Source organism: Hylobates moloch, unplaced genomic scaffold (genome assembly GCF_009828535.3).
Source record: "Hylobates moloch isolate HMO894 unplaced genomic scaffold, HMol_V3 SCAFFOLD_2, whole genome shotgun sequence".
Classification (NCBI taxonomy): domain Eukaryota; kingdom Metazoa; phylum Chordata; class Mammalia; order Primates; family Hylobatidae; genus Hylobates; species Hylobates moloch.
In genome coordinates, this window is record NW_026652277.1 from 149,429,698 (window position 1) to 149,573,876 (window position 144,179).

General features: G+C 39.3%; 1 protein-coding gene and 3 pseudogenes across 1 annotated transcript; 1 reads left to right on the forward strand and 3 right to left on the reverse strand.

Moving 5' to 3' along the window:
* Positions 1–10,821: 10,821 nt before the first annotated feature.
* On the reverse strand, positions 10,822–13,702 carry LOC116476932 (large ribosomal subunit protein eL15-like; annotated as a pseudogene).
* Positions 13,703–36,711: 23,009 nt separating this feature from the next.
* ENPP1 (ectonucleotide pyrophosphatase/phosphodiesterase 1) lies at positions 36,712–118,090 on the forward strand. Its single transcript, XM_032159123.2, has 25 exons — positions 36,712–36,951; positions 76,072–76,144; positions 78,276–78,392; positions 79,423–79,548; positions 80,461–80,521; positions 83,215–83,312; positions 85,362–85,441; positions 87,110–87,229; positions 88,317–88,426; positions 91,250–91,315; positions 91,610–91,682; positions 94,765–94,873; positions 96,109–96,240; positions 98,811–98,842; positions 99,604–99,731; positions 100,963–101,032; positions 102,452–102,539; positions 103,657–103,826; positions 105,128–105,179; positions 106,458–106,612; positions 109,026–109,155; positions 110,359–110,439; positions 111,598–111,730; positions 113,772–113,934; positions 117,387–118,090. Exons 1-25 carry the CDS (start codon positions 36,712–36,714, stop codon positions 117,555–117,557), a joined length of 2,778 nt encoding a protein of 925 aa, XP_032015014.1. The 3' UTR covers positions 117,558–118,090.
* LOC116472350 (selenoprotein K-like) lies at positions 48,199–48,485 on the reverse strand (annotated as a pseudogene).
* On the reverse strand, positions 54,435–56,833 carry LOC116472339 (volume-regulated anion channel subunit LRRC8B-like; annotated as a pseudogene).
* Positions 118,091–144,179: the final 26,089 nt, after the last annotated feature.

Here is a 144,179-nt window from a genome sequence, read left to right on the forward strand (position 1 = left end):
AGGTATGAGCCACCCGGCCTCAATTCACTTCTCAAAAGCAATTAGAGGTGGCTTCAAGATGCAAGAGAAGTTTCCCTGGGTGTCCACCACTTTAATTTGTGGGACTCATGCAGTTCAGAGAAGCATCCCTTTCTCTCTACAGTCTCACACATCAAACGCTTCTCTATCCTCTCACCAATGTTTGTTCTGCCACTCTTCATCTGAAGTCCATTCTTCTTGAAAGAAAACTAAAAAGCGAAATGGAATGTTTTGCTGTTTTCACTCTGTCGTCTGCCAATATTATACTATTTGCCCCAAGAAATGGGCCTGTCTTTCTTATTCTTCTAATTTTGGCTACTATTAATGATACCATTTTGTTGTCCTTAGGTGTTCATGATGTAAGAGCCCCTGCTGTTAGAGAATTGTGTGTTTCGACTCTGGGTGCTTTCTATTCTAGTAACTAACTGAACTGCTGAAGTTCCTGCAGAAGAATCCAGAAGAACCGATTCTGTGAATGATCTTTAACATTTTGAGTAGTACCTGGGGTGGCGAAGTGAGCAATAATTTTTAAATATTAAAACTATATTTATGATTTCTGGAATATTGTTTGAATAATGTAGCATTTTTAAAACTATTTCACATAAAATATTGTGATACAGATAATAACTACACCTGTAGAGCCTGTGCCACACAAGGTGCTTCACGTGTAATTCTCAGAACACTACTGTTCACATTTTTACATTGGGGAAACTGAGGCTTCAGTGTATGCAGTAACTCACCTAAGTTCACTCAACTCGAGAGTACCAAGCAAGCACTCAAACTCAGGTTTGCCTACTCAAAGCCTGCACTCTCCACTCCACTACCCTGCCTGCCAACTTTCATTCATCTATTTGAAAAATATTTCTTGAGCACATGATATATGTCAAGAACTGTTCTAAGTGCCTAAGATGCGTCGGTGAATGAAGACAAAGTTTCCCACCCTTTTGAGGCTTAGATTCTAGTGGGAGAGAGAGAAAAATAAACAATATAGTTTTATATAAATTTACGTACATGATAACAGGTGCCAAGTGCCAGGGGAAAAAGGAAAAGGAGAGCAAATTAAGAGGAATCAGGAAACTGAGCAGTGAGGGTGGAAAGAGGTCATCCTATTAAATGTAGGGTGAACGTCATTGAAAAGGGGTCATTTAGGAGAGGAGGGAGCGAGCCAAGCATATCTCTGGCTCTGCCAGGCAAGTAGAACAGTGGGAGCAAAGGCTCTGAAGCAGGAATATACTTGGCAAGTCCCAGGACCAGCAAGGAGGCCAGGATGGTAGTGTAGAGGGAGTGAGAGACAGAGGAGCAGAAGGTAAAGTCAGAATGGAAATAAGGCCTTGTTTGGGACACGCAGGCCACTGTACTCTGAATTTAATAGGAGGCAGAAGGGAGGGAGGTGGGAACATCTTGAACAGAGGAGTGACACACTCTGACTTAGCTTTTAGCAGGCTCACTGCATCAGCTACATTGAGAATAGACTGTTAAGAGGGAAAATGTAGAAGAAAGCAAGCCATTTAGGAGGTTATTGCAAAAATCCAGGCAAGATGTAATACCATTTAATGTTCTGACAATCCACACCTCAGTGGTATCAGTGGTGGGAGTAAGAGGTGATCAGATTCTGCATGTATTTTGAAGACAGAGCCACAGATTTGCTGAAGGGTTGGATGTAAGGATTGAAGGAGGAGGAGAAGCGAAGATGATACTGAAGTTTGTCCTAATCAACCGAAAGGATAAAATTGACAACTAAAACAGAAAAGGACAGGACAAGGCCGGGTGTGGTGGCTTGCACCTGTAATCCTAACATTTTGGGAGGCCGAGGAGGGAAGATTTCTTGAGCCCAGGAGTTTGAGGTCAGCCTGGGCAACATAGAAAGACCCCATCTCTACAAAAAGCACAAAATTAGTTTGGCTGAGTAGCTGGGACTTGTGCCTATAGTCCCAGCTACTCAGGAGGCTGAGGTGGGAAGATTCCTTGAGCCCAGGAGTCTGAGGCTGCAGTGAGCTGTGATCATACCACTGCACTCTAGCCTGGGTGACAGAGTGAGACTCTGTCTCTAAAAAACTAAAGTAAAATTAAAAATAAAAAGGATAGGAGAAAAGGAGCTTGGCTTGACATACTGACTGAAGTTTAGATGCTGATTAGACATCTAAATGGAATTGCTGAATAACCAGTTGGACACTTACTATCAATTTATATGCATCCTAGTATAGTTTATTGATGCAAATTATTTACATTTAAATGGTTTGAATTATTGGTGAGCACTGGACATTTTTCGTAGTCTTTATTAGCCTATAATTGTATTTGTCAGCGTGGTTATTTGATTCTGATCTACCACATGACAGCATTCTTTAGACTCTAAACTCCATGAGGGCAGGGGTTGCCTTTGTTGTTGCTCATTTTGTCATTGTACTTCCATCACCTAGCATCCTGTCTGGCAGGCAGTAGGTGCCCAAGGCACATACCAACCACTCAATAAATATTTGTTAAATGAATAGATATTTGTTTCAAAAATGAATACTTTATTGTAAGAGGAATGCTGCTCTGAAAATACTTAGAAATAAAAAAATGTTTTTGAGGTCTTCAAATTTCATCACCACGTTGTTTCACTAGAGGTTTTCACTAACTTGAATTCAGTATTAAAAAATGATTTTGTCAGAAATTATATTCTTCATAAATATGAGATTTCAAAAAGATTGAAGCGTGTGAATTTTAAGATATCTTGTAAAGATAATAAATGTATATTACACATATCTACTTATACGAATGTATAAATTGGCCCCTTCACATGGCAGGCATTTTTGGAATAGCAATGTACACCAATGGAAGAGCATTTATTTGATTTATAAAAATCACAGTAACAGAGAACTTCCCTTGAATGCCACACACTTGTAAAGAGAGAGCCACTTTTTTGTAAATGCTATGGATTTAAGTAGACAGCAATGAAACAAGAGTGTATGGAAATGGTGGGGGGAAAGTAGGTGAAGGATCTTGTGACCAAAACCATAGGGAGTTTGGATTTTGAGATACTTGGCACCTGTGTGTGTATAACTGCTCAGTGGGTTCACCTTGCTTGCTGCCTAGACAAAGCCAATTTATCAAGACAGGGGAATTGCAATAGAGAAAGAGTAATTCACACGGAGCTGGCTCTGCAGGAGACTGGAGTTGTATTATTACTCAAGTCAACCTCCCCAAGCATTCGGGGATCAGAGTTGTTAAGGATAAGATAGTGGGTTGAGGGAAGCCAGTGAGCCAGGAGTGCTGGTTGGTTAGGTAGCAGATGAAATCATGGAAAGTTGAAGCTGTCCTCTTGGGCTAAGTCAGTTCTTGGTTGGTGCCATAAAATCAGTTAAGTGAGTTTGTCAACCTGTCGGTGCCAGCTGATCCATCAAGTGCAGGGTCTGCAAAATATCTCAAGCACTGATTTTAGGAGGAGTTTAGGGAGGTTCAGAATTTGGTAGGCTCCAGCTGCATGACTCCTAAACCATAATTTCTAATCTTGTAGACTGTCCTACAAAGGCAGTCTAGTCCCCAGGCAAGAAGGAGGTTTGTTTTGGGAAAGGGCTGTTATTGTCTTTGTTTTAAACTATAAACTAAGTTCCTCCCAAAGTCAGCTCAGTCTGTGCCCAGGAAGGAACAAAGACAGCTGAAAGGTTACAACCAGAATGGACTCAGTTAGGTTAGATCTCTTTCACTGTCTCAGTCACAATTTTACAAAGCAGGTTTCTCATACTCCTGAGTGACCAGAACACAAGGAAAGTAAACGATGTGCCTTTGGACTGATTAGTGTCCCCAGTGGGGAGCTTTTCTGGAGCCCTGGGGTCATTTCTGTTCTCTCTGCTATGGTTGAGGAAAGAAGTGACCAAGACCTTTAGTGTATATTCTACTTACTTTATTACTATGGAGATTTTTTTGCATATCTCTTTCTGAGATAAGGGAGAGAAAACAAAATCTCAGAGGAGCAGTGCTGCATAAATTCGAGTAGGACCAACAGTGCAAGCTGGGAGTATCACCGTTCATTTGGCTTATGTCCATGATGTTCTCCTAAGCACAAAAATTTGAACTGCTTGGTTGAAACTGGACTTGGATATGGAAAAAGTGAAATCATGTGTCTGTATCTATTTTTACAAGATTTTCAGGTCAATGGACAGGCCTGGAAAATCTGAACAAGCCAAGATTCCCTACAGCTTGCCTAACCTACATCTGGCTCTCTAAAGAGAGCACATCCCTCATTCATCAGAGAAATCCATCAGGGAATAAACCAGATTAAAAAGGACAGAAAGATCTAATGATATCCATCTGCTTATTGCTTCTTAAGATTTGAGTATATTTTGGTGGTGTTTTCCATGCCTCCCTCTGCAAAGTAGGTGACAGCGTGTGCCTTTGGTAGCTACACATAGCAACACAGGCAGTGCTTGGGAGCCCTGGGCAAATTTCTTAAACATTCTAAGCATCAATTTTTTTTATCTATAAAATGGTATAAAAATAGAATATTTTAGAAATTTTGTAATGGGTTAATACATGTGAAGAGTTAATACACACCTACTACAGTATCCAGCATAGAATAAGTGTTCCAAGTAGTAGCTTTTAATACAGAGAAATTGTATGAAACATCATTGTCATTATGAAAAGGGTAGAGTGGGCTTAGAATCATTGATTTTCAGTCTCTGCTGAATGTTTTCTGCTCTTGAATTCAATCTGTGTGATTTTGACCTATTCTTAAAAATCTTCTCTTCATTAAAATAGTACAATGACATTTGGATACTATGAAATATAAAATAGATTAAAATAGTTTGAAAGGTAGCAAGTCTTAACTATCTAAGTATAACTATTGCATCGAGAGGCACACATTTTTTCTGTATGGAGACAAATATAGCTGATCTAGTCACAGGGATGCCCTGTGACAGATGCAGGTGAATTGTATTCCCTTTGAATTCATAATCTCCTCTCTTATCTTCCACAGGTCATTATCTTATCTTGATATTCTTAGTGGTATATCTCTGATAGGCAAAAATGCCTATTGCCTAGCTCTCTCTCTCTTTTTTTTTTTTTTTTTTTTTTTTAGATGGAGTCTCACTCTGTCACCCAGGCTGGAGTGCAGTGGCATGATCTCAGCTCACTGCAACCTCTGCCTCCTGGGTTCAAGCAATTATCCTGCCTCAGCCTCCCAAGTAGCTGGGATTACAGGCATGCATCATCATGCCCGGCTAATTTTTGTATATTTCATAGAGACGGCGTTTCACCATGTTGGCCAGGCTGGTCTCGAACTCCTGACGTCAAGTGATCCGCCCGCCTTGGCCTCCCAAAAGGCTGGGATTACAGGTGTGAGTCACCACGCCCAGCCAAAAGTGCCTATATCTCTCATTGTAAATTTTTTCCATATACTTCCTCTGCTCTTGAATTAATTGGCTGAAAAGTCAAGAGCAAATGAAACCCTACAAACATATATCTCTGTAGCAGCTGAGAGCAAACCCAATTCCTGACACAAACATATGTAACTGCCATTTAGGGGATCAAGAAACATATAAGGATGATGCCTGAAACTGACAAAGGCTCCAAACAGGGTAGAACATCTAGGTGTCTATAGTAAATCCTTTGACTTCTTTCTGGAGGAAAGGATATATCGTCCTCCTGGCTCCCCACGGGAGCATCCTACGGTGGTGCTTCAGCATCTGTGGGTTTTGCAATAGTAGGGAGATGATGGTGAGAATTGTCGCCTATCTCACTCACAATGGCCTCTGTGGCCTAGCCACTTTACCTCTTCCACCTCATCTGCTCTCATCTCCTCCCCACTAACTGTGCTCCAACCATATTTACTTTCTGGGCATTTTTCAGACAGGCCAGGCATGTTCTGGCCTCAGCTATGCACTTGCTGGTACCTTTTCCTGTAACACTCTCCCCCAGATATCCTTCCTCACCTCCTTCAGGTCTTTACTGGAATGTCACCTTCTCCGTGAGACTTCCCCTAACCATCGTAATTAAAAATTGCAATCACCTCCCCCTAACATGTCTTCTACCCATCCCTGCTTAATGTTTCTCCATACAGCTTACTGCTTACTACGTTTTATTTATCTTACTTACTGCCTGTATCCCCCACTAAACTATAATACCATGAAGACAAGGGTTTGTGTTTTGTTTGGTCCCACCTACATTCCCAGGGCTGGCCATGTTGTAGGCTCCCAATTTCTATCTGTCCAGGTCATGGACGGACACCCATAAGAAATGGGCATAGGAGCCTTGATGGTGCTGGTAGACATGGGGTGGGAAGATTGAAGAACCGTGAGAATTTGAAGGACCTGGTGAGATTCAGCCTATTTCTGACCTATTAGTCCTGGTTAGGTCTTCTGGGTAACCCCCCTGCTGATACTAAGTAAGAGCACAGTTTCCTCAAAACAGTGCCCCAGGAGGATGGCCCAGGAACACAAGGGTCACTGGGACAGAGCACATTGTGTGGTGGAAGGGTGTGGACAAGACAGGCTTAGGAGGGTAGGGGCAGAGAGAATGCTGGGCTTAACACTTTAAAATGCAAATAATCTTAAGAGGGACAATAGAATGTATTTCATCTAGTATTTGTGTTTTAATGGAGAGAAGTTTATGACAACTCAGGAGCTAGTTCTGATAAGCACAAGGAGCGAGGATGAGGGCACTGAGCATCTAAAATGACTTGAATTCCTGGTCTCAAGTGATCCTCCCGTCTTGGCCTACCAATGTGTTGGGATTACAGGCATGAGCCACCACATCCTTCCTGTTGTGGGTTTTCTTTATCCTCTATTGGCCAAGCGATGTTCCAGCTTGTTCCACTTGCCTCATCACATGAGGAGTCTTGGTTTACCTTTTGTTTTGTTTTGTTTTACAAGTTTCTGTCTCTTTCTTTTATCCAGATAACTTATGCTATCCCAAGAGGAGAATGCTGTCAGGGCTAAAGTGCAATAAAGTAAGGCTGGGGAATAAATGAGCAAAATGATTCCATAGTCCCCTGGGCCCTCTGTGTGTGCCCCCTTTCGTCACAGTCATTTCAGATGCTCAGTGCCCTCATCCTCTATCCATGCACTTATCAGAACTGGCTCCTGAGTTGTCATAAACTTCTCTCCATTAAAATACAAATGCTAGATGAAATATATTCTATTATCCCTCTTAAGTATATTTGCATTTTATAGTAAAGTGTTAGGCCAAGCAAAGGCATTCCCAATATAGTAATTATGTAATTTCAGCATCTGCTGGTTAATAGTGGGATTGTGGAACCTAGTAACTTTGTTTCTGAAATCAGAGTCTAGGCTACTGTGTGCATAGATGAGATGAATGTGGCCTCAGCTAGGGAGACTTCTGCCCTCAAATCTGTACTTTCTCAAGCTGGGGATCCTCAGGGTCTTTGAAAGACAAGTCTACGTAGAGTAAGTGCTCCATTTTTGAGTAGAGAATGCAGAGACCATAAAATCTTTAGCCTTCACTTCTCAGAAATCACCACTGATTCCAATAATAACTTCAAATATTCAGTAAATCTCAGGTATAGAAACTGGCCAATTCTTTATCCTTTTTGTCAATTACCAAATGATTACTCTGATAAAGATGGTAAAGACTTCCATCTTTATTCCTCTGTATGGAATGACCAACATTACAACATGATGTACCCACAAATATTTAAAATAAAGAATTTTTGTCCAGGTGCAGTGGCTCACACCTGTAATCCCAGCACTTTGAAAGGCCAAGGCTGGTGGAACACCTGAGGTCAGGAATTCCAGACCAGCCTGGCCAACATGGCAAAACCCCATCTCTACTAAAAATAAAAAAACTAGCCGGGTGTGGTGGTGCATGCCTGTAGTCCCAGCTACTAGGGAAGCTGAAGTAGGATAATCGCTTGAACCCGGGAGCTGGAGGTTGTGGTGAGCCAAGATTGTGCCACTGCATTCCAGCCTGGGCAACAGAGCAAGACTCTGTCTCAAATAAATAAATAAATAATTTTTCAAAAACAATAAAAACCATTACAACACGTATGCATTAATATTTCCTGACACCACTAACATACGTACTTTTAACTTTCTTACGGGTTTTCTGAGAACTATTAGTGCATTCTGCAGAGCTGCCTTCCAGGATTTGGAGACTAAAAAGCAGTTAATCATGTAAAATACTTTCTGGATATAGTAATGAAGTCTGGTTTCACTGTATTTTTCTATGTTTACTTAGCAAAAGGCTTAAATAAGCCCACAGTGATAAATGTGGCCAAGTTTCCCTTCCCCTTCATCCCTCTCCTTCCTTCTTCTTTCTCAGGAAATTGGTGTGGAAAATCACTCTGTCCTGGGATGGCAACTCTCCTTGTATCCAAACTTATCCAGAGCTCCCTCTGCTCCTTCTAGGCACATGACTTGAGCTTCATGTGCCACCATGGGCATTGAGATTACGGTTTCCATAAACAGACAGACTGAGGACGAGAAGCCTGGAGGCAAATGCCATGAGCTTCTGTGCCTTGGGCCATGGATCCTATGGAGGCCGGGTTTCTCCCCCTTGCACGCTGTGAAGCTGGTAGCATACATGATTTTAACTTTCTGATGGGTTTTGACAGCGTCAATACAGACCTTAGCTCTGCCAGAACATCAGGCAAGTTCTCATAAGAAGCAGAAAGACAAAAAAGAATCTGGATAGCATTTCTCAATGTTTCAAAATCCATGCCCTCCTTGGGAAAAAATAAAATAAAATAAAATAAAAGATTTGAAATTTCAAAATAAGCACTTTTATTTGGCTTTCCAACTATACACTTTTATCACAATATTGAATATGTTTTGTTTCCAAAACACACATGCGGCCAGATGCAGTGGCTCACACCTGTAATCCCAGCAGTTTTGGAGGCCGAGGCGGGCAGATCCCCTGACGTTGGGAGTTCAAGACCAGCCTGGTCAATATGGTCAAACCCTGTCTCTACTAAAAATACAAAAAATAGTCAGGCATGGTGGCCGGTGCCTGTAATCCCAGCTACTTGGGAGACTGAAGTGGGAGAATCGCTTGAACCCAGGAGGTGGAGTTTGCAGTAAGCCGAGATTGAGCCATTGCACTCCAGCCTGGATCATAAGAGCGAAACTGTGTTTCAAAAAAGCAAGCAAACAAACAAACAAAAGGAAAACACATGCCTCTTTGAAAGTCTAACATCCCCCACAGAGGATCATAGGGCTGAAATGTGGGTGATCTCAGCAGGGTCCCTCTTCCCCCTGGGCTTAGGGGAACAATGGACTTGTCCAGTTCCCCGCTCTGTCTTGGTTTCACCTTTGTTTTATTATTATTATTATTATTATTATACTTTAGGTTTTAGGGTACATGTGCACAATGTGCAGGTTTGTTACATATGTATCCATGTGCCATGTTGTTTTGCTGCACCCATTAACTCATCATTTAGCATTAGGTATATCTCCTAATGCTGTCCCTCCCCACTTCCCCCACCCCACAACAGTCCCCGGAGTGTGATGTTCCCCTTCCTGTGTCCATGAGTTCTCATTGTTCAATTCCCACCTATGAGTGAGAACATGCGGTGTTTGGTTTTTTGTCATGCCTAGTGTTTTGGTTCTATTTGGTTCTATCAGGAGTGTGTGGCAGGCCGCCCAAGGGAATGGATTTGGCAGTTATGCCAGTGATTTGATTAAGAAGAACAACCAACTGGAATAATTTGATTTGATAAGCACATTTTCTTTTCTTTGGCAGGGCAGGTAGGATGCCAGGCAAGCCAAGGGATTATATTTTTATGAGCTTAATTGTTTTTCATTGCAAGCTTGTTATATATCCAAGAGAATCATTTCAATGTGCTGTTTCTTTAGGAGGATAATATCTTTCAAGGATTTCTTTCTACTATTAGTTAAAGAGTAATTTTAAATCGGCAAAATATTTAGTTATTCCTAATAATAATAACTGTATTATTGGGTCTAATTACCTTATGTATATTATATAATAATAATAATACATTTTTGGAAAGAAAGAAACAGATACAGAAGATATTGAAAGTGAGGAAAGGGAATCAATGAATATCCAGAATCTTCCTTAAGAAAGGATAGTTAAATATTGCTTATTACCTGAAAACTCTACATGTTGCCTGGGAGAAACAGACCCAAAGGAAGTGAGAATAGGCCGGGATGAGGCAGAAAGAAATAATGTTAAGCAAGAAAGAAACCTTATGTGATTTTTGGGGGAACGAAGATAATTATAGTGGGGAGAGGAGGAGAGAGGGCAGGCCTGTTTATCTCAGCACAGAACTTATTAAAAAACACTTTTATTTTTAAACTCAAATTTTACTTTAAAATAAAGTATCATTTTCTTGCATGGAGTTCTGTATATTTAGAAGTTTACTTTGAATCCTCAGATATGTCTACAAACTTATGCAGCTATCCCTCTGGGTAGAATGTGCTTAGGAGCATAGGAAAAACCAGTTTGCCTTCTCTGTGGTTATAACCTGTAGTTTTTTTTTTTTTGAGGATATAAAAACTTTTTTTCAATATTCATGGTATGAAACTAGAAATGATTATTAATTTAAAACATAAAATATTTCCAGGTTTCATTTGACAATATTTATTTACTTTGAAATATTACAAAATAAAATGCAAGAAATTTTATAGGAAGGAAACCATCACTTCAAGTGGCAAATTCACCCTTTAGGAATAGTTTGCCTTTAGTTTATAACTATTCAATGCTAATTGCAACAGGAAGATCATCACCAACCTAAACGGTCTCTTAAAATTTACAAAGTGTTTCGTGTCCAGAATCTTTTCTTTCCTGTCCTAAATTGTTTATTAGGTATGAATTGTACAAACTTTACTTGTATTCGCAGTAACAGTGGAGCTAGAGAGTAGCTGCCCAGTGAGAACCACCAATAGTGTAGTGGAGCTTATGGCCCTTCCGAGGCCCCAGCTCTTTCAGCCTGCAGATGTCAGCCCACGCATCTCCCTGTGCTTGTGGACCAGTTTTTGGTGATCCATCGGGTGTCAGGATTTCTTCTGAAAGCTTTATGGAATGGATCGATGAGGATAACCTCAAAAAATTTGTATGTGGAATCTTCACCAGCCCAGTAAGAATTGAGTATTCTTAGAGCCCCAAAGTGGCGGCCAGCTCGCTCCTCTACAAAGCACTGAAGGCTTCGGGCAAACTTTAGCTGGTTAACACCATGATGGACAGGCTTGCCGTAAGTTACACCCTTAGGAACTGGATGTCTTCAGCCACCACGGTGAACACGAATACTATAATCTTGCTTGTCCTTGTAGCCCAGTCGGTGTGCTTTATCAGGCCAGGTAGGGTGGGAAGCCCTGTGGAAAGCAGAGAGCTGGTGGTACTACCAGCAGCGGACCCTTAGAAGAAAGTGCATGACATCAGACTGCTTCTTTCTCCATAGCTCCTGGATGTACTTGTATGCACCCACCTTGGCTTACCTGATGGCTGCCACCAGAAGGAAAGGCATGTCCAGAATCTTAATTAATATTTCAAATAGCTCTTTTTGAAATTGGCAGGGCAGGTAGTATTATTATTCTCGTTTTTTCAAATGTGGAAACCACAACAGAAAGAAGTCAAATGACTTGACTACGGTCATCCCACTTTCCATAGAGAAACTAGGACTTCAATAAAGGCATTCTGATTCCAAATCCTTTTTCCATCATATTGTGCTACTTCCTTAACTACCTGTATTTACAAACAGCTGCAGAAGCCCCTGAAATAATTCATTTTGGATGCAGTCCATTTAGGATTCATGGATCCTGGGCACAACCTAACCATACTCTTTCCTTCTTTCCTGCTACCACTGCCCTTCTTTTCACCCACTCCTCAAACACAAATCTAATAAAATATCTGTAACCAAAGGAGGAACTTGTGTGAGTAAATATATTTAGGAAGCAGATTTCCAAACACGCTGGAGCCTAATAAACAAGTATTTTTAAATATGTCTTATGACTGCTCTGGGGTTCCACAGAAACAGATGGACACAGAAGTACTTAGGATATATTTGGCATGTGATAGGAAATGATATCATGAGAACAATGAAAGGGGATGTGAAACACTGAAAACGTAACATAATACAAGCAACAACTTTCCCTGCTGTTGCTTCAAAAGGTCAAAAATATAGCTTCACGCTCTTCCCAGAAATGACCAAAGAATTAAGGAATTACTTATCATATGAAGTATCACACAATGTCTTGTTCTGCCGTGGATCCAGGCCCCCTATCTCACACAAAGATATCTCAGCTTTTGAATACCCTTCAAAAACTACCTATTCTCTGCTAGAAAACAGGACTTCAAACCTGCAGAACTGGGCCCACTCTTCCTTTTTCAAGACTAGTAACCACCACCTTGAAGATGAGCTGAGACCTTAAAAAAAAAAAAAAAAAAAACAACACACGCCCACCTCTGGATGTAGCTACCCTGTCCCCTGTCAGCCAGACCAATAAGTAGGGTCAAGTGACAACACAGCTGAGTTGTGTGAGCATCGGGCCTGCAAGGGGAGAAAAGGACTTAGACCAAATGAGACACAGGATACAGTTCCCATATACCAGAGTCTCTGGGGAGAAATTACGGAACTGGATTCTGGGTGTGCTGAACTAAGGGGAATTGAATATCATAGACAATATTCAATACAATAGTTTATCAATATGGCAGCCCTCTTCCTTAACACAGGATTTAACAATGGCAGGATCCACTGAAGATGATGGTAATGCATTGCTAGGCTGGCTTTGAAAACTTTGGGAAAATGATGGCTCACACTCACTTTATTTGAAATTCTACAACTCCATGGTACAAAGTTGAGCAAGGGGGATCAAGAGGCTCACAGTAGCAGGCAGGCTGCAGTGGCAGGATATACAATGTAAGGCTAAAATGTTCACCAACTGGCTATATTTTGTGGGAATGCCAAGGAAGCAGTTTGCCAGACCCATAAGGAATATACTAGTGAGAGGATGCCAGCCAGAGTTGTTGTGGAGTTCAGTGATGTTCTTCTCTGGAGTTCAGGGCCGAGGATAGGAGAAGCTTTACAGAACTGGGCTCCCAGAAAGCCATGGTAATAATGGAAGCCAGGTGGTGGCACTGAAGCTTCAGAAGCCAGGTGGGTGCAATTATGATAATGAACAGCACTGTAGAAGTGGCAATCATAAGAGCCTGAGCCAGCAAGAGCTATGAACATGGTTAACAGTGCATGGTATTCCCAGGGCAAGATAAGTGGGCAGACAATAAGGGTATCATTCCATCTAAACTACAAAAGAAATCAAGAATGGATAATCAGGAGGTTGAATACAGAAATTAAAATGTCACAGTCTCTAGTTTAGATTCCAGACCTAAGCCAATTTTCAGACCCAAAATTCATTGACTAATGGAGTGGCTTGGTCCCCATAAGGATGAATCACTATAACACCACAGCAAGTGGATATATTAATGATTCTTCCTCATTCCTTCTCAAAGGCATCTACAGCCATTTACACAGGCAACTATATTCTGAAGAAATGGATATACCTTGACATTTTGAGAACTGTTGAACCTAAGGTCTACCTTGATATTGACAGCCAGAGACCTGAAGCCCCATCATGGCCACTCTAGCAGAGTAGGGGTATATGGGAGGCCAAGCAATGGTGGAATCCTGGCTCATGTCCAACTCACCTGGAGCCCATGGATTAACAAAGTGTTCAGTTCCCCAGTCTCTGAATGCAAGATTGTAGTGGACATACTTAGTAGTTGTCAGAATACTCATTTGGAGTTTTTGACCTGTGCAGTAAAAGCTATCATACAGTGGGAAGGCCAAGTGGAAATCTCTGAAACTGCCTCCACCAGCAATATAGTACACCTAAAACAATTTCACACACCAAGGGAATTGCAGAAGTTAGTGCCACCCTTAAAGATCCAAAGGGTGCCTGGGTGGTAGTCCCTTTTATGTTCTTTAATTTACTGGCAAATGAAATGCATGGCCCCTACATAAGCCAGACAGACCTTGGCAGACAGTAGCCCCAATTGCAGCAGGGATTTTTATGTGGGAGTGGATAGTAGTAGCTTCATGTGTGTATTAGCCCATTCTTGCACTGCCAATGAAGACATACTTGAGGCTGGGATAATTTATATAGGAAAGAGGTTTAATTGACTCAGAGTTCAGCATGGCTGGGGAGGCCTCAGGAAACTTACAATCATGGTGGAAGGGGAAGCAAACACGTCCTTCTTCACATGGCAGCAGGAAGGAGAAGTGCTGAGCAAAGGGGTAAAAGCCCCTTATAAAACCATCAGATCTTGTGAGAACTCACTATCATGACAGCAGCAGTATGGGAGTAACTGTCCCCGTGATTCAATCACCTCCCACTGGGTCCCTCCCACAACATATGGGGGTTATGGGAACTATACTTCAAGATGAGATTTGGGTGGGGACACAGCCAAACCATATCAATGTGCCTTGAAGGGAGTTGAGAAAGATCAGCACAGCTATAGTCAAAAAAGAGAAACGGAAGAGACCAGAAACATCTTCAAATACAGTTGAATGGTATTAAAGATCCAGCTAAGTTGAAGGCCATGGGATTCTGATGACATCCATTCTCGGAGTATGTGAGTTTTCATGATCAGAAGCCTAGATAGAGGGTCTGGGCTGCTATATTAGTTTTCTAGGGCTGTGATAGCAAAGTACCAAAAACTGGGTATCATAAAATGATAGATGTTTATTCTGTCACTGTTTTGGGTGCTAGAAGTTCAAAATGAAGCTGTCAGAAGGGCCATGCTCTCTCTGGAGGCTCTGCTAGTTCCTAGTTTCTGGTGGCTCCCAGCAATCCTTGGTGTGGCTTGGCTTGCAGCTGCATAGTCCCAACCTCCATCTGCACTTGGAGTTCTTCCTCTGTGTCTTCATATCATTTTCCCTCTGTGCATGTCCTACTTGTGACTGTGTCCAAATTTCCCTTCTTTTATAAGGACAGCAGTCACTGGATTAGAGCCCACCCTAACACAGCATGACTTCATTAACTTAACTAGTCCCATCTGTAAAGATTCAATTCCCAAATAAGGTCCTATTCAAATGTACTCGGGGTTAGGATTTCAACACATCTTTTTGGGGGACACAATTTAAACCATAACTACTGCATAGGTCATGAGGTTAAAACATGATGGAGCCAGGCATGGCAGTGAATGCCTGTCCCAGCTACATGGTAGGCTGAGGCAGGAGGATTAGTTGAGCCAGGAGTTTGAGGCCAGCCTGGGCAACATAGGGAGATCCTTGTCTCTTAAAAAAAAAAAGAGAGATATGATGGATGTTGGATGTGATAGACTGGGATAAAAGAAAATAGTTCAAGATCATGTTAAAGAACAGGAGTAGTGGAAATGCAGGTTGGCTGAAAGAATAAGTGGCTCTGGTCAGAAAGTAGAGTATTGAAGTTTATATTTTCTAGGCAGTTCCAGGTGGATATTAGATCCAGAGTGGAGCTGTGACCTGCTGAGAAGGGTGAGCAGAAAGATAATCAGATTTAGCAGGTAAAGGAACATCATGCCCATGAACATTAGCATTGCCCATGATCATGGTAGGAGTTAGAGTATGAAGAAATTCTGTGGGCAAGATATAAGTGATATCTGTGAATAATCAGTGGTGATCAGAAGAACATAAGAGAATAATCAGGAAAGAAGGAAAGGACGATATAACCCAAGGATTTCAGGAGTATGAAAAAGGAATAGTCAACAAAGCTCTTAACAGCTTGATCCACATCCATTTCAATGTCACACATCAGGCTTTCACCTAACGGTTTCAACAGTCACAGATGATCATTGCCCAGATCTGTTATTGCATTAGGGATTGTAAACAGATGGTATTCCAATTCCATCACTCTTTTGTTATTTATTAACTGAATTTTGATACAAAGAATAATAGTCTCTCATCAATAATTTGGTTATCCTGAGGTACTATTCAAATAGGAAGAATAAGATAAATGCTTTATTTATTCCATTTATGTATCAATTCTCAGAATAATGAGTTTGTTTCTTACCATATTCCAAAGGTGATAAATCAAAAAGATAAAATTTGTTTTGTTAATTTATGGATTTAAGGTGATCCAAATCAAAATACTAACATGATATTTTAATTACGTCAGTTTATTCCAAGTTTGTAAGGAAAAACAAAAAGGTAAAACTTGCTAGAAAAACTTCGGGAAAAGAATTATAATGAAGGAAGACTAGATGTAGCATACATTAAATATGTTACAAAGCTGTAATAATTAAACAATGTGGTTCAGTTATATAAACATGTCAGTAGAGAACCTCAAAATAGTCTTCGGTACAAATACAATTCAGTATATGATAAAAGAAATATATACTATTTTCCAAAGATGCTTGCAATTTTCTTCTTATGATCTGATTTTGACACTTCTCACTCCTACAAGTTAACTTCGTGTTTCCTTTTCTTGAGTTTGCATGGGCTTTGTGACCAATGTGGAGGTGACACTATGTGACTTTAGAGGCTAGGTCTAAATGTGGTACCTATCACTTGACTCTTGTGGGAAGTGAACCCAGCCACCATGTTTTGAGGAAGTCCAAGCAGACACATAGAGAGACCACAAATAAGCATTGTGGCTGATAGCCCCAGCTCAGGTCTTAGATAATAGCCTGTATCAACAAATGAGTGAGAAAGTCTTCAGATAATTCCATTCCCCATCACCCCAGCCCTCAAGTATTCCCAGTTGAGGACTCCAAATACCATGGAGTACAGACAGCCTTACCTGCTGTGACATTTCTAAATTCCTGACCCACAGAACTTGTGAGCATAATACAATCATGTGCTGTTTAATGATGGGGATATTCAGAGAAATGGGTCTTTAGGTGATTTCATTGTTGCGCGAACATCATAGAGTGTACTTACACAAATCTAGATGGTACAACCTACTACACACCTAGGCTACAAACCTGTACAGCATGTTAGTGTACAGAATACTGTAGGCAACTGTAACATAATGGCAAATATTTGAGTATCTAAACTTAGAAAATGTACAGTGAAAACAGGTCATTATAATCTTCTATGACAACTGTTGGATATGTGGCCCGTCATCCACCAAAACACCATTATGTGGCATGTGACTATCTAATGGTTTTTCAGTTATGCCACTAATTTTGGGGTGGTTTGTTATGCAGCTGTGATGACTGGAACGGGTAGGAAAAAGATATTCAATAGATGGTTTTAGAAAAAATATGTAGCTGTTTGTAAAATAAAACCCATATCTAGAATTAAAAATGACAAACAACTTAGAAGAAAGAATTTTAAGTATGACATAAAAACCTGAAACCATAAAAGATCAATAAATGTGACTACCTAAAAACAAAATATTGCATAGAAAAAAAAAACACTTAGGAGCAAAAGTCATAAGTAAAGTCAAAAGGTCTTGACTGTATGATGAGTCAATAAGTAAAAGCCCAGGAGCCTGGTAGAAAAATGAACAAACAAAAAGGAATGGCCAATTCCCAGGAGATGGCAAAGCAAATTATTACATAAAGAATGTCAATCTTATTATCTGAGAAATACAAATAGACCCCTCAATGAGGTACCCTCTTTTCATCCATCAGATTGCAAAAATAAAACATGAGCAGTATAACCATGGATTTAAAAGCACAAACCCTAAATTAAAAGCCTGCCTGTGTGACTAGTTGTGTCACCCTGGGCAAATGTGTTCATCTCTATTTGCCTCAGTTTCCTCATCTATAAAGTGGTAATGAAATAATAGTACTTATCTCTTAGAGTTCTGTGAGGATTAAATGACTTCATGTATATAAATCATTTAGAATAGTGCCTAGAATGTAGTAGATACCAACATGTGGCTGCTATTATTGTTATCATTATATATTGAGAAGTTGTGGGGGTGGGACAGGATCTGTCATGCATTGCTTGTGGGAGAGTAAATCCATTCACCCTACATAGAGGACTATTTGCAAGGATCTTTAGAGACTTAAAAAAGTGACCCAGCATTTTCACTTGTAAGTGTGAACCCTACAGATGTAGTCACACTGGGAAATACAGTATGTGCAAAGATATTCTTTGTAACATTCTTGGGAGTTACAAGATTGGAAACAACCTCATATCCAACTCTATACAGAGGGAATTGGTTTAAAATGTAGTTCATTGGTAAAATGGACTGTATCGAAAGGACTGGAAAACTTTTAGGTTTCTCATGAAAAGAGATGGTGATCCCTGCCTCAGGCAGAGGACTGATAGAGGCACAGCTCTCTAGGTGGTTCTGTTTTGTCAGCACAAGTGAAGTAGTCCCAAGTGGAGACAATCTGCAATCACATAGCTCAGCGCCTAGCATATTTTAAATGTCCAATAAGTGGCAGCTGGTATGATCTTATTATTTATCATTATTTGTTTTCTTGACATAGTAGAGTCGCATGGCAACAAGGCTCTCTATGAGGCGCCTATGATTGTTTCAATGCCCACTGGAATCATGGTTAGCTTGAAGCCCAAATTTGCTCCACAAAAGCAACTCCACCTCTCACAGTGGCTGCCAGACTGGGCTGTCATCAGCAGCTGTTTCCCAGCGGGCCGTAATCATGGCTTACTGCCGAAGAGCATACTCGAGTGAATCCTTAAAGTCCTTTTTGTCTCTGAGATTATTTCACTATGTTTATAATACAGCAACTGCTGGAGAGCTGAGCTGCCCATTCATCTCTTGTGGCAGCCTTAACTCTGAGCTGAGGAGCCTACTGCTTCCTTGTGGACAGACTGATAACGGCCTCACATTGTGACCTACAGAGTCTCCATCCCTGTTTTCAAAGATACATAATAATTTACTAAAATAAAAACTTGCTGCATTTTACAGTTTGTGATTCACAAGGTTCAAATGTCTCCATTCTGAAGAAAGTGTAAAAATAATCAAAATGCATCTTTATATTTCACTTTTTCCATTTGCACAGAACTTATTCCTATGAAATGCCTACACAAGTTCAACTTTTTATGTTTGAGGAGAAAAAACAAAAGACATTCATTTCCCTATTACAGCCCTCAATAGAATACTTGCTACTTACAGTGTCTCAGAACTTAAGTTAAATCAAAACAAAAAATATCTTTACTGACTTCCTTCCTCAAAATCATTCTGTGTCTTGCTTTCTTTTCCAATCTCCTTTCAAATGTATAACTTTTAAAATTTGCTGCAACTTCCACTGTTTTCAAAATATATATTTGAATCTATTTTCAAATGTATATGACTTAATTTACTGCTTCTCTCCCTAATTTTCAAATGCAAATATCCAAATCACTTTTCAAGTGTATATTTTCATTTATTAGCCCTTTGAAGTTGGTTTACTTATGAGTTCAAATGCCTTCTTCCTCTCTGATTTATAAAACTATATCTGGCAATGTTGAGGGACCTTGAATTATTCTCATCTATAAAAGGGAACCCATAAAATTGGTGGCTTAAGAACTGATGTATGAATAGTCTCTAGTTGGTGACTCATGGCCAATCTGTCTCATTTCTTCCTATATACACATTTTACACAACCAACAAAATTCATGTTTCAAAATCATCTAGGTCTGTGGTCTTATTTCCACTTCCTTTAGTTCTAAGCCCTACTTGTCACTCAAATCTTGGTTCAAGCATCACTTCCTCAGGGAAATCTTCTTTGACCACATCCTATTCCTGCTACAGATTGGTTCAGCTACATACATCCAGTTATATGTTCTTCTTCTTGCCCCTGGTCCTTTTTCACTGGAGTATTTATTACAATTTTTACATTTATAATTCTCTGCACTTCATTTGATTCATATCTATGTCTCTTCACTAGACTAAACTTGAGGAGCCTGATGTTCTCTTAGTCTTGGGTACTGCGCCTAGAATAATGCTGGCCTCATTGTAAGAACTCTGTAAGTATTTGGTGAATAAATGAATTTTCTTAAAAAATCAGTGAACGAAGAGGTGAAAAATAAATGAATGGCTAAAGTTCCCAGCACCATGATTAGCACATGGTGGCACTTAATAAAATGCTAGCTATCATTATTGTTAGTTCCCATTCCTGATCAGATCAATTTGCTGAGTGTTTCAGTTTGTGGAAGATGTGATTATGCTTTCAGAAACTGCAAGTTGGCCAGGCACAGTGGCTCATGCCTGTAATCCTGGCACTTTGGGAGGCCGAGGCAGGTGGATCACCTGAGGTCAGGAGTTCGAGACCAGCCTGGCCAACCTGGTGAAACCCTGTCTCTACTAAAAATACAAAAATTAGCTGAGCATGGTGGCACGTGCCTATAATCCCAGCTACTCAGAAGGCTGAGGCAGGAGAATTGCTTGAACCCAGGAGACAGAGGTTGCAGTGAGTGGAGATTACACCACTGCACTCCAGTACATATATACGTATATGTACACACATATATACACATATGTACACATATATGTATATGTACACATATATGTACATATATACACATATATGTACGTATATATGTACATACATGTGTACATATACGTATATATGTATAATGTATAAATACGTGTATATTTTTTTTGCCTTGATTTTCTAAATCATCTTACTAAAAGAGTTAATTTTTAATGTTCACTTTTTTCCTAGTCAGGAAATAAATTACCAATAGTAAACAAAGTTATTGAAACATTTTTCAATCTTCAAATTTCATTTTAATTTGAATATATTTTAATAAAATTATTGCAGTTTAAACACTTTCTTTTTTCTTTTCTTTTTTTTTTTTTTGAGACAGAGTCTTGCTCTATCACCCAGGCTGGAGTGCAGTGGCGCCATCTTGGCTCACTGCGAGCTCCGCCTCTCGGTTTCACACCATTCTCCTGCCTCAGCCTCCCCAGCAGTTGGGGCTACAGGCACCCGCCACCACACCCAGCTAATTTTTTTGTATTTTTAGTAGAGAGGCGGTTTCACCGTGTTAGCTAGGAAGGTCTCGATCTCCTGACCTCGTGATCCACCCGCCTCGGCCTCCCAAAGTGCTGGGATTACAGGTGTGAGCCACTGCGCCCGGCTGCAATTTAAACACTTTCTAAAGAAAAAGTATAATCCAAATAATAAGGGATATTTCTTTATATTTAATGTTTTTATGCTATAATAAAGTCAATCTTAATATTTGATCCTCAGTTTGTTGATAGCAAGTTCTCAGAATTACTTGATTTTAGATCTACATGGAAAATTTGCAACTTGTACATAATTACCATTCCATTCATCTTACATTAATTTCTTAAAATGATTTTACTTATAGTTCATAGACAATGAAGATATTTTTGGAAGCCGTTTTCTCCCATTGGAATAATTTTGTACATAGAATATTTACACATAGTATTATTCCTGTAAATCTTTCTCTTGGAACCAAGTATCACAACTCATCCTGTCTTTAATCGGCTTGCCAAACTTTCCAGTAATCTTATTTATCTTTTTCTGAGTTGTAGAAAAGAATTTTCCAAGATATGGATGGGCGAAGAGCTAACTTAATCACCTCATTCATTCAGTGCCTAGATGTCAGCTGCTCGTTTCTGGCCTCTCTCTGTCCAGCTGTGATGAGCTTCAGTGCATTCGAGTGCTTGCACTGCAGGTCTTGAAGAAGCAACACTGTCATGCCTATGAATCTGTGTACGTGGCTTCTTCATCCTGAAATATTATCTTCTCTCTTATTCTTTGCCTAAATCTTGCTGGTCCTTCAAGATTTGCTCAGGCATCACTTTCTTTAGGAAGTCTTCTATGACCCCAGTACTTTTTGTGTGTAATAAAAGAAACCGACTAAAATTAGATCATGACAAAAAGGAGGGACATTGTTTTAAGAATAAAGAAATACTTAAAACGCAAAGACAGTAGGTGAGGGAGAGTAGAGCCACGCAGGTCGGGGCTGGGGCCTGACGATCAGGTCACTTCATGTTCCCTCCTGTCTCCGTTTCTTTCCAAGAGCTCGCTCCGTGCTTGCCTTTCTGTGTATAGCAGATTCGTCTGCTGACTCACCATGCACAAGGCACGGCATGGTCTCCCTCAGCCCCTTTTTCTATTAGGTTGGCGCAAAAGTAATCGCGGTTTTTGTCATTACTTTAAATTGTAAAAACCACGGTTACTTTTGAACCAGCCTAATACATCATGATCTTCCAGCTATGTCTGCTGCAAAATTCTCAAGCAACAGAAAACCTCAAACCAAGTCAAGGAAACCTCAGTCCCAGCTGAGTCAATGGGTTGCTGGATTTCCGTGAGGCCTCCCTCACTGTTCAAATTAGTCATGGGGCAGTGCCATGTCCCAGGATCTGTAGGGCTGCCCCTTCTAGTGGCTGTCGGGAGAATAGGTTTTTCCAAAGTGGACTACAGGATAGGTGTAAACAATGATGGTCAAAAGGACTATGGCTCTCAATTTGGAATTGGTACCTTTCTGACGGGCTCCAATACATTGTACTTTTCTTTCATAGCTGTTAATACACCGAATTGCAATTAACTATTAATATATTTCTCTGTCTTCCCCACTGGGCTAGAAGTTTCTTGTAAGAATGGGCCATTCTTTTTTTCTTTTCTTTATCCCTATTGTTTCTAATACAGTCCTTGTTATACAGTGTGTTCAAAGGGCAGGTATAAACATTTGCAATCGATTTTCCATATTATTATGGTAATGATATGTTAATTAATTAAATATATTAATATGGTAATGTTTTGCTTCTCTGTTCTGGAATCGTAGAGTCCAAGGGCTCTGGTTTTATTTTCTTCATAGACTAGACCTCACCTCCAGTTTTCTCTTGATAAAAGGGAAGAGACAGTTACCAGCTGCATGGAGGCAGAAAAATAATCTGGCCTTCTAACAGCTTCTTAAACAGACTGTCAACCAACTCTCTTGTTTTCTAGTCCTACCTTCATCCTCTAACAGAACTACCTGGTGCGGCTCAACCTGGTTGCATCTCTTTTTTTTTTTTTTTTTTGAGATGGAGTCTCACTCTGTCACCCAGGCAGGAGGGCAGTGGCGCGATCTCGGCTCACTGCAACCTCTGCCCCCCAGGTTGAAGCAATTCCCCTGCCTCAGCCTCCCGAGTAGCTGGGATTACAGGCACCTGCCACTACACCCAGCTAATTTTTGTATTTTTAGTAGAGACAGGGTTTCACCATGTTGGCCAGGCTGGTCTCAAACTCCTGACCTTGTGATTTGCCTGCCTCAGCTTCCCAAAGTGCTGGGATTACAGGCGTGAGCCACCGGGCCTGGCCCCTGGTTGCATCTTGACTGTCTCCACTTCTGTTTTAAGGTTAAACTTTCCTGGGTCTCCTAAAGCAATTACCAAGTGTCCATTTGTTTGTCCATCTAATATTCTATTAATCACCCTCTTTGTCTTTATGGATTTATGTCTTTTAAAAAAAACCAAGTCTGGCATGGTGGCTCATACCTGTTATCCCAGCACATTGGGAGGCCAAGGCAGGAGGATTGCTTGAAGCTAGGGCAACAATGCAAAACCCTGTCTCTACCAAAAATTAAAAAATTAACCAGGTGCATTGGCTTCCACCTGTAGTTCCAACTACTTGGGAGGCTAGGGTGGGAGCATCACTTGAGCCCAGGATTTGAAGGCTGTAGTGAGGATATGATTGTACCACTGCACTCAAGAGTCTGGGTGACAAGAGAAAGATACTGTCTCTAAGAAAAAAAAAAAAAAAATCAAGAAAGTGAATATAAATGTGTATGGTAGATCCATCCTCTTTTCCCAGAAGTTCCTGTTTGTATTAATTCATTTTTTATTTTAAAAATTTTCCATTAGTGAGGTATATGTTATATACACCAAATGTTTTGATTTTAGGTGTACTATTCAACAGATATTGACCCATATATAGGCATTCAATATTCCAGTTTCTCACTAGAGCCGCTTATTCCTTCAACCACCCTCCTTTCTACTACTCTTGTTCTTTGACATTATCATGACCTCTTTTCTTTTCTCCCAGTTTATCACATCCATCATGTCTTAACCTCATTCAGTACTTGTGGTTTGAATTGTGTTTCCCAAAAAGTTATGTTGAAGTCCCAAATCTGTAGGATCTTTAGTGTTTGTGTCACCTGTTTCATTTACAACGTTGGGAATTTGTGACTTCTTTTTTTCCTGATAGGTATGATTAGAAGTTTATCAATTTTATTAAGCTTTTCAAAGAAACATGTTTTGCTGGGCATAGGGGCTCAGGCCTGTAATCCCACCACTTTAGAGGCCAAGGTGGGTGAATGACTTGAGCCCAGGAGTTTGTGATTAGCCTGGGCAACATAGTGGGACCCAATCTCTACAGATTTTTTTTTTTTTTTTTTTAATTAGCAGAGCATGGTGGTGAGCACCTTTGGTCCCAGCTACTTGGGAGGCTGAGGTGGGAGAATTGCTTGAGCCCAGGAAGTCAAGGCTGCAGCCATGATCTGTCCACTGCACTTCAGCCTGGGTGACAGAGTAAGATCCTATCTCAAACAAACACAAATCTTTTGATATTATTGATTTCTCTAGGTGTTTTTTGCTTTCGATTTCATTAATTTCTGCACTTTTCTTGTATAATTTTCTTCCCTTTGCTTATCTGAATTTAATTTGTTCATTTCTCTCTTTTTTTTTTTTTTGAGACAGAGTCTCGCTCTGTCACCCAGGCTTGAGTACAGTGGCACGATCTCTGCTCACTGCAACCTCCACCTCCTGGGCCCAAGTGATTCTTGTACCTCAGCCTCCCAAGTAGCTGGAACTACAGGCACGTGCCACCATGCCCAGCTAATTTTTTTGTATTTTTAGTAGAAACAGGGTTTCACCATGTTGCTCAGGCTGGTCTTCAACTCTGGGGCTCAAGCCATCCATCCGCCTCAGCCTCCCAAAGTGCTGGGATTACAAGCATGAGTCACCACACCTGGCTTAACTGGAGTAGTTCTAATTCCATTTCACCCTCTCATGCTGTGTGTCTTACTTCAGTGTATGTTACAAATCCCATGAAAAATTCCCATTAATTTGGCTCAATTGAATTATACTTTAAAGAGATAAAAATGAGAAAAATTATATTTATCCAAACATTTATAATTTCCTTACTCTTTATTCTTTTTTATAGATCTAAATTTCAGCCTGGTATCATTTTCCTTCTGCCTGAAGAATCTCCTTTAATATTTTTCCTAGTGCAATTTCGGGGATATATTCTCTGTTTTGTTGGTCTGAATATGTCTTTATTATATCTTTGTTTTTTAAAGACATTTTCACTGGGTGTGTAAGTCCATTCTCACACTGCTAAAAAGAACTACCTGAAACTAGGTAATTTATGAAGAAAGGAGGTTTAATTGACTCTCAGTTCCACAGGCTATACACGAAGCATAGCAGGCAGGCCTCAGGAAACTTACAATCATTGCTGAAGGGCAAAAGGGAAGCAAGCACCTTCTTCACATGCCGACAGGAGAGAGAGAGAGAAGGGGGAGGGGCCACACACTTTTAAGCCATCAGTTCTCACGAGAACTCACTCACTATCATGAGACCAGCAAGGGGGAAAATCTGTCCCCATGATTCAGTCACCTCTCACCAGGTCCCTTCCCCAACACTAGGAATTACAATTCAACATGAGATTTGGGTGGAGACACAGAGCCAAACTACATCACTAGGTAAAGAATTAGTTTGATAAATGTTTTCTCTCTCTCTGTACTTTAAAGCTGTCACTCCATTTTCTTCTGGCTCAAATGCATTCAGACAAGAAGCCTTCCATAATTCTTATCTTTTTACCCTTTGTATACAATGTATCTTTTTGTCTAGCTGCTTTTAAGATTTTTAAAAATACTCTTTTTCAGCAATTTGACTATGAGATGCTTTGGTGTGGTCTTTCGGTGTGTATTCTGCTTGGCATTTGTTAAAATTCTGGAATCTGTCGGTTCATAGTTTTCTTCAAAATGGAAAAGTGTTATTCTATTATTCTTTCAGATATTGTTTCTAGCCATCCTTTTTGTAGAATCCTAATACACATATGCTAATTAGATGTCCCTTAGGTACCTAATGCTCAGCTAATTTCTTTTTGGTCTTATTTTTCTCTGTGTGCTTATTTTGCAGTTTCTTTGTAGCAAATATTCTCCTAGGTAGGTGAACAGGACGGCCATGTTCTTGCCTCTGGCTTAGCTCTCTGCTTCCCATGATCATACATAACCAGCTTTGATGATTACATCAGTAGAAAAAAATTGACATCCCATATTAGTGAATTTTTTTTAATTGTCAAGATTTTTTATATATGCATGTTATGGTCGTATACTAGCAGGGGCATAAATGAGTAATAATTTTTGACAAGAATGATGAGAGTTTCTTTGGTTTTGTTTTCCTGTGTGTGTGATTTGATCTCTAATCAACCAGAATTATCCATTTGCCTCAGAGAATGGGGAGGGAGATAAGGTAGGGAGGCTTGGCTTCATTATGCCAATTATACAAAAAAAGAAACTATTATTGTTAGCTTTCTGCTGCAAAAATAGAACTTTTATTACCCAGCAAAGCAAGGTGCTGTTAAGAGAGAAAATGATTTCTAAACTTCTTCAACTCCCACAAGCATTATTAAGAGTATGGTCTGAAAGACTTGAATATTCAGTTTACTATAAACTCTGGTTACAAAAAGTCAGGAGATGATGTACAGGAAGTCTCTGCTACCCTGGAATGAGAGAAAGTTGACCCTTTTGACTCTGTGGAGTGTGGAAAAAGAGTGAAAAGAGTTAAGGGGAGCTCCCAATTACACACCTTTATGATGCCTTTACTTTATGGTAAGCTGAAATCCTAGATTTGGGGCTAAGTGTTAGGTAAGGTTGGTAGAAAGCCTGAAGTACAGATGTTTGTACCCTGCATTTTGATTGGACCTTATGGAGGAGGAGACTGTTGGACGAATGTTCCCCTCATCAATACGCAGGTGCTGCTTCCAGGAATAAACAGCTGCACAGTGTGTCTAAGCAGAATCCAAGGTACCACTTTGAAGCTTCACTGACTCTCCTGTAGGAAGAGAGCAATCCAGAAGCTACCCTATGACATTTGGGTCTATGTTAGGTACCTGAGTTGAGAGTCACTGGAGTAATACTGTGGACCTCACAGTTAAAGATAAAGTTATGCTAACCCAGAGAGCCAAAATTAAAGAGCGTAAACCATGGCTTTATGGAGAATGTGGCTGTATTCAGAGGTGTCTTCCACTGTGCCATGAACTGAGGTAGAGTTTAGCTATAACAAACTTCTGAGCTTTGATGAAGCTAAGAAAACAAGTCAGAAGTTTGCCAGCAGCATCTCAGAGGATACAAGTGGAAAGTTCCCAGGGACCATATCAGACCAGACACTGAGCACACAGATCAGCAATGACATAATGAAGAACTCAAAGAGAAGCAAGCCAATGCAAGGCCCATCTCACACTGTCACAACAACCCTGTCCAACTCCTGCCAATAAACATCTAGACACAATCCTGGGAAAGATTAAAGGCAAGAGAGAAAACAGGAATAATGAACACATCTATCTCCAAACACTGAGTTATCCCAAAGATACTGAAAAGTACTGCGATGATACAATCTCATTTCCCCTCTCCTACCCCTACCATCTCAATCCCTTCTTACCCAGTGGGATGAAGGCTTAGGAAGACACTAGACCATTGTATATATACACATCTGACTAGAAATGTGTAGATTTTTGTCTTTTCCATACATTTCCTAAAATTCAGATTAATATCCAAAGAACAGACACGATGCCCACAATAAGTAGAAGGAGTGGTCCTTTATAGCAGTTTGTCTCAGAGGAAACTGCCCATGGAGACTTCATAATTTTAGAGAATTTCAACAATAAATAGGAACCAGTGAAATTCTGATGAACATTTGTTATCTTTGCTATCCAGCACGAAACTCCCTTTCTTTTGGAACAACATATCAATTATACATTGAGGATCCAGCCCCTTCTTAACCATCTTAAACCTTAACTCAGCTCAACACATTTTGGCTCTTTCTATACTATGCCAATCACTGAGTTATCCTAAAGGATAGAAAGGGATTGAGATAATGTGATTTAGTATTTATAGAGTAGACATTGGCATAGATAGGGAATTCCTAGCCTACAGTTCAAATGAAGGCTGAGGAAAAATTTTAATCCTTTGCAGACATAACTGGTACACCTTTAGGACAGAGTTTGCAAATTAGAAGCCTAAGGATAAGTCAGTCTCACAGGTACATTTTTTTTTTTTTTGGCTTCCATGGTGTTTTTAAAAATACTGACTCATTTGCCAATATTTAAAAATTGAAAAAAATCTAATTTCCAGTACTTATTTAAAAATCCAGATATGAAAGTGAAAAGAGTGGCAAATTCATTCCACAAAATGCAAGTATTAAAATGAACAGTACTCTCAACAACACCCATTTCAGGGTTCTGTAAATTGATCATAGGCAGTCAAGCTGGGCCTTTTTTTACTCCTGAAAAACTGCTGGAGCTTTAGATAACAACAGTGGGAGTTTGTAGCTTTTAGCCACGGTAGGGATAGACTTAATTTGATAGAATCATAGTGCAGTGTGAAAACACTGCTTTGTAAAAGTGACAACACTGGTAAAAACAAACAAACAAAAAACAGAAAAATAATCAGAATTCAGAGTTGTTATACATTTAAAAGTCAAGTTTTCAACTAAAACTACAAGATCATGCAAAGAAGATATTATGACTCATACACAGGGAAAAAATTAGTGTGTGTATGCAGATATATATATATACACATATATGTGTGTATATATACATATATATACCTACGTGTGTATATATATACATATATATACCTACATGTGTGTACATATATACATATATATACCAACTCTTAATTTCTTTAAAAAGCGTAAGATTATTTAAAGCTATGATTGTAGCACTGCAACACTGACTTTACAAGACACATAGATTAACATATGACAGTAATAACAGAAAAGAGGGATGAATAAATGGATATGTATTACATGAAAATTGCTATATTTTACCAGAGAGAAGACAGAAATCTCCATCAAAACCAGAAACAATGGAAGGGGCATAAGTATATATATTATAGAAGTTAAAAATGTCATAAGAGAATATTATGAACAACTTTATGGACAAAATGATGGAATGGAAAAATTCCTAGAAATTACAAAAAAACTGACCTAGGAAAAAAATACTATATCAAGTAAAGCAATTAACTTTTTTTTTTTTTTTTTTTTTTTTGAGACAGGGTCTCCCTCTGTCACCCAGGCTGGAGTGCAGTGGTGTCATCTCAGCTCACTGTAGCCTTGACCACCTGGGCTCAGGCGATTTTTCCCACCTCAGCCTCCTGAATAGCTGGGACTACAGGCAGTACCAGCACACCCAGCTAATTATTTGATTTTACTGTAGAGATAGGGTTTCATCATGTTGCCCAGGCTAGTCTTGAACTCTGAGGCTAAAGCAATTCACTGGCCTTGGCCTCCCAAATTGCTGGGATTACAGGCATGAGCCATCATGCCTTGCCACAATTGGCTTTATAATTAAAAATCTTTCCACAAGGAAAGCCCAGGCCTGAATGGTTTCATCTCAATAATTCTAACAAACTCTTAAGGAAGACTGAATACCAGTCCTACCCAAACTCTTTTGGAAAGTAGACAAGGGAAAAGAAACACTTTCTGAGCTAACTTTATATGGTCAGTATTATAGCTGACACAAAAGGCAAATAAACATGATAATAAAAGGAAATTAAAGACCAAGGAAATATAGATTGGAAGAGAAAAAGTAAACCTGTCATTATTTGCAGATGACATGATCTTGCATTTGGAAAATTCTTAGGAATCTACCAAACCAAATCAAACCAAACTACTAGAACTAATAAGCAAGTTTAGCAAGGTCACAGGATACAAGATAAATATACAAAAAACTAATTGTATTACAGTATATTGATAATGAACAAATAATATGAAATTAAGAAAATTATTCCATTCATAATATCATCAAAAACATAAAATACTTAGGAGTAAATAAGACAAAAGAAACCAAGACCTGTATGGTGAGAATACACACTGCTGAAAAAATTAAAGGCAATCTAAATAAATAAAGTGATATCCCATATTCATAGATTATAAGAATAAATATTATTAAGATGGCAATTCTTCTCAGTTTGATTTATAGGTTAAACATAATCCTATGAAAAGATGTAGACTTTTTAAAAATAGAAATTGACAATGTAATTCTAACATTATATGGAAATGCAAGGGCCTATAATAGTTAAAATAATTTTGAAAAGAAAGTTGGAGGTATGCTAACTTATTTCAAAAATCACCATAAAGCCACAGCAATAAAAATGTGGTATTTGCATAAGCATATACACATAAATTAATGAAACACAACGGAGTTCAGAGATAATGTTAAGTGAAATAAGACAGGTCCTAAAGACAAATACCATATGATTTCACCTATATGTGGACAAATTTGAACTTACAGACGTAGAAAGTAGAATGGTGGTAACCAGGGGCTAGTGAAGGGTGTGGTGTGGTTGGGGAAATGCTCATCATAGGGCCAATCACCACAGGAATGAACTTCAACATTTACGGTAAATTAAATTTTGACATAGCTGCCATGGTAATTCAATGGAGAAATGACAGTCTTCAACAATTGGTGCTGGAACCATTGGGTATCCATGTGTACAACAATGAATTTAGACCCTTATCTCACACATTACACAAAAATTAACTCAGAATGGTCCTAGACCCAAATATAAGGGCTAAAATTACAACACTTTAGAAGAAAACATAGGAGAAACTTCTGTGGCTTTGGTTGAGTCAGAGATTTCTTATATATGATACCAAAATCAGGTTCCATAAGAGAAAATATATTGATAAATTGGAATTTATAAAAATAATTTTAAAAACTTGTTTTTTAAAAGACAACATTAAGAAAAAGAAATTGGATAAAATATTTGCAAATCATAAATACGATAAAAGACTTGTGTCCAGAATATATAAAGAACTTTATAACTTAATAATCAGATGAGAAACAAATCTGATAAAAATGGGCAAGAGATTTGAGTAGGCATTTCATCAAAGAAGACATATAGATGGCAGATAAGCACATGAAAAGGTGTTCAACATCATTCGTCATTAGGGAAATGCAAATAAAAGCCACTTTGAGGTACCACCAAACACCTATTCAAATGGCTATTATAAAAGACTGAGAATAGGAAGTATTGCAAAGTATGTGGACTCCTTACCCACTGATATACTGAGAATAGTAAGTGTAGGAGGGGCATATGGACTCCTTACATGTTGCTGGCAGGAATGTACAATGGTACAGCCACATTGGGAAACAGTTTCTCTGTTTCTCAAAAATTTAAATATATGCTTTGCATATGACTTAACAATTAAACTCCCAGTTATCTACCCAAGGGAAATGAAAATGCAGATTCACACAAAGACATGCACATGAATGTTCATAGAAGCATTATTTATAATAGCTCAAGCTGGAAATAATATGGACGTCCAGCAACTGGTGAAAAGATAAAATATGATATATCCAAACAATAAATTACTACTATGTATAAAAAGAGACTACTGATATTTGCATCAGCATGGATGAACTTCAAAACATTATGCTAAGTGAAAGAAGACAGACACAAAAGACAACTTAGTATAATACCATTTAAATGAATTTTCTAGAAAAGGCAAAGCTACAGACAGAAAGCAGAGAAGTCTTTGGTTGGGACTGGAGTGGGAGTTTTTGATTACGCATGTGCAGAAACAAACTTTTTGAAGTGATGAAATTGTTCCAAAACTGGATTGTATTAATAGTCACACAACTGCATAAATTATTAAAAATCACTGAACCCATATTTTGCATATAATGGGTAGATATGATAATAGGTAAATTGTACTTTAATCAAACTTAAAATTCAGGTTACCTGGCAACCCTACATTTTGTTTGAAATAGAGGTGTAAGAGATAATGAAGGAGTGGCAGATACTGTGGTCAACCAAAAAGTGAAGGACTAGACAGCAACTTCCTGTAGTAGGTAATCAGCGACAATCTGGGGCCAGTGGTGTGGGGGTAAAAAGAATTTATGAAGATACCTGTAGGTAAAGAAAGTCATATTTATTACAGCACATATGAAAATGTGTTGCAAGGAACAACGGGCAGGCCAGCAAGAGAGGAGCTGACTGCAAGGAGACGAAGGCTTGTTGGGGATGTTCTAGAATGGTGCTTGTGCTGTGTGCTGAAGAGGGCTTTGTGCAGTACTGGTAACACTGAGGTTGCAGTGAATTAGCTTGTATTTTTTTTTTAATCACCCAAGGGTCTGATGATTGCGGAGTGCAGGAAGATTGTGAGTTATTTGTGCAAGAGGGCTACATGTTCTGGACCACGAAGAAAGGCAGACTTACAGCTTATCTGCTTTATATTTTTGCTTTCCCTCGGTCCTGCCATCCTGACTCTTTTTCCCTAATTAGAACCCCACACTCTCTTTGGATGGTATATGCGTTTTCCATTTTCCCAGTTTCTATTACTCTCCTTTGGATCTTACACTTCTGAATTCTCTCTATTTATTTTGTTACCTAACTGATCCATGTAGGCATCTCTCCTTCATCCCAGAGCAGCAAGAATCCTTTCCTTACCCTCTTTGTAGACGCAGGCCCAATAACATGTCTCAAACCTTCCCAGAGATTATATATAAGCCATGCATAATATAGGAGAAAATTAAATCTTTTTATTCTCTCCCTTAGGGGTAGTGAGTGGTTGATTTACAAATGTAAAGGATAGATTTAAATGTTTGTGTAAAGTTGAAATGTCAAAGATTTTGTTGGCATTTAGAGATATTATCTGAAAGAGCATTTTACAAATAAGGAAACCAAGGCTCAGAGGCTTCTGATAATCTGCTCAAGGTCACATGGTTATCCAAGCTTCTTGCTCCAGGGGACATATTTTTGTGCTTTCAAAAAAAGAAAGAAAAATCAGGATGTCATACACATTCTTAAAAATAAATTAATGCCACAGAAAAATGTTTTCCCTAGGCCTCACAAAGATTAAAGAGGCTTGTGGGGTTTTTTTTCTGTTTAGATTTGGCTAGATGTCTTTCTTGTTTTACTGGTGAATTAGAAGAAAGCTGGAAAAGCTCTGGAACAGCTGCTAAAATAATTACCCTACAGCATATTTCATTTTTTAATCTCTAAGAAAAGTTGTTTCTCAACCTCAAAGTAATAATTAAACATTGATAAATTGTTTTCGTTTGGTGTTGTGACCTTATCTACAACCAAAGCTTCAAGCACCAAGACAGAAATGTTTAAATATTTATGTGTTACAATAAAACTTAATAGAAAACTTACACAAAATCTTAAATTATCATCTTTCCTGCTATTCCAGATTAGAGTATGTAATCACTAAAACGGAGTGATTTAGGATTAAGGATGAAAGATTCATTGTTCACCTTTGCATTAACCCAAAAAGTTGTGTTGTGGCTTTATGTCTCATGACCTTATTGTACTTTGGAATGTGATGGTGAAGCTGTCCCTCAGACCATTTAGAATAAAGAAGACTGAGGCAATATTTCACTATAGGCATTGCAATGTCTATAGCTAAACCTGAAAATGGCATATCTGACCCTTTTTTTTTGAGACAGAGTCTTGCTCTGTTGCCCATGCTGGAGTGCAGTGGCATGATCTTGGCTCACTGCAACCTCCGCCTCCCAGGTTCAAGCAATTCTCCTGCCTCAGCCTCCAGAGTAGCTGGGACTACAGGCATGTGCCACCATGCCCTGCTAATTTTTGTATTTTTAGTGGAGACGGGGTTTCATCATGTTGGCCAGATTGGTCTCAGACACTTGACCTCAAGTGAACCACCCGCGTCAGCCTCCCAAAATGCTGGGATTACAGGCGTGAGCCACCGTGCCTCGCCTTGGCTCATTTTTATTCCTCCGATTTTAGACTTCCAATTGGGTTTTTGTAATTACCCATATTAAGTCCCAGCTGGCACAGATGAGGCATGAGCATTAGGCAGAGGCCACATCCTGGTGACATGTGTGCCAGGTCTGTCCTGCAGATGTGCTACATTTTGTTTGGCTTTTAAGTGTGCTACATTTTGTTTGTTTGAAGAAACTGTTTCTCTGAATTTTGTAGACAACATTTTGCAACCGGAGAATTCACACAAACGTTTAAATTTCCTGCTTCTCTTGAAAAATCTGACCGTCTGTCCACACTGGGCACACAATCCTGTGGAATAGATGCTGCAACCTTTAACATGGCACATGGTTTGCCTTTTGCAGTGCGTATAGGGCTGCCTCAGTCAAATACGGTTCACGGCATATTGTGCTTTCAAAAAAAAAGAAAGAAAAACCAGGATGTCATACAAAATCTTAAAAATAAATTAATGCCACAGAAAAATGTTTTCCCTAGGCCTTAAGATGTTTGTGACCCTGGAGACTACACACTGTGTTTTCCAAATGCTAAGTCTTTAAAGTGGTTCGTTGCCTTGAGATGCAGACAATACACTTCTTTCATTTGTTTTGTCAGGTTCAAAGTCACTTTGGATAATGTCTCTGTTGAGTTGCTTTTAGAGGTTTTGACACTCATTTGACCAGTCTCAGTGGAGCAAATCTTTGTCCTTGAATCTGATTTTTGGAAAGAGTCAAAGGAAAATTTGGAGCCAAGTTTGGGGCAGAAAAATTTGTGTGATTATGAAATAGTGAAAACCTGTTTCTCTTGGGTGGTTTGTGAGCTGACTCAAAGGTAACTTTTTAAAAAAGTTCAATAATGCTTTGAGGGAAGGCTTTTACTTCTTCCAGATGTCAACTGCCCTTTCTACTAAGCTCTCATAATATTGAAGCAGCTTTGTTGTCTGTGGTGACATCCGGGGTTCTTGGTCTCACAGCCACAAAGATCAAATATGTGGACACACACAAAGGGTGAGGTTTAGAGCAGAATTTTTAGTAGGCAAAAGAAAGAGAATAGCTCTCTGCTACAGAGAGGGGTCCCGGAAAAATGGGTTGCAATACGTGGTGAAATGCAGGGGTTTTTATAGATGAACTAGTAGGGAGGCGGTGTCTGATCTACATAAGGAGCGAAAACCGGGTTTTGTGCATATGGCATGAAAAACCGGTTAGGACCAGGTATGTCATCGGCATAGGGGTTAAATCTTTGGCAGCCCCGGCCCCAATCTTCTACTATATAGACAGGTAGCTACTCCATGTTGCTTATTTCCTTCTTACTGTGCATGTGCTAAAAAAGAGGGGAGGTGGAACCTCCATGGTGGACATGCCTGGCCCCAGTAGCCCCTTCTGTCTGTGCCGCTGCCGGCATCTCCCGTGCAAGCTTCCAGTTTCCTTACCTATGTTTGCAGCCCAATCTTCCAGGCTGCTCTTTGTTAGAAAGGAAGTGATTTCTTGGGCTGCTTTTTGTTAGAAGGTAAGTTCTGCCGAGGACTCTTTTGCTCACTATCTGCCTAAATAATTTCTTTCTATCTCCTGTATCAATAGCCTATGTGTGACTCTATTGTGCATATATGACTTAGGTTTTAATTATTTTGTTTACAAGTTGGTCCTACCCCCCACCCCCGCTTCCACCACACTTGAGGAAAGATACATTTTAATTCATTTTTTATACGGTATGCATAGTTGGAGGCCAAAAGATGGAGCTGAAGGATTCATTACTTGATGAATGAATGGATGGGTGGATGGATGAGTCAGTATAAACGAAGAGCATCCCAAGTTGACTATTTTAAAGGGGATAACATGCATTTTATATTTGTTAAACATTCATTCTCATCTGTAAACATCTGTATATATTCATGTATTCAAAATGTATTGAAAATTAATTGTTTTCCTTGGTACCTGAAGTCAGTCCTGGGTATTGCAAAGTAGTTCAAAGTCATTGGTTTCCCTCTGTCTCACTTCACTACACACTGGTGATTTTGCTAACTGACGAGCCAGAAAATGTACAAGTTACCGAATCAAAGGTAAAACAAAACCCACCAAGAATCGGCTCACTGTTAGCGTCCTAGTTGAAAAATAAGGCTTATCAAAGTATTGCAGATTGCATTAACACTTTTGATATTGCTAGGTATCAGTGTCAACCTCAGGAGAGGGCAACACCAACTCCTGAAACCTTCAATACAGAAAGTCTAGAAAAATAAGCAAATATACATAAAAACAATAGCGAGGAAACTCCAGAAACCACATAAAACCGAGGGAAACGAAACATCCCTTACATGTGTGTTCAGTGTATGTAAACCCACGTATTTTAAGTGGACGATTTCTCTCTGAGTACCGTAGGTAGTGGGGGACAGGGCTTAGAGGGGGAGAAACAGAAAGTCGCCTTCCTCCATGGTTCATTTGCATTTCCATCCAGAAACTCACAGGTCGACCCCAAGACTCCACTCTCTTCCCGCCTTTGAGAAGCCGGACCGGCATCAGCGGCTGCATCCTTCTCCTCCTCCCCGCTCTATTTTGGGGCCTCATGATCTCATGCCCTCTGCAGACCACACGCTGCAATTCCAGTCCAGCCCGCGCCGCGAGGCCACGCAGGGCGATTCCTGCAAGTGTCAGGAGGGTGGCCGGGGCGCGGGGAGGGGACGGCTTGGGGGGAAGTTTAAGACACGCCCACGTAAGGGACCCAAAATAACCCACACACAGAGTGCCCGAAATCAGACAGGAAGCCAAATAATCCGGGGCGTTGAGTCGCTTTGCCCTGACTGAGAGAGCCGGGCGTAGGGCGGGGAGCCGAAGGTCTGACCGCGAGGGGCGGGCGCGGCGGGGAGGGGAGGGGCGGGCGCGGCGGGGAGGGGAGGGGCGGGGCGGGCGGCGCGGGGCCTATTAAAGGCGCGGCCGGGCGGCGGGGCCGGAGCGCCCGGGGCCACGATGGAGCGCGATGGCTGCGCGGGGGGCGGGAGCCGCGGCGGCGAGGGCGGGCGCGCTCCCCGGGAGGGCCCGGCGGGGAACGGCCGCGATAGGGGCAGCAGCCACGCTGCCGAGGCGCCCGGGGACCCGCAGGCGGCCGCGTCCTTGCTGGCCCCCATGGACGTGGGGGAGGAGCCGCTGGAGAAGGCGGCGCGCGCCCGCACCGCCAAGGACCCCAACACCTATAAAGTACTCTCGCTGGTAGGTCTGCGGCCAGGCCCCGGCGCCCGGGAGGGCTGGGAGGACTGAGAGGGCGGCGCCGAGCTCCTGCGCTCGCAGCGCGGTCAGCACCGGGCACCGGAGAGAGGCATGGTCCGGGAGTGCTTCTTCGCCCGCGCGCTCTCCTCCGCAGCCTTTCCAAGTGCCCTACACCGCCGCCCCTGCCAGGTACCTTGGCAGGGCAGGATGGTTCACTCTCACTTGAATTACGGATGCCTGTGAAAGCAGGCTGTTCAAAACGGTCATCCTTAGAAATACTCGACCCCGTGCCCCAGGAGATTACGGGTTTTTAGAGGAGAAAAATGTCAAACGCGAAAGTTGTTGGTCTTAAGAAGGTGCATCAATGTGTTGCTTCCTTTGGGGGGCTCTGGGCGCAGTATACATGACTTCACTTGGGTTAACTGATTGCAGTTGAAGAGTTAGCAGAGCTCTTTAAGTTTTATTAGGAACTCTAGGGAACACTTTTTCCCTTTCGCTCTGTTTTGGAATTTCCTTGCAGTTGCTCAGAAATTCCATGGATATTCAAATTATGTGACTGAAGAAACCTTTATGATTCTTTGCCCACTCTTCTAACCATAGGCTACACGGTTTGTGTTGCTAACAAAAGCTATCTATTACTCCTCTGCTATTTTGCTATGACAGCTGCAGGACCCACAGTCAACTTTATGAAATGTGGGGGTTGGTTTTTATTCTGAATTCATGGTGGGAAGTGCTGATTGAGAGAAGGCCTGGATTCCTGGCTGTTATTAATTGCTAAGGCCTTGCGTAACTGTCCCCAAACCTCAATTTCTAATGTGTGAAAATGGGACAACATCAACTCCCTTGTGCATTGCATGGGATTATTGTGAAAATCAAACTGAAGAATGTAGGGAAGTAAATTGAAAACAGCAAGGAAATAGAATCATTTTTATTGTATTATATGGAAATTACAGATTTCTATGTATAGTGTACCCTAAAATATATCCCCTTACATATGATTGAACAATGCTTTGTAGAAAAATTTCTAATTTTTGAAGTCTCCTTTCATTTTGTATGCATTTCCATTTTCACTGTATTTGGGATATCATGGAGATGCTATACTTTGAGGAATCAATCTTCCTAGACTTAAGAGATGGTGCCGTATACTTAGTACTTAAAAAGAAGCCTGAGGTTCAAAGAATAAGTACCCCAAGCCACATGTTGTTTGCATCTCAAGATAAAATTTTGCATCTTGTAACACTGTTTGAGTCTATAATAACAAAATATTGATGAGAACTTAGTCTCTTGAGTCACCTTTTAAAAATTTTGTTAATGGAAGACCTTAGCTTTTACAACCTGATCACTTAAATTGTTTAGTATTAATACCTTGAGGTGTTTCACACACGATGAGGTAGTCGATAATTGTACATGGAATCTGTGTAACTCTAGTGTAAAACCATTTCTACATGCCTATAAATCTTTACAGGTTTTCCAATTGCAAAATTCAATTTTTAAATTTTTCTTGCTCGTTTACTTATACATCCACAACAGATATCAGTAAAGGTCTACTTTTGGAACAAGCTGTCCAGTCTTTGAGAGCTGCGGTCAACTGGTCAAACAGCATTCTGTGTGATGATGCTACTCTGGGCATTTGACATGGAAGGGTCCTAGGACTTACTTCCACAAGTAGGACTATTATGGACCTTTTTAATTCATTAATTGGGGTCTTTTGCATCTGTTGAATTGAAAAAAATTCTTACTTCATATCTTTTGATGGAACACTGTGAGACATTAACATACAAATGTTACCAAACAGACCTGGTGCGGTGACTCAGACCTATTATCCCAGCACTTTGGGAAGCTGAGGCGGTTCCATTGCTTGAGCCCAGGAGTTTGAGACCAGCCTGGGCAACATGATGAAACCCCATCTCTACAAAAGATACAAAAATTAGCTGGGTATGGTAGCATGCGTCTATGTCCCAGCTACTTGGGAGGCTGACATGGGAGGTTCAGCTGAGCCAGGGAAAGTTAAGGCTGCAGTGAACTGTGATTGTGCCACTGCACTTCAGCTTCGGTGACACAGTGAGACCCTTTATTGTTGAAATTGCTATTTAGCTACTGAACTGAAAGTGCAAACTCGTATTCTTTCCCTTCCCTACTTCAATACCTTTTCCCCCCAACCCCCTCTCCCCCGAGAACTTCCCCAAATAATGGGCTTCCAAAGGGAAAAGGCCCCAAAAGCAACCTGACAATTGTCATCAAAGAGCTCTGGGATATGTCTTCTAGAGAGGAGCTGCAATTATAGAATTCCTTTTTTTTTAAGATTAAACCTCAGCACACTTTTCATAAAGTTGCAGAAACAGATTGAACTAATTGCACCCTGGGGTTGGGATTAGGAGAGGCCCACCACTGTGATCCTCAGCTACACTGTTTTAATTTAGCAGGATAAATAGAAGAGTTGCCTTGCCTTGCAGAGGCAGTCATGTTGCAGTGGCAATATAATTTTTACATTATTCTGCAGTTTTCTCAGATAAACTAAAATGATGTAGATGTGTGAGAATGGATGAAGAAGTGAGGATTCTGTCCTACCCTGGCTTCTCCCCATTGTGGTGTTTGATCTTAGGAGAGGGCCACCAAGCTGTGCTTTAGAGGCTTTTGGCCCTGGGCCCTGGAATGCTTGTGCCTAGGTACTGAGCCAAACTGAGGAAAACAGTAAGAGGGAAAAACAAGTATTATTCTCTACATGCGTCAGTAGGTATGTTAAATATTAGATGCCTTTCCTTGGTTGTAAATGAAGTTTTGAACTGAAGTGTAGACTTCCACCTAGATGTATTGACTTGGAGATGTATTTAAATATCCCTCTTGTTTCTTGGTGTGATTTTACAGTCATGTAATTCTCAACTGCATTGCAATACATTTCTCCAGTTAGCTCCTCAAAAGCATTTTTTTCTTCTGCTATACTTATGGATACATGTATCTGTGTATCTGGGTGTGTGTAAAGGGCTTGTGTATGGGTGGTGGTCACTGAAGACTACTTTCATGTTTCAGTGAAAGAGTTCTTTTAAAAAAAAAAAAAAAGTTGCCCTGAGTATATGCTATTAGCAGCAGTTACAAATGGGTTTTTAAAGGAAAAAGGAAGAGGCAGTTCCTAAGCTGTTTATCAAGCATTTATGTTACAATAACAAGCTATTGGTTGGCTATACATTGTTCTTTGTATCACACATTCCAGGAACATGAAGATAGTGGGTGAGGCAGCTGTCAGGAACAAAATGCTTTTAAAGAATTGCCCCTGGGAATGGGTGCAGTGATGTGACTGAAGTCCCATTCTCATGTCACTCTGGGCCTGATAAATTTTGCATAGTTTGTATATCTCAGACTGCTCTGAGCAATTTTTCTTTCTCATTTCCTCCTTTTAATAAAAATCTTTCTCTTCTTAAAATACTGAAGATCAACATTTGGATGTAAGTTTGTCCCACATTGCCGGGAAGGCTCATTTCCGGGTAATCTTGTCCCATGTCAGAGGGAATGAGACGGGCAGAAGTACCATAACTTAAGAACTTAGTGAGGTTCCAAGGCTGAATTGGTAGGCAACAATTCAGGGATTGGGTTGAAAAATAAGGGGACAGAGCAGCGGGATCCCAGGTCATTCATTTATACTGGAGTTGAGGTGTGTTGGGTTATTTCTAAGCATCTAGTTATTACGATGAGTTTTTTGTTATAAAATTTTGTGGTAGACTTTAGACATCTAGAAATACAAAGCATAATCAATTTAAGAATCAAAAAGATGACACAAATAAGGACAATTATCAACAAAACAACTTGAAATACAAATATGAAGATTGTTCCTATTCCTGAAGGTAACCAAATGAATATTTTAATCCACTTCTTGACCTGGTCTAAAGAACAAAGTGTTGAAGATCTCCACTGAGGAAGGTGTCCACTCAGGCAGGGCAGCCTGATATTGGCCCTTCTAACGTAGGAGTCCTTTATTTGATGGTATTTTCTATTAAACAAAATCTTCCAGGTTGGAGACCATGATCTTTGATGTTTTTGTCTCCTAAGAGCTTGCTGTTAAAAGAATCCTTAATTAATTTAGAATTTTCAGTGAGAAACTTATAAGGCCTTGACAATAATGAAGAGTATCACCTTGTTAATGGAAAAACCAAACTCTGTAAAATATTTTAAAGAGCTTTATCCTGAGCCAAGATGAGTGACTGTGGCTCAGGGAAACACTTTCTCAAGGAGTCCTGAGAACATACACCTGAGGCAGTTGGATTACTGTTTGTTTTTATATATTTCAGGGAGGCAGGAGTTACTGGCAAAGACATAAATCAGTACATGAAAGGTATACATTGATTCCATATGAAAAATTGGGATATCTTAAAGCAAGGGCTTACAGGTTATTTATTCAGCATATTCAGAGATTTTTTTTTTTTTTTTTGAGACAGTCTTGCTCTGTCGCCCAGACTAGAGTGCAGTAGTGCGATCTCGGCCCACTGCAACCTCCCGCTCCCTGGTTCAAGCGATTCTCCTGTCTCAGCCTCCCAAGTAGCTGGGATTACAGGTGCACGCCGCCACTCCTGGCTAATTTTTTTGTATTGTAGTAGAGACGGGGTTTCACTTTGTTGCCCAGGCTGGTCTTGCACTCCTGAGCTCAGGAGTTCCACCCACCTCAGCCTCCCAAAGTGCTGTGATTACAGGCGTGAGCCACCTTGCCTAGTGAGGCAGAGATTCTTTAATTTGCAATTGATTAAAGGAGTAAGGCTCTGTCTAATACTGGAATCAACAGGAAGGGAATGTTGTGGCCGTGTGTGGTGGATCACACCTGTAATCCCAGCATTTTGGGAGGCTGAGGCAGGCGGGATCATTTGAGGTCAGGAGTTCAAGACCAGAATGACCAACATGGTGAAACCTGTTCTCTACTAAAAATACAAAAAAAATTAGTAGGGCATGGTAGTATGTGCCTGCAGTCTGAACCACTTGGGAGGCTGAGGCAGGAGAATCGCTTGAACCAGGGAGGCAGAGGTTGCAGTGAGCCGAGATTGCACCACTGCACTCCAGCCCAGGTGACAGTGCAAGACTCTGTCTCAAAAAAAAAAAAAAAAAAAAAAAGAGAGAGATGTTGTAAGTTAAGCATGCTATGTAGCAAGATTGATGGTTTGCACACATGACTTAACCCTCTCCTTGCATACCCTTAAGGTCTTGTTTATAACTAGATGTCTTATTGCCACAGAGACTGTTTTTGCGGTCTTATTTCTATTGTAACATTAATGCTGGTCAATTGTTACGCCTGAACTCCAAAAGGGAGGGAGTATAATGAGGTGCGTTTGACCTCTCTTCCTATTTTGACTGAGAACTCAGTTTTTTGAGGTTTCTCTGGGGTCTCCTTGGCCGAGAGTGGGTCCACTCAGTTGGTCGAGGGCTTTGGATTTTATTTTTAGTTTACAACTTTTCAGGAGAGCTCGTTCATAGGCTCCTTCATCCAGGTGCATGGATCTTTCCATTCTTATTTCAAAAGGAGAAAGCTGATGTTTTCCAAGCAGGGTAGAATGTAAGTTAAGCAAATGGAAGAGCCTTAGGCCAGGGAAGGTTAAAGCTTTCTGTAAGCTTTGCCAATTAACTTTTCATGATTCCATTTATTTATTCTTCCACTCTGGAAGACTGAGTGTGGTTTGCACAATGGAAATGCCGATCCATCCAATCTCAATCAGCTTCAACCACACAAGATAAGATATCTGGCGGAGCATAGAGGCTAATGCCTGAAATCCCAGAACTTTGGGAGGCTGATGTGGGAAGATTGCTTGAGCTCAAGAGTTCACGACCTACCTGGGCAACATAGTGAGACCTCATCTCCACGGCATGTGGTAGGACTTCCAAAAATGGAGAATGCAATGAGTTCATGCTGGTACCAAGCACTGATTTTAGAGAAAAACACCAGGTGGTGGTGGGAAGTCACTGTGAATCCTGCTGACCTAAAGAAAAAAAAAAAAACAAGGCAAAATTAATATAATTATAGAGCTGTATTTGGGCCAAGTTTGAAGAATGCAACCCAGGAGCATAGATTCAAGTTGCCCTGAGTATATGCTGTGAAACAGTTCTTTATAAGAGGCAGAAGCTGGCAGTATTTGAGATTTGGGTGTAAAAATTATAATTCAATTAGCTTCCTTTTCCTTCCGTTATAATCGATTATCTTAACTGTAGAATATGGAAGGAAGAATGCTCAAGCTAAGTCTCTGCTCTTAATCAGACTTGGAGTTGACATTGCTCTTTTGGTTTATAAAATTTGTTGTCTGTCCAGCCATAGTTGAACATTTTAATTCATAATAACCAGAGCATCTTAAGAGGCCAGAGAAGTGTTCTCTGTGTCCCTTATGGTATTTGTTTCACATGTTCTAATAAAATACATAAAGGATTCCTAGGAACCCAAGACTGTTGTGTTTACTATTAGGCAGAGGATAGTACCTGACACTCAGTGTCAGCTTTTAATTGCTTGAATGAATGTACTGCATTTTTAGTTAGACTGAGCCACACTTTGATTTGGAAAAGGGGAAGATGGGAAGACTGAATACACAAGCAGGGACCCATTAGGGTCTGTGATGGTCAGGAATCCACATAGAGATGACACTTGGGTATAAATTCAGGGGTAAGATTAAAACTGGGATATAATTTTATTTGGGTATAGGGAGATGGAGGAGGTGGTGAAGGAACAGAAGTACCCAACTAAGGTGAGGGTGCCTAAGAAGAAGGCAGACGGGGCCTCTGTGATAACTTGGATTCAGAATCAGAAATCTAGTCAGTGAACATTCTCTCAGGTACAAACACTCCAAGTGTGGCAGTTGGCATGTATGAAGGAGAGCCTCCTTCACTTACACCAAGGCCTCTTTGGTTTTGGTAAATTTGCTACCACACCCTGAATTCAGTGTTTGTGATTCTTCGCTCTTCAGCATTGCTTTCTGTCTCTTCTTTTCTTCTGCCTTGAATCTTGTTCTGGTATTTCTTTCTCACCATTTATAGCTCAGCTGTTTCCACTCCATGTTGTCTCTTTCTCAGGGATATGCAGCTACTGTTTCAAAAACACTTTGATAATTTCTATTTCACTTGTTTAGTTAACTTTGGACACTCAGTTTTGTCATCTCCTGCCCCCATCATATCCTAATCATGACTCTGAAGAAAATCCCTGGTGGTCACATTGAGAGACCTTATGTGTTCTGTATAATAAAGAACTGGGGGCCATTAACCTTTCTAGAGCATTTACAGAAATTTTTATCTATCAGCCTTTTTTTCTTTGAGACGGAGTTTTACTTTGTCACGCAGGCTGAAGTGCAGTGGAATGAACTTGGCTCACTGCAACCTCTGTCCGCCTCCCAGGTTCAAGTGATTATCCTGCCTCAGCCTCCTGAGTAGCTGGGATTACAGGCACGCACCACCACACCTGGCTAATTTTTTTTTTTTTTTTGTACTTTTAGTAGAGACAGGGTTTCGCCATTTTGGCCAGGCTGGTCTCGAACTCCTGACCTCAAGTGATCTGCCCGCCTCGGCCTCCCAAAGTGCTGGGATTACAGGCGTGAGCCACCACACTACTTAAGATAAAAAGACTCTTTTTATCTTAAGTAGTAATATTAAAGGTAAATGAAAATAGTTTCATATTCAATTTTGCTCTCAAGTTTGATGAATACCATTGTAAAATATTTGTGTGACATTTAAGATACAGCAAATGTATTTCATCTATATTGTGGCCTTTTTGTACAAGCCAGAGAACTTTATCGTGATTTATAACTTCTTTTTTTTTCTTGCTATGGGGAGAGGCATTTAAGTTCCAGACAACTTAGGAACAAATAAGCATTTGGAATACAACTTGTAATTAGAGATCTGCTTTTGGTTAAAATAAGCATGCCTCCATCAACCATAAAATATCCCCCAAACAAGAAAAAAATAAACAAGAAACCTTTTAGCAAATGAGCTCAGGGCCGAACATAGATTACTCTTCGAAGCATAAATCTTGTGCAACAAAACCTGATACTCAGAATTCTGACCCAACTCGAAAATCCCTTGTCATCAGATAAAAACTAAGTTATGCATTTACCAAGGAAAGACAATGTGGTAACACATTTAAGGTTTTTCAAAAGAGTGACCAGAATGTTCAGTTAAATATTAATGAGAATATTTCTGAGTATTCTAGTTATCTGAGATTTAGTTACAATTAAGATAATATCTGTAGTGTCTTTGAAAAATTATTTTTACCTTTTATTATTTTTAGTTTTTAGAAGAAGAGTTGGTAGAAACGTAGGTGGTAGAAGTTTAGATGGTTGCAATCATTTTTGTAGCACTTGGTAGTTTTTTTTGAGGATCAATATTGATCCTCAAATATTGATTTGGAGGCTCAGGGATTCAGTCAGGTTTCCATGCAGACATTATTGTGCGTAAAAACCACCTGGGAAGTGTTAAAGACAGATTCCTAGCTCCAATCTCAGCGATTATGATTTATTAGATTTGGAATGGACCCAAAGAATCCACAATTTTTAACAAGCACCTCAAGTTATTCAGATGTAGGTGGTTCATTTACTCGACTTCTAGCAACAATGGGCTAAATTTATAGGCAAAAGCCACACCGTCAGTAAGTAATAGACTATGATGGTAACTGGAAGGACTTTTATCTACAGATTTTTATCATGGACTAACAGCTAATGCCATCCCATTCATTTGCTAAACGTTGTATCCTATTCATTAAGCTTGGCCTGCCGTTGGGTTTCCAACTCTCCTTTGCCCGCTTCAGTATAACAATATGTAATTAGAACCTAAGAAATTTCTGGTGTGGTGATGCTAAAGATTGCCTCTATATTGAGATATATATGTGTCTTTGGTAGTTCAATGACTAGATTTTCCTGGGTGGAAGTCAAAATTAGTGCACTTGATCAGTGTGAAGTCAACAATCAACTGTTTCTGGGAGCTTCCAAAGTAGGTATACTTTTGGGAAATTGTGCTTTTCTTCTTAGTTTGAGTTTCCTTCTTGGCTTATTTTTAAATGTAGTAGAATAGAAAAATAGAGAGTTTTGATAGAAAGTGATTTTGGGCTGTGTGAGGTGGCTCATGCCTCTAAAGGAGGCCAAGGCAGGAGAATCACTTGAGGCCATAATTTAAGATCAGCCTGGGCAATATAATTAAACCCCATCTCTCTCTCTCTCTCTCTCTCGCTCTCTCAATCTCTGTCTCTCTTTCTTTCTCTCTCCATATACACACACACACACACACACACACACACACACGTGTGTATGTACATATCTCCATATTTTATATATATATGTATAATATGCATAAGAAAATCGTTTTGGAGGAAGTAAATTGTCACAGCGAATTGTCACAAGTGTTTCTCATTTATGGATTGACCATTTTCTCACTGTATTTCAGGACTTTGCACAGACTTAGCTGGCAAACATCCTATAACAGGTCTGATTTGAGAGTCTTAAAAAAAATCACTATCTTGGTTTTCAGGTGAATATTTTTGAGAAACTAGCTTGTTCCTAAAGGTGTGTTTCCCGATCCCCTTCCCGCTTAGAAAGCTTTTTGTGACATTAGCAAGCATCTGGGGGGTCTTGATGATCTCTTATGGTTAGAGAGAGAGAATTGAAAAGAAACTCAGTAGATTAAGACATTATTTGCCCTTTCACTGTGTTGACTTTTACACCGTGGTATTAAAGGAGGGATGGCACCTTAGCAGAAGTCATTGCAATGACACCAATTGTACAAGTAGTCATGCACTTGCAATAAAAAAAAAAGCCATTTCGCTAAAAAGAACACCTTAGATGAAGCAATAAAAACGTCCTTGATAAGGCTGGGCGCGGTGGCTCACGCCTGTAATCCTTGCACTTTGGGAGGCCGAGGGGGGTGGATCACGAGGTTAGGAGATCGAGACAATCCTGGCTAACATGGTGAAACGCCATTTCTACTAAAAATACAAAAAAAATTAGCCGGGCATGGTGGTGGGCGCCTGTAGTCCCAGCTACTTGGGAGGCTGAGGCAGGAGAATGGCATGCATGCAGGAGGCGGAGGTTGCAGTGAGCCGAGATCGTGCCACTGCACTCCAGCCTGGGTGACAGAGTGAGACTCTGTCTCAAAAAAAATAAAAAAGTCCTTGATGAAGCAGATTTAATAATCTGAAACCTAGATTACCTGTCTTTTTGATATTCTATGTGACACAATTGGAAGTATGCATGTAGCATATCTGCTGCGTACTGAAGTACTGTTTTCTAGAGGAAAAGCAGCTGTGCAGTTGTTTAAGTTGCAAGCTGGACTAATTTTTTTCAAAGAACACCATTTTTATTTGAAAGAACTGACAAGCTTTTTATTTAGACTTATTTATTTGACATATTTTCTCAAAAATGAGTGATGTTAGCTTGTCCCTTCAAGGAAAACCTATGAAGCTATCAGCTGTCTATGATAAAATCTGAGCTTCCAAGCAAAAATTGGAATTTTGAAAAACTTGTGTTTGCCATTTGAGTGTAACAGCTTCCTGATCCTTACACAAAATTGATGAAGATAGCGAGGAATGTGGTTTTTTTTTTAATGTTGTTTAATGACGTGTTAACATTTGGAAGAATGATAGAACTTAGTGAACCAATATTTTCCAAAGGACAAGTGGATGATGTTACAAAATTATGCATTGGTATAATTTCCATTCAAAGTGCAAGATAGACTAATGGATTTTAGTGTAACAGTATGAAAAGTTCAGTAATATCTTTTCCATTTTTATGCCATAATTTACTTTTTTCAAAAGACAAATATATTATAAGATAAAAATTAATTCAAGAGCACAGATATATGCATACTATCGAAATGAATACAATGTGATTTATAAATGAGAACAAATTACCAATGAACAGTATTTCAGAAGTTGAAAAGGTGACACTAAATGTTAAATACACAGCCTTTTATTTATATTCTTCAGATTCAGTTTTTTTGTGAATTTAATATAAAGATGAGGGGTTCATTTTGCAACCTAAAAATACTTACTTATTGAAACTATATTAATACTTTAATAAACTATACAAAAAAGATAATGAGACAAATGTGCATTTGTGGAACTGCATGTCAGTCAGCCAGTTCCCTGCGAGGGAATTCCCAGCATTACCTCATGCATCTGTGAGGACACAGAGCAGTCCCTATTTAGACACACACATTTGTCTACTGCTCCAGCATGGCCAGCCCCCTACTTCTTGATGGTTTCTTTCTGCTGTGAATATGCATGTCCAGTTGTCTGCTTCGTAGAGCAGACATTTACCTTCCTCATCCACCAGCCATTGGAGGAGGACTGGGGCCATGCAAATGATTGATTCGACCCATTCTTTGGGGAGAGTTTCCCAGCGACCCTCTTCCATCATCATATCTGGAATCAGATGAGTATCCATAGCTTCTTTTTTTTTTTTCACATCTTGCTGAAGCAGAGTTTTGAAAAGCAAAACCACAAACTCAGCTATTCCCTAGAAGAAATCTGTTATCAAAGATAATCTCCATGGAGACTGACTCCAGCTGTCTAACCCTTGTCCATTCCAGATGTAAACCATTTTGCCCCCCTTCCCTGGTTTGGAGTGACTGGCCATAGTTTAAGAAATTACTACTTTTAGAATTTTGGTGTGGTTTTAAAGAAGAATGCCCGTAATCATCTGAAAAGGCATCTTAGGGTTGTTAGTAACTTTTAGAAGTATAATGGGATCCTGATAAGAAAAATTTTGTGAATATATTTACAAATATTTAGAAAATAGGTGTACATTCAGTAATATTTTCAGTAATATTTTTCAGTAATATTTTTAAGAACTAGGGGATGTGAGGGCGATCTGGCTGCGACATCTATCACCCCATTGATCACCAGGGCTGATTTGGCTGTCTGGCTGGCTAGGCGGGTGTCCCCTTCCTCCCTCACTACTCCACGTGTGTCCCTCCCGAAGATGTGTGCTCGGTTGAAGAAGATGACCATTTCCCATAGACGAGAACCAGTCGTTGGTCAAGGGTCTATGAGTAGGTCCACTCCCCTGCTAGAACCTCCAAACAAACTCTCAAGAACTAGGGAGAGGAGAGTGAAAATTAACCTAGTTACAATGATTGTATCCTTACATTCTTTTATAAATTTCAAAATACTTCTACATCTCCTACCTCCTTAGTCCAAACCACAGCTCTGCTGTTATCCGTCCCCATGTTAGAGATGAAAAAATCATGGCTCAGAGAAAGTTTGGAGACTTTCCAAGATCACAAAATTAATAATTCTGTTAATCTCATCTCTGTAGTTTATTGGTGAATAGTTTTGGAGTCAGACAAAATCAGGTTTAAATCCTGGTACTATTACTAGCTGTTTGAATATAGACAAAAAAGTTTCCTAAATAGTACCACAACTGTAGCATAGAGACAAAATCATATTAGAGTGTGTTAGGAGAAGTAAATTACATAATGTGTACAAAATGGTGCATAATATGCCCTGAGTAAGTGGTTTTTTCTTGTTATTGTTGATAAGCTTCAATGTGACTGAGAATTTTTTATTTTTCCTTACTCAGAAGGCACTTTACATCCTTACTACCCAAAGTGTGGTCTGCAGACTGACATATCAGCATTATCATCTTAGAATTTGTAAGAAATGCAGAATCTTGGGCCCCACCCCAGACCTACCAAACCAAGATCTGCATTTTCATAGATCCTCAGAGGTTTGTCTGAACAATGAAGTTTGAGTATCAGCACTCCATAAGGCTATGAGACAGCACAGAAGGCACCACATCTGGAATTTCCGTAGCTGGGAATTCTAATTAACCCTCGCTCTGCCACTGACTTCATACATGATGTTGTGATTAGAAGCCTAAAACAAAATGAAAAAACTCAGTGGGCCTCCATGACCTCAACTGTGGTTGCATTAGGTTGAATTGGTGCTACTGCTGGTTGCATTTGGCCCCTTTCCTTCCATGAACCTCAGCGGCACATGGATACAAGTAGCCCCATTGCTCTTGCACATATAGAACACGGCATAGTCTCCTCCCTTTGCATATGCCGTATCTGTCTTTCAGGAACCTGCCTGTGCTCTCGTGTGTTGCTTATAATTTAATTGCCTTCTTTTACTCTGCACTGGCTTGTCCTTTAATTACTCTTTATTGCCCTTAGCTTTGCCAATCTTCTGTCTTTGCTGTTACCTGATAACATTCAGATGTCTTTCCAATTCAGCCATCCATCTATCAAAATATCATGTAGATGGTGCTTTCCATCGCACGATCAATGGAACTCTCCAATTCCAAGTTTCCACTGCAGTCCCCTCTCAACAATCAACAGTATACTTGACACAAAACCAAAACAAAGGAATCTTATACCAACGCTTTTTCAGGTGATGTAAAATCAGGTTAAATGTCCTTGGCCCAGAGTTTATTCCATAATACTTCATCATCCAAACACACTAGCTTCCTATAAACTGCCACCCAGCACCATTTCGATTAGAATCTCTGGGATAGTAGGAAACAGGTGAATGAAATATTCATGTGGGAACAGTGTGGTTTAGGAGCGTTATGAATAGACTCTGTTGGTCTTATCTACTTTTGGATTAGTCGGGGAAATAAGCAGGAAACAACTCTGCTTGGACACGATTTATTTGAATACCTTACTAATCAGCACAAAGGAGGTAAATGTGAAGAATATTGACACATATAAGTATTTATACATTTGTTATCTCTTAGAAACTTTCAAAGAAAAGAATATTGAGTATTATGGAATGATTCAAGCAAAGATCTTCAGAGAGAAGGATCATGTAAAGGGTCTAAACTTGAATCACAAGAATCATTTGCTATGTGACCTTTGAACAATTACTTTTTTTCTTTGACTTTTGGTTTCCTTAACCGTAATATGAGGAGTTGGATTAGAAGGGTTCCTTCTAGTTCCAAAATATTTGTTTTGAGAGCTTATAATATTTTCCCCCTTGTTATAAAGATACTTTCTATTGCAAAAAATTCAGAAAATATAAAAAAGTATAAAGAAGAAAATGAAAATTGCTTTTGGGTTTTTTACCCTCCAGGACTTTTCTATGTGTACATATCACTTTTTTAAACAAAACAAAGATGAGATCACTTTGTGCATATTATTCTGTTGCCTTTTTTCATTTATATTCCATTATGAAAGTTTACCATTAATAGACAGCTTTCTAATGTACTTTTCATAAGTAGGATTTTGAGAGTTTTATTTTAGTATCCTCAATTCAATAGGTAATCTTTGAAACTATTTCTATGCATACTTTAGACATTCTCAGTCCCCAAGAATTTCCAGCTTTTTGGTACGTGTTTGTTTTCTGTTTTATTCATTCCTCAGCTCCATCTCTATTGCATATGTCTCTTTCTCATGGTTAAATTACTAGTTTTTCTAAAATAATAACTTCTCTGTATTATGTTTCTGCTCAGAATTTTTCTGGGACTGCCACAGCACACAATGAGAAAATACATACTCCTAAGCCGAGACTAGTTTTTATTTCCCACACTGGGGGTAACAGGAGACGTTAATCACTGTAGGGCTCACCATGAATAGTTTCATCCATTCGTAGCAGTGCTGAAAGTCTGTGACATATGTGTTCAGTCATTTATGAGTTAATATTTGTCAACCACTTAGAGTAGACCCTTGCTGGTAGTAAGTGCTATGTGTGTTTGTTAAATACATGCATACCTATTTGTGTTTACTATTTGTCCGGCCCTATGCTGAAGACTTATCTCCTTTAATGGGTACAGTTCTTTGAGGTAGGAGGGAGCAAATCTATTGGCTTGGGAGTGTCTGGCCTAGCTCCCATACCTCAGTGGGACTCAGTATCCTATATGTTGTATAGTACATGCAATATTATGTGCATACTTTGTATTTAGGAGTTTGTAGGGCTCAGATATGTTTCAGTCAACTGCTGTTGTGATGGCACTTTGCCCATTTAGAGAGTCAAAAAAGACTGAAGATGCATATCTCTCTTCAGCATTCCACACCTCTGAAGCACGCTTTCTGTGACATTCAGCTCAGCCTTGTACTGTTCTCCAAATACACTTTGTACAGATTATATCAGTTTTCTACCCCATAGTGATTTTTTTAACCTCTCCTTTTCTCACCCAACATCAGGCACCCACCAAGAGCCAACTCAATGTGTCCTCTCAAATGAAACATTCTTTAGATGCTCTTTGGCCCCATCTCCCTGTCCCAGAACCACTCAATTGCTACTGAATCCTGTTGAGGCCATAGAGCTTAATGAGTAAGGGCCAGACCCTGGAGCCAGATTGCTGGAGTGTAAATCGCATCTCTGCCAATAATTGCTTTGGGTGTTTGGGCAGGTCCCTTCTCTGTGTCGTAGCTTCCTTGCCTATTAAATGGGGATAATAATAGTACCTCATAGGTTTGTTTTGAGGGTTAGATGGATTCATATTTATAAACTAATGAGAAGAGTGCCTGATAGTAGATGCTCAATCAGGGTTCAATATTGTTATTGCTATGGTTTGTAACTATTTAACAAATATGTAGAGTTTCTACTGTGTGGGCAGTCTGGTGCAAGAGGCTGGGGGCTAAATGGTCAAAGGGAAAGTTTACTTACTGTCTGTTTTTTGGGTTTTATCTGAGGGGACCAGATATTTATCAAAGTATTACACAAGAATATCTCAAGTTGGAGCTGAAATAAGTGCAGCCCAGAAGCTGTGTACGGGTTAGAGAGGGAATAGTGAGGGGGAATTAGCCTTCTCCAGGATGTCTGAGAAGGCATTTCTTAGGAAGTGACAGGCAAGCAGAAGAGGATTATGAGAAAAGGCAGCAGCGAAAAGGCCCTGGGAGTGGAGATGACATGGCACATCCCAGAGCTTGGAGGAGGCCAGGATGGCTGGTGTGCAGCACCGAGTGGAGTGTAATGGGGATGAGGTGGGAAATGTTTCCAGAGCCATCTCCAGGCAGGATTTTTGTTGTTGTTTTTGTTATTGTTGGTTTTTTTTTTTTTTTTTTTTTGAGACGGAGTCTGGCTCTGTCACCTAGGCTGTAGTGCAGTGGCGCCATCTTGGCTCACTGCAACCTCTGCCTCCCAGGTTCAAGTGATTCTCCTGCCTCAGCCTCCCGAGTAGCTGGGATTACAGGCACCCGCCACCACGCCCAGCTAATTTTTTGTAGTTTTAGTAGAGACGGGGTTTCACTGTGTTGGCCAGGCTGGTCTCGAACTCCTGACTTCATGATTCACCCACCTCGGCCTCCCAGAGTGCTGGGATTACAAGTGTGAGCCACCGCGCCCAGCCGGTTTGTGTTTTAAGAGCAATTGGAGGCCAGGCGCAGTGGCTCACGCCTGTAATCCCAGCACTTTGGGAGGCTGAGGCGGGCAGATTACTTGAGCCAAGAGTTCAAGACCAGCCTGGGCAACATGGTGAAACCCCATGTCTACCAAAAATACAAAAATTAGCCTGTTGTGGTGGCACACACACAATCCCAGCTACTCGGGAGGCTGAGGCACCAGAATTGCTTGAACCCGGGAGGTGGAGGTTGCAGTGAGCCGAGATGGCGCCACTGCACTCCAGCCTGGGTGACAGAGCAAGACTGTGTCTCAAAAAAAAAAAAAAAAAAAAAAAAGCAATTGAAGGCAATTGTAAATCACTGAAATATTTTTCTGTTTGGTTTCTTTGTTATTTTTGTTCTTAATGACAAGGTCTGATTTACTTTTGGAAAAGTCATTTTATAATAGCTTTAGTGGCACAAACAAATCAATGGGAGCCTGAAAACTATAATAGCTTTAGTGGCACTAACAAATCAAAGGGAGCCTGAAAAAAAAAGAGCACACTGTCTTTTTTTTGTTTTGTTTTCTTAATTGACCACTTCGTAAATTTTTTTTTTCCTGCTAGATTTTGAGTTCGTAGATGTGTTCACTCCAAGATGATAACCACTAGCTACATGTGGCTATTTAAATTAAAATTTCATTTAATTAAACTTTAATGAAGCAAAAAGTTTATTTCCTCAATCACACTTGCCACATCCGTAGTGCTGTGCAATGACACATGGCTAGTCACTTTCATATTGACAATACAGATCTGTGGAACATTTTTAGCATCTTAAAAACTTCTCGCGGATAGCATGTAAAAATTGTGATATTATAGTTTTTAAAAAATACCTTGATAGTTCTCCAATTAACAATGATGAAAATGTACATAGTACTTGTTCAAGAAACATTTACTAGAAGACAAATTAGAAGGGTTAAGATATCAATGTTCTTATAAATATTATTTTAAGATTCCTTATCCAAATCATTATTGAATATGATTAAGTTGATTTCAGCCTAAATATATACATGAAGAGGTGACACATTTCTAAAATTGTGTTCCCTTTCTAATTATAAGCTCATATATTAATTACTAATTTTTTTCATAATAGTCATCCATTTTTCATCTTTATTAACTTAGAAAATTTTACTTCTTATTTAAAGCCCTGGAGCATACTTTTAAAAATGATTTTGAAGCATGGGTCTCTTCATTAGGTCAACATTTGTCTAAGTACATCTATAAATATTATGTTACAGGAAGAGGAAGGGTATTGAGCAAATTCTCTTCAACAATCAGACAGCTCTGTTTTAGGGACTGATATCCTTCCAGTTCAGGAGGAAGTGTTTCCAGCTAATTTCCAATGAGCTCCAGATGAGTAAGCTTTGACAGTTCACCCACATGAGGGGACAAATTCATCAAGCTACTTTTCCCCAGAGGTAAACATTGCAGCTTTTTGCACTGAAACAGCCCATCTGGTAGCATCTCACTATTGTTGTTGGTCACAGCACAGTACTGCAAATTACTCAGATACTGGATTTCTTCTGGAATGAAGGTCAAGTGGTTATAGCTTAGATTCAAATAATGTAGTTTGCTGCATAGGAAAAGCTGCAAGGGCAGATTCTCAATATTAATAAGTCCCCAAAAGAGCTGCTCTAGGTTAGATAATGACCCAGTTTATCCAGGAATATAAGTAATGTTATTGTGCCATAACTTCAAGCAGGAAAGATTCTGAAGATGCTGACAGCTAATGATCTCTTTCACAGTTTTAAGGTTATTTTCTTTTAGGTCTAACTCATGCAAATTATTCAGGCTGAAAATGGAGTATGGAATGCATTCCAGGTCACAGCTAATCAGTTCTAGGCTTTTCTTATTGACCATCGTTTTCAAGTTGTTCAGCACAGCCAGTTTGCTTCCCTCATTATCAAGGGACAATTCTGCAGTGAAGGCAAGAGGTCTGCAATGACTTGTGGGATCTGGGAGAGAGTGCTCTTCAAGTAGAGGGTCCTTGGATTTTTTAAGTCCTGAAAGCCTTCTAACTGCACAGTACTGAACTGTTCAGGGAGAACACAGCCTCCCTGTGTGGGACAGAAAAGGTTCCCACACAGGGGAAAGATAAGGTTCCTTCAGATTCTTCAGGTGAAATACCCAGCATGGGATTTTTCCCATTTCAGGATGCTTCAGGCAGAGGATTTTAAAATTCTGCTCCAAAAGGCCAGTGCAGGATGGTCTACTACCAGAGATGAATGGTCCACATGAAGATCCTTGAGGTTGACCAGCTGTGAGACGGCAGAGGACAGCTTCACCTCTGGGATCTGCTCCAGGCTTAGGAACTCCATTTCAGTGAACTCAAAAGACATTTGTCTGGAAGACCGTTGAGCATAAAAAGATGCAGTTCTATCTTGTCTTGGACATTTTCCACAAGCTAACGTTTCAGTTTCTCAACTGTCCATTTGTTACTGAGGTTGATCTGTTTCAGTTTGTTCTCACTGACCTCTGATAGGAATATGGAGAAACGTCTGGAATAAAAAGGATCATACTGATTAGCCAGATGAAGGATGAAGGCAAAGTCGTTCTTGACATCAGGGATGTCACTATAGTTGCTTTTTTCTCTTAACACTTCAAAGGAATATTGCTTCAGGGATCTCCTCAGCATCTACCACAGCCTGTAGGAGGAGGTCAGACTGTAGAGTATATCCAAAATGGCATAAAATGAAGCCAGAAGCTTCAAGATTTCTGCGAAGGAATAGACACACTGGTAGGCTTATATCCTGTAAAAGCCTACATGTCAACTGAACAGTCAATTTAAAGAGTGATGCAAGTTAAAAAATATGGAACATAAGTTATGATGAGCACAAAATGACTTTGACTATTATCTGCTTCAGATACACACTATAAATGATGCCCTTCTGCTCCACGTGCATGCGGAATCTTCTCACTTTTTCAAACATGGCTGTGGCCTGTTGCCCCTCCTTCTTGTCCAGGCCACTGGAAGTTGGGCTTTCTATACCAGCTGACTCCAAACCGGGCTGCAGGTGGGGCAGTGACTGCTTTCTGGAATCTATGTCAGTTGAACACCCTGAGGACGAAAGCAAAATCTTGGACTCGGAGAGTTTCAGAGGCCTCACTGACTGCTCGGCCACTGTTTCTGACAGGGTGCAGGTGGTCCATGGAGAATCGAAGCACTTACAAAGGATGGCCACAAAATGCTCAAGCTTGGAGCTGGTACCTGGGGTAGTGAAGCCATAAGTTGCTGCAGGCTGCAAAGAAGAGTGTGTGCAAGAGCACCAGGTAGGGGAAGAACTTTGCAAACCAATGGAGCTGTTTCTCGTAACAGACAGCATTGATGTAGGAGTACTGCTGTCAGTGGAGGTCGTTCTGGATTCCGAGTGGGAGCGGAAAATGGTGTCCTGGGATTAGAGGATGTTTTTATGCTGGCTTTCAGATGTTCCAAGGCATGGTGCAGTGATTGTCAAATTCCACTTTGTATGAAGACAGCACAGAACCCTGCTCTGTGTCAGCTGGAGAGCTCCAGCCAGCATGTCCACATGATCAGCATGATGTAATACCAGAAGACATCCTACCATGATTTTAAGATGTGATAAGGTGTCTGCTAGTAAACATTTTAGCTCGGTTAGTGTAATCATGACTTTCCCTTGTAGGAGGACAGAAATATAATGAAAAAATATTAAATAAATCAGAAATGCTTCAATTAGGTGATCTATACCTTTTGAAGTCTCTTAGACATACCATCTCTGTGTTTGTCTTCATTCCTATGAATGCTGGCCAACTGGAACCCTGCAATTAGTCTCAAATTGAAAAATTTCCTGTCTTTGGCCACAGGGTCAATGGTGGATGAGGCTAATGAGTGTGATATTGAAAACACGGCGTTTTCAGTACCTGTGGGCCATCCAGGTAGTGAGGTACAGTAGGCAGCTGGAAAAGAAGCCAGAGCCCTGTGTGACTCCAGCCCCGGGCCCCAGGCCCGCACATTCCCCTCCATTACCAATTTTAAATAAGTTGTCACTGTAATTGTGATTGAATAAATACTAGGCCTTTACAGAAATTAAGTGGTGGTTTATATCTCCCGTTTCCCGTCTGCAGGAAGAATTACTAGAAATCCTCTGTTTAGTTGTCTTTTTGTTTGTTTCTACTGAGCCCATCTTTCAAGGATAAACACAAGGTGCCCGAATGAGTATGTTTCAAAAATTATTTCAGAAAAAAACAGCAAATAAATTACAGAAACTTAACTGCACATTATGTCCTTTCCACCCTTTGTTTTTCGTCTCTGACCCACTATCTGCGTAGGCAAGATACTTACCTAGGCAGGAAAAGCTATGTTTTTTGGATAAGATTCATGAGGCTTTTCCTTGCAGTCCATCTGTTGGGTCCTCTGCCTGAGGGCAGAAAGAGCTGTTCTGCACCATTAATAAAACTGCTTTCCTCCCTTTCCTATCTTATGAGCTGAACTAAACTTTACAATTCTTTCCTAAAGTAATTTAATACTACTTTTATTTAACGACATGTCTTTCTCGATAGTTGCTGCAAAAGAGACCAACTATTTTCAGGATTGGGGGACAATTTTTCTTTTTTTTAAACCAACTGAAAAAAGATCTAATTAAAATATGTTTTTGCATCAAAGAGATTTGAAAATTAGAAAACAAGATAACCCTCAAAATGGGGAGTTCTTTGCCTATATTAAATTTAGTTTAGATTGTGCCTTGGGATGTCTGTCTATCTATCCATCCATCCATGTATTTATCTATCTTGGTCTGATTATTTACTTTTAGAGTCCAATTAGAAAAACAGAGCTCATACTCAGTAACTTAATCAAAAGAATTTAATATAGGAAACAAATACCAAAAGTGTTAGAAGAGCTAACGGTCAAACAGGGAGTGGTAGGACCCTTAGGCAACCCTGAGAAGAGTAACAGAAGGAAGCCGCTACCACCTGGAGAGCAGGAAGGGCAAAAGAAAAAGGTGATGAAACCAGAGCTTGGGAGCTAGGGCTTCGCTGTAGCAGCTGGGACCCTGGGCAGATGCAGCCACTGCAGGGGTCCCACCCGGAGCAGGGAGGACAAGGTAGATACATTCCGATTTCTCCTTTCCTCCCACCCTCCAGTGTTCTCTTTCCTGTTGGCCTCTCTTGATCTGATGCTTGGAGTCTGGGAGCCTGGGAAATGTAGTAGTCAAAGTTATTTCTCTGAGTTGGCAGATCAAAAGAAAAGGCAGTAACACAACTTGGGTTTCTTGGGAAACAGACAGTTAGATGGAAATGAGCATGCCTGGGATTTCATTAGAGTATGTTCTTGAGATCAGCACCTGTGGAAGGCAAGACAAGGAATTCGGGTCGTACAGAGGATTAATGTGAGCTGCAGTGCTCATTGGGTGTGATGCTCATTGGAGGCTGTGCACCTGTGGAAGGCAAGACAAGAAAGTAGGGCTGTGCAGAGGGTGAAGGTGAGCTGCAATGCTCGGTGGATGTGATGCTCATTGGAGGCTATGCCCACTCTACGGACCTTCTTAAACTAGTGTGAGACCCTCTGGAGTGGTCCAGGAGGGAGCAACCTGCCCCAGGAAGGAGGAGAGACTTTGGGCAAAGTGGCTATCTTTAGCTGAGACACTCCCTATAGGTGACCACTCCCAGCAGCTGGAAGAGTAGTGGTGCCTTTATCTCTGAAGGGGAGTCCAGGCACCTGACCACAGTGTCCATCACAGGCAGGGAAAGGATGTGAAAGCACTGTCTGCACATTGTTGATTTAAAAAAATAATACATTGATGAAATGTAAAAAGTGAAAGTTCAGTTTGCCTTTTTAACTTAATTCTGTTTATGATTTACATATTTCCATGTCCCAGGCTGTAGATCTACCTAAATTAAAATATGTATATTTTAAAAGATTTATTGATAAGAAAATGTTTACAAAATAGTATTACATGCAAAAAGATGAAACAAAAATTGTATATCGAATCATTTGTCAGTTATATACGTATATGGGTTTGAGTGTGTAAATGCATTTAAAACAATAATAAAAAAAAATAGGGCCAGGCTGGGTGGCTCACGCCTGTAATCCCAGCATGCTGGAAGGCCAAGGTGGGTGGATTGCTTGAGCTCAGGAGTTCAAGACCAGCCTTGGCAACATGATGAAACCACTGTCTCTACCAAAAATACAGAAAATTAGCTGGGCATGGTGGCATGTACCTGTAGTCCCAGCTACTCGAGAGGCTGAGATGGGAGGATCACTTGAGCCTGGGAGGTGGAGGTTGCAGTGAGCCAAGATCACGCCACTGCACTCCGGCCTGGGCAACAGTGTGACAGCCCATCTCTCAAAAAAAAAAAAAAAAAAAAAAAGAAAAAAAAAGTAAAGAAAATAGATCAAAAATTTTAAAAAATGAAATGGAATTTTTTTTGGTAGAATAATATGGATTCATGCCTGTTTCTCTTTTCTCTTTTTTCTTTTTCCTTTCAATAAACATACTGTTTGAGAATAGTTTTAGATTTATAGAAAAGCTGTGAAGCTTGTGCAGAGTTCCATATACTCCATGCCCAATTCCTCTGTCATTAACATCTTACATTAGTAAGGTCCATTTGTTACAGCTCATGAATCAACAGTGATACATGATTATTAACTGAAGTCCATACTTTATTCAGAATTACTTGTTTTTTCCCTAATGTCTTTTTTTGTTTTTTTGTTCCAGTACCCCATCCAGGAATACCACATTACACTGAGTTGTCAGGCCTCCTTAGGCTTTTCTTGGCGAAGCGTCTCAGACTTTCCTTGTTTTTGATGACCTTGACAGTTTTAAAGAGTATGAGTCATGTATTTTGTGGAATGTCCTTCAACTGGGATATGTCTGATGTTTTTCTCATGATTATACTTGACTGACGTATTTTTGGGAAGCACATGACAGATGGTAAAGTGCCATTCTTAACACATCATTTCAAGAGTTCCTGCTATTAATGCTATTAATAGGTCTTGTCATTGATGATGTTAACCTTGACTACCTGGCTGAAGTAGTCTCTTTCAGGTTTCTTTGCCATAAAGATACTCTTTTTTTGTCCCTTTCCATACTGTACCTTTGGTAGAGAGTTACATTCCACCTCCCTGATGGTGGAGTATCTGCATAAATTATTTGGAATTCTTCTGAATTGGAAATTTGTTCTCCCCCTTATATTTATTTATTCAGTCTTTTTCAGTATGGAGTCATTAATGTCTATTTTATACTTTGAATTATAACCCAGTACTCTGTTTTTCATGTTTTGCTTAACTTGTTCCAGCCATGGCCACTTGGCAGTTAATTTCTGTGACCCTTTGACGTGTGTATGTTTGTAAATGTTTAGCACTTCCTTACTTTCTGGCCCTACAGGATGTTCCAGGCTTTTAGGTTCTCTTGACTTGTTTTTTTTTTTTTCCTTACAGATTTCTTGATATTATATAATGTAAAACTAGTGTGTATAATCAAAAGTCAGTTTCTCCACCCTGCAAATTAGGAGTGGGCTTACATAAACCTTTGTGCCTGAACTCTGCATTTCCCAAAGGTGGGCATCACACCACCCATGCCTCCATTGCTCTATATGTGTGGATTAGTTTTCAGACATCTCCCTTTCTCCAATGAAGTGATGAATAACCAGGTTATTACCTCAGAATGAAGCTGGCCAGATGTGCACTTTACCTTGGGAATGATTTAGGCATAAGATCTGGGAGAAGGAGAAAGGCAAGCATGCTCCCTCATGTGGGCAGGGAGCCATCTTGGTTTGTGTGATCAACCTGATAAATTCATCTCTGTTCAGCACCTGGTCATCAGCTCTGTAAACTCAAAAATCTCTCATAGTTTTTGGTGTGTCAGGAGTCCACGAAAGGCTTTACTGGACCTTTGTGAATCAGGGTCTGTCATGCAGCTGCAGTTAGATGGTGACTTACAGTTGGAACAGCAAGGGCTGGGGCATTTAGGGGCTGGCCAGGCATCTTTCTCTCTCTTCATTCAGTCTTAGGGCCTCCCCAGGTGGCACGGAATGGTTGGGATTCCTCGCAGCATGGTGACCTCTGTGTAAGGGTAACTGCTTACATGGAGGCTGAAGGCTTTAAGAGCAAGTATTCCAGTGATGGATCTACATAAGTTTAAAATAATTGGATAGGATTTTATGTTGTTTGGATTTACCAAATTTTATTATATTTGCTCCATTATTTATAAACAGAAATTTAGGTTATTTGCAAGTTTTTGCAATTCCAAACACTGCTACAATAAATATCTCTGTGTGCATATCTTTGTATGCTTTTGTGAATATTTCTAGCAGATAATAGGAATGGAATTGCAAGAGTGGTAAATATGTACACTTTGAATTTAGGTAGATTCATCGAAATGACCTTTTAGAAAGGAACTTAACACTTTGTGAAGACAGTGTCAAAAGAGTATTTCTCCTCAGGTGCTTGTCAGTGCTTGTGATTATCAATCTTTTTAATGTTTGTTCATTTTGTTGGGTAGAAAAGGGACTCATTGATTTGTAGTTCTTTGATTTTTTTAATGAAAGTGAATGTTTTATATTTTTATTAGCTATTTTCTTTAAATAGTTGGTTTATTACTTTTGGTATTTTTAAAAATTGGGTTTTTTTTTCTACTTGATTTTTATACCCTATTATCTATTGTCATATATCAAAAATGTCTTATCCTAGTTCCCCATCCCAATGTGGTGGATTTTTTTTTTTTTTTTGGCTTTACAGGAATTTTCAATTTTTATAAACTCAAATGTATCAACTTTTCCATTATAATTTTTGGATTTTGTGTCATACTTGTAAAGCAAAATTGTAAAAATATTTGCTCATCTTTTCTTCTGGTGATTTTATTTTATACCTTTAAACATTTGCTCCATTTGCCATTTTATTTTGTTGTCAAGCAAGAGATAGAAAGTTTATTTACTAAGCACTTTCCTCAAGATCTTTTTTCTCAATAGATTGCCTTTCTTAAGATGCTGAAGTAAGTCAGTAAAATAGATAAAGAAAGGCCACAAAAACAGCATTTTGCTACAGTGATAGTCCTACTGAAGACAGGAGACAGTTAAAACCATCAGACCAAGAACAGAGGAGTGGATGTTTAATAATTCTGTGATTACTTTTGGGGGTTAACTATTTGCGGATCTAAATAGAAGTTCCAGTGGCTGGAGTCTGCATCTGAGGAGGGACTCTTTAGCCTTTTAAAGAGTGATTCTGCTGTGCAGTTGGGGTGTTTTCTGTCACTGTCTTTATTGATGAAATGCTTGTGTCTCAAGATTCAATGACGGTCTACAAGTCATAGAGTGAAGATGAACATCAAAGCTCAACGAAACCATTACTTTATACTATGAGATGGATGTTTTATTCTTTGACCTTTAACTTCAGAGAGAAATGACCTGTGAAAGCACCTGGTGAGATCTTAGTAAAGAAGTGATTTGCCCACTGAGGCAGAAGTTATAGGTGCTGGTTATCTTTTTCTTCGAAAATGTTTGATACTTATTGAAACAAAAATGAAAGAGCATAATAGGAGAGGAGAATAATTGCCCTAGAAATATCAGCTGTCTGGAGGGCTTGCAGAAACCCAGGAAAGGTTTCAAATATAAAGGGCCTGCTGCAGGTGAGTTTCTGACCCCTTTTCTGCTTTGCCTGGGGAAGTGAGGCTCCTGGGCTGGTGTTTCAGGAGCTTCTGAAGACAAGCTTCTCATTCTAATAGCCTGTGTTCAACCAAGAATCTTATGCATGTACATATTTGAGGTAATAGTCGTTTTGTTTTTTTTTTCTGAGATGGAGTCTCGCTCTATCGCCCACGCTGGAGTGCAGTGGCGTGATCTCAGCCCACTGCAACCTCCGCCTCCTGGGTTCAAACAGTTCTCCTGCCGTAGGCCCCTGAGTTGCTAGGATTACAGGCGTGTGCCACTACGCCCAGCTAATTTTTTTTTTGTATTTTTAGTAGAGACGGGGTTTCATCATATTGGCCAGGCTGGTCTCGAACTCCTGACTTCGTGATCTGCCTGCCTTGGCCTCCCAAAGAGCTGGGATTACAGGCGTGAGCCACCGCGCCCAGCCGAGGTAATAGTCTTTAAGAGAAGAGGGTACAGGATATAGGGTCAGTGGTTATTCAGATAAAGGTATGATTCGTTTCCAGAGAGAAGTAAATTTGTAGACATTTTACATTTATTAGGTACTATAGAAAATATTTAGTCCAACTCTTTATTTTTATTGATAAAGGGACATAAATAATGTAACTTTCTCAAGATCACAAAGCTCCAAAAGTAATACATGTCTTAATTCAGATATGAAACCATTGAGAGTTACTGGTCTCTTTGTGATTATGGTCACAATTTCACCAAACTTATATTTTTAATTGAATATGGCTGGAATTTTAATGTGTAATTTACTTACAGTTTAACTGGTAAAATATGAATCATTCCTGCTTTCTTAAGCCAGTCTTTTAATTTGATACTTCATTTTAACCTTTCCTTCTAAAAAAATTATTTTGTCAATTGTCATTACCAGCTCCCATGAGTTACTGATAGAAGTTTTCTTTGAGTCTGTTTTTCAAATGCTTATTTATCAGGATAATTAATTAAAAAGAGAAATGATGTAATGATTATTTGCTTAAATATCAGAGGTACTAAAATACCTTTTTCTGGATTACTACTTTTAGTTTAGAGAAGAATCTGATAGTTTTATTTGCCCAAGATACTAGTGCAACCAAGTCTATACTATGTTTATCTAAAATAATTGTTTATTTTTATTTTTATTATTTTTTTCTTCAACTTCTATTTTAAATTCAGGGGTACATGTGCAGAATGCGCAGGTTTGTTTCATAGGTGAACATGTGCCATAGTGGTTTGCCGTACAGATCATCCCATCACCCAGGTATTAAGCCCAGCATCCATTAGCTGTTCTTCCTGATGCTTACCCTACCTGCACCCCTGACAGGCCCAGTGTATGTTGTTCCCCCCTCATGTGTCCATGTGTTCTCATCATTTAAAATAATTGTTTTGAGCTGCATTTTCTATTACCAGTGACTGCTAACATTATGTTAGATTTAGGGGATGTGTTCTCTTTCATGTACATCATATCATACTTGAAAGTTAAAAAATATACTTGTGATTATCTTAATTTTTCATTTAAAGAAAGGTTAAAGGCCCAGATCCCCTAAGTGACATATGGGGACCACTTAAGGATTTCCATTTCGTGTCGTAATTGTAAAACTTCTCAAACTTCTCTGACTTTATTTCTCTTGTCTTCTGTTTTTTTAAAAGAAAGATGTGACAGAAAGCACAAAAGATCCCCAAAAAGAGTGTGTGGTTTTTTTTTTTTTTTTTTTTGAGATGGAGTTTTGTTCTTGCTGCCCAGGCTGGAGTGCAATGGCGTGATCTCAGCTTACTGCAACCTCCGCCTCCTGGGTTCAAGCGATTCTCCTGCCTCAGCCTCCCTAGTAGCTGGGATTACAGGCACCTGCCGCCATACCTGGCTAATTTTTTGTATTTTTAGTAGAGACAGGGTTTCACCATGTTGGTCAGGCTGGTCTTGAACTCCTGACCTCAGGTGATCTGCCCGCCTCAGCCTCCCAAAATGCTGGGATTACAGGTGTGAGCCACCACGCCGAGCCGTGTGTGTGTGTGTGTGTGTGGTGTGTGTGTGTGTGTTTTAATGAATACTGTTCTCTTTATTCACAATTAGCATCCACTTAGACAAAATCTTATTGTTCTCTTTATTCACAATTAGAATCCACTTAGATAAAATCTATTAAACTCAGCCTGCTACTGATTTCCCCCACTTACCAAATAATAAAAGAAGTTGGTGTTTTTTTAAATGCATGAGATTCATGACGCTGACACAAATTAGAAGCAAGTACTGTTTGACATGATGGCATACGTCCAGCAATTTCATTAATCATTATTGTAAAAAAAAGGGTTGATGGTGGATTCTTGGAAAGTCAAACAAAATTGTTGTGATAAGTCTTTGAAGCATGTTTTTGTGGACTCTTGTCTTAACATTACTCATTTTAAAGCCAATATCCTTCCTTTTATGTGTGGAAAGTGCAGTACTGGCATCCATAGGGCAGAGATTCTTTTTATCCATAGAAGCAGGAATTCCTTTTTAGGGAAAGTGCTTGTGATCTTAACTTGCTTAGAGCTCATGCAGAGAGGTCCTAGACGTGCTTTAGCAGCTGGGCTTGAGCAGGTAGTGACAAGGACTACCTTATGTGTGGATCTGTGCAGAGGCAAAGGAAACCAGTAGGGTTCCCCTCTGTTACGTTGCCATTAGCCTACTGATTGCTTCTTGTCAATCTTTACAAGCAGTGGTTTGGTAATAAATGACCTTGTCCACCAAGAACAAGAGTGACTTTTCTAGCTTATTTGGGGTTCCTGTTGTCATTGTGTGTGTGTGTGTGTGTGTATGTGTAGTTTAATAAATTACTTTAAAGTTTATAAAGGCCAGACACGGTGGCTCATGCCTGTAATCCCAGCACTTTGGGAGGCCAAGGCGGGCAGATCGCCTGAGGTCAGGAGTTTGAGACCATCCTGGCCAACATGGTGAAACCCCATCTCTACTAAAAATACAAAACTTAGCCAGGTGTGGTGGCGCATGCCTGTAGTCCCAGCCACTCAGGAGGCTGAAGCAGGAGAATCGTTTGCACCTGGGAGGTGGAGGTTGCAGTGAGCTGTCATCACTGTACTCCAGCCTGGGTGACAGTGTGAGACTCTGTCTCAAAAAAAAAAAAAAAAAAAAAAAAACAAAAAAAAAAACAACCAAACAAACAAAAGTTTATAAAATAACTCTTCCATTACTTCTTTACTACTTCCCCTTCCTTCTATCATTGTCATTTTCAACCTATGCCAGCTGTAAGTTGATAGATATTCCTATAATGATTTCTGTGAATCTTGAGACCTGTTAATCAGATAATAAATATTACTATTCCCATAATTGCCAAGGCTGACATAATTATGAGGATGTAGGGCATTCTGCTCTAAGGCAATTATCATATTAGATGTTCCCAGGCATCACATAGGCAGGCATTAATATGTAATCTTTAGTGTCTTCTACCATGTCTCTTTTGCTCTTAAATCACTGAGTTAATTTTATTCATTTTATTTTTCATTTCTAGAAATTTTATTTTTTTTAGCTTTCTAGATCTTTTAAAAATAATATACTGTTTTCTGTTACTATTATCTATCTTACCTTATTTCTAATTTTGAACACTATTTGAAGAAATGACAATTCAAGAACTAGTGAAAGACACCAATCTTTAGATTCATGTAGCTTATTGAATCTTAAGTAGAATAGATAAAATAGATATATGTTGACAACAGAATAACATTGTAGAACACAAAGTTGAAAATAAAAAAGTTTAAAGGTATTGGAGAAAATAAGACAGATTCACTTCAAAAGGATGATAGTCTTGATGACTGGATTCTCAGTGGCGATGATTAAAGCATAAGGTAGTGTAATGATATCATCACTGTGCCAAAAGAAAATAATTGTCAAACTGGAATTTGCATATCCAGTAGAAATATCTTTCAAAAACAAGAATAAACCAAAGACATGTACAGACTAACAAATACTGAGAGAGTCTGCTATCAGGAAAAATCTAAAAGATGTACTTTAGGCTGATGATTCCAGATGAAAGCTGAGAAGAAAAAATGCATAAAGAAAGTGGTAAATATTTGGTAAGTTTAAATGAACTTATAAAACAATGATGCCTTAAGGGGTTTACAAGTTAGAATAATAGTAATATTAAAAGAAAAGTCTGAAAAGCTATAATCTAAGCATCCATATTAACAGTAAGAAAAAAAAAAGCGAAACCCAGAACATTAAGCCTAGATATGAAAAGAAAGAAAAATAAGAGTAAGACCAGACATTAATAAAGTAACAATAAGCATACAAAAGAGAAGATAAGATTACTCCTGGTTGGCCTCATTAAGCAAAAAACAGACAAAAAGAGGGCAGCAGTGAAAATCATATCATGAATGAAAAAGAACACAAATAGAGATGCTCCAGGCATTGAAAGTATAACAAAGGGTTATTATAAACAACTTTATAACAATATGTTTGAAAATGTAGGTGAAATGAAAAATTACAGGAAAAATACAACTTATCAAAATGACTCAAGAACAATTAGAAAATCTAATTCTGTAACCCATGAAGAGATTGAACCACAAATTAATAAACTTCTTACACAGATTTTTCTAGGCCCAGATACCTTCACCACTGAGTTCTTCAAAACCTCCAAGGAGAAACAAACTCTAATCTTACCATCCTTACAGCCTAGTTTATGAAGTTAGCATGACCTTTCACTTGAAGATCTTTTTACTGTTGTTGTCCTGGAATTTTACAATGATGTGAATCGGTATGAGCCTTCTTCTATGATTTATTATTTTGGATACTTGATATTAGGACTCTTTGATGTGAAGTTTTGTATAGGTCCTTTTGAATCCCATTGAATATACTTAATAAGATGTGTTTTTATTTCTATTTTTTTTTTCTCTTCCCCTCTCCCCTTTACCCTTCTGTGTTGATCTTAGACTTTTGTTTTAGGCTTACCTCAAGTGACTGGTGAATCGTGGTGATTCATTTATATTTAAGGATGAGAGATTAGGTAGATTTCATGGAGCTTTGAGTATTCAGGCAGAATTTGTTTACTGGAGTTTGCTTAAGGTAAATAGGCAGAGAAGGAGCTTACTATTATGCTGAGAACCCCTAAAATGCCAGAATGAGGAAGAGTTTACTCTGGGTCACTAATACCCACACTAGTCCTGTGGTTGTCCTGTGTACTGAATCCAAAAGTACATGGGTCCATTGGAGAAACTTTGGAAAGTAAATATAAACACAAGAAGATGACAAAATAACTTGTAAGCCCATCCATCATCTGTAGATTTATGTATAACCAAAAATTGGGACCATATTACCCATTCTGTTTTATAATCTGTTCTTTGTACCCAATAATGTGTCATTTTTCCATGTCAATTAAATATTCTTCTAAATCATCACTGTTAATGGCTGTATAACAGTTATATAAGTGGTCTATATTTGTTTAGCTATTTTGCTACTCTTGGGCATTATGTGTATGTCTATTTTTTCTTATACATAGTACTGTAATGTATATATTTACATCTACATATTTGTACATACTTTCTTAACCTTAGTATAAACTCCCAGAAGTACAAATAATATAGATGTTTTATGGCATTTGTTTTAGGATTTTTCACAGCTACTTGTACCCAAAATGCTTGGATCAGTCTAGGGCTGCAATATATTAAAAGTGCAGATAGATATGAATCTGTAGAAATCTCTAATATATTAATACAAATTCATGTTTATATGGATTCCCTTTTCAGTAGCATGGGCTGGAAGGCCACTGTATACCTATAACTAAAATGTCTAGTACCATCATTTCCTGCAAAATAATATGCTGTATTTCTTCTCAGATTCCTTGCTCCTGCATGGTCGTCAGCTACTGTTGAAAACAGATGACCGTAGAACTAAAACAAAAAAAGGAAATATGTTAATGCACTGGTTTATGGCATTTAAGAAAATAGGAACTAGGCTGTCCTACAGCTGACAAACATTGGTAAAGTTGTACTATCCCTTTGGAAGAATCTGTAGTGGACCCAGTCCTTTCAGTGACTGGATACTTCTAGTAGGAACTACCATTTATTCAGTAACCTGTGCCGTTGTCACCAATCTAGGCATGTTTTGTACATTCTGCCGAAGGCTCCTGCCAACTTTATGAGGTGGGTATTATCACCACTTCATAGATTTAAAAATGAGGCTTAGTGAGGATTTGAAAGATTCCCTACTTTCACAGCTGCTGGTTGTCTAGAAATCAGAAGAATGCAAGCCGCCTGAGACCACTGCAGTTGTTTTGTGCACAGGTGTCTCTCCCACACTAGGTCAGTGCTTGAGATGTAGTAGGGTCTCAAGAAATATTTGTTCAATGCTGAATAAATGAATTGAAAGGTGGGATTTGAACCAAAGTCATTTTGAACTTGAAGCTCTTTTTACCAGGCAGATGTCAATTTCTTCGTTTTCGTGTTTCACTGAGAGATTGTGAGATTTGTTCCTATGTGATGTGCTTGTTCAGTGCTGGATGTCTCTTTTCCTGATTTTCATGTGACTAGTTATGTAAACGGCTTCACACCAAGTTTCACTGCAGTTTGAGAGGATCTTCTTCAGATAAATCTAGTGTAACTAAAATGATACTGAGTGCATAAGAGACCAAGCATGCATGAACAACTGCTTGAGTGGACTTAGGAACTTTTTTTAGAAGAGATTCTAACTTCTGCTTTGAGCTTTTGTAATGCTCCAAAGTTCTTCAGGAATGTGTTGTCTTTGAGTCTTCCTTTGAATCTCTTGTAGAAGTTTCTTGGCACTGGATTTACTCAATAGGATCGAAACCCCATCCTCCAGCAAACAAAATCCCGTGAAGACTCCCAGCACCACGCTGGTCTGAATCCTTACGGTTCTTTTTCAGAAAGCACGCAACTTTGGTCAAAGATCAGAGGACCAATAGGCAATGTAGTCAGCTGAGACATTTCAAATGGCATTTTTATACCATCCGTCACATTGGAATACCACATCCAGCAATCTCCCATTTCCTAAACAAAATTTTGTGTGTATATTTTTTGTAGGTATCCTTTATGTAAAGCAGACACAATGTCACTTAACAAACTGACTTTGTCAGCTTAGATGAGGAAAATTAGGGGATTTATGGTTTCTCCCCATTTATGTTTAATTAAATCACAGCTTGCTGATGTTCAGCTTAATGATTATTTGTTGAATGTTTACTTTGTGCAAGGCACCATGCTAGACGTGGAAAACACAGGATTGAGTAAATAAATCCATGCCTCTCGGGAACTCACAGTCTAGTCAGAGACAGACAAATCTTATGGAGCATGGTAAGAGCTGTAGTAACTAGGGGTGAGGAAAGACCTAGAGAAACATGGTGCTAGCATCTCCTCGGTGAAGAGGGTCCAGCAAGTCCAAGGCCTTATTTCCCACCGGCCTCATAACATAGCCTTCCACAATGATCCCAAGAGATCATTCTGGGATTTGTAAATCCAGTCCTGTCACTTTCATATTTCAGTGCCTGAACACACTCCACTGACCGCCCCCAGGCTGCCTCAGGACCCTTTTGTTCCCCCCCTTTTCCCTCCAGTCCCTTCTCTTCCCACTCCTACCTGCCTCCTTTACACTCTGCCTGCCTATGTTCAAATCTTGCTGTGGATGCTTATCAACCCCCGGTCCTTGGCAAGTTACTAACCTCCATAGCTCACCTTCCTTAAACTGTGTTAATCATAATCTGTCTTGTGATGTTATATTGTGGATTAAATGATTTAATATAAAACTCTTAGAAAAGTGCCCGGCACATAGGAATTACTAGACAGCCATGATTGTTACTGTTATTTTCTCCTTCCCAGGCTGGTGGTGTCTTCCCTACCTCTGTGGCTTTGCATGAAGCACCATGGCGTATATATGGTCACCACTATGTCATTTCTTAGGTTGCTTCTAACTATGTCATATCTTTATTATCAGCCTATGGCATCATTCCAGAGTTGTTGTTGCCTTTATTAGATTTATAAACTCTGACATTAGGACTTCACCACAAATTAATTTTTTTTTTGTATTTCCCCACAGAATCTAAATACATTGCATCTTGCAGATACTCAAACCTTTGTTTACTGACCGAGGGAGAGGTCCCTTTTTCTCCAAATCTCTCTTTGTAAAGCCTTTTGAAACCCTTTTCTTCTTTTCTGCTCCACTGTGTTGTTAGTATGTTAGCATTTTTTACATGTTTCTACTGAAGTCCATTGCAATCATTCGTTCTAATGCTTCCCCCGGCCAACTTCCTTTGTTTCTCTGTAAGGGTAGGAGTTGTTTTCTTTGTATCTCTGGTCTTTAGTGCAGGGACTGCACATTGTGGACACTCATATTTCAATGAATGCCTGGTACAGAAAGAATAATACACATGATATTAATGCCATTGTATTTGAGGGAATCGGTGAGGGAAAAAAAATTTTTTTTTTAGTATTTCTTTTGACTCACTAAATGTCTAAGAACTAATGATTTAGTTAACTAAAGAAGCAGGAAACTCCAAATATTCCAAGAACTTTGCTTTTACTTTCTGTCTCCCAGTTTCTGGTTTTCTAAGATAAGATGTTTTTCTATGGTTTCTTAGAAAATATGAAAATTTGAAAAATACCTAAATTGTTATGGAGATTAGAATGGATGGTAGATTATGACATTGATGAGTTAAACTGCTTTGACAAGAAAATTCAAACTAAATTAGGTTTCACAGCTCTGAAAATTGTTGAAGGGGAATTTCCTACTAACAATCATTCTGATTAGGTGTTTTGTAACAGAGTAGTAGATATTCTAAATTTCGTCTTTTTTGGACGTGACCGTAAATGAGAAATGATCGTTTCTATTGTCATACTTTTGTTTCAGTTCTATGCTATGCCTCATCTTATAAAAGGTAAATCAAGAACTTTTTTTTGACAATGAAGAGGTGATTTTTAAAAGTCAGCATGTGTCTTCAGCTACTTAACAAGAGGATAAAGAGCTGTATATAAACCATGTGTATTTTAAACCAATGGTTACCATTTAAATGCTTGCTTACCACCTAGTCTTTCCATAGTAGTTTTCCTGTCCATCTAGTTCTTCTACTCAAATACCCATATCCAATTGGTCCTGCCCCTTTCAGCCATTCCACCCATGCCTTAATTCTCTTATCCCCTTTTGTGTTCTGCTTTCCCCACCTTTCCCTCTCCCAGGGCGTGTCATCTTTTTTTTTCCCCATTTTCCCACTTCCACTCCTAGAATTTCAGGCCATTCAAGTTTGTTATATTCCATGATTTCAGATTAAGCTGGGCTCCCAGAGCTTGAGGGTCTTTTTACTCTTCCCTTGTTGACAGTCTTTGTTGTCCCCACTGATTTGTTGCCATCTTTCACATGGGATGCCCTAAGCCCTCTCTATTCCTTCCACACTCCCACCCAGATGCTTCTTACTTGGTCGAGAAGATTGAAGAGGCTCATCATCAGCTGTTTCTAGCTTCCTTTTGCTATACCTTAGTTTGTTTTGTGTGTGTATGTATTTTGTGTGTGTGTGTGTGTGTATATATCTTCCTCTCAGCCTTCTGACATGCCTATCTCTGAGGCTAACCCCCTGAGAGTATTTTATTGTATAAGGAAAATATGACTTGTTCAACCAGCTTCCTTAAAATGAGCTTAGGTTCTTCCCAGTTTTTTTGTTTGTTTGTTTTATGAATACAGTTTTGAAATAAACACCCTTGGACAGCTATTTTGGCAACTTGTGAGAGTACAGTTAGTACTAGCTTTGCATGATTCTCTGACGTGCAACAATTTCAGTTACCACAGTTTAATTAAATAAAACCAGCTCCCAACAACATAGTTCTAATTTCATTTACCAAGATATATTAACTGTGAGTAATTCCATAAAGTACAAACTTTGCTGCTAGCTCATCAATCCACAAATCACTGTGCAAATAGCAAGTGCAAATTATGGTCAGTGACCAATTGCATCATTTCTTTCAAAATCTTTCAGTGGTTAGCCCATGGGCATCTTTTAGTCAGTTCATGCACGGACAGCAAAGCATGTAGTTGTGTTGTTGCTTTACCTCTCAGAAGTAAACCTGTATTACATTTTCAAAAAGTGGATAATTGAAAAAGTGAATGAACTGATAAAGAATGAAAGTAAAGAAAAGAAAAGAGGTAATAATGCTGGAAGTGAAATGGAAGTGAAAATAAATGGAGTCGTGGAAGAAACAGCTAGCCATGGGAATGCTAACACTGCCATGGTGCAATAGACTCCAGATATGAAGCCAGAGGAGTCTAGTGAAGCTGAATTTTTTGACACAAATGAGGAAAGTGGTTGTGAGAAAAAGAATGAAGATATCCCAGAGGGAGTGACACTGCACAAAACTTCCTCTTGGAGACATTTCATAATGTTGAAGGTGCAAAGGTTATGTGAAAACATTGGAAACTGATCTAAACTTAGAAAGGACTATGGAATATGACAATTCTCCAAGGCATAGAAAATATTCTCACCTTGTATTGTGAGTTATGTGATAGATGAGAAGAAGGTAAGTACTGTTTGGGCTATTCTAGATAAGTTTACAGATAAATACAATTTCAATTCTTTATGTTTTTTTTTTTTTTTTTTTCCTTGAGACAGAGTCTCACTCTGTCGCCCAGGCTGGAGTGCAGTGGCACGGTCTTGGCTCACTGCAACCTCCACCTCAGCCTCCCAAGTAGCTGGGATTACAGGAGCCTACCACTGCCCTGGCTAATTTTTGTATTTTTGGTAGAGACGGGGTTTCACCATCTTGGCCAGGCTGGTCTTTAACTCTTGACCTCGTGATCCACCCACCTTGGCCTCCCAGAGTGCTGGGATTACAGGCATGAGCCACCGCACCTGGCCAATTCTTCCTGTTTTTAATGTTTTAAATTATAATACACTAAATATAGATGTTTTACTATGTTTTATTTTCTTATACATTTATAATTGACAGTAAAACAGTTTTTGTTGTTGTTTTGTTTTGGTTTTTTTTTTTTTGAGCATCTTGCTCTGTCACCCAGGCTGGAGTGCAGTGGTGCGATCTGTGCTCACTGCAACCTCCGCCTCCCGGGTTCAAGTGATTCTCCTGTCTCAGCGCCCCCGAGCAGCGGGGATTATAGGCGTGCACCACCATGCTGGGCTATTTTTTTGTATTTTTAGTAGAGATGGGGTTTCACCATGTTGACCAGGCTGGTCTCGAACTCCTGGCCTCAAGTGAACCCCCAACTCAGCCTCTCAAAGTGCTGGGATTACAGGCATGAGCCACCATGCCTGGCCGTTTGCGATGTTTTTGATAGATATTTTTAGAGATTATCTTTCCATACAGTTGTGTCAGTTTACACCACCATCAGAAGTTTAGGAGAGTCCATTACTATTCTTTTCTGATACCTTGTTCTGCTTATTTGCCCTTGTTGACTTACTTGTTCAAGCTGTTCCTCTGATACCTCCTTATTTTAATGAATATACACACACACACAAAGAAAAACACACGTTTTCGCATCCTTAAAGAAGGCTAACCTTTTGCTCTCTTTGCAAAAAATCTTCCTTTTCTTTATCCATTTTATTTTGAAGTAAGTAAGACCTGCTGCCTCACTTTCCTTACCATTCACTTCCTCTTAAGTCTTTGCAGTCTCTTGACAGTAGGCACCTTGAGAGCAGAGGTCATGTCTGTTTTATTACTGAATATCCAGTACGTAGTCAGTACTCGATACTCCTCATTTGAAGGAATGAATTCATAAAAGCCTCTACCAACCATCCACTTGGTCCTATTCACCCATTCCTCCTGTCTCTATTATCTCTTCACCTTAGCTTTCCAGAAATACTACACCATCTTTCCATACCTCCACCATTGTCCGTTCCCCTTTGCGTTTTCTTGGTTTTAGCTAAGATAGGCTGTTCATTATTCATCTGCCACCTTCCATGTGCCTGCCTTCCTGGAACCCTTCTTTATGCTGCCCTTTCTCCTAGAAGTTTGTTGTGTTCTGCCCTCTCTTCCCTTCCTCCAGTTCCACCTGGCAACATCATGCCATCATTTCCCCCCATTCAGAGACATGCCAAAGGCTTGCTCTAGGAAACTCTTTCTGATCTCCCTCTCCCTAACCACCCCAACCTTTCTCCTTCTTTAAACAACTGTGGAACTTTGCAGGCGGTTTGTAGGGCCTACCAAATACGGGCCACTGATGTGCTGTTTTTGACTTCTCCCCAAATAGAAACTCCTTGAGCTATCTCTTATTTTTTCCTTCAGTGTATGACAGTCTTTGCGCATCATTGGGACTTGATTAATATTTTATTGGAGTGCCCTGTAATCTGATATTCCAAGGAGCTTTCAAGGAAATTTTTTCCCACCAAAAAAAATTGAGGATTGTTTTGTGGGTTATTCTACTCCTTTGTCTTCTAACTCACAGAAGTTCTGTCATGATTCTTAGGGGTTGTAGGTTGTGTTAACTTATTTTAAAAATGTCAAAGACCAGAAGAGTGGAGAATGGGAAAGTGGCAAAGCGTTAGCACTGGAAAGATATTTAGAGATCACGTAGTCCAACCCTTAAATTTTATAGATGAATAAACTGGTATCTAGAAAGCTTGAGTGACCTGACTGAAATCGCAACTAGTTTGTGGTAACACTTGGTCTGGGAGGTTGTCAGCTATCCCTCTTCAGGGCTCATTCCCACAAGGTGCCACAGTACATGTGAGGATATTAGGTTTGGGTTTGTGTAGAACTGTTAAAATAGGCATTATAATATTCCATATATTTCCTTTAATGGATTAATACATAGGAAATCCAGACTCTAAATAGAGTTTTCTCTCTCTTTCCCTTAATAATTATAATTTTTATGACTAATTCATTTATACTAACTGGGAGAGTTTCTAATTACATTAACATTGGATGGTATAGAATGGTTGGTTGACATTTGAGTCAACTTATTGAAGTATAGAATACAGAAATGTATACAAATCACAAGTGTATAGTTGGAATTTTCAAAAAGTGAACATGTTACTTTTTTCCAGACTGGAAAAAAGAACAGCACCAACAAGTTTAGAAACATTTAAAGCAATAAAACATTTGGAGAAATAAAAGGATTTTGGAACTATATAAGGCCAGGCCTAGTGGCTCTTGCCTATAATCCCAGCACTTTGGGAGGCTGAGGCAGAAGGATCCCTTGATGTCAGGATTTCGAGGTTACAGTGAACTATGATCATGCCACTGTACCCTAGCCTGGGTAACAGAGTAAGACACTATCTCTAAAAATAAAAAATAAAATAAAATATTTTTTAAAAAAGAAACCATATAATTTTCTCTTTTCTCCCTACAGGTATTGTCAGTATGTGTGTTAACAACAATACTTGGTTGTATATTTGGGTTGAAACCAAGCTGTGCCAAAGAAGGTAATTAGTCGTGTGTGTGTGTGTGTGTGTGTGTGTATGTGTGTGCACAGCCTTATTAAGAATGTGACCGAGGTAAACATTATCTCCTATTCATATGGGTACTCCATAGATACTGTCAATTCAACGCTGGTTTGAGCCTTCTTCTTGAAGCTCTTGTGTTATATTAGTCATGTAAAGTTCTACTTACAAAACATGGCCGGGGGCTCTGATGCTGTTGTCCTGGAGCCCATGCTCCCTGACTGTCTCCAGGGACTCGGAGGGCATTCTTTACTGCTCTTTTCCCCTAAGGAGTTAGTTGCTGAAGCAGCCCTGTAGGTTGCTAGGTGACAGTTACCATCCCTGGGCAATCAGAAACTTGTCAGTATGTGCTCTTAAGGTTCTGAAATTGCAGACATTGGTTGTTTCAAAGCCATAGTGATATTTTTCAAACTTCTAGATATATTTTTTCTTTCCATCAATTGCAGAAATCTATCCAGCATTGACAAGATTACAATAAATGATTAAACTGGATCACAGTAAATCGTAGTGGTTATTATCTTGTCTTTGAGGTAGTTCCCCCCCATCCCCTCACAATAAAATCATTGATGGTCATTCTAGAGAATTCAGCTTTGAAAATTGAACAGGTTCTTCTGTTTGGTTATTCTGTGATTATAATATTAATTATTTAAAAAATTGTTAGTGATTATTAAGCTATCATGTACTGTTGAAAGGTAGTAATTTTATGTATTCAGTAAACTATTCAGAACACATGTATCTAAGTTTAACTGAAGTAAACAGTTACAGAGTTTAGTGTTTACCTATGTCATTTTTTAGCATGAAGTGATTCACTCCTGAGTTGACACATACAAATTGAAAAATAGCAATTTTAATCCAAGCCCAACATAGTATGCATCGTATTTTTAAAAATTATTAGGTACATATTAATGAGCTCCAAGTAATAGCTATTATTCTAATAGACTTCCCCGGCCCCCACTCCAGGTCAGGAAAGTTCGTATTTCTGACACTAGAAATTATTATTGTTACTTCATCTTCTTAAAATTGCCTGATTTCCCAGTATCAAATGAGAGGTAAATTCCATGGCAGTGTCTTTTTGGGTCAGAACACCATTAAAGTCAAGAACTAAGATTATTTCTTTTTTGTTGTTGTTGGATGTCCATTATTTTCCATGCAATCCTTTTTTTCTTTTTTTTCTCATTGTCCTAATTTTCTAGCCCTCCAATGAAACCTGGCTTATTCAAGGTATCTAGTAATGAACTTCAACAGTAAAATTGTTGTGTGTCATTAAAAGTACTTTTCTCCCATGTCTACCATTTATTCATTTAGCAAAAATATGCTAATCTCAACTATATGGCATGCACCTGGCTGGGTTTTAGGGATACAGTATGCTGGGCAAAGCCAGATGTGGTCCTGGTTTGCCGTCTAACTGGGATATTAACCAAATAACCTAGTTACAAGTGGAATTTAGCAATTGAGGGGAAGGACAAGGTTTTATATGAGCTTTAAAAAAATGGAAATGAGGCCTAGCTGGGGAGTTAGGAAAGCTTTTTGGGGGGAGCCAGGCTGGATCTAAAGGTGAAATGGGTGTTTCAGGTCAGGGAGGGAAGAGCTATGCCAGGAAGCATGTTCTGAACAAACCCACTACTTCTTTACACCAGGATTGAGAGTGAGGCAGGCTAAGTAATTTTTCCTTTCGAAAATATTCTTAATCACTTCTAAAAAATTTTTGTCCCACATTTTGAAATTTTAGGGAACTCCATGCCTGCTTAAGCCAACTTTTTCATAGCATGAAATATTCAGAACAAGCCTTTATTCTGACTTTTATTTTATCATACCATGATTATTTGAGTCTTGTCAGACCCAGTAAGGTTTGTAATAATAATAATAATAAAGTTATCTTTATTTCCTACATCAGGAGATAAAAATCACAAACCAGGTACATAAGGTTACTTTCTGTTTGTATCACTTTTTGTGTGTATTTGTGAAAAGATTTTTGAGTTACTTTATTACCCCATCTGTATTTTCTAAAGTGGTATTTGAACCTAGTGTACACCTAACTTAGTTGTATTTCTTGATGTTTACTTTGAATTATATAATGATTAGAAACATCTGACTTATTGTTCAATATTTTCAGTTAAAAGTTGCAAAGGTCGCTGTTTTGAGAGAACATTTGGGAACTGTCGCTGTGATGCTGCGTGTGTTGAGCTTGGAAACTGCTGTTTAGATTACCAGGAGACGTGTATAGAACCAGGTAAGGATGTGCAGGGAAAAATGGAGTTATGGTCATTAGGAAAAGATCAAGGAAAGCTCTGTGTCTTTCAGTTATGTGATGTACCTAATTCATTTGAATTTTTTTTAATTTAGCATACATATACATTTTGACATTAGCTTTTATATTTTCTTTCAACAGTTCCTTAAGAGAAACAAATTTACAGAATTTCTTTGTTAAACATTTTATGGATAGCAGAACTTTGTCTATTTTTAATGTATGCTGAAAGCCTTTGTAATCTAATTTGCATTCAAATTCTAAAAGCCTGCTTGAAATATAGAAATATTTTCATTATGGTTCTTTGACAGCAAGAGATCTTATATGTCCACCTATATTTTTAAAAATAAAACTATCAGAATATGAAAATTTTCTTAGATGTGGAATTCTCTGCATATGACATGGAATAATTTTTAAATGAGAGAGATTTATTTATTTTTCATTAGTGTTTATTTTTTAAAGACAGGGACTTGTTCTGTCACCCAGGCTGGAGAGCCGTTGCTCGACCATGGCTCATTGCAACCTTGAACTCCTGGGCTCAAGAGATCCTCCTGCCTCAGCCTCCCAAGTAGCTGGAACTACAGGCTCACACCATTGTGCCCAGCTAATTTTTAAAATGTTTGTAGAGACGAAGTCTCACTACATTGCCCAGGTTGATCTCAAACTCCTGGCCTCAAGCAATCCTCTCACCTTGGCCTGAGAGTCAGACTTAGATTAAATTTTAGCAGGTAGAAGAAGCCAAGTCTGCATATGAATTGCATAGTGGTAAGGTGCGTCCAAATTTGAAAATGACAAAATTCTGGAGTTTTAGTGAAATAATAATAATTGGTTCCTACATATTTTACCCCATTAGTTCAGAGTGGCCATGGTAGTGGCAGATTCTGTGAGTGATTAAGAGCTGTCAAATCATTCATTGTTGCTCATGGATCATACTCAGGAAGACAGCAATTCTGTGATCCCTTTGGACATGTTGAATTTGAGACATAAAACACATTTTGCTGATGTTTGTTTCTAGAACATATATGGACTTGCAACAAATTCAGGTGTGGTGAGAAAAGGTTGACCAGAAGCCTCTGTGCCTGTTCAGATGACTGCAAGGACCAGGGCGACTGCTGCATCAACTACAGTTCTGTGTGTCAAGGTCAGGTGCTCGTTGGGCTCTGCAGCAGCCTGGCATCTTCCAGCGTCTTAGCTGGGCTTTACATAGGTGTTATCTTTTATATTAGGAGTCATGGCTATTGGCCAACTATGTTAGCTGAAAAAAATAATTTTAAAACTTTTTATTAAAGAAACTTTTAAACATACACATAGGGAGAGAGAGTATGTAATGAACATTATACCCATCACCCAGCTTCATAATTATGATTATGTACATACGACCAATCATATTTTATCTATAACCACTCATTCCCCTGCCACCACCCTCTCATGTTATTTTGATAATAGCAGCACACTTGATGCTGTATTTGTGGAAAGATCCCTCTTACAGTCCTGGCTGACTTTTATGTCCCGGCTTCCCTCCTAGTAAATGGGGACACTGTCTGCTGTGCATTGAGAGAGTCGATGTGAAATTGTTTAGAAAGATTCGAGGGCATTTTGTAAGGCGATACTATTATGATGTCTTGTCCAGGTATTATTATTATTTTTTTTTCAAATTTCTTGACAGAACCTGACTCTATATGAGAGAGAACTAAGACACCAAAATACCAAGGATTTTGATGAGTGGATAGAAGGAGAGGGTTGTAAATTTTGGCTGAAAATATTAGGAATTTGAAAATGGAAAAGATACCTTCAAGTTCTCAGAAAAACAGTAGTATGTTTTAGTCTTACAATTATGCACCCATTTTTAATTCCTGATATCAACTAACTCTTATTTTGAAGCAGAATAATTCTCTTTATTGATTATACACCTCCAGAGTCATGTCCTGTGTTATCTATCAATCTGTTCACATACTTTGTTTTTGGAATCTGTCTTGATGTGTCTCACAAGCATCACAATTTTTATTACTGTTAAGTGTGTTCAATTCATTTTATTTTCTTGAAAATATTTTAGGTGAGAAAAGTTGGGTAGAAGAACCATGTGAGAGCATTAATGAGCCACAGTGCCCAGCAGGGTAAGATTATATTCTGAGGTATTAAGTTTTTCTTTTATAGAAGTACAGCATCATTTTTTTCTTTCCAAATTAAGATGATAAAAATAATGAAATCACTGGTTTATTAAACATTACAGGTTGAGTATCCTTTATCCAAAATGTTTGGTATGAGAACTGTTTTGGATTTTGGATTTTTTTGGTTTTTGGAATATTTGCATTATACCAGTTTGAGCATCTCAAATCTGAAAATCCCAAGTGCTCCAGTGAGCATTTCCTTTGAGCATCACGTCAGTACCTAAAACTTTTGGATTTTGAAGCATTTGAGATGTCAGATTTTCAGATTTGGGATGCCCAACCTGTATTTTTAGCCAGATCTTATGTTTGGCAATGGTGGAACAGAGATGATTATGGAGTTATCCCTATTCTGGAAGTTTATAGAAAAAAGAGAGGCCATGAATATTTAGTCTTTGCTATTGAAGAATGCTAGATAAAAATATTTGCATTTTCCTTTTCAGGAAGGAAGGATCTTTACTTTTATTTGGAGTTTTGAGAGCTGCTAAACTTGTAGAAAATTTGGCTTCTTTTTTTTTGTATTTTGGTCCATTTATACATTTTTGGGATAACAACCTGTTTGTGAGAGATGATACATTTTTTAAAATAATTCATATTTGGTTTTTATGTCCTTCAAATATTTTGTACAAGGTCTTCCATATATGACACCATCAAAAAGAGTATGTGTGGAATTTAAAGGGTGAAGATTTTATAACGGTGTTAGGTGTATTTATCTTTGTTCCATTTGAGGTCTACCATCTCATACATTTGAATTATTCATCTTCAGAAATGTATTTTTACCTCTTTAAAATGATAGTTTTCCCAGACTATTAAAATTTTTAAGTTGTATTTTAGGTCATTTTGTTCATGTATATAATTTTTGTTATATGTCTTCTTTTTTTTTCTTTTGGAAGGAAGAGTACTTTGATTTAAGTAAGCAGTAGCAACAGCAGCCAAAACTAAACCTCAACCAAATAATTTCAACAGAAGAGCCTTTTTTTAAGGAAAACTTTTCATGTACCCTAAACTGTCTTTTAAATCCAAGGAATACTGGGGATGTTAGACTTAGTGAATTGCAAATCTTTCTTTTTCTTCTAAATATTGCTTATAATTTTTCAGTTGTAATATTGAATCTTTTAGTGGAAAACATAACCCTTTCTTTACAAGAAGATCGTAACTTAGGACACTTATTATTACACTGGATAATTTACCAGTATGTTTACGTGATGCCCACTAACCTGCTTTTATGATTTCTGTTGATTGAATAAAACTAGTTTTATATGGACCGTTAACACTATATACACTGGTTCTACAGAGTCTCTCAATGGAGCTGTGTTACAGATAGTAGCTAGTGAAAACTGTGTAAAAATGTTCTCCTTGTGGGGTTGCTTTTGTGTTTGTGTATGAGGGTAAGGTGGGAGGAGGCAGAGTTAAAAAGGCAAGGTAAGGTATTTCCTGTCAAATTTTAAATTTACTGAGTAAACTTTCAGTGGGAAGTCTTCTCACAGTTATCCAGTGTTATACAAGTTCCCTACCACCTACCATGTGTCACTAGATGCTGCAAAATTTCTGAGCCGTGGCCGTTTTGGGGTAGCCACATGGCCATCATCCATAGCTATTCTCGTTTGTCAAGTATATTAGCATCCTCTGTGGTTTTTGGCCTCCTTTTTGAAATTTCCACACTACACGTTAACTCTTTGTATATGTGTGTATGTGTTGTTGAAACCTCATTGATCATTCCCAGCTTTGAATTATTTCTTTGTTGTTTATATATTTAAATATAGGATCTCTCAAACTTTTGTATTAAGTATTTATATCTTTTAAATATATTAAGCCTAAAAACTAAATACAGTATATAGGCTTGGTGGGTGGCTCACACCTGTAATCCTAACACTTTGGGAGGCCGAAGTGGGAAGATTGCTTGAGCCTAGGAGTTCGAGACCAGCCTGGGCAACATAGTGAGACCTCATCTCTACAAAAAAAAAAATAATAATAAATAAATTAGCCAGGCATGGTGGTATATGTTTGTAGTCCCAGCTACTTGGGAGAGTGAGGCAGAAGGATCATTTGAGCCCAGGAGGTTGAGGCTGCGATAGCACCACTGTACTGCAGCCTGAGCAACAGAGTGAGATCCTGTCTCAAAAATAAAATAAAAATAAAATAATAAAATAAATTAAATAATAAAATAGTGTGTAATATATATACTATATGAAGTACTATTTACTGTAGTAAGAGTCCATATCAGAAAGTGATGGTTCAGGAAAAATATTTATGGAAATACTATATGCTGTTGTTTTTTATTGTTTATTTTCCTGCAAATTGGGAAAACAATATTATATTTTAGTAGCAATTGGTTTAGCTTTTGGAACAGCAGAAACCATGAATGGTGTTTCTGTATGGTGGCTCAAAATGATATGAATGCTTAATATATACTATTTGATGATATATATGTATTATGAAATGATAGTTTGTATATAAATATAAATGAATGTAAAATATACTTTATAAGTATGCTTGCCGACTTTGTTAGTTAGTTTTCTTAAGATCACACAGACCTTAGTGGAAAATCTTCACTGGACCTGTGCCAAGAAGGGAGTACATCTTCATTGGATATGTCTTGTCTTTGCTTCTTTAAACATTTTTTTTTCTTTTTCATTACCCAGGTTTGAAACGCCTCCTACCCTCTTATTTTCTTTGGATGGATTCAGGGCAGAATATTTACACACTTGGGGTGGACTTCTTCCTGTTATTAGCAAACTAAGTGAGTAACTTCAGAGTTTACTGCTGGAATATCACGATTTCAGTGAGATCGACTAGGCAGGCAGTCTTTCTTGGAAAAGTACTGGCAGAACCTAACTGTTTCACTAAACTTTTTTATGGCAAAGTAGTTGAACCTGGTGTAAGGCACTTATCTTTAATAGTATGATTACTCTGAAGCTGCCCTTCAAAAAAATAAGTTAATACAGTTATCTTCGAATTTTAACCTTTGGCCATTTTTATATGTATTTATTCTTTCTCAGAATTTTGAATTCCTTGTGAAAAAGTCCCTTGTTTATTTATTTTACAAATATTATTATTATTATTTTTGAGACTGAGTCTCACTGTGTCGCCCAGGCTGGAGTGCAGTGGCGCGATCTTGGCTCACTGCAACCTCTGCCTCCCAGGTTCAAGTGATTCTCATGCCACAGCCTCCCAAGTAGCTGGGATTTCAAGCACATGACACCACGCCTGGCTAATTTTTGTGTTTTTAGTAGAGACAGGGTTTTGCCATGTTGCTCAGGCTGGTCTCTAACTCCTGGACTCAAGCAATCCACCCACCTTGGCCTCCCAAAGTGCTGGGATTACAGGCGTGAGCCACCACGCCTGGCCTTATTTTACAGATATTTTATTTCAGAAATAGAATTTCAAAAACTAAAGGTATTTCTGAGATATTACGAGTGCAGACATAGAATATTTGTCAGTTATTCTGTGTTATCCTTTGGATTGAATTGGACTCTTCCAATTTTTTTTTTTAAATCTCAATCAGGCCCTAATTAAGTGATTTTTCTATAAATTCCCCATAAAATAGTAGAATGGTGTTTTCTTAATATTGATGCCAAAGTTTTAAATCACATTAACAACCTTTAAGCAGCTACAGTGTAATACTGGACTAAAATAGAAGTAAGTAAATACAATTACTTTAGCTTTTTTCTGGAATTCTAAAATCTTACTTACCAGATTGGAGTATGTGAGGTGCTTTAAACATTAACATCACTCTTTGTAAATTCATATGTATACCATTATGCTTGTCTTATGAAGTGCCAAGATAATTTTGGGAGAGTTTGAAAAATTTTTAGTTTTTAATTTCTACATGGAAGAAGATAGTTTTGTTTTGTTTTAATATTTTGCATAAAAAGTCTTTAGCTTTGCACGGACAAAGCTGTGTTCTTCCTAGCAGGCCTGTGGCCTTTGAAGTTTAAATACAGCCCTTTGTTACCATTATCAGGAGAGCTTGTCTCCATGGTGCCAAATGTGGCATCATGAGTTTAGAGTTCAGAGGTGGAGGTACCTGTATATGAAGTTTAAAATAAATCATTAAACAATGAGCCCAAGCCCTAGCTTTGAATAATTAGGGAATGTAGCCTGTAATTCTGAACTAATGGAAGGCAGTAAGATATAGAGACACATGCCAATTTGAGGGACATTTTTAGGCAAATGGAGTATTGAATGCTGGAATCATTAGTTATGTGTTCCCTCCTCAATAGTAGAGGCAGGAGAAAAAGAATGAGGCACCAGAACTAGATCAGCAGGGCATCAGGAATAGTCGGACTTCTGCGCTTTCTTGGACTTGAAGCCACAAGATGCCTTTTGTCTTTAAAGCAGCTGAGTTTGTCCAAGGTTAGCTGGTTCTAGATCTATGGCCTGGGACCCTGTCTTCCCAGCTACTCCTTCACCCTTGTTTTAATTTATAGACTTAGTTCAGTTTTCTTATTCTACCTCTTATGATTTAGGTATTTGACCACTAAGTAGTATCAAAGAACTTACAAGCATTATTTTATTATAACTTGTTCATCTTGAATGAAGTAATGTTATGGGTAATTGGCTTAATTATTTTAATGTTTTTCTGACTAAGAGACAAATGAAGTCATCTTTAACATTGGATTTGTATCCACAGTGTTGCTTTATATTTCATCCTGAATTTTTATCTGATTAAAATCCCTCCTGGGCTAATTTTTTTTACCTGATTTAGACTGCTGTGGTACCACCGCTAAATGAGGTAAGCCAATTGTCAGATGTATTTAATAATAATGTTTATTTTTTTCCCTTCTAGAAAAATGTGGAACATATACTAAAAACATGAGACCGGTATATCCAACAAAAACTTTTCCCAATCACTACAGCATTGTCACCGTAAGCTCTGCATTTCAACTTCTATCTGTTTGCAGAAGTGAGATGGGATTGTAACATTTTTTGAGGGAATAGATTTAAGATAAAAGAAAAACAACTTATTTTCCAATATGTAGTTAAGTAAGGAAACCCAGGTTCTGATCTTTGCTCTGCCACGAACTAGCTGTGGCTTTGGAATGGTCACTTTACTGGCTGAATCTGCATTTTCCATTTTCTCATCTGTGAAAAGAGATGACTCAAGACCTCAAGAAACGATTTCCTGGTTTCCTTTCAGTGTTAATATTCTCTGATTCTTGTATCCTAGTTTTGAGGCTTACTTTATTTGAGCCAAAAAAACTCTCCCAAACTCCTGTGTTCACAACTTGTCTTTCTAATCATCTTGATGATGAATTTAAGCAAGCCACTTTGCCTGACTCCAAATAGGATTACAATCCTGTTTTTGTTTCAATGTTTCCAGATTTAATTTGAGTCAAATAAAACAGTAGAACTCACTAAGCTTTAGAATTGAAGCCAGACATTAGTATGTTAGCTTATATTGATCCCAGCTACTCTGGGACCTCGCCAAAAAAGGAATTTAGGAATTTGTTCTGCAGAAATGCTTTACTCAGCAATTTAAAAAGACAACAGCATTGTTTTCAAAATTTGAGAGGCTACCTTTTTTTTTTTTTTGAGATGGACTCTTGCGCTGTCGCCAGACTGGACTGCGGTGGTGCGATCTTGGCTCACTGCAACCTCCACCTCCTGGGTTCAAGTAATTCTCCTGCCTCAGCCTCCCAAGTAGCTGGGACTACAGGTGCACACCACCACACCCGGCTAATTTTTGTATTTTTAGTAGAGTCGGGGTTTTGTAGCCTGCACGGACCTAGGGGGACTGAACAAAGTGGTGGAGGGGGGTAATATGGGAATAAAAGACAAAGACAAAAGAGTGTATTTGGAAGAAGGGGTCAGGGGGTACCTTGCCTCTAGTGGACAAGGGCCCTGAGCTTTACACAGCCCTCCATATTTATTAGGCAAAAGAGATAGCGAGTAGGGGGGCGGTGGTTGTCGGCTAATTGTCAGTTGGCCTTTTGGTTCACAGCAGGCTTGCGAGACTACATTCTTTGAACAATAGGCTAGATTTCTCAGTAGATAACTTCAAGGAGCCTGGCGCCAGAGAGTGAGGCCCTCAGCAGACCTTTTGGTGGCAGGGCAGTGTGAGTTTGCCCACATCCTGCATTCATGATAAACAGTTTGCTGTTTGATCATATAGCCTCTATGGAATGCTGAGTTGGTCACGTCCCACGGGCCTTCAGCTCCCTGCAGGGTTTCACCATGTTGGCAAATGGTCTCCATCTCTTGACCTCGTGATCCACCTGCCTCAGCCTCCCAAAGTGCTGAGATTATAAGTATGAGCCACCGGGCCCGGCCGAGGCTGCCTTTTTTATATAGATCTTTATCCTTAGTATTACTGACTTATTTTCTCCTATTACATAATTTAAATCACAAATACTACATAAAATTTTAAGGGGTTGTGTTTTGCCATTACCTGATTTTTTTGTTTTTCTTTCCTTAAACTTATTATAATTCCATGTAGCTTCAGTTATCGGTTTCTTTTTGATGATTTTTTTCTGTGAATTTATTTAACATTAAGTAAACACAACTTGCATATAATCTGTTTTTTATCTTTTTTAGGGATTGTATCCAGAATCTCATGGCATAATCGACAATAAAATGTATGATCCCAAAATGAATGCTTCCTTTTCACTAAAAAGTAAAGAGAAATTTAATCCTGAGTGGTATAAAGGAGAACCAGTGAGTTCTTTGTTTTTCTACTTAAAATAGTTTATGATTCTCATCTATTTCAATCAGAGTAAAATAACCAGATTCTCTAGAGCTTTTAATAACTGATTTCATTTAGTGTGTCTGTGGCCATTCTTTTGTAAATGGAGATGAATGCTGATAATCCTAAACATAACTTGTATAATTGCATAAAAGGAGAGTAGTTTATTTCAGAGGTGGATTTGGGTTGTGCCGGGCAATTTTTCTTTTCTGATCAATTCTTATTCTACCAGTAGCATATAGCAGTAGTATGGTGGTAATAGCTTTGATCTACACAAAACTACGTTGTTTTTGAAAGTCTTGGTTTTATTTACATGTGCTAATTTGGGAGGTTCTTTCCAATTGTAATCTCCAATTTACTTTCCAAGCTGTGTTCTCCTTTTTACTTTTTAAAATTCTCCAGTTCTTCAATTTACTTTTTAAAATTGCCACAATTTAAAAAAAATTTTAAAAAATTGCCACAATAATTATATAAGGTCTATTTAAATAATCATGATATTCCTCTTAGAAGGGCAAAGAGCATAATAGTTTGCAGGTTATGAATTCAAATTTTAGCTCTGACATTTAAAGCTGTGTGACTTTGGACAAATCATTCTGTTTCTGCCTCCGTTTTATCATATCTCTACTGTAGATAATATTGTTTGCTACTTTGTAGGATTATTGTGAGGATTATGTGAATTAATAATGTAGCATGCTTGTAGGAATACTATTGAGAACCATGATTGGCAATAATAAGTGCTTAATAAATGTTAGTTACATACACAGATATCTCAGCAAGTTAAAGACATGTATATTTGTGAATTTTTTTTTTCTTTTAAGAGAAAACTGTTAATTAGGGGAATAGCTCCAAAAGCTGCAGGAGTTAATCTCTGACTATTCAATATCTTGTTGCTGCTTAAGAGTCATATTACATGAGTATTGTGATCTAAGTGCTGAAGCTTGTTGACTTTAAAAACATTCTAGCACTAGAGAGGAATGCATTGGTGTTGCATGAATACATACTTTCCTAAGAGATGAATGTTTGCATGATTTCTTAATTTTCCTTCATTATCTGCTTCAGATTTGGGTCACAGCTAAGTATCAAGGCCTCAAGTCTGGCACATTTTTCTGGCCAGGATCAGATGTGGAAATTAACGGAATTTTCCCAGACATCTATAAAATGTATAATGGGTATGTGAGATGAATTTTTTCTAGGATCTGTAACATGGAACAGCTTATTCTTATGTAATCTCCTTTTTATCGAATCCTAAGCTTTAGCATTTGAGTGATATGTTGGCTGAAAAATGAGAACTGAAGAACTCTTTCTCAAAGAGTTTAGATAGATGGTAAATGGACAGTAAAACTAGACAAGTGGGCCGGCCGCGGTGGCTCACGCCTATAATCCCAGCACTTTGGGAGGCTGAGGCGAGTGAGTCACCTGAGGTCAGGAGTTTGAGACCAGCCTGACCAAAGTGGTAAAACCCTGTCTCTACTAAAAATACAAAAATTAGCCAGGCGTGGTGGCGGGCACCTCTAATCCCAGCTACTCACAAGGCTGAGGCAGGAGAATCGCTTAAACCTGTGAGGCGGAGGTTGCAGTGAGCCGAGATCACGTCATTGCACTCCAGCCTGGGCGACAAGAGCGAAACTCCCTATCAAAACAAAAACAAAAACAAAAAAAACAACAAACAAAAAAAGACTCGACAAGTGTTTTCTAGAGCATTTCTAGAAACACTGATAATGTGTTTAGTTCAGATCTTCGGGCAGGCATGAAAAATGAGGTCATGGTGAAGGTAGAGATCTGGGAGTGGGGGGGTACTGCACATCTTAACTCTAGAAAGAAAAAGAACTGTTAACTGTCCCACAGGTTCACCTTGCACACTTCCTAGACAGATTGGGTTTATCAAGACAGGAGAATTGCAATGGAGAAATTGTAATTCATGCAGAGCCAGCTGTGTGGGAGACCGGAGTTTTATTATTACTCAAATCAGTCTCCCCGAGCATTTTGGGATCCAAGTTTTTAAGGATAATTTGGCAGATGGAGTTTGGGAAGTGGGGAATGCTGATGCATTGGGTTGGGGATGGAATCATAGGGGGTCAAGTGAGTTTTTCTTGCTATCTCCTGTTCCTGGGATTGCAAAACTGGTTGAGCCAGATGACCAGGCTGGGTGGTGTCAGCTGATATATGCAGTGCAGGGCAGGGTCTGCTAAATATCTCAAGCACTTATCTGAGATTTTACACTAGTGATGTTATTCCCAGGAGCAATTTGGGAGGTTCAGACTCTTACAGCTGGAGGCTGCATGGCCCCTAAACTGTAATTTCTGATCTTGTAGCTAATTTGTTAGTCCTACAAAGGTAGACCAGTCCTCAGGCAAGAAGTGTTTGTTTTTTTTTTTCCCTGTGGTTTTTTTTTTTTTGGGCGGGGCGGGGGAAGGGCTGTTACCAACTTTGTTCCGGAGTTAAACTATCAAGTAAATTCCTTCCCAAGGTTAGTTCAGCCTATGCCCAGGAATGAACAAGGACAGCTTAAAGGTTAGAAGCAAGAGGGAATTGGTTAGGTGTGATCTCTTTCACTGTCATAATTTCCTCAGTTACAATTTTTGCAAACATGGTTTCAGAACGAAGAGAAGGAAAAGATGAATGTATTAAAGAGGACACAGATAGGAATGATTCTCTGCTATTTAGTATCTATTGTGTTTGGAAATATTATTAAAAAGAAGATATTAATGGTACCTCTGGATTTCCATTTCTAAATTAGTAAATATGCTTTCTAATGTAAGAAACTGATTAGAATAACCTCTCTGTGATATTTGAAATCCATGATGCATTGAGAAAAAACAAAAACTTTTTGATGGAAGAACCTCTTTGGCCGATTTGAGCAAGATTACCGAAATAATTTTAGTTATTTTTAAATTATAAAATTTCTGTCACAAAATGAATACAACAATGCATTTAGAAGGGTGAACAGAAAATATCTTAAATCCCAGACACGAAATGCATAGCAATTTTCCTTGTGATCTTATGCTAGTTTGTGTTCTTTATGGTTTCCATGAGCACAATGCAATGCCTCTTCTCCACCTTCTTATTTGCTGCTGTTTTTATTCCATGGACAGTAATTAAGAGTTTATGGGCTGGGCGTGGTGGCTCACGCCTGTAATCCCAGCACTTTGGGAGGCCGAGGCAGGTGGATCACGAGGTCAGGAGATCACCTGGCTAACACGTGAAACCCCGTTTCTACTAAAATACAAAATAAATAAATAAATAAATAACCAGGCGTGGTGGTGCACACCTGTAGTCCCAGCTACTGGGGAGGCTGAGGCAGGGGAATTGCTTAAACCCAGGAGGCGGAGATTGCAGTGAACCGAGATCATGCCATTGCGCTCCAGCCTGGTGACAGAGTGAGACTCCGTCTCAAAAAATAAAAAAAAAGAGTTTGTGTACTAAGCATGGGGGATTCAAAGATTAATAGTATATGGTCTCTTGGCTTTTTAAGGTTTAGTAGAGTACACAACTAATTGTACTTGGGGTGGGGCAAGAACTCTGATTAGAGGTGTGTAAACAAAGCCTGTGTCCAGAGGAAGGCATATTCAATTCTGCTCAGGAAATACTGCATAGGGAACTGCTCTCTGCTCCTCAGGTGCCTGCTTCACAGCTGTGCTGAGTCATCAGTGAGTGAGTGCTTCATGATGTATGCTTTGCAAAGTATATTAACACATGAGTTATTCATGTGGTATGCAGTTACTGTTTTCAGGTCCATGAATATTATCCTCAAGTAGAGGATAGCAAGCCAAGTTTTCAATCCAATTGCAACTTTTATCTGTGTAAAACCTAACTTTCATTCCTTCATTGGGAAAGTAAATTTAAGTTTTCAAATAAAACCCTTGATTTCAAACACAATAGATGCGAAATAGCATTTAGTAGCTCTTAATGACATTTTCAATGAAAAAAAAAACTGTATTTTAAACCCAAACGATTGTCAGACATCTTTTGTTTTTGTTTGTTCTTAATTTTAGTTCAGTACCATTTGAAGAAAGGATTTTAGCTGTTCTTCAGTGGCTGCAGCTTCCTAAAGATGAAAGGTCTGTAGGCAATTAATTTCTATTATAAATACTTAATTTTGTAGAAATGATATATTATTTTAAAATAGACTACAACAAAACTTTGCTATTTGCTATGATGTTTTATATCGAAATAAATTCTTTAGTAAACGATCATATCACATTTTGAAGAATTTCAAAGCTGTAAATTATTTCTCAGTAGAACTGTTACCCCAGTGTTATAAAATTTAATCCTTATCAATTGATGAATTATTTTTTCCATTCTGTTTTTCAATGTGTTCGTAAAATATTACATTTTGATACTGTTTGATTTAGACCACACTTTTACACTCTGTATTTAGAAGAACCAGATTCTTCAGGTCATTCATATGGACCAGTCAGCAGTGAAGTAAGTACATTTTTATCAGTGATTATTTCATTAAACCCAGTCACCAAACTGAACCTCGCTTTGAAGGAGGCTGCTAGACCATTCTGTAAGATTCTATGGTTTCTGGAAAAAGCAAGTATTATACACAATATTACTAAATGAAAGGATGCACTTTAAACAAAATAAGAGTTGGGAGAATTGTTTAGCCTGTGTTTTCCACAGTGCTAAATTGAACTGATGATGAATTAGCTTCTGTATTTTCAATTTGAAAGTTTTTATCCACTCCATCACCCCCTACCTTGGCCTAAATACTAAGTGCTTTTTGAGAATGTTGTAAATAGCTAAACCTCCAGTATGAAAATACAGGGTAATAAGTCAAATAGCGAGGAAGCCTCCTGTGAACTCTCTTCCTTAGGAGATATGTCTTTGGCCACCTGAGACCATGCTTACAACACAGGTCCCATAGAAGGATGGGAGATTTTATCAAAAGTATGGCGATATTTGAATAATTATTTTTTGTTGAGTATTTCCTAGGAAACTAGAGGTACGAAACAGCTCATGGACTAACACTTTCAGTGTAACATCTCGTTTGACCTGACACCCTTTCAGGAACTTAGCCAGCGCCTAGCTGTTTTTAATCTGTGTAGCACTTTAAAACAGCAAACACTGCTTTTGGTTTTCACGTGACCATATCATTTTTGTTACCATTTTAATGGCAAAAAAACACAATGACTTTTGCAACAACCTAGTGTTTTGGAACACAGGAAGCATTAGAACAGAAGATGATCTGAAGGCTGAGCACCGTGGCTCACGCCTGTAATCCCAGCACTTTGGGAGGCTGAGGCGGGTGGATCACCTGAGGTCAGGAATTCGAGGCCAGCCTGGCCAACATGGCAAAACACTTGTCTCTACTAAAAATACAAAAAAATTAGCTGGGCCTGGTGGTGTGTGCCTATAATCCCAGCTACTCAGGAGGCTGAGGCAAGAGAATTGCTTGAACCCAGGAGGGGGAGGTTGCAGTGAGCCGAGATGGCACCACTGTACTCCAGCCTGGGTGACAGGGCAGGACTCTGTCTCAAAAAAAAAAAAAAAAAGAGAGAGAGAGAGAGAGAAAGAAAATGATTCGAGCATATTTTCTTGTACCTCTAAGTTGACTTTCCTTCTGATATCTATTTTGTCTGTGACCTAAGATATGAAAGGAAGTAAAAAGTAAGGATCTTGACTATTTTGGGTCATTGGGTCATGATTAAAGTGAAAAGAGGTCTTGCCAGTATCCCTCCTGTCAGAATCCTTGCGTAGATATCTTGTGATCTAGTTATGATCCCTGTGATTCCAAGGGATCATAGACTATTAAAAAAACACTCTTTCTTAATTTCTAGGGCTTCACTCCCAAATTCCTATCAGTTCTCTCGCCCAGGTAGCCTAGGTTGGATAGTCGGTGAGCCTTAAGGACTCTTCAGCACAGAGTTCAGACTAAGCCTGGCCTGACATATCTATCATGATCCCTGTTTTTGAGGGTGCTGCTTGCTTAATTCAGCAACAGCAGAGGAATTTACAACAGCTGCCTAAACCATCTTCCCTTCATTTCCCTTTCCCTGGGTCTGCCCTAGATTTGCCCCTCTTAAAAAGTAGGTACTGCTTGGATCACTATCACCTTGGATAAAGAGAGTGAAGAGAGAAGCTGACCCTCATCTAGGTCTGTTTTTACCCTTTGTATTCTTTCCATCAAAATCCATCTCCAGCAGCTCCACTGTAGTTAGTAACTCCATTGTGCCTTCCTTTCATTCTGTCCTTCAACTTAGCAGAAATACTCCTGCTTAGAGGGAGGATAAGGAAAATGCATGCCAGCAATGTGGATGTGTCATAATTGGTCAAAGGGAAAAGTTTCTTGTAGCTGTTGTCTTGATTTGAACAATTGGCTACATGCTAGTGTGATTTTTACTCTTTCACTAAAGTCACTGATACCCAAGACTTGTGTCTGGGTCAATTTGGCTACAGAAAAATCCAAGGATCATTTTATACTTGTTTATAATGTTACATACATTTTAAAATCATTGCTGCCTTTTCTAATTCACTAACAATGTGCCAGAGCACGTGCTTTTCTGACTCATCTTCATTTAAGGTTGAGCCCATTACTTTTCAAATCATGTCCATCAATTTGCAAACTCTGTAAACTCCAACATTACTGGCACACCAAAACCCACTTGATCCTAATACTTAAAAATTCCAGTTCATGTTGCTTGGATATCTTTGAATGAAAGACTTTGTCTTGTTTCATATTACAGTGAAAGAGCTTATCTCATATTACAGTGAAATATGCTGACAATGAATGACGATTAAGCTGATTCCACACATTACAGAAAACAGACAAAACTGCACAAGAATTTTTCTCAAATGGTTTTGCAAGGAGAGAGGATAAAATGAGTGCCAGAAAGCAATTTGCCAATATCATTTGCCATTCTTTGTTCTTGTGATATTCATATGTAAAATACATGCAGTTTGTAAGGAAATAATGGGTTGTATTCCTATGAGTTCTAATTTAGAAAATTAAATACATTGAATTATACGAAGCATTTCATGAATAATTTGAACATTTTTGAAAATTAGGAAACGTATTTATACAGTGACCATTTGAATGATCAAAAAGTATAAGAAGAAATTAATTGTGGAAAATGAAGTGGTAATTAAGAACATACCGGTTTCTGGCCAAACACTGTAGATTTGAGCTATTATTATTTTGACTTAAGTTGGGTCTAATCTAAGTAGTAGCATTCTGACCTCAGGAATAGATCAGCTAATCTCATTCCCAAAACTTAAAATTGAACATGTATAGAACTAGGACTCTTGCATTGTTAATGATCTGCAGTTATTTACTGTTCTTTGTATCTCTGACCCTGACCTGTCTTAGTCTAATGTGAATCAGCTCATCATAGTTGCATCCACTGGCCCTTTTTCTTTCTTTCTTTCTTTTTCTTTCTTTCTTTCTTCTTTCTTTCTTTCTTTCTTTCTTTCTTTCTTTCTTTCTTTCTTTCGAGATATCTTTATGTATAAATAGCCATTAGTGTGGGAGGTATCACATGAGGTTATTGCTTCCCATTCTTAGGTCATCAAAGCCTTGCAGAGGGTTGACAGTATGGTTGGTATGCTGATGGATGGTCTGAAAGAGCTGAACTTGCACAGATGCCTGAACCTCATCCTTATTTCGGATCATGGTAATCTGAATTTGCGTTATTTACTCTTCAGGATAAAGGGCTGACGAAAGTTTACTTGATTGTTCCCAATTTTTTCTGAATGTTATAGTTAATTCTTTTTTAAAAATGTAGTTTCTTATGGAAAGTCTTTAGGAAAAAAATACGTTAAATATAAAATATAAGTGAAACACAGAATTCATAGAAACCTAAGTGCCTATCAAGCACAATACACCAATAATTTGAATAGCTAAAAAATATATATTTTCAACATTAAATTTGTGTAACTCTACACTTTCAGATTTGGTTGGAACTGATTATTATATCTTCAATTTTCTTTTCTTTTTTTTTTTTTTTGAGACAGTCTCACTCTGTTAGCCAGGCTGGAATGCAGTAGCATGATCACAGCTCACTGCAGCCTCAACTTCTGGGCTCAAGTGATTCTCCTACCTCAGCCTCCTGAGTAGCTGGAACTACAGGCATGTGCCACCATACCTGGCTAATTAAAAAAATTTTTTTTGGTAGAGATGGGATCTTGCTATGTTGAGCAGGCTGGTCTCAATCTCGTGGTCTCAAGCTCCCACTGCTGCCTCCCAAAGTGTTGGGATTACAGGCATTAGCCATCGTGCCCAGCCTTCAATTTTCTTTAGCATGACAAATCTGACTTTAGAAGCATTATATATTAATTTTGATAATATTGTAATTTCACTTTTACTTACTGCGATCTTTGTAACACGCTTGTATACAGTTTGGGGACTATAGGAGCAGCATGCCTACAGAAAATAGAAAATAGGTTCTTTTTGTTTTTGTTCTTGTTTTTTGCTTCAGAAATAATTATAGAAATCTGTGTTTAGAAGCAGTCCTAAGAAGTTACATGCTAAAGAAGCTCCAGTCTTGGAATGAGAGTGAATCATACACAAACACTCCCAGTTAATATCCTAGGTGGTTTGGGGCAAGTAACTGGGCTTTCACATTCAGTCTAAAAATGTGATAAGACATTCTTCTTTGCTCACATAATGATATTGTAATATATAAATAAAAAGAAACATTAAACAAAATTTGGGTGATGGAAAAGATTTTGAAAAAACTGAAGTGATAGGTACAGCTGAAATTCTGTCTTACCTATCAGATGTTCAACTAATATGAGTGCTACACCCATGTTTAACAAATTTAACCTTGGAAGTGAAAGAAGTTCTGCTCTGCATATTAAATTCTTTGTTAAAGTTACAGCATGTTTTGGGACTTTTTTTTTCTCCTAGGCATGGAACAAGGCAGTTGTAAGAAATACATATATCTGAATAAATATTTGGGGGATGTTAAAAATATTAAAGTTATCTATGGACCTGCAGCTCGATTGAGACCCTCTGACGTCCCAGATAAATACTATTCATGTAAGTATATGTCTATGATAACTTTGAATATGGTCATATTAAGAATACCTTCCTTTAGGCTGGGCACAGTGGCTCACGCCTGTAATTGCAGCACTTTGGGAGGCCAAAGTGGGTGGATCACCTGAGGTCAGGAGTTCGAGACCAGCCTGGCCAACATGGTGGAACCCTAAAAATACATATACGATACTATACTATATCTATACTAAAAATACAAAAATTAGCCTGGCTTGGTGGCGGCTGCCTGTAATCCCAGCTACTCCGGAGGCTGAGGCACAAGAACCGCTTGAACCCAGGAGGCGGAGGTTGCAATGAGCTAAGATCATGCCACTGTACTACAGCCTGGGCAACCAAGTGAGACTTGGTGTCAAAAAAAAAAAAAAAAAAAGAACACCTTCCTTTAAATCATTATATCTCTAAACTAAAGGGAATCAGAGTTAATTTTTTTATGATTAAATCTCCAATGCAGAGCTTTTGTACACAAATGGATTTTATGGGACTGGATGCGAGAACACAACTTACCTATTGGTTATTCATGGACTTAGCATAATATTTGATGAGCTTAGTGCAATTTTATGTTGAAGTGTGTGTTTTACTTGTATGTCAGGATAAAGATTATACTAGAAAAAATGTTTAAGGGAGAAATCCAACTACATTTATTCAAGTTTAATTAATTAATGACACTCCATTAAAATTACTTAGTTTGGGATTAATATTCTGTTGTGAGGAGGAATGCTGACAGAAATGATTAATTGTATAGGCAATTGATTCCTGTCCTCCCTTAAACCATTTCAGAAACAATAAAGAATGTATCTTTTACATAGGGAAGAATCAATTTCACATTTCTCTTGACCACATGTGGAACACAAACTGCCAAAAGATATTTTAAAATATTTATTCTTTTGCCAATCAAGTGTATTTCTTAACTGTTTCCACCTCTGTTACCTCCCTCTCATTTTGATTACCATCCATTATAACTTTCAGATGTGTAGAGCAAATTTTGTTTGTCTTTTTGATATAGTTAGTGAACTTTGAAACAGAAAGAAAATAAGCTTTTCTGACAATTACCGGAATTGGGTTAGGTTGGGCTATTTGGTAAGATATGTTTCAATAGATAGATACTATTGACTATTAATGAAGAAAATAGATTTCACTGCAGGAAAATGGTTATGCAGATATATTTACACAGTGTCACAAAGCACAGGCTGCGTATGCCTAATACCAAGTTTTAATTCGTATTTTTTAAATTTAGAAAAGTAGTACATGACTGTTATAAAACCTGTTATAAAAACTATACAGATAGACTGGGTGCGATGGTGGCTCACGCGTGTAATTCCAGCACTTTGGGAGGCTGAGGCGGGTGGATCACAAGGTTGAGAGATCAAGACCATCCTGGCCAACATGGTGAAACCTGTCTCTATGAAAAATACAAAAATTATCCGAGCGTGGTGGCATATGCCTGTAGTCTCAGCTACTGGGGAGGGTGAGGCAGGAGAATCGCTTGAACCTGGGAGGCAGAGGTTGCGGTGAGCTGAGATTGTGCCACTGCACTCCAGCCTGGTGACAGAGAGAGACTCCATCTAAAAAAAAAAAAAAAAAGCTCTACAGGCAATAGCAGTCTCCAGAGATGTTTGGGATGGGATAGCTAAGCTGTACCATACCCTTATCTCAGGCCCTCAAGTTTCCCAAATTAAAGCAAAAACTATATATGTATGTCACTTTACATAAATATATAAAATATATGTATATAAAATGTATACTCTTGTCTGGATAATTTTCTCAAATTTATGTAATGTTTGGCTAAAATAAAATTTAGGAAGCTAGACAGTTATTGATTTGTAGTAGAAAGTACCCTAAGTAAATCCATGGGCATACTATACAAATGCAGTTTTTAAATTAGTCTACTTGCCTTCTCTTTGAAGTTTCCTTATACCCCTCTTATTTGAAAATTCTAGAACTATCATTGAATATTGAAGTATACAAAGTAAAAAGAAACAGCTTGCCACCTGAAGTCCTCCTACTTGACAACTCATTTCCCCTCTCTAGAAACAACCGTTGTTAAGCTTGGATTATGTCTTCCCGGATAATTGAGATATTTGAATAATTATTTTTGTTGTTGAGCATTTCCTAGGGAACTAGAGGTACAAAACAGCCTTACAAAACACATACAGTTTTTATTTTTACCCAGTGAAACCATACCAGATCTAGATGGATAGATACTTTGAGGGGTGGTTGGATATTGGTTACTAACTGGATGGAAAGATGGTTGGACAGGTGGATGGTTAGTTAGATGGATGAATGGATATGTGGGTTAACGGATGGATAGGTAGATGTTCTGTAACTTGTCTTTCCCTTTAAGAATATGACACTATATCATGGGTGTCATTACAGGGTGATCCCTAAAGATCTGTCTAATTCCTTTCAGTGGCTATAATGTAATGACTTAAATGAACTCTTTAAAACCTGCCTTGGTATTTAAATATAGAGTTTGCATCTGACATTCTATATTTTTATAATATGTTTTAATTATATTATACAATCAACTATTAATTCTTATGTTTTTTCCCCTCCAGTTAACTATGAAGGCATTGCCCGAAATCTTTCTGTGAGTGTCTTTATTTTCCATTATCTAGATATTTTTAGTTTTGTATAATACATATTGAGAGAAAAGTTTCAGCATCTATTATTGGGATTGAAGGATTAGAATATTTTAGTAATCTAGGCCAACATGGAAATGCTGTGTAGTTTAAAGATCTTTAAGGTTGTATCCCAATAATCCAGGTTTGAAAAATTTTTAAGAATTTATCTATTGGCATTATAAAATTTATATGAGAAGAAGAAATAATTTTAAAACTATTTACAAAAAATAATTTTTAAAGTAGAAGGAAAAAACCTTGTAGCTGTACAACCATAAACACCATTAGCATTATGATATATTTCCTTCCAGTCTTTTTTTATGCCTTAAAAAAATAAGTTTCTATGCTAGTGCTGAATTATCTATACTACATTTTATACTCATACATTTCAAGTCTGCAAGAAAACTCTTAGAATTGCACTTACAAGGATGTTTGAAAATAGAACCATTAGTGGTAACTTGAATATAATCTAGTGACACTGAGTTCTGGGGCTTTTATGCAGTAATAATTATGATTTCCTCTAAATATTTCAAGTAGTTTGGAAGATTTACCTTGTACATTATATAAGTGGTAAGAACTTTTAGCTGTTTTTTTCATCTGACTTATTGGGCCGGCTGATGAAATGTTTGTGAAAAAAATTTTCACATGAAGTTAGAAAGCAATTTCAAGAAAAGTTGACACTTTAGATATTAGGGAAATAATAGTTTTTCTTTGCTGTTTGCAATTTCAGTGCCAGGAACCAAACCAGCACTTCAAACCTTACCTGAAACATTTCTTACCTAAGCGTTTGCACTTTGCTAAGAGTGATAGAATTGAGCCCTTGACATTCTATTTGGACCCTCAGTGGCAACTTGCATTGTAAGTTCTGACAGTCTCCCAGGTAAACTTAGCCTGATCGGTTAGTGATTCAGGGTAACCATTGGGCCCTTTCTAACAATATTGTTATGTGAAAACTGTGTAAGTGTGATTCTCTTCACTCTAACCCAGGATTTCTAATGTCGGCCTATGGATGTTTGAGTTAGATAATTCTTTGTTGTGGAGAGCTGTCCTGCACATTGTGGGATATTTGACAAGGATCCTTTACTTCTCCCCACTAGATGAAAGTAGCACTTCTTCTCTAATGTGACAACCAAAAATGTCCCTCAGCATTGCCAAAAGTCCCCTGGGGAGGAAGGATCACCCAGACCATCCTTGGCTAAGAACCATTGTTCTGGCTTTTCATATCCATATTGATTAATTCTTATAATCTACATTTGTTACCACTTGACGTTGCATGTCTTCTGCACATTACAGTATGTCTAATTGTGCCTTCAAAGCCCAGCCAACAGTTGGTAAAAGCACTTTACTTTATAATAATGAGTAACTATCTTCATTATACACAGTTGTTTTTTCATTCTTCTTATACTTATCCATCAATAAACTTTAGTTTATTGGTGTATTTGGCAAATTATTTGGATGGTTAATAGTGTTAATATCTCACAACTTATTCATTAACTGTTTTGGTGGTTGCCAAGAAGCCAGTCATGATACATACCCCTGTCAAGCAAAACCTAAGCAGTGAACCAAAATTCAGTAAACAGGATTATACTGTCTCCACTCTTATTGGAGAGCTGGGCTTTCAGTTTTCAAAAAAAAAAAAAAAAAAAAAAAAATATGGAAGGAGAAATGGTCCTATCTTCATGAGAGAACTAATATTTAGTAAATATCTAAACACCATGTTGCAAGCATTTCTTTAGGCTACATCATTGAATTTTTACAAATAACTGACATGAGAAATTGAAATCAAAGAAGACAGTTAAATCTATGTAAACTCACAGGTAGTTAATCACACAGCCAATGTTCAAAACCACTTCTGTCTTTATGCTAGTGGTTTTTCTTCTGTCTACTATATTGCTTATAGTTTATCTGTCCATGAAATAAAAGATAGAGGTGACTTCTTAATGCTTTTCAAAGGCAGGTGGTTTTATTTACCGTTGTGTTGGTTTAACAAAATAGTTACGTACTTTTTATCAATGAAAATAATGTTATGATTATCAATTATGTTTTATGAAAGGACTTTACATTTTTAATTAATATATGTCAACATTAGGAATCCCTCAGAAAGGAAATATTGTGGAAGTGGATTTCATGGCTCTGACAATATATTTTCAAATATGCAAGTGAGTAAACCTATTATACTTAATTGGATTAAATCTAAAGAAAAAATGATATACAAAGTTTTAGACTTGAAAACAGACTGTGATTATATGTCTTGAATGAGAATTAATGAAACATACTTTCATAAAGCTATTTTTCTTTGAACATTAAAGAATTTTGTTAAAGTTTTATATTCATTGGCTATTACTAAAAAGTCAAAAAATGGATATAGTAAGGATGTGGAGAAAAGGGAACATTTATACACTGTCGAAGGGAATGTAAATTAGTACAACCTCTATGGATCACTGCATAGAGATTTCTCAAAGAAATAAAAATGAAACTACCCCTAATCTAGCAATCCCACTACTGGGTATCTACCCAAAGGAAAAAAAAATAATCATTTTATCAAACAGACACCTGCACTCATATGTTTATCGCAGCACTATTCACAGAAGTAGTCATGGAATCAACCTAAATATTTATAAGTGGATGATTGGATTAAAAATGTGAGATATATATATACACAAACATACCATGGAATACAACTCAGCCATAAAAAGGACTGAAATCATGTCCTTTGCAGCAACATCGATGGAATTGGAGGCCATTATCCTTAGTGAAATAACTCAAACAAAAAGCTAAAAACCACATGTTCTCACTTTTGCTAAACAGTAGGCAAACACGGACATACAGAGTGGAATAATAGACACTGGAGACTCCCCAAAGGTGGGAGGGTGGGAGGAGTGTGAGGGATGAAATACCACTTATTAGGTACAATGTACACTATTCTGGTGAGGGGTAACACTAAAAGCTCAGACTTCACCACTGTGCAATATATGCATGTAACATAACTGTACTCATACCCCTAAATTCATAAAAGTTAAAAAATTAATAAAATTTTATATTCATGTTTCATAAACATATGACATATCTCCTATTATATTTCTAATAATTATTTTTCATATTTTTGTGCTCTGTTGAGAATATTGCTTTACAGTTGAAGAAAGCCAGTGATATAATAGATAAGAAAGTATCATACTTATGTTCTGAGAAGGATAATATCTTACATTTACCCAGCATTTTAACATTTTCAAAACAAACTTACAATAATTATTTAATTTGATCCCTGCAGCACTGTGTAAGGTGGGCAGGGTGAGGTTTATATTGCATGTCATAGATGAAAAAAAATGTTATCATTCATTCTGTTTTGATTGTCAAAATCAAGAATTGTAATAAAACTAAGAGACCTATCCTAGATGTCCTTAGATTATGTGTGTGATAGGGTTAAAACTATATTTCCCACAAAGTCCACTGAGCATGGTAGTTTTCCTCTTATCTTATCATAACCAGTTTGTATATGTACAATATGGATAACAGAATTTTTTGGACCAAGCTGTAGACAGCTGACATGCACTGATAAACTTCCTTTTCTGGCCATCTAGGCCCTCTTTGTTGGCTATGGACCTGGATTCAAGCATGGCATTGAGGTTGACACCTTTGAAAACATTGAAGTCTATAACTTAATGTGTGGTAAGTGTGAACAGGTGGCTTTTTTCCCTTCTGAAAATAGACCTGAAATAGGATTATCAAAAGCAGGTCACATTGAAGGCAACTTTGTGGAGATGATGGTGAGGCAAGACAGATTTTTACCTTCTTCCTGACTCAGACTCACTGAAGAAATGTGGGGAACATGTCATCTTATTACTTATCTGTTTGTTCCACTAGGCTGCTTGCTGGTTAAAGTACACCACTCGCAGCAGGGTGGTCTGCACACCCCCAGTGCCCAGCACTTTGCTAGGCCCTCGGCTTAGTGATTTGATTCTTGACTCAGAGCAGTGATAGAAGCCAGAAAAAAGAGATTGAGGGCAGTGAAAGGTGGACAAAACTTGTGGAACTTCTGGTATCCATAATGGTTGAATGTAGGTCAATGTCAAGGTTGTAGAAATGAAGGAAGACCCATTAGGGAGATTCTTGGTTTACTTTGTACTTTCTGAAGTAGTCCTTTTATGGTGAAGCATTGTGTTTTAAATATTAGTTTCTTATTCTGATAATGGTCCTAGGCATTTGCAAAACCTTAAATATGTCTTAAGTATAATTCTTTTAGTGGGAGTCTATATAGTTTAAATGAGTTAATATATCCTAAAATACTTAAAACAGCACCTGGCATATAGTAAGTGCTTACTACATAAGTTTTGCTGTTATTACATTTAAGAGCATGATAGACTCAGACAAAACTGGTTTTGAATTCTAGATGATTTAGTTAGTAACTTTGAGACTTGGGTAAAACACTTTGATTACTCATCTACCAAATATTGATGATAACTTATAAAATTGTTTTGGGGAATAAATAAGAAAATATGTTAGCACTATGATTGGCATAAAATATGCATTCAACAGGTGGTGACTGTAGTTGTATGCTTTAAATATCAGAAATTTTGTAGTGAAATACAGCATACATATCAGTATTTCTATTAAAAATAACCTAGTCTTAAATACTCTAAAACCCAAGAGAGTTTTATAGTTTTATTTTAGTTAAAGAGTAAAGGACTCATGTATTTGGTTTTAAAAAAGTAAAGATCATAGCACAAGTCTACTATTTGTTTGATTTGAAACATCTGAGTAACTCTACCATCTTGAAATTATACAGATTTACTGAATTTGACACCGGCTCCTAATAACGGAACTCATGGAAGTCTTAACCACCTTCTAAAGAATCCTGTTTATACGCCAAAGCATCCCAAAGAAGTGCACCCCCTGGTACAGTGCCCCTTCACAAGAAACCCCAGAGATAACCTTGGCTGCTCATGTAACCCTTCGGTAAGTATCGTCAAGAAGTTTGGTCCAGTATGTATGTTTTGATAGCACCCTCTGCATAGCATGTGCTATAAAAATACTTAATATTCAAATTAGAATTTAGGAGTGGGGGTAGGTAAAAATATGTTTTAATTCTAGGGGCACATGCAGATCTTTTGTAATATATCTTTTCTCTTTCTAGCTTTTGCATTTTCCGCTCTATTTTTAATTCCTTGGAGCTGTGACTTGACTTGGGTGCAGGTGTGGTGAAGTCTAGTTAGTTGACTTGGGTGCAGGTGTGGAGAAGTCTAGTTCAGTTCTTGAGCATCCTGAATTAGGGAATCTGTGCTGTTAACTCTAGCAGTGAGGTCATGAGCACATAGTAAACCAATCACAATGTACCTTTTTAAAAATACAATTCAGGTTGTTTAAATGTAGGGAGAAAAAAGATTTCTTGGTATGAAATGAATATATTACACTGTCCTTTTTTACTTCCATGTTAATATATCATTATTATAAAAAGATAAAATACTAGATAAGTTATGAACAAAATTGATAAATCCCCAGTATCGGAAGGTGAGGCAGGCGAACATTGAACCGGGGAGGTTGCATTACCAATCTCACCATTGAATTGATCCAACCTGGGCAACAGCGAGACCTGTCTCAAAAAAAAAAAAAATATATATATATATATATATATAGCAATTTGAAACATTTTGTTTTAGACTTGAGTTAGAGTAGAAGAAAGACTGTTGGGGTATATAGATGAGAATTATATAGCAGCAATCATATTCTTATTTTTTAATTACTGGTGTGATGCTTATACTAACAATTTTGTCTTTTGCAACTGTCATTCCTCTCTTTCTGTCTTTTTCATCAAAAATGTAACTTCTGCCCAGGCATGGTGTACCATACCTGTAATCCCAGTACTTTGGGAGGCCGAGGTGAGAGGATTGCTTGAGACCAGGAGCTCAAGACCAGACTGGGCAACATAGTGAGACCCTGTCTGTACAAAAAACTAAAAAAATTAGCTGGGCATGGTGGCATACGCCTGGAGTCCCATTTACTTGGGAGCCTGAGGTGGGAGGATTGCTTGAGCCCAGTAGGCCAAGGCTGCAGTGAGTCATGATTGCACCACTGCACACCAGCCTGGGTGAAAGAGCAAGACTCTTGCCTTTAAAGAGAAAAAAAAAAAATCCACTAATACAAGACTATCGTAAATGATCTTTGTTCTATGTTGGAATAATCAATCTATAGCGGTTCTATGTTACAAAATTTAAAACATGTCTCTCTGTCCTTAAAAATAGTTTTATAACCTTTTTTAGATTTTGCCAATTGAGGATTTTCAGACACAGTTCAATCTGACCGTGGCAGAAGGTAAGGCATGCTACCCTCAAGCTCGGAATGTGAAGCAAGCATTTTCTCATCAGTCTGAAATGCAGAGAACTGGCTTGGGGGTATTATTTGAGAATAACCAATAAAATAAAGGGAGTTCTGAAGGACCACTTGATGAAACATAGAGGTTTCTTTGTTTGACAGTTTAGACAGGCATAAGGAAAGAAGAGATATTTTGCAGTGGATATTGTATGTAATGTATTTAGTGGAAGCTGAATCACACTTTATGAACATGATGGAGGTATTCTAAAATTTTTGATGATTTCTATAAGTTGATAATAGAGACTCAGATTCCCACTTGAAGTACCTAAGTTTCTGTCTCACCTGGTTCTTAGTTAATCATACAAGGTTATATATTGATTTATTGATCTAAAGTTATTTCTGCATCACTTTTGACCAAAAATCAAGGATATACAGACAACTGATGAAATTTTTCACTTATGACTTGAATGTTTGGAGTAACTGTAATACACTCTCTCAGCCTTAAGTTACTTGGCACACATTTTTTTTCTACTAGAAGAGGTAAATTCTGCATTAATTCTGATATAAGCTTGTCTCTATAAAATCCCTAGGTAAATGCTGGAGTTAGGAAAATCTTTGATATCTCCAAGGTGGCAAAGTATTGTGGTGAATGATGGCACTTTCAGAATTGAGTAGATCCAAGTTTGAATATAGCTTAGGTACTATATGTTCATGGAAAAAGTATTCCCTGTCAGCTGCTGTTTCCTCATCTGTAAAATCGGTGTATAACCTTAATTCATAGGGAAATGTAAAAATTAGTTATATGACGTGTACCAAGCACTTGACATTTGGAAAAAGGGCAATAAATAATATCTATATTGTTACTGTTTTATTTAGTTTAGTCTCATAATTTCAATTCTGAACTTCTGCTTTCCAAGTACACATATCATTAAAAAAATTTGCTTTCTAGAGTGTGTCCTAAAGAATAAGTAATAAAAATAGTGCTTAAGAAGTTTTGATAAAATAACTTTGAATTAACTGGAATATTTAGCAATTTCATATAGTGTCCTCATGGTATCTTGATATTACATTGATTTCAGACTCTTTATAGGCAAAAATAACAGTGAACCTCACTTGTCTTCTTGTTTATGCTTGTACCCTTTGTCATCAGTTTTTTTTAATAGTTAAAAGTAAATCTTCAATATGATTAAGTAGAGGAAAGGATTAGATGAGTGTATCACACTATATATTATCATATAATGCACACTAACTACATTTATTTTCATCCTATGATCCAAGAGAAGATTATTAAGCTTGAAACTTTACCCTATGGAAGACCCAGAGTTCTCCAGAAGAAAAACACCATCTGTCTTCTTTCCCAGCACCAGTTTATGAGTGGATACAGCCAAGACATCTTAATGCCCCTTTGGACATCGTATACCGTGGACAGAAATGCAAGTATTTGTCACCTCTTTATGTGTGGCTATTTCAAATTAATGATTAAGCAGAACATTAAATGCATAGTTTCTCACTGTACACCTTGGTTTTATACTCAGTTCCTGCATTAGAGGAACACTGAACAGGGAGTCAGAAAAGTTCAGTTCCAGTTCAAGCTCTGCCACTGAGCAGGTGCATGACTTTGAGAACTCAGACCAAATTTCTTCTATGAAATGAGGGTTGTGCAGTAAAGAATTCTCTTTTGGGCCGGGCGCAGTGGCTCACGCCTGTAATCCCAGCACTTTGGGAGGCCGAGGCGGGCAGATCACGAGGTCAGGAAATCGAGACCATCCTGGCTAACATGGTGAAACCCCATCTCTACTAAAAATGCAAAAAAATTAGCCAGGCGTGGTGGCGGGCGCCTGTAGCCCCAGCTACTCAGGAGGCTGAGGCAGGAGAATGGTGTGAACCTGGGAGGCAGAGCTTGCAGTGAGCCAAGATGGCTCCACTGCACTCCAGCCTGGGCGACAGAGTGAGACTCCATCTCAAAAAAAAAAAAGAAAAGAATTCTCTTTTGCTTCCCCGACCCCAGTTTTAATATTTATTATTCCAATTTGTAATTGCATGAAATCAGCCTTAGGATCAGTCACAGTTACCCATTTCTAAATACATGGCTGTGTGAGAACAAGTATTTCCCTCAGCTGTCCAAATCTAAGGGGACCCTCACTGGCAAAGCCATTAAAGCTCAGTAACATCATTGCATGTACCATCTATAGGAAGACATGAGCCCAAACCAGGAAGAGGCCAAAATCCTGCCCACCACCAACGCCAGAGGAGTTAGGCCTTGAAAGGAGTGAGGGCAAATATCCCAGAATAAGAGCAGCCTTCCCCCTCACTCATGGCCCCCTGGGTGCTCTGGTAGAAGGAGGAATGGTGAAGGAGATGGTGCTGGAAAGAGAGAAGGGGGAAGATGAGATTTTGATCTTATGTGGAATTGAAATTTTAAACTGGGCTGAAACTGAAAGTGACTGGCAAGGTACAGGATGCCCTAAGGGAACGACAAAGGGATTTGAGAGAGCATAGTGGAGGGCAGCGGTTTCATTTAAAAAATAAAATTATTTTTACTAATCAGTGAGACAGCCAAATAAAACGATAGGGATATGTCTGTTTATATATAATTTCTATGTTACAAATATATAATACATATATTTATATAAAGTTCCTTGAACTTTGATTTTTAAAATTTTTCAATACTGTCCTCAAACACCAAACACTTAAAAAAAATTTTGACTTTGTAACTGATCAGTCTACACCATTTTTTATAGGCACCCTGTCCTATTTATTAATATTTATACCTTAATTATGGTGTTCTTTGATTCCATTTTCAGTTTTCTTATATAATTAAAATTATGACTTTACAGTCATCGCGATGCTTGAGGTTTTTACATTGCTGTTCAGTGACTGTCCTCCTTTGCTCCAGCAACTTTTGGCAGTGTGGTTGGCTATGGAAGATAGACTCAGATCTCTAAAAATCAACATTTTACTATATAAAAGCTTAAAATTGACCAGGCGCAGTGGCTCACGCCTGTAATCCCAGCACGTTGGGAGGCTGAGGTGGGCGGATCACGAGGTCAGGAGATTTAGACCATCCTGACTAACATGGTGAAACCTCGTCTCTACTAAAAATACAAAAAATTAGACAGGCGTGGTGGGTCATGCCTGTAATCCCAGCACTTTGGGAGGCTGAGGTGGGCGGATCATGAGGTCAGGAGATCGAGACCATCCTGACTAACATGGTGAAACCTTGTCTCTACTAAAAATACAAAAAATTAGACAGGCGTGGTGGGTCACACCTGTAATCCCAGCACTTTGAGGGGGCTGCGGCGGGTGGAGCACCTGAGGTCAGGAGCTCAAGACCAGCCTTAAAACATGGTGAAACCCCATCTCTACTAAAAACACAAAAATCAGCCAGGCGTGGTAGCAGATGCCTGTAGTCCCAGCTACTCGGGAAACTGAGGCAGGAGAATCGCTTGAACCTGGGGGGCAGAGTTGTAGTGAGCCAAGATTGCGCCACTGCACTCTAGCCTAGGTGACAGAGCGAAACTCCATCTTAAAAATAAATAAATAAATAAATAAAAGTTTAAAATTGTGTAGATAAAAACGTTCTAAACATTATTTCATATTAGCATAGCAGAATCTGAAAATATTTGCACAAATATGACAATTAGTATCTTTAATATTGTAAAGCATTTTTACACTTTAGTTAGAAAAAAGATGAATATACTAGTAGGAAAATGGAAAAATAGGGAAGGACATGAGCTGACAGCTAGATCTTCATAATTTTATGATGTAGTTCACTTTTAAATATTAATAAAGCAATTTTCTTCTCTGTGCCTGATATCTGAGAGTTCTTTTCATTTCGTTCTTCAGGACAGTTTCTCTACGGAAGACTTCTCCAACTGTCTCTACCAGGACTTTAGAATTTCTCTTAGTCCTGTCCATAAATGTTCATTCTATAAAAATAACAGCAAAGTGAGTTACGGGTTCCTCTCCCCACCACGTAAGTTTCTTCCTCTCCTGACCTTCCCTTTTCTTATCCTCTTCTCCTCCTTTTTGTTTTCTTTCTTGTTTATAAATCCTACCATACATTATATATAATATATATAATGCATAATATATAAATACATAATATGTATAATATATAATATATAATATATAAAATACATAATATATATTATATATATATAGCTATATATATCTATAGCTTTGTTTATTTATTGGTGAAAAATTGTGGATTTGGTCTATAACTACCAAGGGAAAAATTTTAATCATCTAAAATTTGAATTTTATAAAATTTTCTTTTTGTTGGGAGGGTAGTTGATTTAGTGCAGATATGGTAAGCAGAACACTTCATGGTTCCTTTCTGCATTTGTTTTAAACAATTAGAGAATATTGTGAAGTTGGAATATATATATCAAGTTGGAAGAGTATATCAAGGTTCTTAGGAAGGAGATCTAACTTTGTTGTTTAAAAAGAAAATGCGTTTGTCAGAGAAGTAGGTAAAGGTAGAGGCTTACGTATGCTTGCTTTTTCACTGATCCAGAACCTCTAGGGAATGGCTTTTTTGAAGCTAAGTATTCTATTTTTTGAAATGGCAAATTTGTATGTTGATGAGAAGCCATTTTGGGGCCGGCCTTAAAAGGCAAAAATCAGAAAGCTCCAGGTGCTCAACTACCGTCAGCATCCAGTTCAGTTCCCAGAGTATGTGTCTGAAGTCAGAACTTGGCTATTGCATTATAAAAATAGACCAGGTCCAAGCCTCAAATTCATACAGAGAAGCCTTGTACGGTGTTTCGAGACAGACATCCTGTGATGTTTTTTCTGGGTAGCAGGTGTTGTTCTGGAGCCAGATGTTCTCTTTTTTCTTTTCACTGTGAAAAAGTGTAAGGAAAGAAGATTGTCAACACAATTCCTTTTAGTTGAAATAAGGGCAATAAAGTTTGAATATGTTTAATTTCGGGCTCTTGTTATTAAAGTTTATGTTTCTTTGACATGCTCATCTTGAAAAGACTTAAATATTTTATTTTTGTAAAGGGCTTGACCAAACACGTTACATTTTCCCTTGACCCTGTACTTGGGAAAGTTTTACAGGTTTAAGATGGTACTCAGCTAATTTTTAAAAATGCCCCCCTCACCATGAGAAACTATAATTTCCTATGTTATTTGTGAAGAATGAAAAAGTTGTCCTCTTTTCTCTTTGTAGAACTAAATAAAAATTCAAGTGGAATATATTCTGAAGCTTTGCTTACTACAAATATAGTGCCAATGTACCAGAGTTTTCAAGGTAAAAAATGTTAACTCTATATTTGATAATTTTAATGAATTTCTGCACATATAGGTATAATTCATATGTAATAGGACTTATGGTCTAAATTAAATGAATTAATACCAAATACATTCTTAAAGGTTTAACTTTGAGAATACTAGTACACAAAAATTCTACAAATATTAGAATTATCATATATTCCAGTATCCATTCTGCTTTGTATTTAATTGTTTGCAAACATTTTTGGTGAGAAAGTGTATGATGCGCTTCCTAAAGTTATCCAGCTAATACAGTCTGCTAACACTTGTATTAACTTTCATTCGGCTTCCTTATTTGACTTTTTGGAAGTTCTTGATAATTGTCTGTGTTTTCAAATGAATAGATTTTACATCATCATTAACTATTGCAGCATTTGACTTTTACAGGAATAAAAATATAGTTACTTAAATTGATGTATAGAATATCAAAATATAAGCATATAAGGAGTTTTTACTCTATATCTAGAATACTTGTGAATATTTCAAAGTTAATATTCAGATATTAATAGGAAATCTGAATTATATGCCTTGTTTATGTTTGCGATGTTGCTATGCTTAATGATGACATGATCATAATTTCAGCATGATGTACTTGTTCAGGGATGCCTCAAAGAGAGCTGGGTTCAACGTTTGTCTGTGAGTCCTTTCAAAGGCCAAAGCTGAACAATGAATTTTTGGCCTCACACTAAGGTTAGAGCCAAGGCTGGGTGTGGTGGCTCATGCTTGCAGTCCCAGCACTTTGGGGAGGCCAACTCAGAAGGACTGCTTGAGGCCAGGAGTTCAAGATCAGCCTGGGAAACAGTGAGACCTGGTCTTTAGTCTCTACAAAAAATTTTAATTAGCGAGGCATGGTGATGTGCACCTGTAGTCCTAGCTATTCTGGAGACTGAGGCAGGAGCATCTCTTGACCCCAAGAGTTTGAGGCTGCAGTGAGCCATGATTGTGCCACTGCACTCTAGCCTGGGTGATGTAGTAAGACTCTGTCTCTAAACAAAAAACAAAACAAAGACTGAAGCCAAACTTGACTTTATCTTTATTTACTATAAATGCTAATTTTGAATCATGGTGTTAATTTATTTCACATGTCAACATGGTACCTTGTTCTTTTGAAACTACACTGGCTTCTGTCTTGTTTCAGTCATATGGCGCTACTTTCATGACACCCTACTGCGAAAGTATGCTGAAGAAAGAAATGGTGTCAATGTCGTCAGTGGTCCTGTGTTTGACTTTGATTATGATGGACGTTATGATTCCCTAGAGATTCTGAGGCAGTAAGAACGTATTTCATTACTCTTAAAAATAGGAATTACCATCCAGTTGAGTCAACAGAACCTTTTTTTATCCAGTGTCATATGTTTATGTGTATGACACCTCTGACTACACAGGAAGCCTCTTGAAATATCTGATTAATTTTGATGTTTTGCCCAATGTTCAGTAAAATATTTTTAGGTAAACAAGTAGTGTTTCTCACCCATTCAGTTCAGTTGAATAATTTATTTTATTTTATTATTATTATACTTTAAGTTTTAGGGTACATGTGCACAACGTGCAGGTTTGTTACATATGTATACATGTGCCATGTTGGTGTGCTGCACCCATTAACTCCTCATTTAGCATTAGGTATATCTCCTAATGCTCTCCCTCCCTCCTCCCCCCACCCCACAACAGTCCCTGGTGTGTGATGTTCCCCTTCCTGTGTCCAAGTGTTCTCATTGTTCAATTCCCACCTATGAGTGAGAACATGTGGTGTTTAGTTTTTCATCCTTGTGATAGTTTGCTGAGAATGATGGTTTCCAGCTTCATCCATGTCCCTACAAAGGACATGAACTCATCCTTTTTTATGGCTGCATAGTATTCCATGGTGTATATGTGCCACATTTTCTTAATCCAGTCTATCATTGTTGGACATTTGGGTTGGTTCCAAGTCTTTGTTATTGTGAATAGTGCTGCAGTAAACATACGTGTGCATGTGTCTTTATAGCAGCATGATTTATAATCCTTTGGGTATATACCCAGTAATGGGATGGCTGGGTCAAATGGTATTTCTAGTTCTAGATTTTGAGCTCAGTTTAAATGCTGAACTCATTTAAGATCTCTGTGTGGGTAATTGTTAAGGTATGATCTTAATATATTTTCAGTCAGAAGATGAAGAACTCTATGGTGTGGCTACAGATACCCTGAGTCTAGGAATGAATAGGGTTATAAAGCTGTAGTGCTTGGAGTCTGGTGGCCTTGGGTGAATGTTATGGCTTTTACCCAACTGTGGCTGGAGGGGCATGATAAAAAGCAACTGTCTGAAGGAAACCATCAGTGGCACTTTTTTAAAAAAAGAGAGGGAGAGAACATTTTGGAAACTGGTTGATCTTTATTAAAACAATAATTACAATAGTTTGGGAAGCAATTTTGCTGTTAAGTCCGTAGGAAAAAGACTGAGATTCCACTGAGATTCAGCCCCTCTCAGAACTTTCCTACTCTCCCAGGCTGACTGAGATATATGTGACTTACAAAATACATCGGAGAGCACATCAGTTTGTAAAGTTACAGTTTTTTACTTTCCCTTGAGGCATAAAGCTGCCTTAGAAGCTGTAGCACTGGAGAGGATAAAGAAGAGAACTGCATATGCTTCCTACCCACGGCTTCACCCAGAGGCCTTTGTTTAAATCTGTTTTATAGATTATGTTTCTACATAAGGTCATATTTGAAAACAATGATTCCACTGCCTTAAATTTTGAAAGATGTTGAAAAAACAAACACAGCCTTAAAATAGGAGAATGACTATGAGGTGAAGATGTTTGGGACATCTTTGGTAATATACTGCAGTTTAAAAATTAAGTTATTAAGGAAGAAAATCCAGTTAGAACAAACAATTCATGACAACATGTCCTCTCTTGAAGGGGCTGGAATAGAAAATTCCTAACCAGTTCTTTCTCTGCCCACTATTTGTCTATAATGGCCTAGAAGTTAAGACTATCAGTAATGGTTTACACTCTTGGTCGTAGGTGTTCAAAAATGACATTTTCTGTTCTTTAGTGTTTCAATTTCAGTGTCTTTAGGTAGAACTAAAAGAATTCTAAAAGTCAATAAATTTCTACAGAAAATAAAAATTATTTGGAGTGTGTTTATCTGCCTGTCTTCTAATTATTACTCTCAGTCTGGCAGAGTATGTTGAGGTATTGTGATTACTAGCTTCTTATATTTAATTATTTGTTTGAATTTGATTTTTATGTGTATTAAAAGCATGCTCTACTGAAATGTTTATCAAAAGGAAGATAGTTATTTCTTTCTTAAAATGAATATTGGCATATTTTACAGAAAAAGAAGAGTCATCCGTAACCAAGAAATTTTGATTCCAACTCACTTCTTTATTGTGCTAACGAGCTGTAAAGATACATCTCAGACTCCTTTGCACTGTGAAAACATAGACACCTTAGCTTTCATTTTGCCTCACAGGACTGATAACAGTGAGAGCTGTGTGGTAAGTAGCTTTTGTATATTTACTTTGCATGGCGAAAATCTGGACATATGCATATTTATTTGTGTCACACATCTGACATTACAGTGAGAGAAAGCACAACTCTTGAATACACATGGACTTTGAAATTACAGGATGCTTTTAAATTTGATCTTTTAAGATGACATATCTTTGGGGAAGACTACCCTTTTCTGCTTTTATTTTTCATTTTCTTTTTTTTTTTTTAGAGATAGGGTCTTTCTATGTTGCCCAGGCTGGTCTTGAACTCCTGCCCTTAAATGATCCTCCTGTCTTGGCCTCCCAAAGTGCTGAGATTACAGGTGTGAGCCACCCTGCCTGGCCCCTTTGTCTGGTAAAGATACTAAAAATCAGATCAGAATCAAACTTTGTATGGCTTAACCACTAAAGTCTAGGTTTATCTGAAGTATGGATTTTCTCTTATTTCAAAACTGGATTTATAATTTCAAAGTGTCAGCACTGTTATAAATTAAAGTTGTTAGACAACATTTCAAATTTTCTGTGTATCACTTAATTATAAAAAATCTTTCCCTTTCTTATCCTATTGTCATCCCAATGTGTTTGGGAATAATTGTTTTATATTATCTTATTTGCTCAGAATTTTAAAAATCTACATTTTAGATTGGGACGTGAAGGCTGCATAACATTGTAGCAATTTTTTTTTTTTTTTGAGACAGAGTCTCACTTTGGCTCCCAGGCTGGAGTGCAGTGGCGCGATCTTGGCTCACTGCAAGCTCCGCCTTCCGGGTTCACACCATTCTCCTGCCTCAGCCTCCCAAGTAGCTGGGACTACAGGCGCCCACCACCACACCCGGCTAATATTTTTGTATTTTTTTTTTTTAGTAGAGACGGGGTTTCACCGTGTTAGCCAGGGTGGTCTCGATCTCCTGACCTCATGATCCGCCTGCCTTGTCCTTCCAAAGTGCTGGGATTACAGGCGTGAGCCACTGCGCCCGGCCTTTTTTTTTTGGAGTCTTGCTCTGTCGCCCAGGCTGGAGGGCAGTGGCATGATCTCGGCTCACTGCAACCTCCGCTTCCTGGGTTCAAGCAATTCTCCTGCCTCAGCCTCCCAAGTAGCTGGGATTACAGGCACCTGCCACCCATGCCCAGCTAATTTTTGTATTTTTAGTGGAGATGGGGTTTCGCCGTGTTGGCCAGGCTGTTCTCTACCTCCTGACCTCAGGTGATCTGCCGGCCTTAGCCTCCCAAAGTGCGGGGGTTACAGTCATGGGCCACTGCGCCCGGCCTATTTTAGCAATTTTTAAGTTTTCCCTTATGGTGAGCCAAAATATTTTTCTTTCAGAGTACTTCCCACATTTCCTTTTTTTTTCTTTCCCATTGAAGTGACACCAGGTAAGTTTAGACCTGAATCTGCAAAAAGATGTAGCTTTCATACCAGTCCCAACGAATGGGTGGTAGGTACCTGGAGTTAGGATCTTGAGACCCAGTATGAGCTCAGCAAGAAAGAGTGCTGTATTCACTCATTCATTCACTATTATTTTGATTCAGCCGTTCATTCCTTTGATATTTATAATCAGGTGCTCCAGGTACTGAGGACACAGCAGTGAACAAAATAGTGAGCTCTTCTCTGGGCCCAAGAGTGGAATACAATGATCCGTTTGCCATCCCTGATGGTAGTAGTCTTTCTATATATTGTTAAAATTCATGAAGATATGTCTCTCCTTAATTGTTTCTATGATAAAGTTTCAGAATTACTTGTTCCTATAGAACACATTTCTCATTAAGTTATTTTTTGCCTCATTCTTCAGAATTAAATACAGAATAGCAAGACTTTAACTAGTTGGTTGCCTGATGATTATCTGACTCTGCTGAAAGTTGTCAGTTTTGTGGGCATCCTTGGATACATGCAGCTGTTCCCTACTTCATTACTTTATTTCTTTTGAGAGATTATATTGTCATTGAATGTATCAATTAGAGTAGGGTTCTGCAGCAAATAACAGAAACCCCTTTGCAGTGGCTTAAGCAAGTCAGGGATTCCTCATGGAAGAGCAAGTCCAGCTGCACACAGTCCTGGGATGGCACTTTGGGTCAACTGTACCGTTAGGGACCCAGAACTTTTCCCTCTTTCTGCTCCACCATTCTTAGCATGTGGCTTTGGCCCACGTGGGCTTCTTCATGCATCTTTGTAGGTAACACATTCTCATAAAAACTAGTATTTGTGTAGTACATTTGCATACATCATTATGTTTGATCCTCAAAATAACCCGATGAGGAGGATACAGATAAAGGAATCAAGATTTATGTTAAATAACTTTGCTTAGTTTACCTGATAAGCTAGTCACAGAACCAGCCTCTTTTTAAAAAATTTCCAACTTTTATTTTAAGTTCAGGGGTACATGTGCAGGATGTGCATATTTGTTGCATGGGTAAATGTGTGCCATGGTTGTTTGCTGCACAGATCATCCCATCACCCAGGTATGAAGCCCACCATCCATTAGCTATTCTTTCTGATGTTCTCCCTCCTCCCACCCCCTGCCCTCCAACAGGCCCCAGTGTATGTTGTTCCCCCACATGTGTCTGTGTGTTCTCATCCTTCAGCTCCCTCTTATAATTGAGAACATGAGGGTTTGGTTTTCTGTTCCTCCATTAGTTTGCTAAGGATAATGGCTTCCAGCTCCATCCATGTCCCTGCAAAGGACATGATCTTTTATGGCTGCATAGTATTCCATGGTATACATGTACCACATTTTCTTTATTTAGTCTATCATTGACCATATACACCGTAGTATTCCATGGTGTGTGTGTACCACATTTTCTTGATTCAGTCTATCATTGATGGGCATTTGATTCCATGTCTTTCCTATTGTGAATGGTGCTGCACTGAACATATGTGTGCATGTATCTGTTTAATAGAATGATTTATATTCCTATGGGTATATACCCAGTAATGGGATTGCTAGATCAAATGGTATTTCTGCCTCTAGGTCTTTGAGGAATTGCCACACTGTCTTCCACAGTGGTTGAACTAATTTACACTCCCACCAACAGTGTAAAAGCGTTCTTTTTTCTCCCCAACTTTGCTAGCATCTGTTGTTTTTTGACTTTTTAATAATAGGCATTCTGAGTGAGATTCTTTACATTATTCTGATATTCTTTCCCATGCCATGTAATTTCTGTTTTCCCATTTTTTTTAACCCCACACCATTGAAGTTTCTTAAACCTGTGTAATGCAGGACCATCTGTTCCAGGTATAGTTTCTTTTTCCCAAACTTGATGCATCTAATTAAACAAACACGCATGATATGTATTAGAAGGAAAGCTACTCAAGAGGAGAGATGATGCCTAACAAATCATGTGGCATGTTCCACTTCAGAGCTGAAATCTCATAGATGATTAAACTGGGGAGATGGAGCACTTATAGAAGTGAACTGAGTGTTCTCTTGGTAACTTTTCTTTTATATTTCCTATTCTCCTAGCATGGGAAGCATGAATCCTCATGGGTTGAAGAATTGTTAATGTTACACAGAGCACGAATCACAGATGTTGAGCACATCACCGGACTCAGCTTCTATCAACAAAGAAAAGAGCCAGTTTCAGACATTTTAAAGTTGAAAACACATTTGCCAACCTTTAGCCAAGAAGACTGATATATTTTTTATCCCCAAACACCATGAATCTTTCTGAGAGAACCTTATATTTTATATAGTCCTCTATCTACACTATTGCATTGTTCAGAAACTGTCGACCAGAGTTAGAATGGAGCCCTCTGTGATGCGGACATCTCAGGGAAACTTGCGTACTCAGCACAGCAGTGGAGAGTGTTCCTGTTGAATCTTGCACATATTTGAATGTGTAAGCATTGTATACATTGATCAAGTTCGGGGGAGTAAAGACAGACCATACCTAAAACTGCCTTTCTGCTTCTCTTAAAGGAGAAGTAGCTGTGAACATTGTCTGGATACCAGATATTTGAATCTTACTATTGGTAATAAACCCTGATGGCATTGGGCAAACAGTAGACTTATAGTAGGATTGGGGTAGCCCATGTTATGTGACTGTCTTTACGAGAATTTTAAAGTGGTTCTGGATATCTTTTAACTTGGAGTTTCATTTCTTTTCATTTTAATCAAAAAACAAAAATTAGCAGAAGCCAAAATACTTCTGAGACCTTGTTTCAATCTTTGCCATATATCCCCTCAAAATCCAAATTATTAATCTTGTGTGTGTTTTTTTAATTTTTTAATTGGATTTCTTTAGATTTAATGGTTCAAACGAGTTCAACTTTGAGAGACAATCTTTGAATATATTTACCTATTATAAAATCTTACTTTGTATTTGTATTAAAAAAAAGAAAAATATTCCCATCCTGCTCACTGGTAATTAACATAGGTTTAAAATGCCTTCAAATGTGGCCCTTTAGACTGTTAAAATTGTACCTTATCTTGGCGAAACTTCAGAGCACCAGTCAGTGCATGCAAGGTGCCATTTTTTGTTGAGATGCTTGGAATGTTTCTTTCTGTGCAGAAGACTTACCCTACCAGCAGCAGAGCTGTTTTCCATTGAGTGGTTCATTTTGAAGTTCCATAGTTTGAAGAGAATATGTCACCAATCACCTCACATCTTCTTGGTGGACATGATAAATGACACAATGAACTTGATTTCTTTACTACCTTGACTGTACCTTTTTGTCCCTACCTGTGAACCTTCAAAGACTGCATTAACTTTTAGGCTATGTAGGTCCAATTTAGGTATAATATCAGTATACCAAAGATTTTTATATGTCCTTCGTATGAGCATTCTTTAACAGCCTAAGGGCCAGCTGCAAAGACTTTTGGAAAATACAATTTGCAATTCAAAATTCTTTAATAATTTAGGAAGTTTCTTTCTTTTTTTTTTTTTTTTTAGTCCTGCAGTTTCCTGAAGCTCTGTATATATTTTTTTCAGCCTGCTTCTCTCTGTTGTTGAGATTAGGTCATTTCTATTCTTCTGTCTCGAAGCTCACTGATTCTTCTGTCTAATCTGTTCTGCTGTTGAGCCCATTTATTCCTGATTATTATATTTTAGTTATTGTATGTTTTATTTCTAAAATTTTCCATTTGGTTTTTCTTTATATCTTCTATTTGCTGAGAATTTCTGTCTTTGCTGAGACTTTCTACATTTTCATTTGTTTCAAGTGTGTTTATACTTGCTTGTTGAAGCATTTTTATGATGGCTGCTGTAAAATCCTGATCAGATAATTCCAACATCTGTCACCTCATTGTTTGCATCTACTGATGGTCTTTTTTCCATTCAGAAACATTTTCCTGTTTCTTGGTGTGTGGAATGATTTTTTATTAAACTTGGATATTTTTAGGTATTATGTTATGAGACTGTGGGTCTTATTTAAACCTTCTGCTTTAGCCAACTTTTCTCTGATACCACCACAGCGGGGGAATTAGGAGCACTGCCTCATTATTACCAGGTGTGGCTAGGAGTCCAGGTTCCTCAGTCAGCCTCCCTTGAGACTGAGTGACAGGGTCCCCTCGTTACTACTGGGCAAGGTGAGAATTCAGTTTCCCATTAGGTCTTTATTGATTCCTCCCTGGCTGGGATGTGCAGGGCACCTTTTGCAGTACCCTAGGAATCTCCACTAATGCTGTGGGATAGGAGTGAACAGGAAGAACTTCATTACACCAGGTGGGAATGAAATTCCCAGTAGCCTACACAGCCTTCTCCAACACCACTCTGGAGTTGTATTCTTCCAGCACACAAACACACACAATTTAACTCAAAGCATCTTAGCAGAGCTTAATTAAATGGATAGATGCGTGTTCCCTTTGCTGGATACCAAGAATACAAAAGCTGGGGAGTTGGGGCACCTCTTTACAGCTTGGTGAGAGTGTAAGTCTGGACTCCCCACTCAGCATTTGCTGGTGTGGGTGGGGCCATGGTTTTTTCCATGGTGTTTGGTTGCAGTACAGCCTTTTTTACCTTTGCTTGGCTACCCTTTTCTGGTCCTTTGGTAGGAGAGAGCAGGACTCTTGTAGGGCTTTTTTTCCCACTGCATTTGTTGACATTTCCAGGTTGCTGACTTTTTCAGCTCCAAGTTGGAAATATATGAGCTGAAAAGAAAATGTAGGGAACTCATCACAGTGTTGTTCCTTGGGCCCCAATGCTCCTAGCCTATTTTCTGTCTACTATTCAGAGTCTTGCTGTGTTTTAATATCCAGGATTTTTATATGCATTTAGCAGAAGGATATCTACTCTGTCTTTGTAGAAGTGTCTCACTGATTTTTATATATTTTTCCAGCACACAAACATACACAATTTAACTCAAAGCATCTTAGCAGAGCTTAATTAAATGGATAGATGTCTGTTCCCTTTGCAGGACACCAAGAATACAAAAAAGAACAAGTGACAATTTTCTCTGTCTTAGGGAGAAGAGGCAGCAGAAGTGTAAATGATCCCTAAAGAGTGATAGATGTTATCATGAAGCCACAGGAGGGGTGCCAGGCAGCACAAAAGAAACACTGGATGCTTCTTGGTAGTAGAGGCAGTGGCTTCCCAGCCTTGGGGCTAAGGCTTGTAGGGCGAATTGGAACTTTTCAGATGAGCAAGGCAAAGAAGGGACCTTCTAACATTCCTTGGATGGAACATTTTTGACATTTTCCCATTTACAGCTACTTATATTTTCTACAAGTGTCACTGTGACCAACTTACGTACACATACTTTTTCTTGCTTTGTTATAATAATCTGTTCTTAAGGAAAATGTCAGTCTCTACATTCTATGCTGACTGTTAAGGAAAGAGCACCCACATCTGCTCCTACTTAGCTTTTTTTCTGTGGTTCTTACACAGTATTCCTTTTTTTCTTTTCTTGAAAGAGACTCCTCATTTCTTTTCTTTTCTTGGAAGAGTTTTAAACAGATAAGATGGCAAAAGTGACTTATCTCTACTCCCCCAGTTTGAATGGTAAATTTGAATGGTAAATTCCCATGAACATATATGGAAATATCTTTATCCTACTTTCTCCAATAAAGGCTGTTCTTAGCTTTTCAAATGCAAAGTGAAACCTTTATTTATCCTGATTTCTTTTTTCTTTTTTTTTTTTTTTTTGAGATGCTCTGTCGCCCAGGCCGGAGTGCAGTGGCGGGATCTCGGCTCACTGCAAGCACCGCCTCCCAAGTTCACACCATTCTCCTGGCTCAGCCTCCCGAGTAGCTGGGTCTACAGGCACCCACCATCACGCCTGGCTAATTTTTTGTATTTTTAGTAGAGAATGGGGTTTCACCGTGTTAGCCAGGATGGTCTCGATCTCCTGACCTCGTGATCCGCCCTCCTCAGCCTCCCAAAGTGCTGGGATTACAGGCTTGAGCCACTGCGTCCAGCCTATCCTGATTTGTACTGTCATGCCTCACGTCAGTACTTTTTTTTTTTTTTGAGACGGAGTCTCGCTCTGTGTCCCAGGCTGGACTGCAGTGGCACGATCTTGGCTCACTGCAACCTCCACCTCCCGGGTTCTAGCAATTCTCCTGCCTCAGCCTCCTGAGTAGCTGGGATTATAGGCACATGCCACACCCAGCTTTTTGTATTTTAGTAGAGACAGCGTTTCACTGTGTTGCTCAGGCTAATCTTGATCTGAGCTCAGACAGTCCTCCTGCCTTGGCCTCCCAAAGTGCTAGGATTATAGGCGAGAGCCACTGTGTACTTCTTAAGTGAGGTAAGTAACTTCCATAGAAAATTTCCATCAGTTCATTCATGAAAGAACAAAGAACCTGGCAGAACTTAAAAACGTTTCCAAAAATCAGATGAAAGAGGACAAACCTTAGGGAGAAGAAGGCAGATGCTCATGTTCCAGCAGGGGAAGTAGCTGTGTAGAGTACAAGGACTGTTAGGCCTGTTGGCCGTTCCTGTTTAAGGAGACAAGATGGGCATGGAACAGGGACCACCCCCTCCTCTGGGAGAAGCTGTTACCCCCTTCACTTTTCCTCCTCTGTCATTACCCACAATCACTCTCCTTCTTTGCACTATGGTAGGTGTTTACCCATCATAGGAATGGGCATTTGAACTTTGAAACTGAATGTGGTGATTACACTTCATGCTGAAGCTTATCACATGAGTGCTTTTGTAAGCATTAAGTAAAATTTTATAATGACTGCAGTCCAAGACCATTTTCCCTGGTTTTTGGCCAGTCTAAATATCGTAAGAGAGAGAGAAGAAAAGTGTACAGAATATAATTGTCTCTAAGCTAAGAAATGTGGATGTTCAAATAAAACATACGTACAGAACTCTGGCTGCTTTCCTTTGTGGCTTTCTGTGTGGAGGATGGGTAGGGTCATGGGCGATGGTGCTTCTCTGCAGACATGAAACTGAGTCCAAGGGTTGTTGACAGTTAACCACAGCTGTAATGCTGAAAGGCAAAAAAAATCCAAAGTTCATTTCAGGTTCATAGAGTAAACACTTCTGATCTGTGACCTATATCCTTGTTCTTGGTATTTTAATTATATTTAATCATACTTCCAGGTAAAAACAAATAACAGGCATATATATTCTTTAGTATTTAGAATGGTCTGGAACCAGACTTGGAACTTCTATAGATTCTTTTAATGTGAAATTTTTGTATTTATCCTCTCCATTATAGTGACTGAACAAAAGAAAATGTTTACTAGAAATCATATTCATACCAGAAAACATAGATACGTGAAATACATTTTAATCTACTAGAAATGGAAGAATCCTTGGAAGAGGCATTATACTCATGGGACGTCAAAAGGAAGGAACATAAAAGAAGCCTCTTTCATCCTACTCAATGCTGTTGTTTTAAATTTAACTTTTTACTTGCCTGTAAATTCTCGATTCAAGGGATAGTTTTAGGATTTTAATTAAAATGATGTATTTTAAATGATATATCAGAAATTCAGAACTCAGAATGGAATATACTTTGGCTTTCACATAGTAGAGATACAAAATAATTGAAGAAATATATAGGAAATAAATTTTTTGCAGTGTCTCATACAGTGTCTCATAATTTTGCCCCACAATGTTTAGATATTTTTTACTGTTAAAAAATGTATGCATTTACTTAGATGGCATTGTGCTGGCTGCGACATAAAGGAAATAAAACAGGCATCTCCGAACTGAAAGTTTATAACTTAACTAAAAATTCTAAAGGATTTTAAATTAGACTGAAATTTTCTCAGTCCAATGAATGGATCTTGTTCAAACTTTTATAGTTTAAAAAGTCACTGGCTGGGCACGGTGGCTCACATCTGTAATCCCAGCACTTTGGGAGGCCAAGGGAGGTGGATCACCAGGTCAGGAGATCAAGACCATCCTGGCTAACAGGGTGAAACCCCATCTCTACCAAACACATACACACACACACACACACACACAGACACACACACACACACACACAAAATTAGCCGGGCGCCTGTAGTCCCAGCTGCTCGGGAGGCTGAGGCAGGAGAATGGCGTGAACCCGGGAGGTGGGGCTTGCACTGAGCCGAGATGGCGCCACTGCACTCCAGCCTGGGTGACAGAGCAAGACTCCATCTTAAAAAAAAAAAAAAAAAAAAAAAATTTCTGATGGCACCTACAATTTTGGATTCTCTGTTATATTCTATATCTTGACACAATGTCACTGTCTGGAGAGTTAACCACTTGTATTAAGGTCCAAACAGAAACAAGATGGTAAATCTATGGGTCTTTTGTATGTGTACTTGTTCATAAGCTATCTCTGCAGGTTTACTCAACAGCACACTTTAAGACATTGGCACTGGAATAGATTTGCCCAGCGCAGGGTTGACAGTAGATTTCAAAGCTGAGCTTACTCTGTGTCAGGCATTAGGGGTAAGTTGGAGAACAGGGCAGATGGGATGCCTGCCCCCTTGGTGCTCTCTTGTCAATGTTTTACCTTTATTTCAAGGTCCAACCCAAAGCCATATCCTTAGGATCCATTGTTTCTGTGGTCAGACTTTCCCAACGTTGGTGGTAACAGACAGTACATGCCCTCAGTCTAGTTATGTATTATGGTTGCAATACAACTACAGATGTGTAATGCAGTTGATTATTCCATAACCCATACACAGTGTTGTTAGATGGCACTGTGGCCTATTAAGAAATTTTACCCAGGACCCAGACTCCAAATCCAAATACACAACTTGCTAAAAGCAGTCTTTGCAAGCTTAACATGAAATAAAATAATTTCAAGGTGGTGTGGTTAAAGGTATAAGAGGATTGTTAGCTTCCACGTGGGGTTTCCAGGGACCCGGTGGGATCTTATCCTACAGAGAACACCAACCTCTTAAGGAAACTGGGAAGCCCAGAGAAGCTGCGCCACCTAAACATTTCCCAGCCTGTGATCCTGTGAGAAAAGAAAAATAGCTCAGGGCAGCCTGAGCTGTGTGAGGCATGTAGAATGTATTAGGCCCAGAGAGATGTGAGTGTGAGACTTTATTCTTACCACCCACCTTCCCCCATGCCTAGGGGCAGTTGTTTAAAGTTATTTCATTCCTTATTAGCTGCCTCACTCATTATCCTCACATGCCTGGAGTTTGTGATGCAAAGAACAATGTATAGCAAGTTATGTTGTGACAATGTATAGCAAGCTTATGTTATGTTGATGTAACTTCTTGGTAAACAATTTAGGAACTGCCTCTTTTTTCCTTTAAAAACTCACTTGTAACTGCTGCTAATTGGAGCACACATTCAGGGCAAACTTGAATCCATGCCTCTGGGTTACAATTCTCAAAACTGGCCCAAATAAACTCTGCTTATGTTAAGTTTGCCTCAGTTTCTTCTTTTAGGTTAACATCAGTTACATTTGCTTAGACTGTATACTTTGAGCATATTCCTGAAAACTGTAACCCTGATGAGATTTATGTGTCCCAAGTGTACTGTTTCACAAGTGTAATCACCTGATGGGTTCTTCCTGCCCATTGACTAGACAAAACCAATTCACTGAGATTGTGTGACATTGTAGTAAAGAAAGCATTTAGTTAATGTTAATCAGCTACATGGCTCAGAGGATAGGGTTTTTCAAGGATAGCTTGGTAGGCATGGGACTGGGGAATGGGTACTGCTGATTGATTGGGGAGGCAATTATAGGGGTGTGAAAACAGTCCTCATGCAATGAGTCCACCTCTGAGTGGGAGACCACAGGACTGGTTAAGTCATGAGTCATGGATCCAGGTGAAGTCAGTTGCCAGAATGCAAAAATCAGAAAAATGTATCAAAAGATCAATCTTAGGTTCTACAATAGTGACAATTGAGGAAGGGACAATTGAGGAAGTCACAAATTTGCTTCACTGGATTGAGTTGAAGACAGCGAGCCCGTGAGGCCAGAAGCAAGATAGAGTCAGCCACGTTAGATTTCTCTCACTGTCATAATCTTTGCAAAGGCAGTTTCACCGGGTGACAGCTCAATACTGTGGGATTGTTTTTTTCAGTGACTGTAACTCTGTAACTCTCATTTGGCATTTTAGCATCTGTATTAGTCCATTCTCACACTGCTATAAAGATATACCTGAGACTGGGTAATTTATAAAGAAAAGAGGTTGTTTAATTGGCTCGCAGTTCTGCAGGCTGCACAGGCTTCTGCTTCTTGAGAGGCCTCAGGAAACTTACAATCATGGCAGAAGGTGAAGGGGAAGGAAGCACGTATTCACATGGCCAGCAGGAGAGAGCAAGAGCATAAGGGGATGGGATACATACTTTCAAACCAGATCTCATAAGAACTCACTTATTATCATGAGAACAAGAAGGGGAAGTCTGCCCCTATGATCCAGTCACCTCCCCTCCAGCCCCTCCTCTAACAGTGAGAATTACAATTTGACATGAGCATTGGGTGGGGACACAGACCCAAACCAAGTTGGCATATATTTCTTACAGAGATAGTTTCCTTTTCATGTGTTTATCGTCATTGTGTTTGTCTGTTTGCATTGCTATACAGGAATACCCACAACTGGGTAATCTGAAAAGAAAAGAGATTTATTTGCTTCACAGTTCTGCAGGCTATGTAAGCATGGCACCAGCATCTGCTTGGCTTCTTATGAGGCCCCAGAAAGCTTCCAATCATGGCAGAAGGCAAAGGGTGAGCCAGCATGTCACATGGCAAGAGAGTGGAGCAAGAGAGAGAGGGAGGAGGTGTCAGGCTCTTTTAAACACTAGGTCTTGTGTGAACTCATAAGGTGAGAATTCATTAGCACAAGGACAGAGCCATTCATGAGGGATCCACCCCCATGACCAAAACACCTCCCACCAGGCCCAACTCTGGCATCGAATATCACATTTCAACACGAGATTTGGAGGGGAAAAAAACATCCAAACCCTATCAGTCATGTCTCCAAAACCATCTGTTATTTCTAGCATAATGTCTGGCACATCGGAGTTGCTCAGTAAAAAATGTCCAGATGAATGAATACCAAAGGTACAATCATGCCAAACATCCACTTAAGACAGCTAAGGAATAACAAGTTACAGAAATACAGCCAGAGGACAATTTCACAGTAATTATTCTTTGCCTCCCTAGTTTCCAAGTGTTAGAAGACACTTTCAATAGGATATTTTTTTAAAGAGTTTATTTATAGATATTCTCCCAGTGCACAAAGCAGAATTTTTAAAAATAATAATAAAAAAATAAGAATACTTTTCAAGAGCCATTCACAATTGTTTCAGTTAATCTGTCCTTTGGAAAGTCTGCTGCCTGGTGAGCTGAAGGGAAAGCACGAGCTTTTCAGTTTTGACATCTCAAATGAAAACCTCTCTACAAAGCACATAGTGTTTCTCCAGCGACAAGCTATCATAAACATTCACTGGCAAAGGTGGAGACGCAGGGTAGTGCCTCTTGGTTCTCCATCCCTCAACTCCAGGTAACACCTTCTGCTGTGAGGAAAAGCACATCAGTGCTACTGGTTTTACTACCCCAGTAGCAAACACGCTGGGACATCTGGAACAAATAGATTTTGGGCAACTTTCACACACTTTACCAAAGAAGAGACATTTTCTCACCCTCCCTCCTATCTTTGAAATTCAGGGCAATGGAGTTTAGCATTGGCTAAGGTAGTAGTGAAGTGAATTAGAGGTAAACAAAATTATCCCATCCATCAGGTGTCTGACGGATAGTTGACAGTGGAACTGAAATATGGAACGTAAAGTTTCATAGACCCAATGAATCAGCAATATTGCGATAACCAAGACATCTCTGAAATAGATCAAATACAAATATAAAAATAATCGTAGCTATCATTTACTGAGTTTTGTTCCAGACATTGTGCTAAATAATTTACATTATCCAAGGAAGAATTTGAACCCAGGACTTGGTAAAACTCATATATTTAAACAATACATTATATTGTCTCCTCTGAAAGCACATTGAAAATGTTCCTGTTCTTTCATTAAGTTCTATTCCATCAGTAGTTGCATTCTAAACTGAAAGAGGCCAGGCAAGGATCAGACTACACCCGTCGCGGTCAAGAGATCTTTATTGGAGGTATCGAGCGGAGAAGGAAGAGAAGAGAAGAGAGAGAGAGAGAGAGAGAGAGCCGCTGGTGTGCTGGGTTTTATATCCCTTGGGCCTACGTGGGGTGGGCCCAAGGGAAGGCGGGAGATGCTTCTTTCTGATTGGCCCTCCTTTGGCAGGTTCAGACAGTGCCTGGTCAAGGAGGGGAGAACATGGAAGCGGCGCCATTAAGGTACCCTTGTTGCCTAACATTCCTCCCTTTTTTGTTTTTTAAGAAGTGGGGAAATGGGTGTTGTAGTTCGTCTGGCTACTTCCTGCCTAACAGGGGCGTTGTGGGGGAGGGGTATGGGAGGACTGTGAGGGTTGTGGACAGGGCACAGTAGGAGTATAAGGCCAAGTAGGTAGGGTGCTATATATGAACACTTCCTTGGGTGTGAAGTCTATGAATGTTCCTTGTAGGTATAGGTCGTCCAAAGCCGTGAGCCAGCCAAGGGGCAGGGAGGGGTCTGTGATGAGCCAGCTGTCCGTGAGGAGGTTGTCTAGGAACTGGTGGAACCGAGACATTGGGCGTTGGACCTAGGTTTAGCCCAGAAGGAAAAGAGAATGATAGTTATTTAGGGTGTTTGGCAGACTCAACCCTGGTAATGGCTGGATGAGGGATGTTGGATGAGGGGTTGTTATGGTAGATCTTATCTGACTGGTGTTGGCTGACTGGCGTATTGGTCGTTGACGTATTAGAAGGGTGTGAGGCTATCTCTGGAGTCCTCTGCGTCTTCACAGGTTGCTAAAAGTTGGTAATTTCTGAGGAGAAGCTGGTTAAAGGTTTGGTTAGAGATGGAAACGATGAAGTTAGTAGTGGAGGCAGAGGAGTTATTGCAGGCATTGACTCTGATAAGGGGATGGCAGCAAGAGGGGGCTTTGACTGTGAAAAGGTAATAGGGCTGTGAAAGGGGTTCGCTGGTGGAGGAAGGTGAAAAGATGTGGGAGGCTGTAAGAGGAGGTCTGTTAAGGTTTGCACATAGAAGTGAAACTTGAGAGAAGTAGTGTATGGAGATGGTGTTGAGTGTGCGGGTGATGGTTAGGGTTTGTGCTGGGTAGGACCAGGCATTGCTTGGGTATAAACCTCCTGTGGCTGACTGGCCCCAGATGGAACTGGATGGGTCGGAGATGTGAATGGCCCGGGACGAGGCATTGTTTTTGGTGGTGTAGTATATGAAGGGGGTTTGTGTGTTCTCCTGTTGGTAGTGTAGGTTTCTTTGATGGTGAACAGGTAGTAGGGTTGTGGGGAGAGTCTATGTTTCTGGAATGGGGGGAAGAGAAGGTGTTTTAGAGATGCGGATTTTGAGTGGGCTGTTTGGCACAGGTGTGCAAGTATATTTTGTAGGATGGTGTGGGGCCGGTGGGCTTCTTGTCTGATCCGGGTTGGTGGCCGGCTTTAACCTGGAAATATGAAGCCAGGGGTTTAGTTGTCCTGGAGATTCCTGGAGTCTAGCGGCAGTGGGGGTGCATAGTATGATTTGGAGGGGCCCTTTCCATTTTGGGGCCAGAGTTATTGAATCGGTGTGCCCGGGTGGTGAATAAAATACCCAGCCACTGGGCATGAGGGGGAAGGTAGTCTGTATGTTATTCGTGTCTGGTTGGAGGCCTCCTGCCTTTTCCAAAGCTGGCAATGGATGAAGGACAAGAGGGGATAATTAATGTGTGATGGGATCAGTGGGGAGGTGGGATTAACGCCAGGAGGAAGTGCTGGATGACCATACATGACTTCAAAAGGAGACATGAGGGTAGGTTTCTTTGGGAGAACTCGAAGCCTGAATAAGGCTGTGGGGAGTAATTTCACCCAGTCTAGATGCAGTTCTAAGGATAGCTTGGTGAGGGTCTCTTTGAGTGTGTGGTTGGTCTACTCGACTTTTCCGGAAGATTGTGGGTGATAGGGCAGTGAGCCAGTGAGGGGGTGGCAGTGTCCCAGACTGTGGGGTTGACAGATAGGGACAAGGAAGACGGAGTGTGGGGTTGGTCAGTTGAGTTGGCAACTAGGGCGAGGAGGGAGGCTGAGTCTGGGAGAGCTATGGGATTAAAAGTGATGGCTGCTCTAAACTTGGAAAGGATATCTCTTCCTAATAGGGGAAGGGGGCACTGGGGCATAACTAAAAACGTATGAGAGAAGAGGTGACCTGAGAAGGAGCAGGATAAAAGTGGGGTAGTTCTTGGGCGCATGGTTTGGCCTCCTACCCCGACTATAGGAGGGCCGGAAGTGGAAGTGACACCCCAAAATTCCCGCAGAACCGAGAAAGTAGCTCCTATATCGAGAAGGAAGGTGACGAGGCGCCCATCTACTGTGAGAGGCACCCTGGGCTCCTGTGCAGTGATAGTGTGCGTCAGTGGGGGGGAGTCCCAGGGCTCCGTCAATCATCAATGGCCAGTCCTAAGAGGTCGGGGGCGGGGGCGGGGTCTGGCCCAACCCCCCTTCAGGAGTTGGGGCAGTCGACGGCCCAGTGACTGGGCTGGTGGCATTTTGGACACGGCTTGTGTGGAGGCCTGGGATTGGGACACTCACGGACCCAATGCCCTTCTTTGCCACACTTGAAGCAGGGCCCAGGGGGCTGACGGTGGGCAAATGGTGGCTTACAGTCACCAGTGTTTATAGCTGGCTGAGGAGGGGCTTGGAGAGCTTGAGCCAGCATTTGACACTTTTGCCTCCTCGCCTGCTTGTCACGGTTATGGTATACCTTGAACGCGGTGGCCAGAATCTCGGTCTGCGGGGTGAAGGGACCTCTGTCTAGCTTCTTTAATTTGGCTCTAATGTCTGGGAAGCTTTGCGTGAAAAAATGGGACATGAGAAGCTGCCTGCCATCAGGGGCTTCTGGGTCTATGTTGGCATATTGTTGGAGTGCCTGTGTAAGGCGGTCAAGAAAGGCGGATGGGTTTTCATGTTTCTCTGGTACAATTTCGTGAAGTTTTTCAAAGTTGACTGCCTTTTGGGCTGCTTTACGCAGCCCGGTTATTAAACAGGTGGCGAAGTGGTCCCAGGCAGTGACGCCAATTTGGGTGTTGTAATCCCAGTTAGGCTCTTGCTCGGGGACTGCTTGCGCCCTATGGGCAGGGCTGGGGTTGTTTGGTGGACCTGGTCTGCATAAGTGCGGGCTTGCTCCCAGACTCGCCGGCGCTCCTTAGGGAGAAGGGTGTTAGAGAGGATCATGTAAATATCGTGAAAGGTGAGGCTGTAAGCTTGGAGAAGATACTGGAATTCTTTGATATATGAAGCGGGGTTGGAGGTATAGGAGCCTAAGCATTTTTCGATTTGTGAAAGATCAGCCATAGAAAAGAGGACATGGATGCGATCAATGCCTTCTGCCCCTGCTACTTGTCGCAGAGGAGTGAGGACAGGGAGGTGAGATCTGGAGCGAGTAGTAGGAGGGCTGAAAGGTGGAGGAAAGGAAGTAGGAGAGGTTGGAGAGGACGGGGAAGGAAGGCCGGGGTTGGCTGAAGGAGGTGAGGCTGCCGCCGGGGGTGGGGCCCTTGCGGGCTGGGCAGCGGCCAGGGGGAAGGGCTGTGGATGGTGATATGGCGGGGGCTCATCAGCGGGATCAAAGTCAGGAGTGGAAGGAATGAGGGGGCTTGGGGAGGGTGACAGTTTGAGGGCCTTTAGGAGGAAAAACCCGTGGAGGTACAAGATCTCTGCCCATTTTCCTGTTCGCTCACAATAGTTATAGAGATCCTGGAGGATACCAGGATCGAGGGACCCATAAAGGGGGCCACTTGTTTTGGTTATCTAAGGGGTAAGTGGGCCAGTCTTGTGTGCAGTATTTAATTAGATGTTTTGGTTTGAAGTCAGCCGCTAAGCCTAGGGCTGACAAATTGTTTAGGAGGCATCGTAGGGGAGAGTCGGCCGGCAGGGATGCGGAGCCTCCCATTGCGGGGCTACAAGAGGATATGCAGTGAGGGCTAAGTAGGGCGTCCGCTAATAGCCGAACACTGCGACGTGACTCAGAGCTTCGGTTCGGTCGTCACCAAAGTGAAAGGACTGAGGGGCCGACTGTGGCTGAGGACCGTGGGCCACCTGGCACCAGGATTTTTGAGATGAGAAAGGGAAGGGGGGCCCAGGCGGGAGACGCGAGGAGGAGAGGGAGAAAACTCCGCTCCCTGCAGGCCAAGTCTAGAGTAAGAATTACGGCAGCCGAGAGCGGGCGGCTGAGACGGGAGTTGGTCGGCTGGTGTTGGACACCAGGAGGGGAGACTTACCGAGATGAGGCCGGTGTTGGGTGGAGAGGTCGGCGAACAGGAAAATGGGCAAAGACCGGCCGGGGTCTGGACCGGTCCCACTGAGAGGAAGTGGGGAGTCCCGATCCGAGTCACGGCACCAATGAAAGAGGCCGGGCAAGGATCAGACTACACCGGTGGTGGTCAAGAGATCTTTATTGGAGGTATCGAGCGGAGAAGGAAGAGAAGAGAGGAGAGAGAGAGAGAGAGCTGCCGGTGTGCTGGGTTTTATATCCCTTGGGCCTGCGCGGGGCGGGCCCAAGGGAAGGTGGGAGATGCTTCTTTCTGATTGGCCCTCCTTTGGCGGGTTCAGACAGTGCCCGGTCACGGAGGGGAGAAGAACCCGGCGCCATTAAGGTACTCCTGTTACCTAACATAAACCAGTTATTCTGGCTTGAATTCTGCTGCACTGCACAAGACATTTGCTTTTTTATCATCTTCCTTTCCACTTTCAAGCATTTCTGCGTTCACACCAGTTGACATTCTTTCTAGTCCCTCATAGAGGAAGTGTAACTCTTTTTCTTTCAGACCTGACCCCTCACTTCCCACAAGGCTTTGTTTCTCAAATCACACACACACACCACACACACACCCACACCTGTAATTCCCACCCCTGTACTGCTTCCATCTCTCTTCTTGAATATGCTCTAGTCCTTCCATTTTTCTGTTGTCTTTACCCCATTCCTTTTGTTCCCTCTGGCTCTCTTAGGCTTCTCTTTTTACTGTGGGACAGGACTAATAGTACTTGGTTTATATTTTCTGTCTTTATTTCCTTACTAAGCTCTCCCTTTTTTATATGTCAGTTTCTGACCACCTCCCAACACCTCCCCACCTCCCATAACCTCCCTTTTAAAAACAATAGAGATTTTCTAATGGGCAGATTTCATTTTTATTTTGAAAATTAAAAAAAAAATACTGTGAAGTATAAGGAAGAAAATAACAAGCATCCATGCAACCCATGACAGTTAACATTCTGCCTTCTTTGTTAGCTTCTTGATTATTGCATTAATCTCTTTTAAAAACATTTTTCATCACTGTGATTATCTCAAACATTCCTATATGTCCCATTGATTTCATTTTTTGTCAATGCTTATTTTATTACCTGCTATTTGTAGTTTATTGTTTCTATATTTTTATTTTTTGGGACCTGCTATTCCCTGCTTTAAAATCTCCTTCTATTGTTTTATTGTCTCTTCTTTGAGCTTCTTTTTATTTATTGGATTTGTATTCCTTCCTATCAACCGGTTATATAACATGAAACATTTTTTCAGTGTTTATTCTCATTTTTTATCCCCTATATTTTCTTCTAAGTGGAGCAGGTGGAATGAGCCTTTCCTTTCTCCCTTCCTCTCTCCCTCCATTTCTTTCTTCCCTCCTTCCTTCTTTTATTCCATTCTTCCTTGTTTCCTCTCTTTCTTTGTTTCCTTGTTTTAACCCTGTAGCATATTTACTGAGTTTAATGCCATTTCTTTTTATGTTATTCACGATCGACATTCTATTTTACTCTGAGATGGATAGGTGACCATCTTCCAAATTGTGTCTGAGTTATTTGTTTCTTCCTTTAAGCTACAGTGTCAGGGAGGAACATTTTGTAGCTTATCAACTTTTCTGAAGCCAAAAGGAAGGTTGGGGGTAGAAGAAAGGATGGATTGAGGTTGTCCTCAGACTTTCTGTGATATCTGAGCTGTTTTCCTCTTCTGGAATTGTGTCTCATAGGAAGTTTCTCTACATTTGAGGTATAAATAATTCCTGTGTTGAGTGCTCTTATACTTTGGCCCATTTATTTATCGCCTACCCAGGAGATATCACATCTCTGTCAACTCTGTTTTCTATTACTTTTTTCCTGTGCTCAAGTAATCCTCCTCCTTCAGCCTCCCAAGTGGCTGGGACTACAGGTGCATGCCACTGTACCTGTCCTTGTTTTCCCTTTCCTTGTTTCACCGGTTTTCCCATCAAGTTACCATTTTCCATAGCGATTGTTTTATCTTTCCATCCTGCATGCTCCTTTGCAAAGTGACTTTGCTGCTCCCCCTATCAACAGGCAGAGCCTGTTTCCGCATCCTCTGAATGTAGGCTAGCCTTGGGACTTGCTTTGGCCAATAGAATGTGGCAGAAGTGACATTTTGCATTTTATAAGGCATGCTTAGAAGGTTTGCAGCTTCTGCTTTAGGTTCCAAAAATGGAGCTCCTACCACTATGAAAAAAAGGTCAGGTTGAACTACTTGAATGATGAGAGACTATCCAGTAGAGAGGTCCAGGCTCACAGCCAGCACCAAGGCCCCATATGAGAGAGTAAGGCCATTTTATGCCCTCCAGTCCCAATAGAGCTGCCAGATGACTGCTGCGGCACAAGAAACCCCAGAAAAGCCCATAAGAAGAACAACTGATATGAGCCCAGACAAGCCACAGAATCGTGAAAAATAGGAAATTGTGCAAAGCCAATAAATCAACATATGATTTGTTATGCAGCATTAGCTAAATAAGACAACTGATTTCCATCCCAAAGTAGTCAGGAAAAGGAATAGGTAAACCTATATAGTCAATTTGCTTATCTTCATCTTTGAGGGAATTAGTGAGAAAAATCAGGGTTCTGAAAAGCTGGGGGGCAGAGTTCAGAGCCAATTCTGGCTCTGCTTGTCGCATTCAGAATCTCCTGTTTATTTCAGGAGGTTTAGATGTTTCTTCAATTAAGAGGGAGTATAAGCCACTCTTCTGCTATGCTTATTCTTATAATACAATGTGTCATTTTAAACCCACTTTGGCCTCTCTCCCTTGGATTGGATGAATCTAATTATGGTTTGGTTAGGGAAACTTGGCTTGAGGCTGTGGTTCTCTAGCCTTACTGTCTATAAAACTCAGTAAACCCTACTGACAGGTAGAATCCTGCCCATCACTCTCACGACAGTCTGTACTCTTCCTTATAAATACACACTAGGTAATTCTGAGGCTAGTGGTCTACACTTTGAGAAATACAATTGACATAAATCTAACATTTCAGAGAATAATAGGTCCAGTTTTGCTTCTTTCCATCAGTTGTTTGTAAAGTTAGTAATTGAGACACAGCCTAAGCCCCAAAGCAAGACTCCATGTCTACAAAAGATACAAAAACAAATTAGCCATACATAGTGGTGTGCACCTGTAGTCCCAGTTACTCAGGAGGTGGAGGTGGGAGGATCCCTTGAGCCCAGGAGTTTGAGGCTGCAGTGAGCCATGATCATACCACCACACTCCAGTTTGGGCAACAGAGTGAGACTCTGTTTCAAAAAAATAAAACAAAGAATTGGAGGTCGGGCATGGTGGCTCTCGCCTGTAATCCCAGCACTTTGGGAGGCCAAGGTGGGTGGATCATCTGAGGTTGGGAGTTCGAGACCAGCCTGACCAACATGGAGAAACTCCATCTGTACTAAAAATACAAAATTAGCCGAGTGTGGTGGCACATGCCTGTAATCCCAACTACTTGGGAGGCTGAGGCAGGAGAATCGCTTGAACTCGGGAGGAGGAAGTTGCGGTGAGACAAGATCATACCGCTGCACTCCAGCCTGGGCAAAAAGAATGAAACTCTGTCTCAAAAAAAAAAAAAAAAAAAGAATTGGGGCAAAGGTCATTTGGGTGTGCATATTGATTCCATACTTCAAAGGACGTAGTAGATGCATACCCATGTTCACAGCATTGTTCACAGTAACCAGGGAGTGGAGACAACCCAAGCGGCCATTGACAGATAAATGAATACATAAAATGTGGGATATTTATGGAATATTATTCAGCCTTAAAAAAGAAGGAAGATCTCACACATGCTACAACATAGATAAACCTTGAGGACATTATGCTAAGTAAAATAAGCCATTCACAAAAAAGACAATTTATGATTCCACTTACATAAGGCATCCAAAGAACTCAAATTTCTAGAATGGAAAGTAGAATGGTGCTTAGGAGGAGCTGGGAGAATGGGGAGTTGTTTAATGGCTGTAGATTTTCACTTTTAAAAGATGAAACAGTTCTATGGATCTGTTGCACAACAATGTTAACACCACTAAACCGCATAATTACAAGTGTTTAACATGGTAAATTTTATGTTATGTGGGTTTTTTAAAAATTGTGGTTAACCACAATTTTTTTTTTTAATGAGGAGGAAGAAGAGGACGTGTTGACAGCATAAATGGTAAATCCTCATTGTAGATGGAGAATTTACAAGTTTGTTATGACTATGTTTCACAGCAATACTAAAAACAACAGCAATAAATACAATTGTTTCTTTAGAAACATTGTTAACTCTATATCAGACAAAATTGAACATAGCAAACTCCTACAGCTGCAGAGTAGTATACAGTTAGAGGCCATCTCTAAAGAGTTGCTCTCCCCCTGCTGGCAAGTCTTGGAATTGTTCAGTTTGGGGACGGAACCAGGACAGCTAGAGAGAGAACGTTCTCAGTAAGATGCTCTTGTCATTAAAATGTAGGTGCGGCCGGGCGCAGTGGCTCTCTTAAAAAAAAAAAAAAAAAAAAAAAAAAAAATGTAGGTGCTTTCATTCATCAAAAAATCCTAGAAAACACCAAAATACCATAGTTGTTCTTCCATTTATTTCTTTTAAATATTTTAATTGACAAATGACAGATTGTATATATTTATGGTGTACAATGTAAAGTTTTGATATGTGTATACATTGTGGAATGATTAAATCCAATTCTTCCACTTCTTAAAATGAATGTACGACTTATTTGACTATAGCTCATTCATTCACCAACCTGTATTTAACTCTTAATATGCACTGTTGTGCTAAACACTGGGATTTCAAAGATGACATTTGTGCGGACCCAGGTTTGATACCTGACAGAGGGATATAGACATGTAAATCATTAAATCAAATTTAGTAAAGAGTTGTAAGTGTAACAGAAACCATCTATGTACTAGAGTATAAGAATTGGGGCATAAAGGAAGCAGTAAAGGGATTCAGCAGGAGTATAATTAATATATTGGATTCCTGTCTTTTTAAAAATTTAATTATTTTATTTTTTGAGACTGAGTCTCCCTCTGTTGCCCAGGCTGGAGTGCAGTGGCACGTCGGGTCACTGCAAACTTCCCCCTCCTGGGTTCAAGCGATTCTCCTGCCTCAGTCTCCTGAGTAGCTGGGATTACAGGCACCTGCCACCACACCCGGCTAATTTTTGTGGTTTTAGTAGAGATGGGGTTTCACTATGTTGGCAAGGCTGGTCTCAACCTCCTGACCTCAGGTGATCCACCCGCCTCAGCCCCTCAAAGTGCTGGGATTACAGGCATGAACCACCACGCCTGGCCTTCTTGCCCTTTGAATTTACCAAGAAGAGGTAATTCAATCATGCATAGCACATAAATATATTAATTGTCAAAGCGCATCCTCTCTCTATTTTTGTTAGTTGGATTTTTTTAAAAAAAGACTTTCATTTTGAAATAATTACAAATTCACAGGAAATTGCAGAGATGGATAGTACAGAGGTTCTGTATATCCTTTACCTGGTTTCCCCAGTGATTACATCATCAAAACCAGGGAGTTGATTGACAATGATAAAAAGCGTATGCATAATTCTATGTCCTTTTACCATATGTTTAGATTTGATAAGCACCACTTCAATCAAGATATATAACTATTTCATTACCACAGGGATCTTCCAAGGCTACCGCTTTACAATACTACTAACCTCCTCCCTCTAGGATCGTTAAACCCTGGCAAATGTTCATCTATTAAAGGATGACATTGGCACTGGAGATGACATCTAATAAAGAGACACAGACAAGTAAATCATGCAAATCTAATGCAGAGAATAAACTAAGCTTGTACCTGTAATAGCTTGTAGCTTCAATGTTATATAAATGAAATCATGCAGTATGTGACCCTTTGAGATTGACTTTATTCCCCCCAATTAGTACACTTTCCTGTAATCAAGCCAAGTTGCTGCGTGTATCAATAGTTTATTGCTTTTTTACTGCCGAGTTATATTTCTAGTTTGGAGGTACACAGTTTGTTGAATCACTCACCTATTGTAGGACATTTTCAGTTATTTCCAGTTCTTATCTGTTACATATGACACTGCTATGAACAACTATATGCAGGTTCTTTTATGGACTTAAAGTTGCATTTCTCTCAGTTAAATGTCCAGGAGGATGATTGCTAGGTTGATTAGTAAGTGAATGTTTAGTTCTTTTTGAGAAACTGCCAAACAATTTTTCAGAGTGGCCATAACACTTAACATCACCATCCGCGATGTGTGAAACATCTAGTGTTTCCATATTCTCACCAGCATTATTTTACATTATTGTCATTATTTTTCATTGATTTGATTTGATAGGCATGCAGTGATAGCTCATAGTGATCCTAATTTGCATTTCACAATTGGATTAGATGTTGCATATGTTTTCATGTGCTTATTTGACATTTATATATGCTTTCTGGTGAAATACTTCCTCACGTCTTTTGCCTATTTTCTAAGTGAATAGTTTAACTTTTTACTGTTGCAGATTGAGAGTGCTTATAAATTCTAGACATGACTCCTTTATCAGATATGTGGTTTGCAAATATTTCCTCTTAGTCTGCAGCTTGTATTTTCACATCTTTACTGGGTCTTCTGCAGGACAAACACTTTTAATTTGGATGAAGTTTAATTTATCATTTTTTTTTCTTTTATGAAGTATGCTTTTGGTGTCATGTCTAAGAACTCTTCATCAAACCCCAGGTCCTGAAAATGTTTGCCTATGATTTCTTCTAAAGTTTTATAGTTTACATTTTACTTTAAAATCTATGATTCAAAAATTTGAGTTAATTTTTATATATGTGTGAGATTTAGGTCAAGGTTCACATTTTTACGTATGAATATACAATAGCTGCAGGACAATATATTGAAAAGGCTATCTTTCCTCCATTACAATGCTTTTTGACCTTTGGTAAGACTCAGTTCCGTGTATTTTCCTGGGTGTACTTCTGGGTTCTTTATCCTGTTCTATTGATTTATGTCACTGTCCCTCCATCAATACCATGTAACCTGTTTATTGTGTCAGCAAAGTAAGTCTTGAAATTGGGTAGAGTGAGTCTTCCCACTTGATTCATCTTTTTCAAAATTGTTTTTAGCTATTCTAGTTCCTTTGCCTTTCCATATACATTTTATCTTATTTTATTTTTGAAACAAGTTCTCACTCTATCACCCAGGCTGGAGTGTGGTGGCATGATCACTGTTCACTGCAGCCTCAGCCTCCCAGGATCAGGAGATTCTCCTGCCTCAGTCTCCTGAGTGACTGGGACCACAGGTGTGGACCACCACACCTGGCTAATTTTTTTTTTTTTTTTTAATTCTTAGAAACAGGGTCTTGCTCTGGGCGCAGTTCCCTGTAATCCTAGCAATTTGGGAGGCCAAGGCGGGTGGATTTTCTGAACTCAGGAGTTCAAGACCAGCCTGGGCAACATGGTGAAACACCGTCTCTACTAAAATACAAAAAATTAATAGGGCATGGCGGCATGCACCTGTAGTCCCAGCTACTCGGGAGGCTGAGGCAGGAGAATTGCTTGAACCTGGGAGGTGGGAGATTGTAGCAAGCCGAGATGGCGCCTCTGCACTCCAGCCTGCAGTGAGCCGAGATCGCCTGTCTCTAAATAAATAAATAAATAAACAGGGTCTTCCTACTTTGCCAAGGCTAGTCTTGAACTCCTGGGCTCAAGCATCCTCCCAGATTGGTCTCCCAAAGTGTTGGGATTACAAGCAAGAGCCACTGTGCCCAGCACCATACAAATTTTAGAATAATCTTGTCTTTGTCCTTGTCAACCAAATTTCTTGCTGGGATTGTGCTGGTAATTGCAATAAACCTATATATCAATTTGGGGAGAACTGACATCTTAACAGTGTTGAGTTGTCTGATCCATGACCACAGTATGTCTCTCTATTCATTTAGATTTTTGATTTCTTTCATTGCTGTTTTGTAGTTTTCGGCATGTTTTTATTAGATTCACACTCAAGAATATTTTTAGCAATTGTAAATGCTACTGTATCTAAAATTTTACCTTCCACATTTCCATTGCTAGTATGTAGAAATACAATTAATTTTTGTTCTAGGAGGGTGTTTTGGTGGATTCCTTGGGACTTTTGTAGATAGACAATCATGCTCTCTACAAAAAGAGACAGTTTTATTTTTCTCTTTCCAATATGCATGCCATTTATTTCCTTTCCTTGCTTTATTGCACTGGCTAGAACTTCTAATACCATGCTGAAAAGCGGTGCTGAGTGGACATTTTCGCCTTGTTCCTGATTCTAGCAAGAATGTAGTGTCTTTCATCCTGAAGAATTATGTTAGCTGTAGGGTTTTCTTTTGGGGGGTTGATATTAGTATTCTCTGTTTTTAGAAACAAATATAACATCTGAATTTGTCCACCACTCTAAGGTGCAAGAAACTCCACTTTATTTAATTTTTCTCAATCAAGTTAAATCACAATGTTAGTTGTTATGTTTACGAAGTTTCCATTTTTGTATTAAATAGTAGTTATTTTATTTTAATTTTTAATAAAAAACAGAAATTTTTATTGGCTCACATTTCTGGAGGCTGAAAAGTCCAATATCATGGTGCCAACGCTAATGAGGGCTTTTGTGCTATGTCATCCCATAGAGGAAGGTGAAGGGCAAGAGAGGGCAAGTGAGAGAGGAATGAACTAACCTTGTCCTTTTATAACAAACCAGCTCCCTAGATAATGGCCTTGATCCACTCGTGAAAGTGGAGCCCTCCCGGCCTAACTACCTCTTTAATGGTCTCACCTCTTAACACTGTTGCATTAGGGATTAAGTTTCTAATACATGCCTTTTGGGATACACATTTAAATCACAGCACATGTGATGTTGAGCAGGTGACTCACAAAAGATTCATACTAAATAGTAGTTATTAAAACACACACACACACCTAGAAAAAATAATAAATAATACGAAGAAAAATTTCACTCCTGGTAAAAATTTTTAATACCCATATTAGCATATTCATAAATAGCTATAAATTTCACCTTGTTGTAATCATATGAAAAGTGGTGATTACATTAATAATTAGTCCATCAATAACTTTGAAATATCTTTTGTGCCTTCTTTTGAGTGTTTTTTTTTTTTTTTTTGAGAAGGAGTCTTGCTCTTTCATCCAGGCTGGAGTGCAGCGGCGCGATCTCGGCTCACTGCAGGCTCCGCCCCCCAGGGTTCACGCCATTCTCCTGCCTCAGCCTCCCGAGTAGCTGGGACTACAGGCGCCCGCCACCTCGCCCGGCTAATTTTTTGTATTTTTAGGAGAGACGGGGTTTCACCGTGTTAGCCAGGATGGTCTCTATCTCCTGACCTCGTGATCCGCCCGCCTCGGCCTCCCAAAGCGCTGGGATTACAGGCTTGAGCCACCGCGCCCGGCCCTGAGTGTTTTTTCTTTCTTCTCATAATGAAGTCCTCTTCCTTGTGAAGTAAGAAAAGTAAGTCAGCAACTATATTTAGCTCTTGTAATTATGTTTTTGTATAATAGACAATACAAAGTCTTTTAAATATTAGATCTCAGTGAAGTATCATCCTTGGATATTTTTAGTTTAGGAAATGTTAGGGGTATTTGATGTATGGAGTGCCCATGAACTAGATATGCAGATGCCATGGGAATTTTTGGGGAACCAAGACGTTGGCTTGGGTGTTGGAGTATCCATTGGGATCTTTGAACACTGAGAGGAGCATCATATGGGGAGAAATGCCTTCCCTTGTACCTCAGGGATCACTGAAGTCTGGGCCAATCAATGGGACCTTCACCAGTCACGTGGAAGCTCTCAGAATGACTGGCAATGGCTGCAGCTGCCACTGGGGACATTTCTCTGAATTGTCTAGACTGTCATTTTTTAACAGCTTCTGTCTTAACAACTGTAGTGACACCGCAGGACCAAGGACTGGATGTTACAGCTGCTTAGGGTTAAATTTGTACTTGAGATGCAATTTGTCCTTGAGTGCTACATCTCTTTGCCCAGCAGGTGGCAGTAAGCGATTACGAGAAATATGGTAACAAGCATCAGCCTAAGAGACTTGAGTATACTCAGGGCTACTTGGAAGGATTAACTCTTCAGCATTCCGCGAATCTGAATTTAGCTTTCAATTTGGATATCAACTGTAATACTCTTTTATTGGGTGCCTCTAAACTGGTAAAGTGGTGCATACTGTTTGAGCATAAACAGATTTTACAGCAGAGCTGCTTCAGTTGAATAGGGCCATAAGACCTGGAGGCTACCTACTCAGTGCCATCTTCCCCAAATACATAGACCATTGAGTCTTTGAAGATCCTGCTTTGGCTCAGCTTCTCAGTGGATCAACAGACCTGTAATTCTTACTAGTCACCTTGAATTCAGCATATTCAGCATATTCAAACCAAGCAGTGGTGTGCAGGGGCCAGCCTTCACCTACTTAGAAGAGTCCATTGATAAATTGTCAGAGGTTTTGCAAGCTGGTTAACTTCACGTTGGTAGTTTGAAATTATCCACAATGGTAGCATTTACAATAGAAGTCGTGTAATTCTACTAATGAAGATCTCCCCTCACCTCCAGCTATTTATTCAATATTTATTAATATTACACTGATCTAAGCACACTTGCTTTCTCCCTGAACAACATCCCTTTTCCTGCCCATATATCCCATCTGGTACTGTTTGGATTTGTGTCCCTGCCCAAATCTCATGTCGACTTGGAGGAGGGGCCTGGTGGTAGGTGATTGGAGCATGGGGTGGATTTCCCTCTTGCTGTTCTCATCATACTGAGTGAGTTCTCATGAGATCTGATGGTTTAAAAGTGTGTGGCACTTCCCCCTTAGCTCTCTAGCTCTCTCATGCCACCATGTGAAGAGGTGCTTGCTTCCCCTTCACCTTCCGCCATGACTGTAAGTGACTAGGTTTGGCCATGTCCTCACCCAAATCTCATCTTGAATTGTAGCTCCCAAAATTCCCACAAGTTGTGGGAGGAACCCAGTGGGAGATAACTGAATCATGGGGCGGTTACCTCCTTACTGTTCTTGAGGTAGTGAATAAGCCTCATGAGATCTGATGATTCTATAAGGGATTTCCACTTTTGATTGGCTCTCATTCTCTCTTATCTACCACCATGTAAGATGTGTTTTTTGCCTTCTGCCATGATTGTGAGGCCTCTCCAGCCACGTGGAACTATAAGCCAATTAAACCTCCTTTCTTTATAAATTACCCAATCTTGGGTATGTCTTTATTAGTGGTACAAAGAGACTAATACAGTAAGTTTCCTGAGGCCTCTCAGTCATGTTTCCTGTTAAGTCTGCAGAACTGTGAGTCAATTAAACCTCTTTTCTTCATAAATTACCCAGTCTCAGGTAGTTATTTATAGCAACGTGAAAACAGACTAATACACCATCAATTCCCAAACCTTTCATTATCTCCCTCTACAAAGCTCAGTCCAAATTGTTCTTCCCCTGCAGTGACACTGAACTTGGCCGCTCTCCCACCATCACCTTTTCTTCCCTTGCCTCTGGTTTCCTAAAGCACTTTGTTTCTGTCACAGGGTAAAATACTCTTATTTTATAACATGTGTTTCTCAAGAACCTAGTGGCTAGACATTAGCCTCTGTGTTCCTAGAGGGGACTTTGAGGCCCGTGTCTGAGACTTCATGGTAACCTCAGTGGCTATGGTAGATTTTGGCACATGGTAGATAGATGCTTATTAAATGGTTGTGGTTTCTGTTTTTACCACAGAATAACTTTCCAATTCTTTTTTATTCCATGATCTGACCCCAACCAACCTATTAACATTACTTTTTTATTATGCATCTTCATGGTATTTGCTAGATTTTTCTCAAGCTGTGGCCCTTGGTTTGCCCCATATCCACCTCACATCTTCTCTCTCCTCCTTTGTGATGGCCTCCTCATGGGCGGCCTTTCATGTTGCCTTTAGGGTCTTGCTCAAATGCCATTTTCTCTGTGAAGCTGTTTTCTCCTTTTCCTTTTGATTCTGTCACTCTAAGTAATCAGATCTCTACAGTCTTGCATATGTCCACTAACTTCTAAAATTCTGTGAAAAGGAGAAACTAAACTCATCTACTGTGGTTAACCAGACCACAAAGAGGAATGCTGGCGTTCATGAAGAATATTCTGAGAGCCTTGTCAAAGTCACTCCCTTGTCCAGACCAAACAGAGGAGTGTGGATGATAGAGATTTCGGATGTGGGTTGCGAAGGGGAGGAGGGCAAGGCTGGCAGAGGTGGAGTTCTGTCTATTTAAAGTAGTTGTCTGTTTGGCAGTGCACCGTGGAGGAGACAGGGCTGTCTGTGCTCTGGGCCATATCAAAGGTGCCCTCAACACCCCACAGTTCAGGTCTGTTAGCTTTCCTCATAAAACCATGTTTGGAGAGATAGCTTTTCAGAGGGAATTTTGGCTTGAAACTGGAAGAAAGCATGCCTGAAATTTAATTGGAAAGTAAGGGTATATCAAGGGAGGAAAGGCAGCAGCTTTGAAGTGGAAAATATCTTGCAAAGAGTAAAAATAGTGGGTTTTAAGTGGCATATGAGGAGGTTCAGTGGCCAGCCCTTTCATTAGCTGACTTCCTG

Coding starts and splice junctions, on each gene's coding strand:
- ENPP1 (XM_032159123.2), top strand. CDS start 36,712: ATGGAGCGCGATGGCTGCGCGGGGGGCGGGAGCCGCGGCGGCGAGGGC. Junction 94,874..96,108: donor CATCCTTATTTCGGATCATG/GTAATCTGAATT, acceptor TTTTTCTCCTAG/GCATGGAACAAGGCAGTTGT. Junction 110,440..111,597: donor AATGTACCAGAGTTTTCAAG/GTAAAAAATGTT, acceptor GTCTTGTTTCAG/TCATATGGCGCTACTTTCAT.